The following is a 112,167-nucleotide window of genomic DNA, read 5'->3' as shown; positions in this document are numbered from 1 at the left end:
CTGTAATCCCAGCACTTCGGGAGGCTGACGTGGGCAGATCACTTGACGTCAGGAGTTCGAGACCAGCCTGGCCAACATGGCAAAACCCCATTTCTACTAAAAACACAAAAATTAGCTGGGTGTGGTGGTGCACACTTGTAATCCTAGCTACTCCAGAGGCTGAGGCAGGAGAATCATTTGAACCCTGGAGACAGAGGTTGCAGTGAGCCAAGATCATGCCACTGCATTCCAGCCTAGGCGACAGAGCGAGCTTCTGTCTCAAAAAAGAAAAGAAAAGAAATAAAAGGAAAGCATCTTAACAAAAGGAAATAGAGGCTTAGCCCAAGCAAGCCGCCCTTCCCTGGCCCCATCCCATTTTCCCATCCCTTCTGCACACTGAGACAAAGAGCCAAGAGCTTGAAGAACAGGGCACTCTTTTTGCTGGGTGTTTTGTGCTAGTGCAGGCCTCCTGATGGATCGTGGCAGGGGGCCCTTGCCTGCACTGACCTGAGGAGTGGGGTGGGTGGCCAGAGCTGTCTAGAGCAAAACTACCCAGCAGTGCTGAAGCAGCATTCAGCAGCTGAGTCCATTTCTAAGAAGGGGGTGGTGAGTTGTCAGGGCACCTGAGGGCTGAAGAAGGGCAGATGGGGCTCTGGCAGGAAGCCCCAGACACTCAGCCCAAAGGCCGACCTGCCTCCAGCCAGTCTGGCCTGCCAGGCCTCCCCCAGCGGAACTCCGCTCCCTGAATCCAGTCTCTGGCGGCCAGCTGCCTCCCAGGGCAGGTGCTGAAGACAATGCCAAGTCTGGCCCACCTGTCTAACAGTCACCAGCCCTTCCCGGAGCACCCTAAAGAACAGAGGACCCCTTGGGGCTCAGCCTCATCATGCTGCAAACCCATAGATGTTTGTTTCATCTTTGAACAAAATCACCCAACAGAGCAGGGCTTAGAGAGGCCAGGGTCCCAGATCCACAGGAGAGCATTCCATTCCATGACTTCCTCAGCTCTCAGAGAGGCCTGAACATGCTTGGTTTGCTTTACTGGTGCATTATAAGGAGTTATAAGGATCTTTGGAGATAACAGATGTGCAAATGTCCAGGAAACTGCAGGGTTGCTGGGGGCAAAATGAATCCATAATGGGTGAACTTGCTGCCCCGGTAAACTGTTTCCCTCCATGCAAGCTGGCAGTGGGGGGATGCACCGAGGTGTGTCCCAAAGAAGGTGTGGGAGTGAGCTGCAAACTCAGAACCTGTTTCCCCTCCATCCCTCAGCCCTTCACAGTGGCTCCCTTCCAGCCCTGCCCCAACTCTGTGCACCTGTGCATTACCAGTATACTCAGGAGCTAGGACAGACAGAAAGAAAGACCTAATCTGCCTCCTGCCGTGGCCTCATAGGTGACAGCAGTCTCTACCTGGGAATGAGTGTGACTGGCAGGGGGGAGAAGAACATGGCTCCCAGCAAGGCCTCTGCCTCTGGTCATTCTGGGCAGCTCTCCCTGTGTGTTGAAGGTAACTGGCCAGTGAAATGGCAGGCGTGGCCCTGGTGGGCACAGTGTTGGGAATGGTGACTGTTATTGGGGACTTAGACTTATTTTATGCATCATCTCATTTAAACTTCTAAGGTGGGAACTGAGAGTATCCTCATTTCTCAGAGGCAGGAAAACAAAGCTCAGAGAAGTGACCTGCTCAAGATCACACAGCCAGCAAGAGCCACAGTTGAAATCTGAACCCAAGTTCTTCTTTCTCCCCACTCAGATCACCTGGGAGCCCTATTGGCCTGAGCCAGCGGAAGCTTCTGGTTGGATTCAATGACATTCAACCCCACTTGATTCAACCAGTAGCCAAGCACTTGGCTGAATAGACACAGATGAATAGGGGTATTCCAACCTCACAGCAGGTACCACTATTATTGCCAGTTTACAACTGAGGAAACTAGGGCCCAGGAAAGTAAAGAAACTTGCAAAGGTCACACAACCAAACACTGGCAGAACCAGAATGGAAACTGAGGTCTTCACCTCTGGCTGACTCAAAGGTCCATGTTCTAGCACCACAACAGTGTTCTCCAACTGGGTGCTGAGATTCTGCAAAGTGGGTGCCTGTGGGGAGCCACCTAAGCAGGAGGGCTTCTATGCCACCCACCCCTGATTCAATAAGGACCCTGCACCTTTATCCATTTCACACCCCGGGGTTCTGCATAAGTAGACAAATGGATCTGTGACTTTAAGGGATTTTGGAAGCATCTGCCCTTGGGGCTACCAGGCAAACAACACCATGAATGGTTCTTGCTCCTCCAGGCTTGGGGTTCTCTCCACCATTTTGAAGCATTCACCTGATGCAAACTGCCCCCCACAACTGTGTCTTTCCCCTCCAGTGTATGTCTCCCTGTATTATATGCGCACATCTGTCTTTCCTGTCAGCTGCACAAGCATTTTCAAGTAACGCTGATCTCTGGAAACTTGGCACCTAGCACCTAGCATGAGACTGGCATGGGCTTGGCACACAGCTGGTGCCTAGAAAGTACTTGCTGAATGATTGTGTGAACAAATGAACTAATGGATGGGCGAAGTGGAGAAAAGAATGAAATTGACCTCTGTAACAACTCCGGTAGGGATCTGGAGAGGGACTGGGTAGCTGATGGGACTTCCACATGCTCAGCATGGGGATGGGGCCCAAAAACTGGTCTGGTAAGTACAGGACTTAACTGCAAGGCTGTTTAAAGTGCACTTCTAGGCCGGGCGCAGTGGCTCACGCCTGTAATCCAAACATTTGGGAGGCCAAGGCGAGCGGACCACCTGAGGTCAGGAGTTTAAGACCAGATTGGCCAACAGGGTGAAACCCCGTCTCTACAAAAATACAAAAATTAGCCGGCATGATGGCGAGTGCCTGTAATCCCAGCTACTCGGGAGGCTGAGGCGGGAGAATCGCTTGAACCCGGGGGGCGGAGGTTACAGTGAGCCGAGATCGCGCCATTGCACTCCAACTTGGGCGACAGAGCGAGACTCCGTCTCAAAATTAATAAATAAAATAAAGTGCACCTCCCTTCTTTCCCCCTGGCCAAGGCTCAGCAACCAGACTCCTGCGAGACCCCACCCCCCACCCGCCACCCCCGTCCACTAGCCCTCCGCGCCTTTTCGAGGCCTCGCTGCCCGCGCTGGCCTCGCAACCCCTCCGCCTCACCTACCTACCGGCTCCACCGAGCAGTGCGGGGATGCGTCATCCCCGTCTCTAGGGAGGGACGCTAAGCCGTTGCTAAGGGGCGGGGCCATCCGGCACCGCAAGGCGGGAGCTTCCGTCCGCGAACCTCCCCAGCCTGAACCCAAACCTACCCACCAACTCCAGGTCTCGGTTACTTCCGCCCAGGACGCTAGGGCTAAGGTGTTCCAGCACATGCCCCGATCGGCAGGATTAGGGCCGGCCTGGGAGTGTCACTCTTCTAAGTACCATTACCCACCCATCTTCTCTCCTGTGCCCTTTTAGAGTAAGCAGCGAAACAGCTAAATGCAGTGTGAGAACTTTGATTAATTCCTGATTTAAATACATATACATATGTAAATAATTTGGGGAGGAATAATTGGAGAAATTTACGAATTGGAAGTTGGCATTTAAGCCACAGCTGCGGGACAGCTGGTCAGGGCACTGAGGAAAAGGTGGGTTCTGGTTCTCCTGGGGCTTGGCTCACACAGCCACACCCTCCCCATTGCACGGTGACTCCACTCTGGCCGCCGCCTCCACTGGGCAGAAGTTGCGCCCGACCCCCGCTCGGCTCAGGCGCCCACCCTCTGATGCCCTTCATCTGCTCTCAGGACCTGGCATGGGTTCAGGTTTTCACCCTCCTGCCCTATTCTGAATATTGAGTTATGTTAATTTTCTTAGATGTGATAATGCTACTGTGGTTGTATCAGACTATCCTTAGTTGATGTGGCCTGAAGTGTTTCAAGAAGCACATCAGAATGTCCGCTACAATTTCCTTTCAAATAGTTCAGCAAAAATTATATATAGGTAAGCATAGCTAGATAAAAAGAGAAAGAGGAGATAAAGTAAAAGTGGTGCAATGTAACAATTAGAGAATCTGATGGTCACAGATGTCCACTGTACCAGGCTTCCGATTTTTTCTGTAAGGGAAAGAAGTGGTTCACAAACCAAATGAACCAAAAGAAAAAGATCACCTCATCTGACCTGAGAACCCCTGCCCAGAGCCTTCTCAAAACTGGCCCCATTTCATAGATGGGGAAACAGACTTGGTGAGACATTTAATGTTGGGGGAGGTCATAGGCCCTAATGTTGAATTTTACTTGGCATTTTAGTCGTGCTGGCTTGATGCCAGGCCTGTTGCTGGGCACTAAGTGTCTGGAACTGAACTGGACCCTATCTCCACCATAAATTATATTGAGTGGGAAAGATGGAGAGGCCAGGCCATGAGGAACCCAGAGGCAGGGTGTAAGCTCTGCCTGGAGACAGCAGTTCAGCCCTTGCACAGGCTTCTGCTTCCTCTGTCTAGAACCTGTCTCCATTCACTCACATGTCTGGCAGACTCCTACTTATCCTTCAAGACCTGATGCTGGTGCAACCTTTCCTGAATCCAAACCGTGGTTTTATTTTTCTTGTTGGCATTCACACAGTAGGTACTTGGTGATCACTGCAGAAGGAAGGAAGGAGCATGACGGGAACTGGAGGCAAGGTGTCCACAGCTCTTAGAAGGGACAGGGACCCCATCATCCTGTTTAGGGCAGTCTGGCTGCTCAGTGGGTCTGGGTATAGGCTGGGTACCCCCCCTTGGCCTGTAGAGAGGCACCTGCTTCCCTGCTTTTGCCTGGTACTTCCCACACTGGATACAGCTGTCCAAAAAGCTGCAGCATCCATCCGGGTTGCCACGGCAACATCAGCCTATGGTGGGACGTCAGGAATGAGAGGGGCAGAAAGCTAATCCTGGAAAGTTGCCAGGCAACACAGTGGGCTGGTGACACCACAGGGGCTGTGGCTGCTGGACAGATGGACAGGCCACAGCTGAAAGGGTCCACTCTCAGGAGGCCCGGTTCACAGAACCACTCACTGCCTACCATGTGATGGTCACTGCTGTTTCTCCCAACTGGAGAATGGACTTGAGGGGTGGGGGCCAAAGGGAGCTGGTTTTGCCAGCAGCCCTGCCAGCTCCACTTCACCCCTCTTCAAGGGCGTGCTGTGGCCTCCCTCCTCCGTGGCAGGAGACCATGAGTCAGTCCCTGTTCTTCTGGGTCTCAGGGGCTACCCTCTAATGCTCTGTCTTCTCCCATGGCTGGGCAAGGGTTCAGGCTTTGGCCTTCCTGCCCTGTCCTGAAGGCTACCATACTTACCTTGCTCCCTGGGAAAGGAGCAAGGGGCTGAGCCATGACCCACTGGACTTCTGCCCCTCTTGTGATGGGAGGGCCATCTTTTAACCTGAATAACCTGGAAGACAGGTCAGCCTTACTCTTGTTGAAACAGGCGGACTGGGTTTCTACAAGAGTTGGGGAGTCACTGCCCATCTCTTGCTCAGAGCCCCCTTGCTGAGGACTCTGGTGGCCTAGAAGCTGGGGGATTGGGGCAGATGGGCTGCTTAGGAGGCCCTGGCCCAGAGCCATGCCTTTCCAGCATGGGGTCTGAGGGCATGGCAGGTCTGCACGCCCCCTCCCCTGTGTCTCCTTGCTGGCTGAGACGGGAGCAATGCTTCACTGACTGCAGAGATGAAAGCCCCTTGTGAATGGGCAGCAGAATGGGCCCTTCATGTGGCTGGCCAGCCAGAACGGAAGGTGACAGGCATCCAGACTTCATGGCTGAGCTACCCACTCCCCACCTGCCCCCAGCCTGCCTCTTGGGCCCCCAGGATCTTACTCTGATTTTCTAGGCCAGGGGCTCTGAGCTATGCCAAGAGAAAGTGAGTTGCAGGCATGGGGGGGTGTCAGAGAAGGGACTCGGTGAGGTCTAGGATTCACCACCTCCCCAGGCCTCCCTGACATAAGCCTCCCTGCCATTGCTTAGCTGCCCTCAGCAGTTCTGATCAGCATAATCATTTCTTTGATGAATAAAAATGGAGACAAATTAATTCTCCTTTGATCCACATGATCACCTTGACAGACAAGACCTTGAAAGCCCAGAGCTCAAGGAAGAAGGAGTAGAATAGAGTTTCTCGGGGGCTGGAGGACTGGAGACCACTGGTCCATGAACAGACAGTCTTCATCCATCACAGCCCCCACCTAATCCCGTGCCCACCTTTACTCCTGTGCAACCTCCCTGCCAGAGCCTCCTCCTTCTTTGTTTTTCTATGATCTTCCATCCCATCTTGGGTTACTTCTCAGGACGCCCTCCCTGAGTGCCTTGGCCAACAGAACACACATGCTCCTCAGGGCCCCAGAGGACCATGGTCAGTACCACTTGGTAGATGGTCACTGCTGAGTCCCTCACCGGACGGTGGGCTTGAGCTGTGGGTTGGTGACATCACAGGGGATGTGGCTGCTGGATAGATGGACAGGCCACAGCTGAAAGTGTCCACTCTCAGGAAGCCCAGCTCAGAGAACCACTCACTCTGTACCATGTGATGGTCATTGCTGTTTCTCCCAACTGGAGGGTGGACTTGATGGCTGGGGCAGAGGCACGGCTTTTCTCAGCAGCCCTGCCCATGCATCAGTCCAGGAAAGATCCATAGAAATGACTGGAAGATACAGCAACCCATATCAGGGCCACCACCCCAAAGATAGTGGCTGCTGACACCAGCCCACCTGCACATGACCCCACATTATCCCACCCTCACCTCCTCTCCCCCAGCCTATTTTTCTCTGACCTCCATCTGAGGGTGCAGGATGCTGAGGCTCTGTGCTCCAGGAGCAGCAGCCCAGGGGGGATGCCTGCTGGTCCCCACCTTCCTGGGCCAAAGCACCAGATGGCAGGCTCTGAGACAAAGACATCTTCCACAGGACATTTCCCGGGAGGGCTCCAGGAGCTGCACAGCAAACTGCTTATTATAATTAGACTCTGAGCACCTCTAATTTTCCCTCGGTCCCAAGGAGTTTGGTGAGCATCAGCTGAGTAATATCTTGGCAGAGTGGGTGACTTCATCAACCTGGCCCTGTGACCCACCAAGTGCCTCCACTCCCACTTTCCAGGGAATCTGGGTTTGCTAAGGCTTAGCTGGGCCCTCCCATCCACCCGTCCCCCAAGGCTGGCCACTTTGGGGACCAGACGCCAGCATGACCTTTCATCCACCCCTAGGAAGGGCTCTGGATGGGGCAGGAGGCTTGGATTCTTCAGATTACTCACCGGGCAAGTCCTTTCCTTTGTTAGGCCTCAGTTTTTCTTCTGCACAATGAGGAACAGAAACCTTGCCCAGAGTCATGGTGGGGTCATCAGCACAGAGTGGTGTGAGGGACACCAAGACTTTTCCTGCCCCGAATACTTCCATTCCCGGCAAAAGCACTGCCCTTGCCAGACCTCCAGGAGGGAGTGTGTAAAAAACTCCCAGCAGGTCAGTAAGGAAGGGTTTGTTCCAAAGAGATGGAATCCCTCACTCCCAAAGAGGTGCGACAATCCTCCTCCCCACCACCCCTTGCAAATGGCCTGGGGACATTCAAATAGCTAGGGTGGCCATTAGAGCTGACAACGTCCTTGGCAATCCGCTCCCACACTCTGGGTCTGCAAACTGAGGTGGCAAGAAGGGAGGGGCCTCACCCGAAGTCTTGGCAGAGTGGGATGGGAACCTGTGGCTGTCCTGCAGGATATAGGGAGCCGCAAGGAAAAGACCATGAGACAAAGACTCGTTGCCCTGGGAATTCCACTTCCCTTTACAGGAGGATAAGGGGCATCTGCCTGGCCTCGTACTCCTCTCACTCCTTGTCCCTCCTCCACTCCACCATCCTGAGGTGGGGCATCAGGAAGCCGGCAGCAGGCCTACCTTATGCACCAGACACTGATAGTTGTGAGAGTCTCAGTTCCCCTATTTATGGAAGAACTGGACTGTCCACTACCTGGGCCCCCAGTCATCCTCCTGCTGCCCCCTGTGGAGCATTCTCCTCCTGGAGAGTCCCCACCCCACTGTCTTTCTCTTTCCCCTGTACTCCTGATAGGCCACTCAAGAGCCTGGCACTGGCTGGGTGTGGTGGCTCATGCCTGTAATCCCAGCACTTTGGGAGGCCGAGGCGGCGGATCACGAGGTCAGGAGATCGAGACCATCCTGTTTAACACAGTGAAACCCTGTCTTGACTAAAAATATAAAAAATTAGCCAGGCATGGTGGTGGACACCTGTAGTCCCAGCTATTCGGGAGGCTGAGGCAGGAGAATGGCGTGAACCTGGGAGGCGGAGCTTGCAGTGAGCCGAGATCACACCAGGGCACTCCAGCCTGGGCGACAGAGCAAGACTCCATCTCAAAAAACAAAAAAAACAAAACAAAACAAATATGAAAATTAGCCAGACACGGTGGTGCATGCCTGTAGTCCCAGCTACATGGGAGGCTGAGGCAGGAGAACTGCCTGAACCCAGGAGGCACAGGGTTCCAGTGAGCTGAGATCATGCCACTGTGCTCCAGCTTGGGTGACAGAGACTCCATCTCAAAAAAAAAAAAAAAAGAAAAAAGAGCCTGGCAATACTGGGTCTCCTGCCCACTTCCTCTGTACCCTTGGAGGCCTCTGGAAAATGTCATCTCCAACCCTAAGCAGTGACTCTGAAGTGTACAGAAGGGGCTCAGGTCTCCACCTGGACCAACAGAGGGGGCCCTGAGAGTATGACCCAAGATACCCCCTCTCTGTTCTCTTCCCAACCTGGCCTCAGCCTTCCCTCCAAGCAGAGAAAAACTGGTCCTTGCAGGCCCTGAAGGCAGTATTGGCTGCTCCCAGTTTTCAGGTGAGCAGACTGAGGTCCTGGAGCAGAGCCTTGTTGCAGGCACACACACTGCTGGCCAGGCAGAGCTGGCTTGGCAGCTGGACCCTTGGTCCCTGCCCAGGACCTTCCCTGCTACCCCTCCTGGTTCCCCAGCCCTCCTGGCTGACTCTTAGAGAAGGCAGGTGGGCCTCAGGATGGGCAGGGCCTGCCCTGGGGAGGGAACTTGGGCTGGGAAGCAGGTCGGGGGGGCGGTGGTCAGCAGGTGCAGGATAATGGGGCCACTGGGGGAGGCCCAGGGAGCAGGTGCTGCCCATGGAGGGGCTGAGGTTGCCATTGTATGCCCAGCTTTGGTGGGCCCAGAGCAGGAGGGGGGTCCCTGTGGGCCGCCAGGCTGCCCTGGCTCATGCTCAGAGGTCGTCCTGATGCCTGGGCTCAGGCACACAGCCAGGCCCCTCCCCTGGGTCCCAGCCACCCCACCAGGTTGCCATGACAACCAACACTTTCATCCCTGTCCCTTTGTCTGGTCACGGTCCAGCTTTTGTGACCAGCTATAATTGGTGGGTGGAGGGAAGGGGGCCTTGCATCAGGATATACTCAGCTGGGGTTGAGCTGTGAACTCAGGCAAAGGAAGGCTGGACGGCAGGTTAAAGAAAACTGGAGATGCAAAAAGGCTGGGCTTTGCTGACATTTCCCCCTGCAGCCTCCTCTCCTGGCTGCTGGCCACATGCTCAGAATTGAGTCTGCTGGCCCCAGAGTGAACTGTCCCATCTCTGGGCCTCATTTTCCCCTCTGTGACTGCAACTGCGGATGACCCCTCTGCCCAGATGCGCTGTGGTTCTGGGAGGCAAAAAGGCATGAGCCAACCCAGAGCTTAACTGCTTTGTGCAACTGAGGAGACTGAGGCATAGAGCAAAGCTGGATCCCGGTCCCGGTCACACCCACGGTGAGCCAGTGGCAGAGCCAGCCCTCCTGCAGGCCCAGCGCCTCAAGTATTAGGCCCCCAAACCAAACAAACTGAACCTCACAGTTTTTCTCCCCTAGTGCCCCCATACGGAGGAGCCTTGCCAGCAGGACTCAGCAGGGGTGTAAGGGGGCCCACACCTCCATCATCCTCCCCCAGGCCCCACCAGCTGTGTGCCTTTGGGAAAGTCCCTTGGGGCCAAGTCCAGGGTGTGAAAAACAAGGGGGTGTGTAGAAACAGTCAACCCTCCCTCAGCTGGGGTGAGAAGGAGGTAAGGCCTGCTCTGCACAACGCCAGCTCATTGCCAATCCCACAAACACCACACACCCTGCTCCCACCCATCGCCCCTGCCCACCCACATGACACTGCATTGCCCAAATGGCTGCCCTGCCCATGCTCTGGGCATTCCTTTGCCCCTGTGGTTGCCTTCCCCTGTGGTGCCCTCTGTCCTCTGAAAGGAACCTGGTGGTCCCTGGTGACCAGGGCTCAGGGAAGATGATCACTGCTGTCCTTTAAATCTAAAGAATTCCCCCTTGAGACAAGCACTGGTTTTCAACAGGGAAACAGAAGCAGCAGCAGAGAGTGCTGCGGCAGCCAGTTTCGCTGCTGCAGACAGAGGCTCCGGGATGGGACCGCACTGGAAGAGGCAACAGGATGGCTTTGTCCTTTCTTGGGCGGCTCTTCTGATCTTTGAGGGAAGCCAGGGTTTCCTGCAAGCCCCTCGCCCCAGGCTCAACACCCTGTAGCCTTGTGGGAAAAGTATGGGCACCCCAGACAATGATGTGTTTCTAAAGGGTCTGCGACCCTCCAAGGGATCTGGGGCTCAGCGGGGCCCTCAGGCTCAGGAGGGACTCCCACCACCACGGCCGCTTCACAGGCATGACAGGTCCACTGGTGCCCCTCAATGAGACACTTGAGGAGCAGGGGGACCAGAGGGGAGGGGCTGGGGCTGAGCAGAGAACTGATTCAATAACTAGCAGCGCAGACCCTGCATGTCATCGTGGCTCTGCCATCCCAAGAAAATGTCACTTCTTCCCCATGGACATTCTTCTCTGCAGTTAGCTCTGCATCTACACTGGATGTGAGTAGGGTGGTAGCAGGATCAGCTACTTGGGGCCAACAGATGGGTACCACTGTTGTACCAATGGTACAAGGCTGTACCACTGGGCAGCCCAAGCCAGAAGGAGCACAGTGTCCACCTCTACAGCTATTCATCCTTATTATGGGCTAGGAACCAGTTACTAAGAAATTAGCATGTGGCCAGATGTGGTGGCTCACACCTGTAATCCCAGCACTCTGGGAAGCCAAGGTAGGAGGACTGTTGAGCCCAGGAGTTTGAGGCAAGGTAGGAGGACTGTTTGAGCCCAGGAGTTTGAGGCCAGCCTAGGCAACATGGCAAGACCCCCATCTCTACAAAAAAATTTTAAAAATTAGCTGGGCATGGTGGCATGTGTGCACCTGTAGTCCCAGCTATTCGGGAGGCTAAGGTGGGAGGATCGCTTGAGCCCAGAAGGTCAAGGCTGCAGGGAACCATGATCACGCCACTGCACTCCAGCCTGGGTGACACAGTTAGACCCTGTCTCTGAAAAATAAAATAGAAAAGTGAGCATATGCCATGAGGTTTATACACATTATGTCATTTAATCCTCACACCAATCCTAGAAGGGGGTGGCTGTTACTGTTTCCCTTTTTGCAGGTGGGGACACTGAGACTCTGAGAGGTGAAGCTGGCCAGGGAAAGGAAATTGGCAGACTTGCCTGGGTAGAGGGGAGGGTAGGAGGCAGGGCTGAGTCAACTGTTGGAAGAAGACAGTGCAAGACAGATTTGGGCTCAGGATACAACATTTTTATAATGGTCCCAACCAAAGGACTGTGCTGCCCAGATGGCAGGAGCTCCCTGTCATGGGAGGCATGCCAGGGGAAGCTGAATAGGCACCTTTCCTGTCATTTGGACACCTGAATGGAAAGAGAGTACCTATCCAGAGCAAATGAGGCCTTAAGGTGTCAATCCTGGCCCCAGCCCAGTGCTGGAAGGTACAGAGAAGACAGCACCTCCCAGGTAGGGGTTGAAGGACCCAGGGGGCACACCCTGCTGAAAACTATGCCCCCACTGTCCCATCTCCAGGAGTGGCTTCCACTTTCCAAAATGTGTCTGTCTTAGGGAGAAATTTCAGGACACCTGAGAGGGGCACAAGCAGGAACACAAGTCTGGTTGCAAATTCCCCCAATTTTTCACCCCAGGCACTTCCCTTGTCTCATCCTAGTTCCAGCCTGTGGGGATGTCTCAGAGCCCAACCCCACTCCCAAGGCCCCTCTCCGCAAGGCTGACAGCCTCCTCCTAAACCATCCCTTACACTCAACCAAAGCAGCAAGCCCCACTGATTCTTCTCCTAAATATCCCTCAAATCTATCCACTCCTTTCTGGATCCACAGATGCAGCCCTGGCCACCTCCTCCCTGGTCTCCCAGTCACCAGTGCCAGTTCATATTCTACCCAGCAGCCCTGTGTAGACGCCTCCACAGCCCACAGTCCTCCCTGATCTGGCCCCACTCTCCCCACTCAGTGCCCTCATGCTGTCCTCCAGCCAGAGGGAAGCCCTTTCAGTTCCTGACACATACCCTGTCCCCCTGTCACCTGCATCTCATTCACTGCAGCCTGGACATCTTTCCTCCAAGGCCTGGGTTAAACACCCCTAGGTGCCCACAACCATGGCAAAATTGTGTGGCCAGAGTCATTAACATGTCTGCCTCCTTGGAGAGACCAAAGGTGCCATGGGGCAGAGTCCAACCTGTCTTACCCAGCCTATATTCCCATCCCCTGGTCCTGCTGCCTGGCACAGAGGAAATGTTCAGTGAGCAACAGCTGAATGCATGCAAGCATGAATGCATGAATGAGAGTGTGACTGAGGCTGAGAGAGCTGTCCCACACAGGCAGGTCCCCGAGGACAGCTGAGTCTAGAAGCCATGATAAAAAGTGGATTGAGGGAGACGTTTGGGGCAGGAGACTAACTGGGCCAACAGGTCCTCTGTGGAGGCCCGGACTTGTGTAGCCCCAACTCCTGCCCTGAATCAAAAAGATGGGACAGATCCATGCACCTGCCAGAAGGGACAGGAATGGGGGATTCAAGCCAAATAGAGTGAGTGAGGCAGATTCCTAGAGGTCTTGCCCACTCCCTCTGGCCCACAGATTCCCTTTCAGCAAAGTCACCTTAAAGTCTTTCCTGGGGACTGTGATGGGGTGTGAGAGAATTGAGCCCAGGCCAAAAGACCAGTCACAGTGCACCTCCCCTACTCAACCAGAGGGGAAGATGCCTGCCTCTTTGTGGCTTTGTATACACACACACACACACACACACATACAACTTCCCCCATGCAGAGACTGAGCAGGGCGTCCCTGGGCCTGGGAGACCTTGAACCTCCAGTCACCACTCTCTGTGGGTGGCCCCTGGCTTCCTTGTACCCCTCCCAGCTCAGCGACAGCCTCCTGAACTTCCTGGCAGGCTTCCAGGCCTCGGAGAAAGCCGCTGTCTCTGCCACACCATTACTGTCACCATCACTGCTGCTGCGAAAATGCAATTACAGCAAACAACAGTCGCCGCCTCACTTGAGCCTCACCATCCACACCTGGAACTAATTAACTTAATTAGGCCTTAATGAGCTACACTGGTCGGAATGCCTATTTTTACTTAATTATCCCCTAATGTGCTTGGCATGGAGGAGCACAGGACCCGGAGGATGGCTTTGGCAGTGGCAGTGGCAACCACCTCCTCTCCCTGAAGAAGAGACTCTCAGGAGGTGATGCCTGTCTGCCTGGAGTGGGCCCTAAAAAGCTGAGGAGGGGTGAGGCAGGGGCCACGGGCCACGCTGTAAGAACAGCAGCCTACCAGCTCCAGCCTCCCATCATTCCCACTGCACAGTCTGAGCTGGGGCTGAAGTCACACTTTGCTCAATTGGGGGTGTAACAGGCATGACCTGGCTGGCTTTTGCATTCATAGACCTCTGACAGGGACGACATGGGCTCAGAGAGTTACTCTTCCAACTGTCTCTAATGGGAAGGCACAGAGAGATGAAGGGCTTGCCTAAGAACACACAGCTAACTGGTGGCAATGGACGTGAATGGCTCCCAGGCCCTTTGAAGGAGCACTTTAAGCCATGATGGGGTCCTGTCAGGGTGGAGTCTAGCCTCTTTCACACCAGGCCAGGCTAGGATAGGCAGAGGATCACTTAGACAGCTGGCCTCCAGGGTCCCTATGGCAGCACCTTCCACCCCCAGTTGGGCCTTGGCTCCTGAAAGCCAAGTTTGCATCATCAACTTCTCTAGCTTTGGGGTGAGGTGAGGTGGTCTTGGTTCACTAGACAGATATGGGGGAGGCTTCAAGAGCAGGGTCCCTCCCTACTGGCCCCTGCCTTGACCCTGCTAGGGTCTCCAGATCAATGGCTCATTTGAATCTCTGGGTTCCTGGGGCTGGAGGGGTACCCTGTCCCTTGTATAAGCACAATGCACCTCTATGCTAAAGATGGATCAATCTCCGGGGCAACCCCCTCTCTGGAACTCCAGGCTTAAATCTGACAACTGTTTCCTTGGCACCTCCAGCCCTATCCAGCCCCAGGAGTCCCAGTCCTAACACAGACGACCCAGAACCTTTGATTTCCCTCTCCCTGGTCTGCTTTTCCCAGCATCCCCCTCTTCTGAAAATGGTCATGCCATTGGCTCATGTGCTTAAGCCAGAAACTGAAGAACGGCTCTGGACCACCCTCTCTCACACCCTACAGCCAACCCTTCCTGAAGTCCTGTTGGCTTTGCCTCCAGATAACATCTCCAAATGCCAACTTCCCACCACCTCCCAGCAAGCACCCAATCCTGGCCACCATCCTCTCCCATCTCGACAGCATCTCCCTTGGTCTTCATGGAGCCTCCACAATCTGGTCTCCATGAAGCTGTCATAGTGATTTAAGGAAAAAAAATCATTCCCTAGTTCAAAATCCAATGACTTCCCATGACACTTATAATAATAAAGTTCATAGGCCTTAGCCCAACCTACAGAGCCCCACCTGCCTCGCTGGTCCCATCCACCTCCTTTCCCTTCTCCTTGCCCCACTGACGTGGGCTGTCCTTCAGGGCCTCACAGGCCTCAGGGCCTCTACACTGTCTACTCCTTCTGCCTTGAATGCTCTTCCCGCTGACCTTTGGATCACTCAGATCTTGGCTTAAACATCACTGCAGCCTTCTCTGGCCCCACACTCTAAAGTCTCCTCCTAGGCCCTAGCCCTGTTAGATCGCCTCCTAGATCACCCTGTTAGAATCTTATGCATGGCACCTGCTAGCATCTGAAAATGCTGTTCCTATCTCCCTTGAACTTCATCTGTTTTGATCCCTACTGAATCCCCAGCCTAGAACACCATATGCCTGGCACACTGTATGAACTTTCTGCTAAATGGGTGTTAGAGGAATGCCTTGACTTTTCCACAAGTGATTGGAGTCCCCAGCCCCTTCCTTGAGCTGCCCAGAGCCCACCCAAATACCTTAGGCCAGAGCATAGTATCCTTGAATCCTACATCCTGGCCCCCAGCCTCTGCTCACATGGTCCAACCACCTGGAATGCCCTTTTCCTATCATTTGCTAATGGAAACTCTGGCCTGCCCCCAGGCTTCTGACCAGTGAGGGAGTGGGTGGGGACCACCATCTGTTTGAACTAGTGAGCTTGACTTGGTCCTTGGCCTTGGCTCTTCCTGGGATTTCTCTCTGCCTACTCTTTGGAGAGAACTCTCTGGGCCTGTGTCTGTCTGGACTCTGAGGACATGAGCCTCTGGAGGTGCTGGCCTTCATCTCTGCCGGCTCATTGCTCCCCATTCCTGCCCCAGTAGCCAATCCCAAGGTGGCTGGCCTAGAGTCAGCACTTAGCAAACATTTGATGAAGGAAGGAGGGTGGATAGGCATATGGGGTCCCTCAGCTGTGGGTCCTATCTCAGGGCTGAGGATGTGGCCAGGTCTGAGTATAAGCCTAGGCAGCTAGCCCAAGTGAGGAGAGGCTGCCTCCAGCTCTACCCAGTCCCAGGAGGCCCAGTCCTAACACAGACAATTCAGGATCCTCCCACCAGCCAGCGTTCCCCTGACTATGGCTATGCCATTTGTTCCCTGGCCTCAGGCTCCCCTCCTGTGCTGGCCCTCACCTCCTTGGCTTGAAACGGCCTCTTTCCTGAGGCTGAAAAGTCCAGGGGCACCAGGCCAGATGGCTGGGTGCTCAGGACCTTCTGGCCCTCTGACCACAGCCCCTGCCTCCTCTGAGAGGTGAGAGTGGGCTCCTCTCTCCTGGCAGCCCTGGCCTCTGCCAGTGGATCTTCACTGTGCCATCTCACAGATTATGCCCCAGCCTTCATAGAAATAAGGAGGTTTTAGTCTTGTTGTGACTATTGCCTGTGACCAGAGCTGTCCGCCAGCCTTCTGTGTGCCCACCCCACCTGCGCCCTGCCTGAGGGGCTAGGCCCCTGGAGATAAGCTCTGACTAGTAATTCCCTTTGTCCAGGATAGACTCTCTCTGTCCTTCTGAACTGGAGAATCTGTCTCCCACCTGGAAGGCCTGGGCTTTGGGTGTCATCCCAGACCTTCCCACTCAGTGGCACCCCATCTTACCAGCAGCATTCCCAGCTGGCTGGACCCTGCTCTCATCCGAGCCCCTCCCACCCTGGATCCTAGATCTAGAGCCATGCGGTCAGGGCAGGACAGACTTGAGGACGCTCAGTGTGAGGGGAGTCACTGACCTGTAGGGACCAAAACCGGGGTTTGGGACTTGGCACCGTCCTTTACTGGGTCTTGCTGCCTTGGTTTATCCACCTAAGAGGCAGAGACATCGTTGTCATTTAGCAGGATGTAGGTGACGCCCATGAGATGGAAGCATGAAGTGCGTTGTAAACCTAGCCTTGGTGACTTCACCTCAATTGCTGTTGAGGTGGGAGCAGGGAGTTGTGGGGTTTTAAACACCAGTCTACCCTCTAAGAAGGCTGTGGTTCCAGCACTGCAGGCTGAGCACAGGGATCGAGCGAGATCACAGGGTCCAGGAAATGGGTTCCATTCTCTGCAGCCAGGGACTTTCATCTGCTTCATTCATGCAATGGGGCTAACCCATAAAGGGGCAGGACACAAAGGGAAGGGACGGCTCTGAGGACATAATTTGGAAGGAAGGAAGAGGGATGGCAAGTTCCTTGGGTCCTATCTCCTAGGGGGCTCTGGATAGTCCCAAGATGTCTGAGATTATGGAGCATAAACTCTGAGACCCAAAGGAGAGGGTCAGCCCAGGTCATCCTGCTGGGCCAGAAGTACGGTTGCTGGGGGCTGATACCGGTTCTTACAGCACCTCCTTGAAGGCCCTGGAGCCTCAGTTTCCCTACCCTCACAATGGTGGCACTGACTCCCATCTTCCTTTCTTCCCTTCCTTCCCGCAATGCCCCCCACTCAAGAAAGCTGTGAGGTTCGCTGAGGTTCACTGAGGGTAAGGCTGTGGACAGAGTCAGGGCCCTGCCTCCTAGCCTTGTATAAGGTGGAGGAGAGGCTAAGGGAACCAGGAGCCTGGGGACCACCTCAGTACCTCCAAAGGCAGCCCCACTCCTTCCAAGGGAAAGAGGCCATGGGGCAGGACACCTCCTTGGGGGTAAGGGGGGACATACCCAGGCTTGGGGAGTCTCCAGCCACAACAGGCTCCCTCTTGGGATTGGCACTGCCATGACTCTACCACCTTCCTTGCCCTGAGCCCCACTTTCCCCATGAATCCAATGAGGATAACAGGGATCATCCCTGTCCTGTCAGTCTGTGGCCTCCTGGGGTCACCAAGCATAGCCAACCGGCCAGTGGGTATGAGACGGTGGCTCTTATGAATAGCAAAGCCCTAAAGAGAGACAAAACAGCCTGCTAATGGTGGCATTTCAGGCAGAGAACTTGGGGGCAGAAGAGCCTGCAGTGCTCAGCCCCCCAATCACAGCCACCCCAGCCAAGCCACTGCCCCTGCCTTGCCCTGGGGCTAGGGTCAAGGGTGGCAATGTCTGTCAGCGATGTGAGTAGGCTGTCAGGGACTCCATTAGCCCAGGAAAATGCCTTTCTGTCCCCACTTACTCTTCTGTCCTAGGCTATGGGCTGCCTGCAGTCACGTCACACGCACAGCAGCCGCCACCACCCACCCATCTCCCTCCCTCCGAGCAGAGGCAGCTGCTAGGCCTCCATGCTGGAACCAAAATTGAATGAGCACTCTCACAATGTCGCCTCCCGCTGACAGCTCCTAATTGCATGTTGAAGCCATGTGATGGAGCCCAAGTTACACTAATTATGTCATTACCCTAATTAAGTAAATACTGTATGTGCTAATTGGCTGAAATCTCTTCAGGGGGATGGGCGCTGGTGTCCCCTGGGCTTCACTTGGGTGGGCTGGAGGTAACAGAGGAAGGGGGGGCCCACCCCTCCCTGGGGTCACCCAGTGGGCATCAGTGAGGGCCCCTGACCATAGCGCAAGACAGGTGTGCCTGTGCTGCAGGGGAGTATGCAGAAGGTACTGACCAAGTGGTCAGAGACCCAGGTCGAAGGCCTGACTTGACCCCGACAGGCTGGTGGTCTTGAATAAGCCCTTTCTTCTTTTGATGTGGGCCCCCTTGCTGTTCTTCCCCTCAGCCAGCCCAGGGCCTGTGGCCTTTCAGACATACTGGGCACAGGGGCACCAGAGGAGCCCAGTGTTCAGTCATCTATAGATGCCAGCTATGTGCCTGGCCTGGGGTAGCAGCAGGAAGAATGGCTGATGACTGAGCAAAGCCCCAGTTCCTGGGCTTAGCACCCAAGTAAACTAGCCAAAGGACAAACAGGGCTGGCATTCCCAGGAAGGCAAGTGAGGTGGGAGGCTCTGAAGAGGTCTGAAGGGCTTTCTGAAGAAGGGGGACTTCACTTACAAAGGAGGGAGAATATCACTGCATTAGAACTCAGATCATCTCTAAGATGTGATGTCTAAAGCATTAGAACTCAGATCACCTCCAAGATGTGATTTCTAAATAATACCAAACTTTTTTTTTTTTTTTTTTTGAGACAGTCTTACTCTGTTGCCCAGGCTGGAGTGCAGTGGCACAATTGTGGCTCACTGTAGCCTCACTCTCCTGAGCTCTGGTGAGCCTCCCACCTCAGCCTCCCGAGTAGCTGGGACTACAGGTGCACACCATCACACCCGCCTAATTTTTGTTTGTAGAGACAGGGGTCTCACCATGTTCCCCAGGCTGGTCCCAAACTCCTAACCTCAAGCAATCCACTGGCCTCAGCCTCCCAAATTGCTAGGATTACAGGCATGAGCCACCAAGCCTGGCCTAAGTACCAAAATTCTTTTTTTTTTTTTTGAGACGGACTCTCCCTTTGTCTCCCAGGCTGGAGTGCAGTGGCCGGATCTCAGCTCACTGCAAGCTCCGCCTCCCGGGTTTACACCATTCTCCTGCCTCAGCCTCTCGAGTAGCTGGGACTACAGGCGCCCGCCACCTTGCCCGGCTAGTTTTTTTTTTTTTTGTATTTTTTAGTAGAGACAGGGTTTCACCGTGTTTTTTTTTTTTTTTTTTTTGAGACAGAGTCTTGCCTTGTCACACAAGCTGGAGTGCAGTGGCATGATCTCGGCTCACTGCAAGCTCTGCCTCCCGGGTTCACTCCATTCCCCTGCCTCAGCCTCCCAAGTAGCTAGGACTACAGGCGCATGCCGTCACACCCGGCTAATTTTTTGTTGTTGTTGTATTTTTAGTAGAGACGGGGTTTCACCATGTTAGCCAGGATGGTCTCGATCTCTTGACCTCATGATCTGCCCATCTTGGCCTCCCAAAATGCTGGGATTACAGGCGTGAGCCACCACGCCACCACACCCGGCCAATACCAAAATTCTTAACCATGACCTTAGAGTGGGACTTGGGAGGAATGACAACAGCCATCTAGAAGGAAGATCTCCGGATGGGACTCCAACCTACTTGGGGGTACTAGGGGTGCAGAAAGAATGCAGCCCTGTGTCAGGGACTGGTATGTAAGCCTCAGTAGGGCTGGAGCCCCATCATGCCCCTTCTGAGCAGATCAGCACAGACCAGCTGGTCAGGTGGACTCCATCCCTGCCCTGTCCTTCACGGAGCTGTAGGGAGAGTCCCAAAGGCAGGTGGTGGGGCTGGGGCCTCCAACAGCTGGGTCCTCTCACATCACTTAGGGCCCAACAGCGCACTGTCTCCCAAGTGTGCAGGTGCCGCAGCATGGCCATCCCGCTCTCCCAGCTCCACCCCGCCCGCCTGCCTGCCGCCATCTCTACAAACATATGCTGCGGCTCCACACCCGGCAAACACCACATGCTCACTTTGGTGGGCAATGGCTCCCTCCCCGTTTGCTCACTTGCTTCCCAGGACCCCAGGCCCAGTACAGCCCCCTACCCCGACTTAAGCCCTGGGCTGGCTGAACTCCCAGGGTGGCCTTGGCCAGTCCCCAGGTCTCAAGCTCCCAGTAGGTGACATCTGCTCATTCCTTGCCTGTCCCAGGCCTTCATTCATTCTACATAATGTGGTCTGGGCTCCCGTGGGCTGGCTCCAGACACAGAGACAGACAGGAAGCAATCCTTTCAAACGTCTGCAACGTACTCAAATGAGTAAGAAAGAAAATATGTACACACACACACACACACACACACACACACACACACAGAAAGAGAGAGAGAAAGCAATAGAGCACAATATTCACAGTAGTTGAACATATCCCCAAAGGAGCACATGTGTGTCTTCTGTACTATTACTATTCTGGCAACTTTTCTGTAAGTTTGAAATCATTTCTAAATAAAAAATAAATAAAGAAGAATAAGGAAAGAAAAAAGGAAAAAAAAAAAAAAAAAGAAAAAGAAAAAAGGAAGGAAGGAAGGTCCTTTCCTTTCTCCAAGCTCCAGGCTATAGGAAAAGACAGCTGGACCGGTGGCAGCCAGGTCACTGTACCCCTGCTGGGTGGGGCCAGCAGGGATTCCCTGAGGAGGTGATAGGGCTTGGGGCAGTCTAAGGGGCACACACCTCTGGCCCTTGTATGCAGGGTGGCACTGAGGGGCTGACTCTCTGAGAGTCTCCCTGTCACAGCTTTAGGCAAGCCCTCACTCCCTCCCCTCCTCCTACTCTCCAAAGAATGTGCTCTGGGAGTCTGAGATAAGAAGGGGAACTTCCCTTGGTCACAAGGTGTGGGAAGGTGGCTGGAACTTCTGTGCCTTTGAGTGTGAGAGGAGGCTGAACTGGCCCGGGGGCTGCGCCTGGTGGGGCGAGAGGGATGGGATGGCCCTACTCAAGGCCATCCTGTCCTCCCTCCCAGCGAACACTCACACAGACTCACCGAGCTGACTTCCCCAGGCAGTGCCCTTGCCTGTCACAGCAGCACTTGGCAGCAGGAGGGCAGCAGCAGGGAAGTGGCTCATTATTTCATCCTTCATTAGCTCGGCATTAGGCAGCCTGAGAATTGTGGGGTGTGGAGTGGGAGCCTCTGGTTCTGTGGTCCCGCAGCTCCGGGCCCACCCCTTGCAGCCTCCTTCCCCCCATCCGCTCTCTCTCCCCTGCTTCCCTACCTCTTTCATCCCCACTCCTCTCCTGCCTCCCTGTGCTCCCTACCCTGCCCTCCTCCCTGGGGTGGAGGCAGGGCACACACGCTCCGTAAGAGGGGCTTCCCCTACCCAGTTCTCAGTCACAGGATAGGCCCCTTCACTATCCCCTCCCCGAAAAGACAGTGACACCAGCATCCTGATGTGTGGTCAATCATGGTGTGTGTCCTGGGTGTTCTGAGCTCTCAAAGAATGACTGGGACCCCTGCCTGGCCTCACAGCCCATCTCCTCTCCCCTCCACCTCAGGCTGCCACTTTAGAGCCTGGACTGCCCCAGAGTGGATCTGCCCCCCGCCCCCACTCCAGGAGGCTCTGGCTGGGATGCTCAGGGCTGGGGAACCCAGGGGTCAGCAGAAACCGATTCCTCCATTCAGACGCTGTTGTTTCTTCTCACGTCTTTGTAGCCTTGTCACTGGCCGCAGTCCTCCCAGCCAGCCCACCAGCCCAGCCCCTAACCCAACAACTGGCGGGTTTCCCTCCCTGCCAGTCCCCTTCGTACATGGCCTTCTGCCATTCAAGTCCTATTGGTCTCCTCTGAATCCAGAGCCTGGCACGGGACAGGGGTGGGACCCCTCTGCCCAGCTCAGTCATCAGCCATTGGCCCCCTGCAACCTGCCTTTCACCCTGCTCTTCTCCTGCCCACGCCCCTCACTTGCCCACCACCTCCTCACCCTGTCCCTGCTCTCCCGCCCCTCTAACAGTCTCCCCGCTCTCAGTCTGGCCCCTCACCTCCCCTGCCCCCTCCCCATTTCCTCTCCCCTCCTCTACTGGCCCTTTAGTCCCTGGGTGTCAGGCTTTATCTCTCCGAGGGGGGCGGGCAGGCGGGCAGGCGGCAGGCTCGTTGTTCTCCCCTCCCCTCTCCTCTTCTCTCTCATCCTCTCCCTTCTCTCTTCCCCCTCCAGCCTCCACTCCTTCGCCTGCTCACTCACCCTCTCCCTCTCCCGCTGCCCCCCCTTTCTCCCCCACCTCTTTGTTTCAGCTGAGAACCAGCTCCTCGGGACAGTTCCCACACTGCAGTGCCTCTGGTGAGGAGACAGCGCCACTGAGGTGAGCCTTGGGGATCTGGGGACACAGGCATAGGGCGGCTGGAGCCCTGGAGGGCAGGCAGGTGGAGAGAATGGGAAGAATGCTTCTCTGCCCTGGGCAATGGGAGCAGCAGTGGAGTGCCAGCTTCAGGTCCCCAAGGGGTCAGCAGGAGTGGGGGGCAGAGGTGCGGCCAGTTAGCCGCAAGGGACAAGGCTGGCCGGGAGCTGGCAGGCTCTGTTCCTGCCCGGGTGCCTGGCTTCTGTGGGTGGCCCTGAGCTGAGAGAGACCCTCAGGGGGACCTGAGAGGGTGGGCGGGGGCTGGGCTGCCTGGAACAGCCTGCCCCTGAAGGTTTGAGTATATGCCCAGTCCTGGAGTCCAGGGCTCTGACCCTGCCTCTGACTGGGCTGCAGCTATTGGGTTACTGGGTGCCAGCAGCGGTACCGTCCAGGGGACTGTGACCCTCACAGGTGCCTGTGCTAGCAGGAGGGTTGGCGGCTGGCTGGAATGTGCTGGGGCTGCTCCCACTGCCCAGGTGGAGAGTCTGAGCGGAGGGAGAGATCTTCCCCCTGCCACAGGCTCACAGGTTTTACTCCAAGCTACTGATCCCCAGACCCATAGAGCCACATGGCAAAGACAGGCACTTCTGCCTCCCCTAGGGATCTTTGATCAGCTCCCTCCAGACAGCATCCCTAGAAGAGCTTTGCCTAGAGTTGCAAACAGCAGGGTTTCAACCCAGAGCCTAGATATTCCTGCAGTCAGCTTCCTGGAACTGGGCAGGACAGGGAGGAACGGGGGCTCTGTGGATAGGGGTGGGGAGAGCAGGTGGAGACAGAGGCCTGGCTCCAATGAGGCTACAAGTGTGATTTTTGGAGATAACCCAGGGCCACAAGGAGATCCTGAGACTCTAAAGCTGTGCAGGTGGGTGGGAATGATCTGAAGGGGCAGAAGCCAAGTGCCAGGGGCCCCACCCCCTTCTCAGCTGGTGCTGGGGATGGAGAGGCAGGGCTGGATAAGGGAAGAAATGTATGGCTCACACCATCCCAGGGAGGTGGGCAGGGCGGCTCTGCTGGCTGCTAGTGGAGGAAAAGAAGAGGCCAGCCCAGACATGAGGGGACACCAGGGAAAACCTTCTCAATGGGATGCATTTTGGGGGTCTAGCCTCTGGCTGTCTGATTGGGGCAGAGCCAAGTCCTACAGCTCCCTGGCTCCCCAAGGAGGCAGTGGTGGACCAAATCATGGTAAGTAGTGGTCCCATGAGGCAGAGCTGCTAAGGGCAGTGGCCCCATAGGACGGGGCAGATGGGGCATTTGCTTCTAGGGGCCAACTGTCTTGCCCTCTTCCCTTGGCTAGAACTTCCTCATCTGAGCAAGGTGACAGCTGCACTTGCTCCCACCCCTGCCCCCCAGAAATCCCTGGATGGGAGCAACATGTCTAGAGAGGTGGAATCAGAGCTGTGAGCATGAGCTGGTGCCAGGCTGAGTGTCCACCCCCAGCCCACCCTCCTCCAGCCACTACAAACCAGCCTGAGTCAGGAGAAGTGGAAAGCAAAGCCTCAGAACTGGCCCTAGCGGTTACTGGGGAGAGGTCTGGCCCACAGCCTTGGGGAGAAAGCCCATCTCTCCTGGACTAGGCACAGCTCACAACAACCCCATAGTCCTATTGCTCACACAGCAGCCTGCCAAGGTCATTGGCTTGCCCATCACCCAGGGTGTGTGTGTCCCTCACCCTTGCATACCACCTCCCTTCCCCTAGCACATCCCAAATCCTCTTACCTAGCTAGGGATTCTGGCCTGGGGTTAAGCCAGTCCTCCCTCACCACAGTCTGGGCCTCCTCATGTCCCTTACACATGACCCAGACCCAGAGGGAGGCAGGTTGCCCTACCCATTTTCCAGAGACGTTGGGGGGGCTCTCTTCCAGGTGGCTCAGCTCACTCTGACTCCAGGCGATCATCCATCAACTCCGTGACCTCCTAGGGCACTATACACCCTACTGGCCATTAAAGACTCAAATACCATTCCCTGCTGGTGCCTGTCTAGTGCCAGAGGCCAGCAGGTTGCTCACTCAGCCCCAGTCAGTGAGCACCAAGGTCCCACTGGCTCTAACCCTGGTCCTACCATGGAACAAGGGGGCCTCCCTGAGCCAAGAGCTCCCTGAGATTCCCCTTGGAAGAGGCCAGTACTTCAACCTTCTTTCTCTCCCTCCCTGAGCTCCCCACTTGCACAGAGCTTTCCCGCATAGATCCACCTGCCGCTGATACCTCCCTAAAGAGGCGATAGGGCAAGGATGTTTTCCCCATTAAACAGACGAGAAAACAGGCCTGGAGAAAGGAAGGTGGGAAGGCCAGGACAAGGACTTACCACCTGACTCCTATTCCAGTGCTCCTTCCAAGCCACTTAACTGCCATCCTCGTGAGATCCTACATGGGAGTGGGGTCCCTATGCCCACCAAAGTGTCCACTAGCTGCCCAGCCTCTGCCCCCCAAAATCCTCAAAGCCCTGAGGCATTCCCAGAGACAGAGAGGCTCAGTTACTCCCAACAGTGTTTGAGCCAGGGCTTTCGGCCTTGGTTCCAAAGCAGGCATCTAAAGGGTTCCCTGGGCTGGCTAAAGGCTTTGGAGCTGAGGCTGCATAGGGGAGGTGGGAGAGGGTTCTCAGAGCCTATAATGCACCTCTCCTATCTGCAACCCCTTCCATCTCCTTGCATGCCCCACCTCTCACCCTCTGCAGTAAGGATGTTGGCTCTCAGCATTAAAGTCCCAAAACAGCTCCATGACATTATTCCCTGCCAAAATCTTCGTGAGGTTTGCCATTGCTGTCAACATGAAGTCAACTCCCTCGGCCAGGCACACTAGCCTCTGCCAGTCTTTTGGGCCTCTTTGCCCAACTTGCTCCTTGTATCCCCTACACTCTACACCTGTCTCCACCCTGGGATGGGGCACAGCACAGCTCAGAGACTGGTTGTGGGCTGCACTACACATTCACATGTTTATATATGTATCCATGCACACACACGCACATGCACACTCACATACACACAGATGTGCATACAGATGCAGACACACATTTATGTAGAAGCCTACCACTCAACTGAGCATGGTTTTCTGCCAAATCACACACACAATGGAGCTGTCCCTCTGAGCCAAGAAGAGTCCAACACATCTGCTGTGTGGATCCCTGGAGAGGCCAAGCATGGTTATGTCGCCATCCCAAGCCCTTGAGGGGCAGTGGGGAAGCAGTAGATCCCCTGGATCTGGCTGAGCCCTTGCTTGGCCCCAGGGTCTCTGAGCCCCAGAGAGTAGCAGAGGATAGTCAAGCAGGTTCCAACTAGGTTCTCATTCTCGTTCTGTAGCCTTTATGTGAGACTATGCAGTCCCAAACAAGCCACCTTTTCTCTCTGTATCTGCAACTATAAATCAAATAGTTGGGACTAGCTGACACTGAAGGGCTGCCCAGGCCCACTGCTCCACTGCTCTTGGCTCATGCCAAGTGCAGAGAAGGGAGATGCCTGTGAGGTCTGCTGTAGCCAGCAGGGCCAGACACCCTCCATGGTGAAATCCTCCAGCTAGGCCAGGGGAAGCTTCAGAAAATGAAGATGAGGTGGGCACAAGGACGGCAGCAGCTGGAAGAGAAAGAAGCCAAGATCAAGGGAGGGGCACTTTAATGATCCAAAATTGACATTTATGGAGCAAGTAATGAGTCCTATGGAAACATTCACTGTGCAGGGTTTATCTCATCTCATCATCCAGACTGTGGCCACATACATCCTTTCTTATCTCTGGGGTATCCAGTGAACAAATCTAATGGGTTAGGCTCACAGACTATTTGGCCCTATGGGGTCCAATCCAGGCCCTGGCCTCCCAGACTCTACAAACAGAAGTATAGGGAAGGGATCAATGTACAGCAGGGGGAACTTCCTGCAAGATCCTATCCATACCCAAAGCCCTCAGCAGGGATGCAGGGAGCCATGTGCCCTGTACTAAGTATCTGTGTGTATACTCACAGATGCATTCCCACTCTTAGTACGCCAACACCAACGTCTGTATACTCACACACCCACCACACACACACACTGAGGACATGGCTGCCAGGCCCTCAGCCCCTGCCCCAGTTCTCCTATCCTGCTTTTGCCTGGAACTTGGCACCCAGTGCCAATACTCATGCTCCCAAGAGCAAGTACTGAGGCAGGAACTGGTTACATGCAGAGGCTGCCAGAGGAGCACCAGGGTACAGGATCATGTGAGGATCACCATAACCCCAGAGACTGTGACCCTAGTCAGCAGGAACTCCACACCAGCACAGAAGGAAAGGAAGTAGTACCCGTGCATCCCAGTGGGGTGCAAGCTCCCCTTTACCTAAACCTCCCTGGTCCCCAGAGTCCACTTACCATGTTCACCTCCCTCCCAATCCCCAGCCTGCCATGCGTGAGCCAGGCCCCCAGGTCATGAACCATCTGCAAGCTAGGCTGTTCAGAGCCCAGGTGGGGAAGGGAAACCCTTCCCAGTGGAAAGTCCCGCCAGCCCTGGCCCAGGGCCCCTCAACACCCTCAGGGAGGAGGGGAGGGCTGGGGTGGAAGAAGTGCCTGTAAGAGCAGCCCCAGGCCTCGCTGTTCTCTATGGCTTTTTATTCCTATGTGATTCTACTGCTCACTCATATAGGGATTGGAGCCGTGGCGCACGGCGGGGACAGCCAGCGGAGGGCTCTGACACTGAGCAAGGGAGCCCAAAGGGAGGCAGGACAGTGGCACCTCCCTCTCTCAACCCAGGCTGCTGGCCAGGCCAAGGCAGTCGTTCCTCTATTCCCACTTGCCTCTTCTCCCACCAGCGGTCATGGGAAGGGGTGTGGGCCACTGGACCTCATCACTGGCTGGACCCACCATCCCAGTGCTGAGACCCCCACTGAAGGGCTAACATCAGGGTCTGGACTTGGTCCCCAGAGGAGTGGCTGAAGGAACTGGGGATGTTCAGCCTAGGACAAGGGCTGTCACAAGGAAACAGCACTGGGGGGTGGGACAAACTTCAGCTCAACCAGAAGTGCAGTATGTGGCTAAGGGCTGTCCAAAGACAGAAGGGACATCCATCTAACGAGGCCTATAAGCTGAGGCTGGAGAGGCCATGGTGACGGTGCCATGGCGGAGTCATGGTTGGGTGGGTGGCTGGTCATCACAGATTGCAGTCTTTGGGCCTGTCCTCCCTGGGGTCTCTGCTCACGCACATCAAAGCTCTCAGGAGCCAGGCTCAACCCTCACACGCTCCAGAGAGACAGGCACAGGCACCCATTATGTGAGGCACACCCTGCATGTACTCAGTCCAGCAGAGGGGCGTTAAGAGTCCTGCCAGGCCCTGGCACTATGGCTGCAGCCATACCACACTCCTCTCCCAGCAGCTCCCCTGTGAGGCCTCATTCTGAGGGAAGGTGCACGGAGAACCCATGTCATGGTCCTATTTATTTTCAGACGTTCTCGCTTCACAGAAAGAAACAGGGTGAGGGGCTCAAGAGAGAGGCTGCCCAAGGGAGAAGCATGGGAACACTGAACTGGCCAAGGGGCTTGTCCTTGTCCTCAGGGGTACCTGCTGCCATGCAGAAAGTAGGGGTAGGGGGGAGGCCCCATCTGCTAGTCTGGCTGGAAGGGAATAGACATAGAGCAGAGGCCCTGAGTGGGAGGTGACAGCTAACCAAACAGCCAAGGCCAAGGAGAGGAGGGGCCCTAAGGCTTAGTGAGGCCCTGAGGACCAACCTTGCTCTGCCATCTGACCTTGCCCTTGTAGGCCTCCTCTGAACTCTCAAAATGTGACCTATGCCATCACCGAGGCCGCAGGAACAAGAGGTGGGTGTCCATGACATTGGTACCTGTCATCCCTGTGTGCAGCAGGTGTGCCCCACCCTGGAGGCGGCAGAAAAAGGTATGTGAGTCATTGTGGGCTAGGAAGGTGGCCATGTCCAGGCCCTCAGCTGCAGCCTGGCTGGCAAGCTCAGGTGTGACCCAGGCCCCAGCAGCCTCTGTGGGCCCATCCTGCCCATCAGTGCCACCGCTCAAAAACAGCACATCTATTTGCCCCAGCGGCCACCTTCTCAACTCTGCTCCAACACGCAGGGCCAGTTCCTGGTTCCGGCCACCCCTGCCAGAGCCCTGCAGCTGCACTGTGGGCTCACCACCAGCCAGCAGGCAGACTGGGCCCCTTCCCCGTGCCATGGTCTCCAGAGCCTCCTCCAGCTGCAGGTCTGGGATCTGAAGCTCAGCTGCCAGCTCATGGAGCTGCGCATCTTCCTCCACAGAAGCCCCAGCCGTGGATGGGGTGAGGCGGGTTCTAGCCACATGGGCCAGCAGCCCGTAGAACTGGGCCATACTTTTTACATCACCCTGCATGGCTGCACTCAGCACCACAGCCTGGTAGCCCAGTGCCTCAGCCTGCCGCTGGGCCTCAGCTAGTGCCAGCACATTGGAGCCAATGATCACATTCAGGACATGGCCACAGGTGCGTGGCCCATGGGGGTCAGAGTCGGCCCGAGACAGCACAGTCTTCACAGAACGTGGCAGGGCTGCACGGAGGCCGTATCGATTGAGGATATGCAGGCAATCTTGCACACTGTGGGAACTGGCCACAGTGGGGCCGCTGGCAATCACCTCCACAGGGTCCCCCACCACATCTGACAGGATGAGGCTCACCACCTAGGGAAGAGCCACCACACAAGGCTCAGGCCCCCTTCCTCCTCCCCTCAGAGCCCATAAGGACAAACTGCTCCTTGGGTATCCACACACCCTCCCCCTAACTCAGTGCATTTCCTTACCCATGGTTAACTCCTCTCACGTGGGCTTGCAAAACACCTGGTCATGCAGGCACCTCCTCCCCATCTCTGGCACCCCTCCCATGATGTCACCCAGCCAGCCCCATAGTCTTTCACACCATGCCCCTGCCAATCTGTATGCTGTTCTAGGCTTTCACATCCCTGGCACATGTGGATCTGGCTCCACCAACCCAAGGCTGCCTGGGGAAGAAGTGACTTATACCTGCGCAGGGTAGGCGGCCTGAGCCAGCCCCCCACCCTTGAGCTGGGACAGGGCCTTCCGAATGGTGTTCAACTCCTGGATGGTGGCTCCACGGGCTGCCAGCAGTCTGGTGAGTGTCTGCTTCTCCTCCAGTGTGACAGGTGGGATGGGGGCAGGCAGCAGAGCTGACCCCCCACCTGCAGAGACAATGAGGGTATCAGGCAGAGGGACTATCCCAACCCAGGGAACCAGGCGAGCAGGGGTGACAAGTCCACATTAGAAAAGGGGGGTTGGAAAGGTGGGGTTAGGGTGCCCCCGTGTGGATATGCAATATGTATACAGTCACCACATCCTGGCCGCTGGAGGTTGTCCCCTGCCTTGGGGTACCCCAGGTCCCAGGAGGCACTGGAAGAACTAATTACTTAAGAGAATAGAACAGGAGGCAGGGCAGGGGACACACAATGGAAGATTAAGGAGAAGACTCCTTGAGGTCTGAAAGCCTAGCTCTAGGTAACATCAGTACAGACAACAGCAACAGCAGTGACATTTTCCAAGGACTCTATGGATGTGCCAGGCCCTGCATTAGGTGCTCCCCGTGCACCCTCTCACTGACACCCAAAAGGTCAGTTCAGGGGGAGGACTCCACAGCTCAGGGGAGGCCAGACGACTAGTCCAAGGCAACCCGGGAGTCACCATCCAGGCTCCTTACCACCTCCCTTGCTCCTAACTTCACCCTGTGACCCTGGGGGCTCAGATCTGATTTCTCAAAGACCTGATATTGGGTGCACCCCCCACCAACTGTCTTGGGCCAATGTGGTATTAAACCTGAGATCAGCACGAGCAGCAGGTCATCAGCTGTGAGTCCCTCAGCCAGTTGCCGGATGGCCAGCGCAGCCCGCAGTGCATCGCGGTCTGGGAGGTTGTCCTCCGCACCCTCGAATACTTGGACACGGCTATGTGGCTTCAGCAGCATCTCCCTGGGGAGGGAAAGGTCAGCGTGCAAGAGATGGGGTGGGCTCCTCTCCTCCCACCTCATCTCTCAACTTTACAGGTGAGGGGGGCATGAACGAAGATGCCCACTGACACGCATCCTGGGGCCAGGCCAGACCCAGGAGAAAAGGGAAGCAGGTGGGGAAAGGAGGCCTGATTCAGCCTGGGTCTGGGCCCAGGTTTCCCTCCAGATAGACAGCAGGAGGCAGCCCCCCATGGCTCCTTACTGCTTGCCGGCGCGCTCCATGGCAGCACGGATCCCCTTGGGAATGCTGATCACGCCCTGCACAAGATGCTGGCCCAGTAGTTCCTCAGCGGCAGCTGCCATGCCCATCACAGCCTTGCCAAAGCCCACCAGGTAGACGTTTTGCTTCAGCTGAAAGCTCCGGTCCCGCACCTTCAGCTGTCTGCCACTAGGGTCCAAGGATAGTGCCCGGTGCAGCATGGGGCCCGGCAGCACTGCACCCACAGCACTCTCAAACAGCTGCCAGGCCTGCTCTGCCAAGGCCATGCTGCTGGCCAGCCGGGCCACTGAGCCCCGCCAGAGGAGTGGATGCAAGGGGGCTCGGGCCAAGCGGGGCAGGACCTGCAGGGCTGCAGCCATGCCCCACTGCTCTCAGCACTGCCTGGCACCCATGGCTGCCTAGAGGGAAAAAGCACAACTGAGGCCCTTGCAAGGCAAAAGACAGGAGGTCCCCCACGGCCAGTGGACCCCACAGCTGCTGCTACAAGAAGGAGCCATCTGATAGCCCCAGGAGACTTCCTGAAGCCCACAGCTGCAGGATCTCACTCATCCTTGGATACCAGCCCTGCCACCCAGCCATGTCCTCCTCTTCTGCAGACCACATGCCGGCCCTCTGGATACTCTGCCTTAAGTCCAAAGTTCCTATTAGCTGGGCCCTCCTCCTAGGTCATCCCTTTGGCTGTGAGTTAATCATTGACAGAGGGAGTAATTTCTACCAGTGGGCTCCCATCCCACCCCTTTTCCACCCCCTGCACTTCTGAGCTCTTACCCAGGGGCAACGCCCCTTTCTGGCACTCCTTCCTTGCCTCTTTACTACCTCTGCTGCCAGGAGTCTGTTGATTGTCCCACCAACTGACCCCGAGCCCACTGACCTCCAGCCTACTCTACTTTATCTCATAAGACTGGGATTAGGAGGCTGGGAAGTCAGGGTCTATAGGAGGCTGCAGGTTTATCAGGTCAAGCCCAGAGCATATCCTCAGGGCAAGCAATCTGAGGAATCCCACTATTCAGGCCAGTTCAGCAAGAGGTTTAGTTTCAAATCAGGAGTGAGGGCAAAGTCTGGCTCATGGTGGAACCTTAGGAAAGTCCCCAGGCACCATGTGAGGCCATGTGCCGTGAAGCCCAATTGCAGGACAGAAAAGGATGCCCTTCTACCCACATAGCTGGCCAGACCCAACCCTGCCAAGAACACCCCTTCTAGTTCCAAGATAACAAAAACAAGTCCTAGATCACACCACCCACAGTGGTGAGAGCCCAAGAGCTGAAGTAGGCAAAGGCCAGGCTCCCATAACTGAGCCCAGATAGCCATTTTCCCCACTGGGCAGAGTAAAAGCTAAAGAAGCCTTGGGGTGAAGGTCAGGAAGCTGTAGAGGTGTATAAGAACAACAAAGACCCAAAGAGCTCATCTGTACTACATATGTACTATTGCATCTACTTTAATAAATGCCTACCATAAATGCTGCAAGCTGACTTCATCAGCAAGTATGGACTGAGCGGGGTAAGGAGGCTGGGAATTGAGCTTCCAGCTGTATCTACTACAGGTTTTCTGAGTGGCTGGGACACATCCATTTCTCTCACTGGGCCTCATCCACAAAATGAGACACAAGGTGAGATTAACACTACACTCTCCCCTTAACACCCTCAGGCTCTCTGATACTGTCCACTGCAACACAGATCTCAAATACCGGTTTATCCCACACCCAAATGTGGTGGTTACTTCTAGACTCTGACCATTTTGTCTGCCTAGTCTCAGCTCTCCCGTAAGAGAAGACAGCCATGCTTGACTTCTGTTGTGAAACGGAACACAGAGGGCATCGTCATGGGGATTCCGAAAATGGGTCCAGTTATGGCCAGGGGGACCCCTGGAGCTTGCCCATTAGGCTTGGAGCTAAAAGCATCTTAGCAACTAAGACAGCCGGTCTTTATAGCCTGGGTGAAATCTGTATTTATTTCCCAGATGGACAAGAGCCTAGAAGATCCCAGTCTTGCCACTGGGTATGAGCAGAGGACGGGGGACGCTCAATGCCAAGGCTGCCAGAGAAAATACAGGACGTCCTGTTAAATTTGAATTTCAGAAAAACAAGTAATTTTTAAAGTATAAATATGTGCATACAATGTTTAGGACTTAACAATTATTCATCGTTTATCTTAACTCAAATTTAACTGGACACGGCCGGGCGCAGTGGCTCAGGCCTGTAATCCCAGCACTCTGGAAGGCTGAGGCGGGCGCATCACCTAAGGTGTGGAATTACAGACCAGCCTGACCAGCATGGTAAAACCCCGTCTCTACTAAAAATACAAAAATTAGCCAGGTGTGGTGGGCGCCTGTAATCCAGCTACTCAGGAGACTGAGGCACGCGAATCATTTGAACCGGGGAGGCGGAGGTTGCAGTGAGCCGAGATCGCGCCACTGCATTCCAGCCTGGGTGACAGAGTGAGACTCTGTCTCAAAAAAAAAAAATTAACTGGACTCTCTGCATTTTTATTTGCTAAGTCCTCCAATTCTATACAAGACATGGTCTCTCCGAAACTCCGGAGGGATCCAAAGCAAAACACGGAAACAGGAAGACTACCGGCCTTGACTCCTCCCCGCTATTAAAGGGGGCTGGCACCATTTCCGGTTTTCCGCAGTCAGCAGGGGGCTGGAAGTGACGTCATCCTCAGGTAGGGCCTTCGCGAGGCAAACCGCTGCCGCGTAATGCCCGGTGATACGAGAAAGAAGGGCCTGCTGCCACCAAGACCCTTCGTCGCCCAGCCCAGGGATTGCTTCTGAAGGTCATGCGCGCCCTGCAGGCGCAGACTTACCAGCCCACAGCTCCGGGCCACGGCGCCCAGCACTGGAGACCGGAAGTACTCGCGGGTGGGCGGAGCGGAATCCGGAAGTGTGGGTGGGTGGATCGGCGCTGGCGGCTGCGAGCTCTAGCTGAAGCTGGGGTCTGGAAGGGAGAGTTTAGGATATTGACTCCTTGCTGGCCACCAACAGACCTGGAAGGAGTCACCTTAAGTCCTCATTTTCTTAATCTCTACATTGAGGGTAATAATCCCCGCCTCACTGATTGCAGATTTTTTTTTCGAGACGGGGGTCTCACTCTGTCGCCCAGACTGGAGTGCAGAGGCGCGGTCTCGGCCCAGTGCAACCTCCGCCTCCCGGATTCAAGCGATTCTCATGCCTCAGCCTCCTGAATAGCTGGGATTACAGGCATGTGCCACCACGCCGGGCTAATTTTTGTATTTTTTAGTAGAGACCAGCTTTCGCCATGTTGGCCTCTCTGGTCTCGAACGCCTAACCTCAATCGATCCACCCACCTCAGCCTCCCAAAGTGATGGGATTACACACTTGAGCCGCCGCGCCTGGCCTCTCCCTTCCTTTATCTTGTACGATCAGTCAGCAGATACACCCTGAGGACTGGGCTGAGCAAACGAACTGAGAATCACTACTTACCCACAACTAACCCCTTCTGGAGCCAGATTAAGTAATTCTCGCTCCTCTCCATGGTTTTTATTCCACAACTTATTAGTGTTCTCCCCTCTCCCACCATGGGCCACCAAATACAGCTCTGACCTAGCAAGAGTTCCATTCCGCTATCCTCAAGCACATAAGCTGCATGTAAAAGCGAATGACTCTGGACCTTCCTCACTGTCCCTGCTCTCATGCTGGGCCCACCCTGAGCTGGCTGGATGCCTTCCCACATTCATAAGATGAGTCCTCATCAGACTCCAAGAACACAAAACAGTTCACTGTTTTTACTGATGTTTTCTTATGGAGATAGAGGAGAGAGTTGCATCACAAATCACATACTTGATTTCCTAACGATTTTATTGAAACATGTTTCTTGGCAGGGCCCAGTGTTTCACGCCTGTAATACCAACACTTGGGGGGGCCAAGGTGGGCGGATCGCTTGAGCCTAGAAATCCGAGACCAGCCTGAGAACATGGCAAAACTCTTATCTCTCCAAAAAAAAAAAAAAAGAGCCGGGTGTGGTGGCATGCTCTTGTAGTCCCAGCTACTCAGGAGGCTGAGGTGGGAGGATCTCCTGAGCATGGCAGGTAGAGGCTACAGTGAACCTTGATCATGCCACTGCACTCCAGCCTGGTCCCATGTCTCAAAAAAAACCAACCAACCAACAAAAACACATTTCTTTCTCCTATTTTTGAGGTGGTGTCTTGCTCTGTCACCCAGGCTGGAGTGCAATGGCACAATCTTGGCTCACTGTCACTATACTCCAGCCTGGGCACAATCTCGGCTCACTGCAACCTCCGTCTCCCAGATTCAAGCGATTCTCCTGCCTCAGCCTCCCAAATAGCTGGGACTACAGGCACCCACCACCACGCCCAGCTAATTTTTGTATTTTCAGTAGAGATGGGGTTTCACCATGTTGGCCAGGCTGGTCTCGAACTCCTGACCTTGTGATCCACCCACCTTGGCCTCCCAAAGTGCTAGGATTACAGGTGTATAAACAATTACAGGCGCCCGGCCAATATAAACAATCTTCACCTTTCCCCACGCTGGGGAACACTAATTGCCACTGCTTGGTGTCTGTGTTTCCCTGATGGCTGCCCTCACACTTTATGCTTGAATAAATTCTTTTAACTGGATCTCGAACCTTTTGATGATTTTTAGGTTGACATTAGAAATGTGTTTTTGGGCCAGGCGCAGTGGCTCATCCCTGCAATCTCAGTACTTTGGGAGGTTGAGGCAGCTGGGATCATTTGAGGTCAGGAGTTGGAGACCAGTCTGACCAATATGGTGAAACCCCATCTCTACTAAAAATACAAAAATTAGCTGGGCATGGGCCAGGCGCAGTGGCTCACACCTGTAATCCTAGCACTCTGGGAGGCTAAGGCGGGTGGATCACCTGAAATCAGGAGTTCAAGACCAGCCTGGTCAGCATAGCGAAACTCCGTCTCTACTAAAAATACAAAAATTAGCCAGGCATGGTGGTATGCGCCTGTAATTCCAGCTACTGGGGGCGCTGAGGCTGGGAGGCTGAGGCAGGAGGATCGCTTGAACCTGGGAGGGTGCAGTGAACCGAGATTGCGCCACTGCACTCCAGCCTGGGTGACTCCATCTCCAAAAAAAAAAAAAAAGATTGTTTATATAGGCAAAAACGGGTGCTGACCGGAATTACATTTTCCAAAAAAAGCTAACATAAATACAAGATTTGATTGGCTACCATTTATTATACTCGAAGGAGTTTGCTTAACATTCTATTGTAAAGAGACAACAATCACAAGGGTCTCTATCTCCCACATCATCTAGTCTAAGTTTGAATGAAGAATAGGGAGCCTGGTTAATGTATAACATTTCAATATAAAGGTCAGGAAGCAGCAGTCATGGATCAGAGAAGAAAAAAAAAGCAATGCCTGCTCAGTTTGCAGGGTTTAACTTTTCTCCTTCACATTAGAAATTGAGAATGTCCTGAAATTTTCTTTTCTTTTCACACCCCCTACCTGCTCCCTTTGGCAGTTGCTACATCTCTCTGTAGGTCTCCAAACCATGCTGTGCTCTTGTCATGAACCTTTACCCTCCCCTGGCCCCCACTTGAGATCTCTCCCTGGATTTTTCTTTTTCATATATATATATATATATATATATATATATATATTTTTTTTTTTTTTTTTTTTTTTTTTTTTTGAGATAGGGTCTCACTCTGTCACCCAGGTTGGAGTTCAGTGGCATGATCTTGGATCATTGCAACCTCCACCTCCCAGGCTCAAGTGATCTTCCCACCTCAGTCTCCCAAGTAGCTGGGACCACAGGCATGAACCACCATACCCAGCTAATTTTTTGTATTTTTTGTAGACAGGTGGTTTTGCCATGTTGCCCAGGCTGGTCTCAAACTTCTGAGCTTAAGCCATCCACCTGCCTCCGTCTCCCAAATTGCTGGGATTACAGGCATGAGCCACCACACCCGTCCTTCTCCCTGGATTTTTCCTTTTAAAATATGAAACTGTGTATTCCTTCTCCTAAATGATTTCCCACCACATCATCAAAACAAAGGCATCCTCAGGTGGAATTGCTCTCTTTAATGCGGGAGAGGTTGTAAATACTGAAAATTTTATTGTTTTTCCTTGGTTATAGTCGGCTGTCTTCATCCATCCATGCATTTATTACTTCTTCAGACATAATTCAAGAATTTCCTGAGTGCCTTCTGTGTGGGCCAAATGCTGTAGCTGCTGGGATAGGTAAGAAGTGGTACTTTTAATTTTAATTTTTTTTTTTGAGAGACAAAGTCTCGCACTGTCGACCAGGCTGGAGGACAGTGGTGATTACAGCTCACTGTATCCTCAACCTCCTGAGTTGTAGCAATCCTCCTGCCTCAGCCTCTCAAGTAGCTGGGACTACGGGTGCACACCACCATGCCTGGCTAATGTTTTGGAGAGACAGGGTCTTGCTTTGTTGCCCAAGCTGGTCTCAAACTCCTGGACTCAAGCAGTTCTCCTGTCCCAGCCTCTGAAAGTGCTGGGACTCTAGGCGTGAGCCACTGTGCCCAGCCTGGGCTTGCAGGGTTGCTCCGTGGGAGGGAAGGTCAGCTGTGTTGGAGGCAGGGTAGAATGGAGCTGTGTCCTGTGTAAGGGCTCTGAAACACCTTAAAGCTGGGAGGCCGAGACGGGCAGATCACTTGAGGTCAGGAGTTCGAGACCAGCCTGGCCAACACGGCAAAATCCCGTTTCTACTAAAAATACAAAAAAAAAAAAAAAAAAAATAGCCGGACGTGGTGTCATGCACCTGTAATCCCAGCTACTCAGGAGGCTGAGGTGGGAGAATTGCTTGAACCCAGGAGGTAGAGGTTGCAGTGAGCCGGGATCACACCACTGCACTCCAGCCTGGGCCACAAAGTGAGACTCTGTCTAAAATAAATAAATAAATAAAATAGGCCGGGCACGGTGGCTCACACCTGTAATCCCAGCACTTTGGGAGGCCGAGGCGGGCGGATCAAGAGGTTAGGAGATCGAGACCATCCTGGCTAACACGGTGAAACCCCGTCTCTACTAAAAATACAAAAAAATTAGCCAAGCGTGGTGGCGGGCGCCTGTAGTCCCAGCTAAAGGGGGGCTGAGGCAGGAGAATGGCATGAACCCGGGGGGCGGAGCTTACAGTGAGCGGAGATCGCGCCACTGCACTCCAGCCTGGGCGACAGAGCGAGACTCCGGCTCAATAAATAAATAAATAAATAAATAAATAAATAAAAAGGAAACACCTTAAAGCTATTTTTCTTGGAAGGAGGAGTTGGGTAGAGTAAAACAAAGCACCAGGAAGCAGTTCAGTTATGACTAGGCAAGTCACTGATGAGAGGCCACTAAAACTGTGTATGTTGGATTGTTTGGGAAAGTTTTTAAGCCTTTGGAAACAGTGCTGTAGTTTTAGAGACAGAGGCCTTGGCCCTGAGACTCTAGGCAGGTCCTCCTGGCTCTGAGCAGTCAAGGCTTATCTGGGAAGATTCCATCCTTTCCTTCCAGACTAAGAAGGCATTGTTTCCTAACAGTGGTCTTTGTTAAATGTGAATGATTGCTTGTCCTTTGCCCTGGAAACAGAACACAAGCTTTCCAGTGCTGAAGCAGAGTGTGAATTCAGACTTTAGGGCTTACTGGCTAAGTGACCCTGAGAAAGTTAACCTTTCAGAACTTCAGAGTCTTCATCACAATATATTTCCAGTGCATGTAGAGAGACTCACTGTTGTTGCTGTACTAGTCCTGGGTTGAGCCAGCTTCATGGGTGTGACCTGTGCAGTCAGAAGGATGCTGCACTTGGTTTAATAGTGTTGGAACCGAACTGTCGATTCCCTCCTGGGCAGGGGTCGCCGCGAAGGATCACCGACAGGAGATTCACAGCAGAGAGTTATTTATTACTAGCGCGCTAGGGTCCCAAGCTCTAAGTTGGCCTTGGGACCCCGACTGCTTGTTACAGGCTGTTTATATAGGCAAACACAAGTTTAAACACAGCTTAGGGCGCGAAATTCAAACAAAGCTTTAGGCGCGTGGTAATTGGGTCTGTCTATGGCCTGAGCAAGGTGTCTTGTTCTAATTGGTTAGAGCAGGACCTTATGAGGTTTTTTTCCTGGAGTTGTTGATTCCGGGAACTTTGAGGCAGGGTGGGACCCCCGGAATTGGCAGGGTGGGACCCCATGAGGTTGTTTCCCAGAATTGGCAGGGTGGGACCCTATCAGGGTGGGACCCTATCAGGGTGGGACCTTATCCAGAGCCACCTGGTGTTAATTTTTTTAAGTTCTTTTTTTATGAGGCCTAGTTTCTAAGTTTTATGCGGCCTAGTTTTATTCCCTCCTCTTTTTGTGTCAGAGGCTCAATCTTGAGCCTCTTCTTCAGTCCTGAGGGTCTGGTATTATTGGGTCAGAACCATAGCATGTACTATGTTTAATCTATTTTTAATAAGGGTGAGTAAGCGGTTGAGTATGCATGGCCTGAAAGTCAGGATGAGCGTGAGCAGGATGAGGGGTCCTAAGATGGTGGAGATTAGGGTGCTAAGCCAAGGGGATTGGTTGTACCAATTTTTAAACTAACTTTGTTGAGATTTTTTCTTTTTTTTTCTCTTGTCTAATTTTTTTCTTAGTTTTGCCATAGAATCTTTAACTATTCCTGAATGATCTGCATAAAAACAACATTGCTCTTTCAGGGCTGCACAGAGCCTGCCCTCTTTCAGAAAGACAATTTCTAGTCCTTGTCGGTTTTGTAATATAACTTCAGACAGAGAAGTCAAGGACTCTTCAAGTTTTGTGATAGATTGTTCTATGGCTCTAAGGTCTTCATCTATGGCTACTTTAAGTTGTTGCAGATGATGGTTACCATGCACTAGGGCTGCTGTCCTGGTTTTAACTTTAGCCGCTACCTTAATTCCTAACATGTCGGCGAGGGTGAGGGAGCTTAAGGGCGGGGAGGTGCTTTGAGGAGCTTTTAGTTGGGGCTTCTCTGATATGGAAACCGGGGGCTTCCTAGCTTCTAATAAAACCTGGTTTGGCCTTACTGCAATAGGGGCAGTGTCTGGATTGACTAATAGTCTGATTTGGAGGGGAATTTTAGGCGGGTTGTGCTGGTATAAATAGAGACCTTATATTAACCTTGTTGTTATTTATCTGTTATCAGATTTTGCCGCATCTTCAAACTTGATGCGAACCAGGTTGCAATTTTCCGAATATTGGGTTGTGGTACAGGGCTGGACAAAGGACATGGTTATATACCAAGGTTTTGTGGCCTATTTTTACTTTCCATTATTAGTAGTTACACAGGACCAGCTTTTGCAATATAAGTGAGTCAGATTTTCACAAGTTTTTCTTATTTGTCCTGTCCTGAATCCGGGACAGGCATAAAACCTGTTCCGGCTGATGGACACCTTTCTAGCCTGTCCTTTCCATTCTTGTCCATCCTGAGGAGTCCTTAATAGGACTCCTGTGGGACCAGTAAACCGGGGGCCTGTGTTTTTTATCTTTCCTGCTATTTTTTTTTTTTAGGTTGAAATAGAGGTCTGGAAACCAAGTCTTTATAGGAGCATTCTCGGAGGTCTTATTTAAGACCTCTTGATTATTAAAATTAATTATCTGTCAGGTCAGGCTAAATGGCCGGTGGGGGTTAGTGTCAAAAACTACACTAGAGACGGCGCAGGGAAGAAGGGCAAACAATAAGCAAGGAGTTAGATACGAGAGAGTTTTATCTTGAGCGGGTCCGCGGAGCGTCGGAGTTTCCATGTCTTAAGTGGTGTTGGTCCGGACGTCTCTGGAGCAGCCTTGGCGTGGGATGCGTGGATCCAAGTGGAGATTCCATCAACCTTTATGGCTGTGGGCGTGGTCAGGAGAACAATGTAGGGTCCTTTCCACCGAGGCTCTAGTCCTTGAGTGCGGTGCCGTCTAACGTAGACAGAGTCTCCCACCTGGAAGGGGTGACTGGTCTGTGGATGTCCTGGTTGGTACAGTTCTGCTAAGGGGGCCCAGATTTGGGCCTGTACTGCTTGGAGTCCTTTTAGCCGAGCCTGTAGGTCAGTTTTAGGATCGGAGGGGGAGAAGGAGTTAAGCAAGGTTGACAAAGGGGGAGGTCCTCCGTAGAGGATTTCATATGGAGTGAGCCTAAAACGGTTAGGCGTATTTCGGGCCCTTAACAGAGCTAAGGATAGGAGGCGTCTTTAATCTTTTAAACCAGTCTCTAAGGTTAATTTAGTAAGGGTCTCTTTTATTGTTCTATTTATTCTTTCTACCTGTCCTGAGCTCTGGGGTTTATAGGCACAATGTAATTTCCAATTAATCCCCAATATCCTGGCGAGCCCTTGACTTACCTGAGAAACGGAGGCCGGCCCGTTATCTGACCTAATTACCTTGGGAAGTCTGAATCTAGGAAAGATTTCTTCTAGAATTTTCTTGGCTACTATGTGTGCCGTTTCTTGCCGGGTGGGGTAGGCTTCTACCCATCCTGAAAAGATATCTATAAACACTAGTAAGTACTTATATCCAGCATAGTGAGGTTTTACTTCAGTGAAGTCTATTTCCCAATAGACTCCTGGGCGATTACCACGAGTTCGTTTCCTTTCTGGCACTCGGGTAGCCCTAGCGTTTACCTGCTGACAGACCTTACAGGCAGATGTCACTTGTTCTACGAGGGTACTTGCCTTTGGGATTAGAAAGTTAGTTTTTTTCGGCCGGGCGCGGTGGCTCAAGCCTGTAATCCCAGCACTTTGGGAGGCCGAGGCGGGTGGATCACAAGGTCAGGAGATCGAGACTATCCTGGCTAACATGGTGAAACCCCGTCTCTACTAAAAATACAAAAAACTAGCCGGGCGTGGTGGCGGGCGCCTGTAGTTCCAGCTATTTGGGAGGCTGAGGCGGGAGAATGGCGTGAACCCAGGAGGCGGAGCTTGCAGTGAGCCGAGATCACGCCACTGCACTCCAGCCTGGGAGACGCAGCAAGACTCCGTCTCAAAAAAAAAAAAAAAAAGAAAGTTAGTTTCTTTCAATCAGTAATTTTAGCTTTTTGACTACTCAAGTGTGTCCAGGCATGCATCTGCTGGATCATTGCCAGGGCCTCCTTTTGGGGAAGGACTATTTTTCCTCCTTTTTCTCAGTTTTTAGTGTCTTTGTTCTCTATAGCCCCTATGGCTTTTGCTTCTTTCTGGTCTCCTGGGGTTTAAGTATGTTTAATAGTTATGTGGCTGGTTTCGTCAGGTTCTGTGGCTAGGGTTAGTACTTCCGCCATGGCGGCTTGCCTGGCCACTTGGTCGGCCTGTCTGTTTCTTACTGCGACTGGATCTTGTCCTTTTTGATGCCCGGGGCAGTGAATTATAGCCACTTCTTGAGGAAGAAAAAGGGATTTTAATAAGGCAATTATTTCAACTTTGTTCTTGATTTCCTTTCCTTCTGAGGTTAGGAGACCTCTTCTTTCATAGATACTTCCATGAGTATGAGCCGTTGCAAAGGCATACCGGCTATCAGTATAAATGTTAGCTTTCTTTCCCTTGGACAGCTCTAGGGCCTTGGTTAGTGCTATTAACTCAGCCTTCTGTGTAGACGTGCCAGGAGGTAGTGATTGTGCTTAAATGGTGTTGTGGCCATTTACTACCGCCGCTCCCGCCCTCCGGGTACCTGAGTCAAGGTAATTGCTGCCATCTGTGTACCAGGTGTGATCCGCGTCTGGGAGTTCTTGGTCTTTAAGGTCTTCCTGTGTTCCATGGGTCTCAGCCAGTACTTGCCGACAATCGTGTGGGCTTGGTTGGTCTTCTGGTACCGGCAGCAGCGTAGCAGGGTTTAGGGTGACTGGAGGGCCAAACTGGACGCGGTCCATGTCCAGTAGGAGGGCCTGATAGTGGGTTAGGCGTGCGTTGGTTATCCACCGGTCCGGGGGCTGCCGAACTATGGCCTCTAGAGCATGTGGGGTAATAATAGTTAGTGGCTGCCCAAGGGTTAACTTAGCAGAGTCCTTGACCAGCATAGCGGTGGCTGCCATGATGCGAAGACACGGGGGCCAGCCGGCCGCCTCCGCTTCTCTCCCTCTCTCCCTGGTCCTTTTTCTCTCACAACTGCCGCCAGGATTTTTGGTAAATGCTTATTCTTCACTCGGTCCTTACGATCCTCTCGCTCCATCTGTTCCTTCGCTAACCTGGCTTCCCTTTCCTCAGGGGTTTCTCTCTTATTATACACTTTTTCTGCCTCCTTAACCAATTCCTGTAATCCATAGGTTTGGATTCCATCTAGTCTTTGGAGTTTTCCTTTGATATCTAATGCAGCTTGGTCTATGAATGCCATAGCTACGGTAGCCTTATGTTCTAGGGCCTCTGGGTCTAATGGGGTATACATTTGGAACCCTTCCAGAAGCCTTTCCATGAAGGCTGCCGGGCTTTCATCCCTTTCCTGAGTTATGGTCCTTACCTTGGCCAAATTTGTGGGGCGCTTTCCTGCCTTTTTGAGACCCGCCAACAGAGCCTGGCGATAGATTTGGAGACTCTCCTTACCTGGTGCCGTTTCATAGTCCCAGTCTGGGCGGGTGAGGGGAAATCCCTCGTCTATTTTATTGGGAAGTTGGGTTGGGAGGCCTCCTGGTCCTGGCACATTTTTCCGGGCCTCCAGGAGGACTTGCTGCCTTTCTTCAGTCGTTAGGAGGACCTGCAAGAGTTGCTGGCAATCATCCCAAGTGGGCTGGTGAGTGAGGAGAATGGATTTTATTAACGAGGTTAGGGCCTGGGGGTCTTGGGAAAAGGAAGGGTTATGGGTTTTCTAGTTGTAGAGGTCAGAGGCAGAGAAGGGCCAGTACTGGACCGTGCGATTGACGGTACGGAGGGGAAAAAGGGAGGACTGCCAAGTGGAAGGGCCATCTGGGTCCTCAGTCCGCCGCAAGCGGAGACGAGGAGGTGTCGGTGGCGGCGTCCGAGGGGTGAGTTTGGGCGGGGCTGGAGAAGGAGACGGGGTGGAGGGAGGGGCCGAGGGAGAAGTTGGAGAAAGGGTAGGGGCCGAGGCGGTAGAGGAAAGAGCTGGAGACAAGACAGGGGACAAGGGTGAAGCGTAAGGTGGAGGTCTCAGAAGGGGGTTTTGAGGTGGAGGAGGCAGGGGGTCAAGAAGGAGGAGATCCCTCTGGGGTTCATCTGGGAGGACTGGCTTATGCGGGTCCGGTTTCCGATTTTTTGGGGGCTTCTAAGGCAAGAAAGGTAGACTGGGGTGGGGAAGGGGAATGGAGGAAGGGTTTCACCCAAGAGGGAGGGTTTCGGACCAGATCCTCCCAAGTAATTATGTAGGCCACCTGGTCTGGGTGTTCGTGTGGCCCAGGATCTATCACTGTTGCTTTAACCTGTAAGATAATTGGGAGGTCAAATGTTCCGTCCCGGGGCCACCCAACATGGAGGGTAGGCCACTCGGACGAGCAGAATTTTCACCATCGTCCCTTACGGACTTCTATGGAGAGGTTGTGGGCTCGAGCCCGAGCGTCAGGGAAGTGAGTCAGGGTCAGAGACAAAGGAGTCGTCAACGTCTGTCTTATTTCGTCCACGTATAACAAGGACAAAACGAAAGTAACAAAAACAAAGACCAGACAAGTAAGGAGAAGCCGCGCAGCCAGAGAGTGGCGCCACAAGATCATAAAATACTCAGACGGCAGGGGCGACCTGCCTACAGATTTAAGGAGGCTGACTGAGTCGTCAGCCTTCTCCTAGACTGACGTAAGTGAGTCTTACGTCAGGGCGTCCCCCGGGGCGTAAGTGGGAAGGTGCCGGACACGTCTGTCCCCCTTCCCCACTTAATTCAGAAGGAGTACTCCCTAGAGTTCAGAGTTAGCCGGCAAGACAGACAGAACAAAACGAAAGTACCTGGTAGGTCCGTTCAGTCAGCAGTCCGTGGCCTGGGCCAGATGGGTCTCCGCCGGATGGGTCGGGGGTCCTCGGACGACCCCACTTCCCGGCCAACGCACCAAATGTTGGAACCGAACTGTCAATTCCCTCCTGGGCAGGGGTCACCGCGAAGGATCACCGACACGAGATTCACAGCAGAGAGTTATTTATTACTAGCGCGCTAGGGTCCCAAGCTCTAAGTTGGCCTTGGGACCCCGACTGCTTGTTACAGGCTGTTTATATAGGCAAACACAAGTTTAAACACAGCTTAGGGCGCGAAATTCAAACAAAGCTTTAGGCGCGTGGTAATTGGGTCTGTCTATGGCCTGAGCAAGGTGTCTTGTTCTAATTGGTTAGAGCAGGACCTTACGAGGTTTTTTTCCTGGAGTTGTTAATTCCGGGAACTTTGAGGCAGGGTGGGACCCCCGGAATTGGCAGGGTGGAACCCCATGAAGTTGTTTCCCGGAATTAGCAGGGTGGAACCCTATCAGGGTAAAACCCTATCAGGGTAGAACCTTATCCAAAGCCACCTGGTGTTAATTTTTTTAAGTTCTTTTTTATAAGGCCTAGTTTCTAAGTTTTATGCGGCCTAGTTTTAATAGTCTGTTGTTGCCATCTTAAGATTCTTAGCAATTTTTTAACACGGGGCCCCACAAATTGGGTAGTTGGTCCTGCTGCCAGGGAAAGATACCCTCTTTTTATCCAGGCCCCTTGCTCGGAGTCTCAGGACCTCTCAGGAATTCCAGTAAAAGTGGACATACATTAGTAACTACATTTATTATTTCTAGTAATATTCATGTATATCCCACACGATTTTCCATGCACACACTTATATTTTCTCTAAATAAAAATGGCTTACTTCATCCTTGTAATATTTATTTTTTCTTTTTCTTTCTTTTCTTTTTTTTTGAGACAGAGTCTCACTCTGTCGCCCAGGCTGGAGTGCGATCTCAGCTCTGCAACCTCTGCCTCCCAGGTTCAAGCAATTCTTCTGCCTCAGCCTCCCGAGTAGCTGGGACTACAGGCGCACACCACCATGCTTGGCTAATTTTTGTATTTTATGGTGGAGACGTGGTTTCACCACGTTGCCCAAGCTGGTCTTGAACTCCTGACCTCAAGTGATTCACCCACCTTGGCCTCCCAGAGTGCTGGGATTACAGGCGTGAGCCACTGTGCCTGGCCCTTATCTGAGGAATTTAGAAAGGAGCAAAGACCACCTGGTGACCATCCAACAGGCCATCCAGAGGCAAAACTCCTCATCTGGGGAAATTAGAATTAAACTTCCCTAGTATCTAAAGTGGGGATCTGGTTCCACGCCTCTTTCAACTTTTATAAGTAACTAAAATTTCTAGGCATCTCTGTAATGCCATGCTGAAACTCATTTTACAACCCTAAGCTCCGGCCTGAAGGTCCATAAATGCACCTAAGGAAGATCCACCAAGGCCCTCAATCCTCTCGCGGGGGTGCCCCGCTGCACTCTTCTGCAGCCTTCTTTCTAAGAAATTTTCCTTTTTCAAACCTATACTGTTGTCATTAAATTCCTTTTGCCAACCTGTGAGGCGACCACTTCCCGGTGCTGGAGCTCAGACACCTCACTAGGCATTTTGTGTTCCAGTGTTCTGCTTTTCATCTTTGGCAATTAAGCGCGTGCACACACACGCGCGCACGCGCGCAACTGTCCCAAAGAAGAGAGTCACCTGATTCTAGTTATTGCAAGGGCTGTGTAAGCTCACACACACACACACACACACGCAACTGTCCCAAAGAAGAGAATCACCTGATTCTAGTTATTCCAAGGGTTATGTGAGAAGTTAGTCTATCTCTAGAGAAGCCCTGCTGCTGGGCACTGGAGCTCAGAAATTTATCTCAAAGAATTAGGATTCATAAGGAGCTCTCTGTTTTGGAAAGAGGATACATTGTTTAGGACAGTTTCCATTTTCAATTGTGTAGCATGAAACAGAAAAATTTAATAAATGGGCCAGTCAAGTATCTGGAATCCTTTGGATAAATTAATTTATTCAATTAATCCATACTGAGCTCTGGCTGGGCTCTGGACAAAATGGGAAGCAAAATTACTCTACAACCATATAATAGAATACTATGTAGCCATTCAAAATGATTGTATCGATATTTATTGACCTGGAATATGTTCATAGTATGGGTAAAGTTATAAACAATATATTATGAACCCATTAAAAATGTATTTCAGGGACTGGCTGGGTGTGGTGGCTCACGCCTGTAATCCCAGCACTTCGCGAGGCTGAGGCAGGCAGATCACCTGAGGTCAGGAGTTCAAGACCAGCCAGGCCAACATGATAAAACCTCATCTGTACTAAAAATATAAAAATTAGCTGGGCATGGTAGCGGGCACCAATAGAAGGCTGAGGCAGGACAATCACTTGAACCCACGAGGTGGAAGTTACAGTGAGCTGACAGCATGCCACTGCACTCCAGCCTGGGTGACAGAGCAGAAAAAATAAATACATAAATAAATAAATGAAAAAATCAGAAAGTTCTACATCGAAATGGTAAATTTTATGTTATATATATTTCACTATAATAACAGACTGTAACGGTGGCTATCTCTGGATCCTACGTTTTTATTATTTGTATTTTTTAGTTTTTTTGCAATGAATATGTGACAAGCAAAATGACTACAAATAAAAGGAAATATAAAAAATTAAGTCTGATGCTCTTTTAAAGGCCATCTGATTCACTCCTGACTGCAGCTTTCTCTCCATCCACCCATCCAGATCTGGAGCCAGCTTTCTGGGTCACTTTTTAAAGTCCATCTCTTCTTTTTTTTTTTTTTTTTTTGAGACGGAGTCTTGCTCTGTTGCCCAGTGCAGTGGTATGATCTCGGCTTACTACAACCTCTGCCTCCTGGGTTCAAGCAATTCTCCTGCCTCAGCCTCCCAAGGAGCTGGGATTACAGGTGCCCACCACTGTGCCCAGCAAATTTTTGTATTTTTAGTAGAGACAGGGTTTCACCATTTTGGCCAGGCTGGTTTCGAACTCCCGACCTTGTGATCCACCCGCCTCGGCCCCCCAAAGTGCCACCACACCTGGCCTAAAGTCCATCCTTTAAGGCAACCATGCTGTTGGGCTGGAAGCCAGGAGAGCCCCACTATAATAGGGCAGGGAGCCAGGCTAGGAATTGGAAACAGTAAGAATGTGAAATAGGATGAGCATTTGAAGACCCTCTTAAAAACGAAAAAAAAAAAAAAAAAAAAAAAAAAGACTGCATTCCAAAAATAATGCAGAAAGGCAAGTCTTGGGAGGAAGGTTTGGTCTTAACGGTGAAATCTGGAAAAGGTATAGGAAGTACAATACTTGAAAGATACCCTGAAAAGATTTCTTTTGGCCGGCAACATTCAGTAGATTACAGCTGTTTCTGTGGTTATTTTTGTAGATTAACATGGACCAAAATACGGCATCATCTTACTGGGCGCGTTCACTTCCCGACAGTTCCAGAACATGGCACTCGATCTGTCCTTGTTGCCTTCTAAACTATTCGAAGCAGACTCTGTATCAGCCTTTCTAGCTTCTGAAATAAAGGCACAGGAATTACAGGGAAGCAGAGTGAGTGATCTGGGGCGTGGAGGGTTTTTCTTCCATTGCTGTGCAGTTTGGAAAGTTGCCATCTATTCAGGTTTCACTCAAACCGGCTTTTTCCAGACCCCAGAACAAATTGTAGCCAGAAGCTCTGCTCTTTGTCAGGAGGCAATTATACCCCAGACTTAGCCAGGAACTTGCCCTCTTCCCTTAGAGAACAACTTCTCTTTATGTATAAGGATCCTGGCTCTCCTTTTACCCAGGGGGTTGGGATACAGCCTCTAAGTTCTTTCTAGAAAGACCCCAGCTGTCCCAGGGTTTCCATTTTGTTTTTTACCATTGCACAGGTCTCTGGATATCACACCTTCCTAATAGCGACTGAAATGTCTCATAGCCTTTCCTTGTTTTTGTTTCTCTTTAGCTAAAGAAAGCAAAAATAAATAATCCCCATCTCCACTGTTGGAAACCCCAGGCTTTTTAACCTTTGGAGGAGCTTCACACAAGATAGAGATCTGTGAAGCTACATAGGCTGGCACTGAGTGTAACCCTTTGCCCATAAAGTTAAGGTTAGGAAGCTTGGTTCCTATTTTCTGTTCAAATACTGTTTTCCTTTGTTAGAGATAAACTTCTTTTAAGGCAAAGAATCACTTATATGATAGAACCTTTAGAATAATCCTGTTGACTACAAACAGGATAGTGCAACTCTTCCATATTTTGAATGTGGTGGTGATTGCATGACTGTGTTATGGGTGTTAGAACATAAAACTAGCCACTAAAAAGGCTAATTTTTGGAGGGAGACCGTCTGTTCTGTCGCCCAGGCTGGAATGCAGTGGCACGATTTCGGCTCACTGCAGCCTCTCCCTTTCTCAATTCTCGTGCCTCAGCCGCGCCATCATGCCCGGCTAATTTTTTGTATTTTAGAAGAGATGGGGTTTTGTCATGTTGGCCAGGCTGGTCTCAAACTCCTGAGCTCAAGCGATCATCCTGCCTCGGCCTCCCAAAGAGGTGGGATGGAAAGGCGTGAGCCACCGCGCCCGGCCCAAGGCGGCTGATTTTTACTGTACCTAAAGTCTACCTCGATTAAGAACACCAGGCCGGGTGCGGGTGGCGGGCGGACTGCCTGAGGTCAGGAGTTCGAGACCAGCCTGGCCAACATGGTGAAACCCCGTCTCTTCTAAAAATACAAAATTAGCAGGCGTGGTGGCGCGCGCCTGTAATCCCAGTTGCACGGGAGGCTGAGGCAGGAGAATCCCTTGAACCCGGGAGGCGGAGGTTGTGGTGAGCCGAGATAGCGCAACTGAGCGACAAAGCGAGAGACTCCATCTCAAAAAAAAAAAAAAAAAAAAAGAGGTCGAAGCTGTCTAAGCGGGCGCTGCGGTGGACTAGCGGTCAAGCCTGCCCGCGAGCGGCTCACCTGATTCGCCCCCAAAACCGGCCTCCAGCGGCGTACTCGACCCTGCAGTACCCCCTCCCACGCGGCTTGTGGTCGGGAAGCCTGCAGGAGGCGCCAGAGCCTTCGCAGGGGTTGCAGTCTAGCGCAAGGGCCCTCAGCTTCCAAGGCACCCGCAACCTTCCGACCCCCGGAGAAGGCCCCGCGCGTCTGAGCCCCTCCCTGCCAGCGGCCAGCCCTGCCACTACACTCAGCCGCGGCCGCGCTGACGTCACCACCCCCACTCCCGGCCTCGCGAGGCCGTTCCCGCCCCGCCCCCTTTCCCGGCGTGCGCCGCGGCTAAGGCTCCTCGCCCTCAGCTTCTGCCTGTCGCCCCAAAATGGCGGACACAATGAGCCGGCGACGCGCCGGTTGTCCGTGAGGTGGCTGTGAAGACGAACAGACGGCGAGGCTCCGCAGTTCAGGCAGAAGACCCTCGTCCAAGCAGGAGGAAGAGGAGGAGGTGGCCCAACTGTTGGCCGACTTCCCTCTAGCCGCCGGCGCGGCGCCCGCCCCGCCTGGGTTGGCCCCTCGGCAGCCCGCCCGTTCGCCGCCGGGCCCCGCCCCGGTCCTGCGCCGCCGCTGCCTTCCTCAGCCGCCGCCATGAAGCTGACCGATAGCGTGCTGCGGAGCTTCCGCGTCGCTAAGGTGTTCCGCGAAAACTCGGACAAGATTAACTGCTTCGATTTCAGCCCCAACGGCGAGACGGTCATCTCGAGTAGCGACGACGACTCCATCGTGCTCTATGACTGCCAGGAGGGCAAGTGAGTGCGGCGGAGGCCCTGGGCCCAAGTCTCAGTGCCTCCCTCCCTCCGGTGGCCCAGCACTGGTCCCTCGGCCCGCCCTCCGTTCCAACTTCAGCCCCCGGCCTATTTTGCACGCGTTCCTGCCAGGGCCGCCTCCACCCCGCAGCAGTCCAGGAGACCTTTTATTTTTTCTTATTAAAAAAAATTACGATAGTCATAATTTTATAATAGCATTCTTATTTGTAAGTTTTCGGTCTCCTTTGAGCGCTATGCATCGCTTGCCAAACCCCACCTTGACCTTGACCTTTAAACGCCCGGTCCGCCCACCGTGGGCCCAGCAGGTAGCGTTTTCAGCTTCTCAGGCTGTCAGAGGTGCTGGTCTGCTCCGGCCTCGACGCAGGACTGCAGGGGCTGCTCTCCTGCCTCCTTCGGCAGCGTCAGCTCGCTCTTCTGCCCTCTCCGCTGTGACCTCGATTCCGCCCTGGCACTCCGCCTATCCCCTGCCCCTCAGCTTCCCGCGGCCTTTCTGCCGTCAGACAGCGTGGGTTGCAGTTCTTAGCTGTCAGGATTTATTTGTTGTGCCTCTTTGAGCCCCCTTGCTTTTTCTTCGTGCTCGTAGCCTTTCTCTTATTCTTTCAAACTCGGTGCCCACGTTCATAAGTGAACTTTTCAGCAACATCTAAAACTTCTTTTTGCCACACACAAACGAACTTGGTCTTCCCATCCTGACCTGAATGTGAGCTTCCGTTAAAACAAAGCAAGCATCGTAGAACAATTTCAGGTTTCCTTTCATACTTTTTTTTTCTATTACACTTTTTGGTCCACTTTGAATTCCAATTCTGATCATGAAACTTTTATGTTGCCACAAGTCATCTGGAGACCCACCATACCTGCATCTTTTCGCAAAATCTAAGCACAGCACTTTGACTTTTCCCCTGGGGGTCCTTGTCAGCCCCCTCACCGCACGCCTGTGGACTTGCAGCTCCTTGGAGCCAAAACTAGTTTAGATTAAATTTGTTTTACCCTTAGCCACCTTCCCCAAGAAGGCTTGCTGATGTTTGGTTTAATTCGGTGACCTCTGGTTTTGTCAGACTTGATTTTGTTACCTAGTAACAGATACTATTATTATTATTGTGAGGTCTTGGGTTTTTTCCTACCTTCTCCAGCTGTTCCTTTTGCCTTTTTTTTTTTTTTTTTTTTAAACTGGTGTCTTTCTTTTGGAACGTATCTCTTCATTTGTGAATTTGATTATCTGAAATAATGCTAGTTTGGACTGAGCTATAATGGTATCCCCCCTAATTTTTTTTCCCACTGGGACTGTGAGAAATTATTACGTAACCGGCTCTGGATCTGCCTGCAGTATGTAGCAGAGTGGTCTGCAGTGGTGGTCTTAAGGAAGAGGGAATTGTTAGCTGAACAAATACTTAGTTATTTGAGTCAGTGTTACTCCTTGAGTAGATAGATTTCTGTCCTGGTCTGGTCACTTGAATCAGTTTAGAAGAGGAAGTAACACTTAAAGGTGTGGTAGTAGGGTTGGCATTGTGGGGTCCTGGAGGAGTAATTTGAAGCTGGCTTGCATGAAATGTTTAGTGCTTTTGCACAGATTAGAACCTCTTCCCAGAACCTCAGGATGGAGATATATATCCTCATTTAAAGAAAATGAAGGTTGTGATAGCCTTTCTTTGCAGTTTGTCCCCAAATTTGGCATAATTTTGATTTGGGAAGGATGACCTTGACGTGAAGTCCTGTCTTTTTTTTTTTTCCTTGTGTTTTTGGGACAGAGTCTCCCTCTGTTGCCCAGGCTGGAGTGCAATGGCATGATCTTGGCTCACTGCAACCTCTACCTCCCGGGTTAAAGCGATTCTCCTGCCTCAGCTTCACAAGTAGCTGGGATTACAGGCGCCTGCCACCATGCCCTGCTAATTTTTGTATTTTTAGTAGAGACGGGTTTCACCATGTTGACCAGGCAGGTCTTGAACTCCTGACCTCAAGTGATCCACCCACCTCGGCCTCCCAGAGTGCTAGGATTACAGGCATGACGTGCTGCGCCTGGCCAAATCCTGTCTTGTTAAAAGTAAAATGCTAGTTTTGTGACATAAGGCAGTTTATTCACTCACATAGCATTTTTTACATAATTGCAAATGAACAGAAAGTTACAACAATGTTTCAGATAACTCCCATATGATTCAGTAACTGGTTACATTTTCTGCATTTGCTTCATCACTGTAGGTAAATATTTATATGTACTGTGTGCCTCCCCCCACCCTTAGAGTTGGAGGTATCAAGCCCTTTTATCTCTAAACACTTCAACATGGACTTTCTTTCATCTTTCTTTTTCTTTCCTTTTTTTTTTTTTTTTTTTGAGATAGAGTCTCGCTTGGCCGCCCAGGCTGGAGTGCAGTGGCGTGATCTTGGCTCACTGCAACCTCCAGCTCCTGGGTTCAAGCGATTCTCCTGCTTTAGCCTCCTGAGTAGCTGGGATTACAGGTGTGCGTCACCAAGCCCGGCTAATTTTTGTGTTTTTAGTAGAGACAGGGTTTCACCATGTTGGTCAGGCTGGTCTCGAACTCCTGACCTCGTGATCTGCCCTCCTCGGCCTCCCAAAGTGCTGGGATTACAGGTGTGAGCCACCACACCTGGCTCAACATGGATTTTCTAAGCACAAAGACATTCTTACATAACCAGAGATCCAAATTAGGAAATTTAGTATTGATACAATACTACAGGGCATGCTCTTTTGAGTTTTCTTTGATCAATTAATTGTGACCTTGTTTTGTTATCTGTGGTGAAGGAGTGGCCTGGTAGGTAGGAGAGAACTGCGTTCTAATTTGGCCTGTGACTAGGTATGTGACATTGGTCAAATTCTCTGGATATTAAACAACCTCTTTAGTTTCCATTCTAGGCAATAATATGACAAAAAATTTTGTTGCTAGTATAGGTCAAACCAACCTCAGAAGAAAAGAAGTATTTCCTTGGAAGACATGGTATTGTATCTTTTTTTTTTTTTTTTGATACGGAGTTTCGCTCTTGTTGCCCAGGCTGGAGTGCAATGGCGTGATCTCAGCTCACTGCAACCTCTGCCTCCCGGGTTCAAGCGATTCTCCTGCCTCAGCCTCCTGAGTAGCTGGGATTACAGGCATGCACCACCATGCCTGGCTAATTTTGTATTTTTAGTGAATACGGAGTTTCTCCATGTTGGTCAGGCTGATCTCAAACGCCCAACCTCAGGTTATGCACCGCCTCAGCCTCCCAAAGTGCTGGGATTACAGGCATGAGCCACTGTGCCTGCCCAGCCTTTATTTTATTCTTTTTTGTTTGTTTGTTTGTTTGAGATAGCCTCACTCTTTCCTAGGCTGGAGTGCAGTGGTGTGATCTTGGCTCACTGCTGCAACCTCTGGCTCCTGGGTTCAAGCACTTCTTGTGCCTCAGCCTCCCGAGTAGCTGGGATTACAGGCGCCCATCACTATGCCCAGCTAATTTTTGTATTTTTAGTAGAGATGAGGTTTCGCAATGTTGGCCATGTTGGTCTCAACGCCTTACCTCAATTGGTCCACCCACCTCGGCCTCCAAAGTGCTGTGATTACAGGCGTGAGCCACTGCACCTGGCCCTTTTTATTTTATTTTTTTTAAAGACAAAGGTCTTCCCCTGTTGCCCAGGCTGGAGTGCAATAGCATGCTTATAGCTCACTAAAGCCTTCATCTTCCGGGCTGAAGCGATCCTCCCACCTCAGTCTCCAAAGTAGTTGGGCCTACAAGCACTTGCCAGCTTACTTGGTTATTTTTATTTTAGTGGAGACAAGGTCTCACCAGGTTGCCCAGGCTGGTCTCAAACTCCTGAGCTCAAGGATCCTCTCACCTAGGCCTCCCAAAGTGCTGGGATTACAGGTGTTAGCTACTGTGACTGGCTGAAGGCATAGTATCTTTATTAGATGATCCTAATGTTAGAATTTGGGAGTTTGAAAATGGCTAAAGCAAGATTTTGTATGCTTAGTATTTTCCAGTTTACTGGTCATTTAAATTTTCTTTATAATGGAGTTCGCCCGTTGAGTGATATTTCAACTTGGAAGAATATAAAGGATATTGTTTGTGGTAGGTGAAGCAAATTACTCAAAGCGAAAGGTTAATACTGTTTTCCTTGTTGATGCTTGATCACCAGAATTAGTTGGAGGAAGGAAGCTTACCAAAATATTTGAAAAATGCCATGCATGTACGTTGTAAGACCCACATGGATGCAGTACAATATAATCTTGCTTTCAAATTAGGAAGTGCGTCCAGATGAGGTGGCTCACACTTGTAATCCCAGCACTTTGGGAGGCCAAGGCGGGCGGATCGCCTGGGTCAGGAGTTCAAAACCAGCCTGGCCAGTGTGGTGAAACCTGTCTCTACAGAAAAATACAAAAATTAGCTGAGCCTGGTGGCAGGGGCATGTAATCCCAGCTACTCAGGAGGCCGAGGCAGGGAGGCAGAGGTTGCAGTGAGCCAAGATTGTGTCACTGCACTCCAGCCAGGGTAACAGTGAGACTCTGTCTCAAAAACATAAAAATAATAAAAATCAAATTAGGAAATGAAATGAGGCAATAGATTTCTGTTATTAGGAAAAAAAATCTCAGGTTAGTGTTTCTGATAAATTTGAGACAAATAGACCAGATCTAAGTGGAACCAGAAGTTTTCCTTATATTATTCCGTTTTAACTTGTCAAGTTAGAGTTGGCTTTTCACGTTCTTTTTTTTTTTTTTTTTTAAAGACAGAATTTCGCTCTTGTTGCCCAGGTCGGAGTGCAGTGGCGCGATCTTGGCTCAATGCAACCTCCACCTCCTGGGTTCCAGTGATTCTCCTACCTCCGCCTCCCGAGTAACTGGGATTACAGGTGCCTGCCACCACACCTGGCTAATTTTTTAAATTTTTAGTACAGACGGGATTTCACCATGTTAGCCAGGCTGGTCTCAGACTCCTGACCTCAGGTGATCCACCCACCTTGGCTTCCCAAAGCGCTGAGATTACAGGCGTGAGCCACTGCGCCTGGCCAGGTTCTGTTTTTACTATTGTAAATGGGATGAAATAACTGATGTAAACTTCTTCCACTGGTAGAAGCAAAGTCAACTATCTAGAGAGTAAGTATATAGCCACACACTCAGATTCCCTCACCGGTTACCACACAGTAACACACATCAGAACCCCAGACAGTGGACTTGGCAAAGTAGCCTTTGCCGATCTTTTTAGGAGTGAAGTATTATTTCAGTAAAGGTAAGAATGTGGAAAATCCAGTGCATTTGTAGTGAGAAGTCTTTTGGAAATGGGTTTCATGTAGGGAAACCCTTGGCCTCACTTTAACAAAAATTGAAAGTGCAAATAATTGACTTCTTAAAGACTGCTTGAGTCATGTGATTGTTTCGTATCTAGATTCTGAGAGGATTTTACATTGAGAGGGTCAGCTTTCCTTTTCATAAATTGGAACTCTTGGTTAACATTGGTACAGGATTTATGAAATCCTTCTAAAGACCTAAATGTAGGACATTATGTTAAAGGCTTGCTTGTTTTCTGAAATGGTCATATTGGAGAGTTGTTTTAGCATGTGAATCTAGATTTACATAGATATTTAAGTCTCAAATTTTTCTTTTTCTTTTTTGAGATGGAGTCTCGCACTGTTGCCCAGGCTGGAGTGCAGTGGCGCTATGTCAGCTTACTGCAATCTCTGCCTCCCAGGCTCAAGCGATTCTCCTGCCTCAGCCTCCAGAGTAACTGGGACTACAGGCGCGTGCCACCACGCCCGGCTAATTTTTGTATTTTTAGTAGAGATGGTTCTTCGCCATGTTGGCCAGGCTGGTCTCAAACTCCTGACCTCAGGTGATCCACCCTCCTCGGCCTCCCAAAATGCCGGGATTACAGGCGTGAGCCACCGCGCCCGGCCTAACATTTTTCTAATTTAACCAGTATGTGTTAGAGTTTTTGGTTAAAGGTTCTGTTGAGATCAGTTTTAGCCTTGCTCTTCAAGGTTCTGTGGAGGGAGACATTTAAGGAACTTCAACAAATGGAGATTGGTAACCTCTAGCTTGGAAATGTGTGATTTTTTGTCTGTTTGTTTGTTTGTTTTTGAGGTGGAGTCTCACTCTCTTGCAAAGGCTGTATTGCAGTGGCACGACTCTTGGCTTACTGCAACCTCTGCCTCCTGGGTTCAAGGAATTCTCCTGCCTCAGCCTCTCGAGTAGCTGGGATTACAAGTGCGTGCCACCACACCCGGCTAATTTTTGTATTTTTAGTAGAGATGGGGTTTCATCATGTTGGGCCGCTCTCGAACTCCTGACTACAGGTGATCTGCCTGGCTCGGCCTCCCAAAGTGCTGGGATTACAGGTGTGAGCCACCACCTTGTGGCCAGAAATGTGTGATTTTACATTAAAGTAAAAACAAAGGAACTATTTAACTGGTTTTGCTAGAGAAAGTTAGGCTTGCCTTCTAAAAGGCTCAGCAAGTGCTTTTGACCTGTAGGATAGGAAGAAAGGATGTCTTCTGCAAGAGCAGGTTACATTAGCAAAGGCAAGCAGTTTTTGCATCTGGTTTCAGTCCCTCTTTGTTGTAAGTTAGGACTTGTTTTGTGTGCTTTTCTTCCCAAGTAGATGTACAGCCAGGCATCACTTAGATGGGGATCATTATGTGAGTTTTTGTTGCACAGCGTCATAGAGTGTACTTACACAAACCTGATGGTATAACCTGTACATACCTAGGCTGTGTGGTATGGCCCATTGCTCCTAGGCTACAAACCTGTACAGCATGTTACAGTACTGAATACTGTAGGCAATTATAATACAGCATTGTTTGTGTATCTAAACATAGAAAAGGTACAGTAAAACAGTATAAGGAATTTTAAAAATGATACATCTGTTGTAGAGGGCAGCTCCATTATTATCTTATGAGACCATTATCCTATGTGCTGTCTGTTGTTGATAAAAATGTCATCACATGGCACATGATTGTATATTTTCTCAAAGCTTACTTTTGAACATTGTAGTAAAGACTGAATTGAATCGCCAGATTTACTTTTACTTCCTACATAACCTTGCCATTAGGTGTTCTAAGGTGGAAGGCTTCTTCAGATGGCTGTTGCTTGAGGGTTGTTTTTTCCCTTTTGGAAGAAATTGTTTCTTTCCAGTGTTAGAACTTACCAAAAATCCTCACCTTTGCTACGTCATTCAAGTGCTTCTCTTTATGTGGATATCCCAGATTTTGATGATGGCGAATGTTTATGACTTTCTATTTTCTTATCAGACCAAAGAGAACCCTGTACAGTAAGAAATATGGCGTGGACCTCATCAGATACACTCATGCGGCAAACACAGTTGTTTACAGCTCTAACAAAATAGACGGTAAGCAAGCCTTCTTTTTAGGAAGTTAAGGTCGTGGTTTCCTTTGTTAAATAGTTCATGGAATCTTTGTGACTACTTCTGCTTTGACTATAGTTACTTTAGTTTAAATATTTTCATATAATGTTAGTAATGTTAATTACGTTGTTTTGACTGAAGGAATGCTGGAAGCAAGCCATTAGCACTTTTGAAGGACTTGAGACTGAGTATGAAAAGTCTCCAATTTAGAGAGGGGAGTGGAAAAATGAAGCAATGAATTGTATTTATGATTTGTACTTCCTTAAACTTAAAAGAACACTTTTAAAGCCGGGCGTGGTGGCTCACGCCTGTAATCCCAACACTTTGGGAGGCCGAGGTGGGCGGATCACTCGAGGTCAGGAGTTCAAGACCAGCCTGGCCAATATGGTGAAACCTCGTCTCTACTAAAAATACAAAAGTTAGCCGGGCACAGTGGTGTTCGCCTATAATCCCAGCTGCTCGGGAGGCTGAAGCAGGAGAATCGCCTGAACCCCGGAGGCGGAGGTTGTGGTGAGCCAAGATCCCGCCACTGCACTCCAGCCTGGGCAACAGAGCAAGATTCCATCTCCAAAAAGAACACTTTTAGAACAAAGAAAAGGAAAGAACACTTGACACACAGCAAGTGATAAACAACAGGACTTTTTCTTTCAAAATGATAGAGATTTGAGAAAAGTTTCACAAATGCTTGAACTATGATAGTTTAAGGGAAGTTAGAACAGTTTGGGTATTTTCCCAACCTTAGTCACCTCTGATTCCAGGAACGTTTTTTGATCTAAAGAGTAAAGAGTTACTCTTAGAAATTGAACTTGTGAGTTTCTTTCTATTATAAACAATCTCTGTTTTTACCTGCATTTCTTGAGATAAATCCTAAGAGATTGTCTTGGTAACTGAACTGTAACACTTATTTTCATGTTAGGATTCTTTAATTTTTTTATTTTTGTTTATTTTTTATTTATTTTGTTTTGTTTTGTTTTGTTTTTTTGAGACGGAGTCTCACTCTGTTGCCTAGGCTGGAGTGCAGTGGCGCGATCTCAGCTCGCTGCAACCTCCACCTCCCGGGTTCAAGTAATTTTCCTGCCTCAGCCTCCCAAGTAGCTGGGAGTACAGGTGTGTGCCACCATGCCCAGCTAATTTTTTGTATTTTTAGTAGAGACAGGGTTTCACCATGTTAGCCAGGATGGCTCTCAATCTCCTGACCTTGTGAGCCACCATGCCCAGCCTATTCTTTATTCTTTTGAGACCAAGTCCTGCTCTTGTTGCCCAGGCTGGAGTGCAATGGTGCAGTCTCGACTCACTGCAACCTCAGCCTCCTGGGTTCAAGCAATGCTCCTGCCTCGGCCTCCCAAGTAGCTGGTATTACAGGCACCCACCAACACGCCCGGCTAATTTTTGTATTTTTAGTAGATTTGAGACTTCACCATGTTAGCCAGGTTGGTCTCGAACTCCTGACCTCAAGTGATCTGCCTGCCTCAGCCTCCCAATGTGCTGGGATTACAGGTGTGAACCACCATGCCCGGCCAGGATTCTGTTTTTAAACTTATTTCAGTGGTTTATTGATGATCATCTCACATTTTGCAGTAAGGATTTTTTTAGGCCAGGCATAGTGGCTCATGCCTGTAATCCCAGCACTTATGGAGGCCTTGGAGAGTGGATCACTTGAGCCCAGAAGTTTGAGATGAGCCTGGGCAATGTGGGGAAACCCCATCTCTACAAAAAATACAAAAATTAGCCAGGTGTGATGGGATGTGCCTGTAGTCCCAGCCACTTGTAAGGCTGAGGTGGGAGGATTGCTTGAGCTCTGGAGGTCTAGGGTGTCGTGAACTGTGATCACACCACTGCACTCCAGCCTGGGTGACAGAGTGAGGCTCCATTTCAAAAAAACAAAAAAGATTTTTCTAATGTCATTCCACAAGGATGGCTTATACTGCTATTTTGGCTATACCTATCTCAGAGCAGATTGGGTGGACGTCTTTTTTTTTTTTTTTTTTTTTAGTTTCTTTTTTTTTTTTAAATGAGACTCTTCTGCCTGTACTTGATTTTTAGTAAGTATATCACTTCTACTTTCCATGCCTGTATTTCAGAAGTGGTTTTCTAAGGAAGCAGCGTAGTTAATGATTTTGGACAAGAATGTAAAACCTTAGGATCCTGAGGAAACATGTCTATGTGATCATCTGAATGACTGGTTTATTTCTTCTGTTGGGCTGTTTTTCTGAGTGATTAAATGAGGATTCTCCAAATGTGGTGCAAGATGAGGCAAATGTGTGGCACTTGTAGCTTTGCTACCAGGCCTCTGCTGTGAGGATGTTCCCTTTCCTGTCTCAAGTGCATCCTGAAGAGTTCCTCCAGCGCTCCGTTTCCTTTTGCCTGATTCCAGGCTGAGGTAGTAGTTTGTACAGTTTGAGGGTCTATGATACCACCCGGTACAGGAGATAACTGTACAGGCCACTGCCTTGCCAGGAACAGCGCGCCAGCTGCCAAGTGGGGCTGAGAGGATGGCGTCACCCTGCTCATCTCTGGGAAACCAGGTAATGGGAAGGAAGTCTTTTTCTTCTTAGGGCAGGTGAGTCATTGTTAGCAGTAGAATAACTAGAAATACTTCGTAGTTGTCATTCAATAAGTTTGAAGATGTTTTCAAGGAAAATTGTGTAGTGTTCAAGCTATGGAATATACAAATATCCCTATTCCCCCTCCCAAGTTAAATGCCCTCTTATTAGAAAGCACCCCTGTGAACCCCTGGGATGACTCAATGCTTTCAACCCCTTTATTCCTATGTTCTGTTTGCCTTCAGAATGTTCTTTTTTTTTTTTTTTTTTTTTGAGACGGAGTCTTGCTCTGTTGCCCAGGCTGGACTGCAGTGGCCGGATCTCAGCTCACTGCAAGCTCCGCCTCCCGGGTTTACGCCATTCTCCTGCCTCAGCCTCCCGAGTAGCTGGGACTACAGGCGCCTGCCACCTCGCCCGGCTAGATTTTTGTATTTTTTAGTAGAGACGGGGTTTCACTGTGTTAGCCAGGATGGTCTCGATCTCCTGACCTCGTGATCCGCCCGTCTCGGCCTCCCAAAGTGCTGGGATTACAGGCTTGAGCCACCGCGCCCGGCCCAGAATGTTCTTTCCATGCTTTTCTTTCTGCATTTTGGTACCATTTTCCCTTAGCTGTTTCTCAACAATTTTTCCTTATTCCTAGTCTTTTTAAGGGGATAATACTTTCCTCTTTTGCAGTTTTATTCTTTATGGCACTTCATTTCTCTATCGCCACCATCTTTTTTGTTTGTTTACTCTTTCAGATAGAATCATTTGGTTAAGAGTGTTTGTCTTATTTTTCCCTAAGCACAAATCTCTGATTGTTCCTTTCTTTAATATTGTCAAAATCTCACTGCTATTACTCATTGGTATAAGGATTTGATTTTTTTAATGTCTTAAGATCTTTTTAACCCAGGTCTTGACATCACTTCTCTGACCTTATGTTTATTTTCATTGTAATTTGTGTATCCAATTGAAGAATGTTCAAATGTTCAAGAGGGTGGGTCAACATACTGATAGAGAACTCTAGACAAAAACTGCTGCTAGGGTTCAACCTGATCTTCAGTTTAACTGCCATGGCTGCTCACCTCTTTAAGTCTGTTTGCTTAACAGCCACATATTTTTCTTTAAGGTTTGCCATTCTGTGGACACTAGACCAATATCTAAAATTATTATGTGTGCTTTACTCGTTTTGTTTTTTGGCCAGGGTATATTTGCAGGGCGCGAGTTGCATTGTAATTATGAAGAAGCCAAATTGGTAATATAATGTGTTTTCAAACATTGCTTTCTATGCCATCAACTTAAGAGCTCTGCTTTTGAGTTAGGTGAAATCTACATGCCCACTCTTCAGCTGCAGAGTAGAATTATTCACCATTATTTATTCATGCCTTGCTTGGGATATATAGAAGATAAGGGATTATTTGACCTTGTCCTTTCAAGATGAAAATGCAAAGTAAGTTTATTTTAAACAGTATGATATCATCATACCTTGTTTGTCTTTTTACAGATACTATTCGTTACTTGTCCTTGCATGACAACAAATACATCAGATACTTTCCTGGACATAGCAAAAGGTAAGACCCATGTATTATAGAAGCAGATAGTTCTTTTATCCCTGAGGTTACCCAGAGAATAGAAGGCTAGAGAGAGCTTATTAGTGAACTGAAGCTACTTCCTCACTACTGTTTGGCATTCTTCATCTTCTCTTAAATAGTCAACTCTTGATTTACTAAGGTTATAGAGGTGCGGGGGTAGGTGTTCAGAGATATCTCAGTTAAAATATAACTAGGCCCCGTGCAGTGGCTCACACCTGTAATCCCAGCACTTTGGGAGGCCGAGGCAGGCAAATCACTTGAGGTCAGGTGTTTAAAACCAGCCGGCCAACATGGCGAAACCCCATCTCTACTAAAAATACAAAAATTAGCTGGGTATAGTGGCGGGCACCTGCAATCCTAACTACTTGGGAGGCTGAGGCAAGATAATCACTTGAACCTAGGAGGCGGAGGTTGCAGTGAGCCGAGATCGCGCCACTACACTACAGCTTGGGTGACAGAGGGGGAGACTCTGTCTCATATACCTATATCTATATATATGTATTTCTAGTTATATATATTTTATATATATAATGTGGGTTACGTATAATTTTATGTAAAATTTTATATAATTATATATAATTACATATATATATATGTACAGTAACCCAGGATGGTTTTGATTGGTATGGAGCCCTGACAGGAGATAGCCTGAGAGCCTCCTGTTAGGAGTTACACTTCCAGGCCGGGCATGGTGGCTTAATGCCTGTAATCTCAGCTCTTGAGGGCAGATTGCTTGAGTGTAGGAGTTCGAAACCAGTCTAGGCAACATGGTGAAACCCCGTCTCTACAAAAAAAATACAAAAATTAGCCAGAAGTGGTGGTGTGCGCCTGTAATTCCTACTACTTGGGAGGCTCAGGCATGAGAATTGCTTGAACCCACGAGACAGAGGCTGCAGTGAACCAGGGTGGCGCCACTGCACTCCATCCAGCCTGGGTGACAGAGCAAGACCCTATCTCAAAAAAAGAAAAAAAAATGTTGCACTTCCAATTGGGCAGGCCATTGTGTTGCTGAAATAAGAAGGCAGCTGAAACTATAGTTTCAGACAAAGGATGGCTCATGGTAAGTAGATGTTTTTGCTTGTTTGTATTCAAATTAATGTTCACAAATGTACTATTTGTAATTAAGACTTGATGCAGTTGTTTCAAATCCTTTCCAATCTTCCCAATTATTCACCCTCTTGACCTCCTGATTTTTTTTTTTTTTTTTTTCGAGACAGAGTCTCGCTCTATCACCCAGGCTGGAGTGCAGTGGCGCAATCTCTGCTCACTGCAAGCTCCGCCTCCCGGGTTCACGCCATTCTCCTGCCTCAGCCTCCCAAGTAGCTGGGACCACAGGCACCCACCACCAAGCCCGGCTAGTTTTTTGTATTTTTAGTAGAGATGGGGTTTCACCGTGGTAGCTAGGATGGTCTCAATCTCCTGACCTCGTGATCCGCCCGCCTCAGCCTCCCAAAGTGCTGGGATTACAGAGGTGAGCCACCGCACCCAGCTGACCTCCTGATTCTTGATAGATGACTTTGTCCCTCCTTTTATGAGAAAATTAAGGCTGAACAAAATGAGTTCTTTCAGCTGGGTGAAGTGGTTCAGGCCTGTTATCAGCACTTTGGGAGGCTGAGGTGAGAGGATCACTTGAGTCTGGGAGGTCGAGGCTGCAGTGAGCCATGATTTTGCCACTGTACTCCAGCCCGGGCAACAAAGCAAGAGCCTGTCTCCAAAAAAAAAAGAGTTCTTTTAAACATCTGTCCCTTCCACCTAAATTCCTCTCTTCCTTGGAATCCTTTCCTTGAGAAAGCTGTGGTCTTTCTTTCACAAAACAAACCTTCCTCTTTCTGCTTGCTTCCATCTCCTCAATCGGCTTTTCCTTTGCTGCCTACAAATTTACTTGGTCTTTCTTATCTTAAGTCTACTTATTGACCCTATCACCCACTCCTTTTCACTATCAAACTTGAAAGAATAATCTGCACATTCCCATCTCCACCTCCTCACACATGTTCACTGTTGAAATCTTTTTTGCAGTAGTCCCAGAATCATCTGTGGGGCTTTATCCAAACCTTTGTCCTTCATTCCCTGCTGCCTCTAGTTAAAACCCACTGCTTTGGGCTTTTCTTGGTGTTTAACCTCTCAATAAAACTTACTTTCCCATGGCAGGTGACTTTTCCCATGTTGGTTCTGTTCTTGTAGTTCTTAGCCTCTGTTTTGACTCTAAAATAAATACTCTATCCGCTTTCTTGTGATTTTCTATCTCCATCGCTGATTTCATTCACCTTCATTCAGGTGGCTTCCCAAATCAGTATTTTTAGCTCATGTCTGTTATGAATTTCAGACCCACCTTCCACCTACAGGTTTTGTTTTGTTTTTGTTTTGTTTTTTGAGATGGAACCTTGCTCTGTCACCCAGGCTGGAGTACAATGGTATGATCTTGGCTCACTGCAACCTCCGCCACCTGAGTTCAAATGATCCTCCTGCCTCAGCCTCCCGAGTAGCTGGGATTACAGGCGCACACCATCATACCCGGCTAATTTTTGTGTTTTTATAGAGACAGGGTTTCATCATGTTGGCCAGGCTGGTCTCAAACTCCTGACCTCAGGTGATCTGCCCGCCTCGGCTTCCCAAAGTGCTAGGATTATGGGTGGGTGTCACCCATAATCGCCTAGCACCACCTACATGTTTTATACACATCTTCGTAGCTGTCTCTTCTGTCCAATACTCTTTCCAATACTCAGGTCCAGTAGTCTGTCCGTCATTGTTACATTCTTTGGGCCAGCTTCTCTCTATCTTCCTCATATTTCTTCATCTCTGTCTCTTCCAATTCTGGCTCAAAGCATCTGTTGTCAGTGCACTCTTTTTCCCTTGCCATCACATTCAGTGAGTTGTTAAACTATTTAGTTCTCCCTAGGTTTAACCTCATGTATTACTTTCTTCTGTGTTCTCTCCTTTGCTTCTGCCCTGGCTCACATACCGTGTAAGGTAAATTATTGTTAGCTCCTAATTAATCATCCCATCTCTTACCATCCTGCTTCAGCATCCTGGATTGCAGTTTGATTGCTTCACCATCTCCCTTAATGGTTCTCTACATTTTCCTTGCTCCTTCCTCTTGTAGTCAGGTTCTGCCCCTTCTGGCTCTGACCCATTTTCCCAGCATTTTCTCCTACCGTTCCCATTAAGGTGAACTCTGGGCTACTTCTTGAACATGGGCTTCATGCCTTCCTGTCTGGCACCTGTCAGAAAGGTGTCCCTTCGAAATCCTTTCCACCTCAGATGTTGTATCTTTCCAGAAGCCATCTCTGGTTCTCTTGGAGTCATGTGGACTAGACAGTTAAAATTCCTTACACTTGGGGTCTGTCTTCTCCATGTGTTCCCTGTACTTCTCAGCATAGAGTCTTGTACCTCCTCTGAGCTCTTGGGCCGAATGCCATGGCATAAAATTACATGTCCACAATGTGTTCTGCTCATTCTGGTTTTTGTTTTTTGAGACAGTGTCTTGCTTTGTTGCCCAGGCTGGAATGCAGTGGTATGATCTCGGCTCACTGCAACCTCCATCTCTGGGGTTCAAGCGATTCTCCCGCCTCAGCCTCTTGAGTAGCTGGGATTACAGGTGCACGCCACCAGGCCTGGCTAATTTTTGTATTTTTAGTAGAGATGGGATTTCACCATGTTGGCGAAGCTGGTCTCAAACTTCTGACCTCAGGTGATCCGCCCACCTTGGCCTCTCAAAGTGCTGAGATTACAGGCGTGAGCCACCGCACCCAGCCTGCTCATTCTGTTTTATTACCTCCTCAGCATTCCCAAGAAATTTTGGCTTTTAACAATATCTTTTAAAATTTTAAGTTGAGGAGCTGGTGCAGATGTTAGTTGAGTTACATTGGAAGAAAATGTTTTTTTTTTTTTTTTCTGGAGACGAAGTCTCGCTCTGTCGCCCAGGCTGGAGTGCAGTGGCCGGATCTCAGCTCACTGCAAGCTCCGCCTCCCGGGTCTACGCCATTCTCCTGCCTCAGCCTCCCGAGTAGCTGGGACTACAGGCGCCTGCCACCTCGCCCGGCTAGTTTTTTGTATTTTTTAGTAGAGACGGGGTTTTACTGTGTTAGCCAGGATGGTCTCGATCTCCTGACCTTGTGATCCGCCCGTCTCGGCCTCCCAAAGTGCTGGGATTACAGGCTTGAGCCACCGCGCCCGGCCGGAAGAAAATGTTTTTAAGTGAGTGCCTCTTGATGGTATAACCACAAAAAGGGATCAAATCAGGAATACAGTTGCTGTTAGCGTAGGCTTGTGGTTCTCTAGGTGTGGTGCCCAAATAGCAGCCTCACCCATCACCTGGGGCTAGTTAGAAACTCAGATTCACAGACCCCAAGTCAGGCCTACTGGATTAGAGGCTCTGGGAGTAGATCCTAGCAATCTGTTTTAACCCACCCTCCAGGTGATGCTGATGCCACTTAGGTTTGAGAACATCTGTGTAGTCCTCACACATCTTGATAAGGAATCATGCTTTTTTGTGTTTTTTTAAATTGAGATACAGTCTACATACTATAAATGATTCCTTTAAAAATGTACAATGTAGTGGTTTTCACTATATTTGCAGAGTCGGACAACTATCACCATTGTCTAACTTTAGAACATTTTTATCACTCCAAAGAGAAACTCTGTACCCATTAGTAATCACTGCCCCAGCCCCTACCAACCACTGATCTACTTGTGTCTCTATAGATTTGCCTATTCTAAGGCCGGGCGCGGTAGCTCACGCCTGTAATCCCAGCACTTTGGGAGGCCGAGGCGGGCGGATCACGAGGTCAGGAGATCGAGACCATCCTGGTGAACACGGTGAAACCCCATCTCTACTAAAAATACAAAAAAATTAGCCAGGTGTGGTTGCGGGTGCCTGTAGTCCCAGCTTCTAGGGAGGCTGAGGCAGGAGAATGGCGTGAACCAGGGAGGTGGCGGAGCTTGCAGTGAGCAGAGATCAGGTCACTGCACTCCAGCCTGGGCGACAGAGTGAGACTCTGTCTCAAAAAAAAAAAAAGTGGCCGGGCGCGGTGGCTCAAGCCTGTAATCCCAGCACTTTGGGAGGCCGAGACGGGCGGATCACGAGGTCAGGAGATCGAGACCATCCTGGCGAACACGGTGAAACCCCGTCTCTACTAAAAAACACAAAAAACTAGCCGGGCGAGGTGGCAGGCGCCTGTAGTCCCAGCTACTCGGGAGGCTGAGGCAGGAGAATGGCCTAAACCCGGGAGGCGGAGCTTGCAGTGAGCTGAGATCCGGCCACTGCAGTCCAGCCTGGGCGACAGAGCCAGACTCCATCTCAAAAAAAAAAAAAAAAAAAAAAAAGATTTGCCTATTCTAGACATTTTGTGTAAATGGATCAGTTAACACCTGATCTTTTGTTTCTGGCTTCTCAAGATTCCTCCATGTTGTTGCACGAGGCAGTACTTCATTACTTTTTATTGCCAAATAATATTCCAGTGTATAGATATAGCACATTTGTTTGTCCATCCATTAGTTAATGGACATTTGGGTTATTTCTACTTTTTGGCTATTATGAATAATGCACCTCTGAACATATGTGTACATTTTTGTGTGGACATGTATTTTCAGTTATCTTGGGTAAATACCTAGGAGTGGAATTTCTGCGTCACATGGTAACTCTTGTTTTTTTGGAAAAACTTTTCCAGAGCAACTGTACCATTTTTACATTTTCATTAGCAATGTATGAAGGTTCCAATTTCTCTATGTCCTCACCAATACTTGTTGTCTCTCTTTTTATAGCTATGCTGGAGGGTGTGGAGTAGTATCTCATTGTGGTTTTGATTTGCATTGGAATCATATATTTTTATTTTGTAGCTTTATTTTTTTTTTTTTTTTTGCATTATACTAGTTGTCTTTGTTCCAGATATGGTTGTGGTATGTGTGTTTTAGTGTGCTTCTTAAAATGGCAATTTCAGGAGAACAGATACATATATATAGGCAGAGTGGTTTAGAATTCACATCCAATTTTTGCTAATATTTCGCATCAACTCCTATTTATCTCGATGTATTGCAGGGTGGTGGCCTTGTCCATGTCACCTGTGGATGACACTTTCATTTCTGGGTCTCTAGATAAGACCATTCGACTCTGGGATCTCCGGTCTCCTAACTGCCAGGTAATGGTACCTCACAGTTATGCTTTTTGAGCATTTTCTATGGTAGGCCCTATAATGAACTCTACCTCTCAAAGAAGGGAGAAAACAGTGGTTCCATTCTGGGATCCCAGGGTCTTTTTAAATTTTGGAGAAAATCTGTTTTCTTAGTTGGTAGCTGCTAAGCAAATACCCTAATCTAGTGCAGATTGCATTGTACTCTGTGGCTTAATTGTTGTGGGGTTTTTGTTGTTTTGTTTTGTTTTTGTTTTTGTTTTCGTTTTGAGACCGGGTTTTGCTGTTGTTGCCCAGGCTGGAGTGCAATGGTGCGATCTCGGCTCACCGCAACCTCCACCTCCAGGGTTCAAGCGATTCTTCTGCCTCAACCTCCCAAGTAGCTGGGATTACAGGCATGCATCACCATGTCCGGCTAATTTTGTATTTTTAGTAGAGACGGGGTTTCTCCATGTTGGTCAGGGTGGTCTCCCGACCTCAGGTGATCCGCCCACCTTGGCCTCCCAAAGTTCTGGAATTGTAGGTGTGAGCCACTGTGCCCAGCCAGCTTAATGTTTTAAAAGTGTTCCTAGAGCTTTTAGCTTCAAGGGATTTATTTTTATTTGAATTCTGTGTCTGTAATATTGTGCAGTTAGAGTTGATCAGAAATTGTCTGGAGACCTGTTTTTTAAAAGCTTCATTTTAGTTTTATGTTTGCTTTTTCTGTTCTGTAGGTAGACTGATATCTGTTTGTATGCCTTTCTTAGTTTTAATTGGGAAAAGTAAATTATATAGTGGTAGGGTCCTGGATTCATTTTTTTCCCCATTGTACTAGCAGTCTTTGGTTGTTCCAGGTGTGGTTGTGGTATGTGTGTTTTAGTGTATTTCTTATTTCTTTTCTTTTAGGGCCTCATGCATCTGCAGGGGAAGCCAGTTTGTTCTTTTGATCCAGAAGGGTTAATTTTCGCTGCAGGTGTCAACTCTGAAATGGTCAAACTTTATGACCTTCGTTCTTTTGACAAGGTAAATCTTTGAATCTTTGAGCTATCTTAATATTATGGTGAAATAGACATGTAACTGCTTTTTTTTTTTTTTTTTTTTTTTTTTGAGACAAGAGTTTTGCTTTTGTTGTCCAAGCTGGAGTGCAGTGGTGCAATCTCAGCTCACTGCAGCCTCTGCCTCCCAGGTTCAAGTGATTCTCCTACCTCAGCCTCCCAAGTAGTTGGGATTACACATGCCCGCCACCACGCCTGGCTAATTTTTTGTATTTAGTAGAGACGGGGTTTCACCATGTTGGTCAGGCTGCTCTCAAACTCCTCACCTCTGGTGATCCACCGACCTCAGCCTCCCAAAGTGCTGGGATTACAGGCGCGAGCCACCACGCCTGGCCCTGTAAGAGCATTTTCTACAAAAAGAAAAATATGGTAGATATTAGAGAGTGGCAGAGAAGTAGCTCATTCTCTGCTTTCCTTAGTCAAAAAGGAATCTAAAGGAATAGGATGGGAATTGGCTCTAGCAGAAGAAATTGTTAATATGCCTTGGGCCTGGCGCTACTATTTTTTATCTTTTGCAGGGGCCATTTGCTACCTTTAAGATGCAATATGATCGAACTTGTGAGTGGACAGGACTTAAATTCAGCAATGATGGCAAGCTCATCCTCATTTCCACCAACGGCAGCTTCATTCGTCTCATTGATGCATTCAAAGGAGTGGTGATGCACACGTTTGGGGTGAGCTGATGGCCTTCAAGCATGGCTGTTTCCATGCTTATACTTCCTATGCTAAGAATTATGTTAGCTGGTTGGTGGAGACCAACAGTTACTCTTGACTTACTCATGAAGGCATGCACTTGTATTTTTTCTTCCTGCTCATTCAACTTACCTCCCTTGGATTCTGTAGACATTTCTCGCCAAGTGACCCAAGTTTGGTATTTAGATATAAAATAATGTCCTAAAGTTTTCTTGCTCCCTTGAGTGTACCTTGAATACAGAGTTGAAGGTGGGAGTGGATTGTCAAGGATGGCAACCACATTTGGAAGCCTGGTGGTGTAGTACATGACAAGGAAAGGGTTTCATGGAAAGGAAGGTGATGCATGTGCTCAGTTAGTGTTTGTAGGCAGCTCTTTTTATTAACGGCTCTGTAACAACAAAAGAACTGCTCTGTTTTGTTTTAGGGTTATGCCAATAGCAAAGCTGTCACACTGGAGGCTTCATTTACTCCAGACTCTCAGTTTATTATGATTGGTGAGTTTCCTTTATCCCCTGTGGGGGTTATTTCTCTGGTACTATGCATTTTTTTGTTTAAATTATTAACTGAGACATTATTATCTATTTGATAGACGTTCTCAGATTTCTGTATAGCACATTATGCCAAGGACATAGTGTCTTTTAACTGCCCTGACTGGACCAAAATTTGAGTTAAACTCTACAAGCACTACCTTATTAGTAATACTGATGTCCTGGTGTAACCCTACATTCAGTCATCTTAGTGGCTGCCTGTCGGTAGGGTAATGGTATTCGGCCCCTTTTTTAGATGAGAAAACTGAAGTCAGAGGGGAAGTGACATGCCTGTGAACAAATAGCTAGGGTCAAGATCAATTTCCAAAATGTTCTTCCTTCACTGCCTCTCGTCCCTCTCAAATTTGCCTGAGGGATGGGTCCTAAAGCTTGGCCTATCCTCAGACCTCAATCCATGTCTCATTTCCAGTTGTCTTTGGATTGTGTCTTGAGCTGTTACATTTTCCTTGAATATCCTCTTTAGGTTCAGAGGATGGCAAGATCCATGTCTGGAATGGAGAGAGCGGTATAAAAGTAGCTGTGTTGGATGGTAAACACACAGGCCCGATTACCTGTTTGCAATTCAACCCCAAGTTCATGACTTTTGCCAGCGCATGTTCCAACATGGTATGTGAACAGTAAGAGGTGTCTGCCACTCAGGGACCCTTTCCAGTTGAGGTGGTGGGTGCCTCAATAAGCACAGCAAGCTGTGTTCTATGTAGGTAGATTACAAGCATCCAAGTACATGTTTCTCAACTGGTGGTTTCCCTATTTCACCTCCTATTATTTGACCTCTGGGTGGGCTGGTTTTGTCTTTCATTTTTATTCTTCCTAGAGGTGATCAGGAATCACCTTTGAGCTCCAAGGAAATCATAGGCCAGTTTTTGCTCTGGACCCTAATTTTAGGTCCAAACTACCTGGGCTATGCTTGGCAATTTTTTTGCTCCTTAAAATACTCTGAACTGGCCTATTGTGGTTTCAGTTTTCCATTCCTGTTGGTTTATGCCAAATTCCCAGAAATTTCTACAGTTGGTCATAACTCACCACTTAGAATTAACTCCAGGCCCTTGTCTCTTCCTAGATAATACTAACAGAATAAAGGATCAGTGAGTCTCAGCTCCGGTTTTCCCTTGTGATCTCCTAAACCTGCCTGGGTATTCGGGGATGAGACATTTCATTACTAGCCTACCCAGAACACATTGCCCTCTTGCTTTTTTTTTTTTTTAACCAAGAAAAAAAATATTAGAAGAAATACAGCAAAACCATCCAGTTCCTTATTTTTTACAGCCCAGGAAGGAGAGGACCTGTTGGAGGTAACCTGGTGGATTAGCAATGAGGCCAGGTTACCTATTCACCCACCTCCCAGGCAGCACTCCTTTTTTTACATTCCTTTAAAAAAAAAAAAAGGGTGTGCTCTGGTGGAAGGTGTTCAGTGATTATTGGAGAAAAACAGAACCAGTTTACTTTCACATAGAGGGAAGAGTGTTTCTGTCTCCTTAGAGCATCAGGGTTGGTTGGTCAGGAGGGAGGACCACCAGAGCCATTGGGGTTGGGCACATTTTTGCTGTGGGGTGAGATGTGAATAACCCTCAGCAGTGAGGAGATGCTTGGCTTTTTAAAGTTGATTTATGTTCTCTTTCTAGGCCTTTTGGTTGCCCACCATTGATGACTGACCCTGATGCTGCTCGGCTATTTCTGTACAGTGAGGGCGGCCAGCAGGAAGATACTCAGAGGGGACTGAGATAATAGTGAGATTGGATCATTTGACTGGGCTGGAGAACATCCTTTTACATGGCCTTCCCATGGATGTGCTGTACATCTGCTCAAAAGAAAATAATTACTTTGATGAGCGTCTTCAAAAGGACTCTTGGTGCAACAGACTGAATTGGAACTCAGCTTTTCTAGCTGTCACTGCACCAAGCTCTGCTAGAGGAGCGACTGGACTCACAATTTGGTATAGTGGGGCTCTCAAGCATCTTCAATTTGAATGTACATTCTGCTGAGGAGCCAGTGAAGTCATCAGTTCCTCACATCCCTTCTCCTACCCCCCAACTGCATGGGAAGTCACAGTCCTGGTTTTGAAATGCTCGGGCAGCTCAGCCGCTTGCCCTCACCCTGCATGTCTTGTTACTGGGTCTCCCTGTGTACTTGTGGCATTATCCACAACCATCATGTTTCTTAGGTGCCAAACATTTACAGAAACATTTTCATATATCTTGGGGTCAGAGAGAGGGACAGATACAGAAGGAAGTCATGCAGTTAGTTTCTGCAGTTAGTCGTGTGAGGCTAGGTGGTCGGGCAGGCCTCAGGCTGTCGGTGTTGGGTGGGAAAAGACCCAAGGGCCTGAAAGGGACGGAAAGGGGAGGGTAGCGGGAGGGTAGCAGGTGAGTTCCTAGGGCTGGAAGGTTTAGCAGCAGCCTGGTGCAGTGCCCTGTCTCAACACAAACCCACAGTCCTCCTGGGTGCCTACCAAGCTTGGTTTGTACAAAAGCAAGGTGGGAGTCTATTTTTGTACATGAGATACATCACACTTTCCTGTGGGCCAGTATTGTGAAGTGAGTCTGAGTTGTTTACACTGATGCCTTCCCTGCCCACCACAAATTGTGTACATAGTCTTCAGATGATACCACCCCTTTCCCCGGCTCCCAACTAAGAGCTGGTTCTAGGTCTGTGTTATATGTCTTATTTAGCCTTTTTATATATGACCTTTGATTTCTGTTGTTTGTATTTTAGCACCTTCATTTAAATACATCTGTGTGCATACAGATATGCATATATGTGTGTGCGTATGCATATATCTTTCATCTGTAGTTTCTGAGAGTTCAGCTGAGGCAGATGGAGTCCTGCAGCCCAGGAGACACATTGCATCCCTGCTAATAGTGTTTGCCACAAGTATTAGTGAATCTTCCTTATTAATGTTTTTATTTCAGAAGACTGAAGCAAAGCTTATAGTGCTTGCTGTTTCCATGGCAGCTAAGTGAGGGTCTTGGGATGACTCACTGTGTTCCTCAAGCTGCACTTTGGGGCCATCTCTGCAGTATTAGCCCCCTTTTTGCTTGGTGGTACTCTTGTCTGTGCCTGTGTGTGTGTGATAGTCACTCTTGCATGGCTTCCATGTCTGGGTTGTGGCATTTGGGGATAAGGTGCTGGAGCCAGAGCATTTTCAGTTTGTTTGAGGCCTCGTTGCCAATGATAGATCACTCCCGTTGACCTGGTATGCCTGCTTGCTTGCTGCTTTTCCTTGCTTTCTCTTGGATGAGGAAGGGACTCTGGTCAGGCCCAGGCTGAGTGAGATGAGCTGCAGCTGGCTCATGGCCTTCTTGGAGCGGAGAGAGTGGTCTCTCATTTTACTAAGTTCCTAAACAAACATTTATACAGGCAACACTCCTTGCACATCCAGAAACTGAGGCACAGTAGGGTTATGACTTGCTCAAGAATACGTAGCTTCTAGGGAGTAAATCAAGGCATCACAACTTCTGTTCAGCGGGCAGGAATAGGCTGTGAATTGCTAGCACTTTTTTTTTTTAAGCAATTACTTTTTGACTTGTTCCTCCAACGGAAAGTGCAAGAGGCGTACACCTTTCCCAAATGTAGACTAGAATCTGCAGGATGCCACCCACTGTATAGCTCTGCTTTCCCAGAGAGGAAGAACTTTTAGAAACCAAATGATCTTGTTATTGCCCACCCCTGGCTTTTCAGGGTAGAAAATTCATGATAGGAATGATTGTTAAGAGAATGCTTGGAACCGTGGGTTAACAGGAAAGGCTACATAACTTCACATATCTGCAACCAGAGCAGCCACCAAGCATGACTTACTCAGCAGCAGGAAGATGATTGTATTTGAATTCCTGTGTGTCCAAAACTGAGGCACCATGTTCTTTGAAAACATGCCACCTCAAGGCTGAGCACAGTGGCTCATGCCTATAATCCCAGCACTTTGGGAGGCCAAGGCGGGAGGATCACTGGAGGTCGGGAGTTCGAGACCAGCCTGACCAACATGGAGAAACCCCATCTCTACTAAAAATACAGAATTAGCCGGGTGTGGTGGCACATGCCTGTAATGACAGCTACCCGGGAGGCTGAGGCAGGAGAATCGCTTGAACCTGGGAGGTGGAGGTTGTGGTGAGTTGAGATCGTGCCATTGCACTCTGGCCTGGGCAGCAAGAGCAAAATGCCATCTCAAAAACAAACAAAACATGCCACCTCATGGCTTGTATTGTTGGGCCCTGTGGTTGCAAAGCTGCCTCCTGAGTTAAGGAGGAAAGGGAAAAGATATAGCTGGAAGTGAGTGGAAGAGATGCTGAGGGCTGGGGCTGCACAGATGCTCTCAGCAGAGCTAGAGGTGCTCGAGCCCTACTGGGGATGGATGGGGAGTGGGGCAGTGGCATTTGCTACCTTAGGAATCAGGGCCAAAGCCACTGATGTTTATTTGACAGCAACACTGCACTGGGTACTTAAAGAAATACTTAAAGAAATTATTTCCTGTTGCAATTATAATTACTGCTTATTAAGGAAATTTTGGGAATTTTAGAAAGAATCAAGTTTGCCACCCAAATGCTACCACTGTTAATCTTTTGGTGTTAAATGTTCCCCCTAGACATTTCTGTGCATAGATTTTTGGTGTGTTTACATAGTCATTATTCTACTGTATATACAATTTTATGTCTCTTTTGTACTTAACATATAAACATTTTTTCCATGTTACAGTCTTAAACAGAATTTTATGGCTGCCTTCTCTTTGACAGGAGTTTCTGTAGCATTGTTTTCCTGGTCCCAGAGCTGGAGGGAGGCTTGGGTTTTCTCCTATTAGTTCTCCTGGCTCACACTGCAGCTTGCTGTAATGCTGTGTGGATGGATTGCTGGGCTCTCTGGGACTGCCTCTGACTGCCCCTTGGTAACTTAAGATTTATGGGCTGGTGGGAGGAACCCCTAGAACCAACCTTCAACCCCAGGCTGTAATAGCCATAGAGCCAGAAATGACTGACTGGGAAAGGCAAGCCTGAGCCAGCCTGAGTCTTTGGAGACTGTCTGGCACTTATCTCAGGCTGCCTTGCATCCCCTACTGTTTACCTCAACCCTTGACCAGATTGACAACCTCTAGTTGGAATATGTTTTGTCCTGCTAGGCCCTGGCTTCAGGAGGGCAAGGATATTGGAGTCTCTCTGAGGCCCCGGCACACAGTCTGGCAGAAGGTAATTGCTTTGGTAACCCATCAGGCTGCTGCTCTAGCTCAGCATCCTCAGAGCTGTAGAACCTGCTTCCTGCTCTTGCTTCACCCTCTCTGGATCAGCGAAGAAAACCTCGAGCCTGCTACATTTTCACATTGCTCATGGGACTCTGCGACAGTGGCAGAGGGAACATCCTAGCTTGTGTGTGACAGGCCGTGCATAGGCTTCTCTGACACACACTGTACGAAGGAGGAGACCCACTCCTGGCCTGATGGGAGGACTGCTGCCATGTTCAGCTCTGCTGGGAGACGTGAACAAGTAGGTAAGCATGGCTGCCCTTACAGCAGCTACTCCAGTCTCTGGCCTGCTCGCAACTGAAAGACCCACTTCACCCACTCCCCATGCTTCAGCCTTGTGATGTGAGGAACAACAGCAGGCCGGGTGGCAAGCTAGGCAAGCAGGCTGTGGGGGCGAGCTGGCTCAGCAGTTGATGTGGGTAAGAGAAGCAGGCACAGGATGCTGCCCACACTTTTTTTTTTTGTTTTTGCCCAGGCGGAGTGGTGAGGTAGTGGGGGCTGTGGTGAGGAAAGAGGAAGTGACACTCCTACAGGCTGGTAGGATAGCACTCAAGCTGCCTGATTAGAGGAGTCCTGGTGAGACTACCATAGGGCCCAGCTGTGGACAGGTTCAGCCCTGAAGTCCTGCACTGTGGAATACAGCAGTGGGAAATGTCTGATGCAGTTTTTCGAGTCTTCCCTGGAGAATGTGTAGGAAATGAAATCTACAGTTAATGGGTAGGAAAGGGGGTCTGGGGCCAGGTGCAGTGGCTCATGCCTGTAATCCCAGCACTTTGGGAGACCGAGATGGGTGGATCACTTGAGGTCAGGAGTTTGAGACCAGCCTGGCCAACATGATGAAACCCCATCTCTACTAAAAATATTAGGTGTGGTGGTGTGTGCGTGTAATCCCAGCTATTCAGGAGGCTGAGGCAGGAGAATCACTTGAACCCAGGAGGCTAGAGGTTGCAGTGAACTGAGATTGCACCATTGCACTCCAGCCTGGGTGACAAGAGTGAAACTCTCTCCAAAAAAAAAAAAAGCCGGCGGGGGTGGTGGTGGGTTCTGAGAGCCTCTCAGTTGAGTTAATTATACAGGTTTTACCATTGGCTCTGCGACCTGTTGGATATTCTTTTTGGCTGCAATTTTGGGCTGTCAGTTGCCTGGTAAGAGAATTCACATAAATAATAAAGTAGGAGTAAATCAGGGAAGGGTCAAGTAAAGCTGAGGTCATGAAGGTGGTTGCCTTGTAATTCAACATATACTTCATGAGCACTTGAGCTTTGGTACGTTCTAGTTGACAGCATAGTAGTTGTTTTTGAGACAGAGTTTCGCTCTTGTTGCCCAGGCTGGAGTACAATGGTGCGATCTTGGCTCACCGCAACCTCCGCCTCCCAGGTTCAAGCGATTCTCCTGCCTCAGCCTCCCAAGTAGCTGGGATTACAGACATGCGCCACCACACCTGGCTAATTTTGTATTTTTAGTAGAGACAGGGTTTCAACATGTTGGTCAGGCTGATCTCAAACTCCCGACCTCAGGTGATCTGCCTGCCTCAGCCTCCCAAAGTGCTGGGATGACAGGCGTGAGCCAGCATGCCCGGCCCCATTTGTGTGTGTGTGTGTGTGTGTTTTGAGATAGTCTCACTGTGTTGCCCAGGCTGGAGTGGAGTGGCACAATTTCCGCTCACTGCAGCTTCCACCTCCTGGGTTCAGGTGATCCTCCCACCTCAGCCTCCCGAGTAGCTAGGACCACAGGCATATATCACAATGCCCAGCTAATTTTTTGTATTTTTTTATAGATACGGGGTTTCACCATGTTGTTCAAGATGATCTCAGACTCCTGAGCTCAAGTGATCTGCCTGCCTCAGCCTCCCAAAGTCCTGGGATTACTGGCGTGAGCCACTGTGCCTGGCCAAGATGACAACATAGTCTTTTTGGATTAGATGAACTAAGCTGCTTATTACACAGCAAGCCCTAGGGCCCTAACTTTATCCAGCTAATTCTAGCTTTACAGAAATTTGCATTCAAAAGTAAGTGAAAAAGTCACAGTGTACATCTGTAATTCCAGCTACAGGCTGGGAGGACTGCTTGAACCCAGCAGTTTGAGACTAGCCTGGGCAAAACAGACCCTGTCTCATTACTTTTTATTTTTATTTTTTTGAGATGGAGTCTCGCTATGTCGCCCAGGCTGGAGTGCAGTGGCACAATCTCAGCTCACTGCAACCTCCGCCTCCCGTGTTCAAACGATTCTTCTGCCTCAGCCTTCTGAGCAGCTGGGACTACAGGCGCGCACGACCACATCCAGCTAATTTTTGGATTTTCAGTAGAGACAGGGTTTCACCATATTGGCCAGGCTGGTCTCAAACTGACCTCATGATTGGCCTGCTTCAGCCTCCCAAAGTGCTGGGATTACAGGTTTGAGCCACCATGCCTGGCTTTTTTTTTTTTTTTTTTTTTTTTTTTTAAGTGAAAAGACCACCCTTCCAGTATCTCAAACCCATAGCCTACAAGTAAGTACATGGTGGTGCACGCCTGTAACCCTAGAGAAGCTGAGGTGGGATTATCACTTGCATCCAGTTTGAGCCAGTCTGGGCAACAGACCCTGTCTCTACAAAAAATAAAAAGTTAGCAGGGTGTGGTGGTGCATACCTGTGGTCCCAGCTACTCGGAATGCTGAGGTGGGAGGATCACTTGAGCCCAGGAGGTCAAAACTGCAGTGATCACACCACTGCACTCCAGCCTGGGTGACAGAGTGAGACTGTCTCCCCCCGCGCCCCGCCGAAAAAAAACTAGTGTGGTGGCTCATACCTGTAACCCCACCACTTTGGGAGGCTGACGCAGGTGGATCACTTAGAGTCAGGCGTTCAAGACCAGCCTGGCCAACATGGTGAAACCCCATCTCTACTAAAAATACAAAAATTAGCTGGGTGTGATGGCACATGCCTGCAGTCCCAGCTACTTGGGAAGCTGAGGCAGGAGAATGGCTTGAACCCGGGAGGTGGAGGCTGGAGGTTGCATTGAGCCCAGACCGTGCCCACTGCACTCCAGCCTGGGTGACACAGCGAGACTCCATCTCAAAAGGAAAAAAAAGTGATGGTAGAGACTTCTGTTTCCTGGCCAAAAATTCTCTCACTGGGGCTCACCCAGGCTGAGAACTAGGGAAACTGCAAAGAAAACATAGTCCTGATTACGTGCAGGCTTACAAGGTGGAGCTAAAACTAATCCACTGGAAGGTAACAAGAAACAGCAATAGGTATCCTTTTTTTTTTTTTTTTTTTTTTTTTCTTTTTTGAAACAGAGTCTTGCTGTCACCCAGGCTGGAGTGCAGTGGCGTGATCTCCACTCGCTGCAAGCTCCGCCTCCTCCCGGGTTCACGCCATTCTCCTGCCTTAGCCTCTGGAGTACCTCGGACTACAGGCAGCCGCCACCATGACCGGCTAATTTTTTGTATTTTTAGTAGATACAGGGTTTCACCGTGTTAGCCAGGATGGCCTTGATCTCCTGACCTTGAAGTCTGCCCGCCTCGGCCTCCCAAAGTGCTGGGATTACAGGCGTGAGCCACCACACCCAGCCAACAATAGGTATCCTTAATCCAAGCTGTACAGCAATTCATGATTCACAAGTCTCTTCTGTAGAAAACATTTAATAATAGGGAGGTGATGGAACAACAAAGCAAAAGCAGTGTTGGGGCATCAGACCAGGGCAGGGCTGGAACTAGGGAGAAGCAACCAGTTAGGAGGCAGGCTACTACAGGTAACAAATGGAGAGCCCTCTCACCCAGCCAACTCCAAGAGTTCCTCTAGTCCCTTGTGCTTTACCCCAGACTTTAGCCCCAGAGCCTGTTCCTCATCTCCAGCAAAGAATAGCAGGGCAGGACCTGAGTTGGTCTCTTTTCAGGGGCTGTCTTGAAGATGGCTGTTTTAGCAGACATGAGGCTGCCCAAAGGTTTCTACAAGCCACCCTGCGTGGACTTTGGGGGTTGTTGAACGCATGCTCTGACATCCATGAATTGGAGACCTGGATCTAAACATGGGTTAGCTGCCCATCCTGGCATCTTTGGCTAATACCCTTAGCCTGGGTGCCCCTGAGAATGATACTTTGGGCTGTTGAAGATCCTGTCTGAGGAACCTCACATGGGTTTCCTAGTTAACTTGTAAAGTCACTCTGCCAGAGGTTATCACCGCAAAAAGCAGGACCTGGTGGGCTGGGCTCTCCATACCCTTCCAGCTCTGACTGCCTGGCATAAATGTTCCTCTTGAGATGGATGTGTGTTGAGGTGCAGGGAGAGCGCTGGGCTGTGGCTAGGGATAGGGCAGGCAGGATTTGCTCTTGGTCACACTGGAGGGATGCCCAGACCACACCCGGGCACTGGAGCAGTTCTGGGATACAGTGTCTGAATCCTCAGTGGCCACTGCTCTCTTGGCCCTGACTGTGCAAGGGAATCACGAACACAGAGACGTCATCGTAGGACACCTGCCCTTCCTCTGTGGGACTGTCTTCCTTTCCCTGTGTGCTGTGTATCAGCATCTGGGCCAGCTTCAAGAACCTGTGAAGACCATCCTGCAGATAGACTTCAGGGGCAGAGCAAAGGGGCAAGGCCAGCCCTCAGGAGAACTCACTGCACAAGGCTGGACATGGGGACCCAAGCAGTGCAGTCCGACTGGGGACCAAGCAAGCAGCAAGCCTGGAAGGGCCATGGGCTGAACCACAAGAGGCTATATCCAGGGATTTTTGGAACCCTAGTCTCCCCTCCTCCTCCAAGAAGCTTGAGACAGCCCTGATCCTGGCCAGCTGCCAGCTCATTGTCAGTGCTATCTTCTCAGCCATAACTACTTGGGCTTGCTGCTGGCACCAACCCAGGCCCAGGCAGGTCCCCAGCAGCTACAGTACCTGTGTGGGTCCTCTTGGTTCCCAGGGAGGAAGCTCCGCACCAGCCATGCCACCTGCTCGTTGGACAGGACATCCCAGAGTCCATCAGTCGCCATGACAACCACATCATCCTCCTGTAGCTCCAGCTGGCCCACATCCAGCACAGTCACCTACAAGTTAAGCCTGAGGATCTTGCACACTCCCTTCCCGACTCCCAACAGCCTCACTGTCCGCCTTTCTGGGCAAATGGAAGCTGGGTTGGACAGCGTTTCCCCCCTTACCTGTGGGACAGAGAGCAAGAAGGGCTTGAGCTGGATGTTCGTGTCTAGGACTCTGAGCTGATGGTCTCCCAGCCCCCGGGAGACAGCCAGTGTTCCTAGTAACCGAGCCTGAGGGAAAGTGAGGTGTGAGGTGATGGCAAATGGCTCCAGCAAATGCACAAGTACCAGGCCCTAGCACTGCAGAGCACACAGGGAGAGGTGGACTGTGGCCCTTGGAAGCCTTAGACTGAGAAAATTCCTGGACTCAGAGCAAATCCCAGGCCACCAGCCACAGCTACCAGCAAGAGGCAAAGAAAGGAGCTCCCACCTCTGCAGGGGACAATGAAGAGGGATTCTTGGGGTTAGGGGGTGCCAGGCACTGACCTGCCTACCCTGTCCATGGATCAGTGGGTACTTGAGATCCGATTTCTCCACACGTTTGTAGCTCCTACCAGAAGCAGAGCCAGCATCCATGCAAGCCCTGTGCCCCATCTCATCTTTCCCCAACTCAGGGCCCAGCTATCACACCCTCACAGTGCCCACCCTGCCAAGGTAGAGGGGGGCTGCCCCAGGCCATACAGCTGGGACTGGATCCCAGGGGTCTCCCTTCCCACCTGTCCACCATCCCCACTCACCAACCACTCATGTGGTGATCCCTGAACAAAACCTTCTGTCCCAAGTCATCCCCCTTCAGCCGCCGAGGGAACTCCAGTCGGGTGAACTCGCCAGCCAGAAGCTCAGGGTAGACAAAGGCCTGGGGTGGGGAGGCTGCACTCAGGTCATACTCACTCTTGTGGCCCTGGACCCAGGAGTTGGGGCTTCACAGCCTCCATGCTGCCAAGGGCACCTACCAGCTGCTGGATCCGCTGCCGCTCAGTCTCTGGGGTGAACTCGAAGCTCAGTGGCCGTATCTCATCTCTTCGCACCAAGATGGCCCTGGATTGAGGAGAGAAGGGAGAGGTCTAGGAGGGGGGCTCCACCCTCACCCATGGCCACCCTCCTACCAGTCCTTCCTCCAACCACCAGGACCCAGCTCTGCCCATGATGATTCCTTAAAGCCCTCCATGACTACCTAAGACCTGCAAGGGTGAAGGCTTAGCCCTTTAGCAGGGCCCCTGAGGTCCCCGCCCTCCCCAGCAGCTACTGTCCACCCTCACACTCAACACATACCAAATACACATAATTCAGCCAGTCAATCCTTCCTACTATCCCTCCACTTCCAGCCACCTTTGCTTGTCCCCATTGCTGCTTGTGCTCTCCCCATCCCACCCTTGCCCACCTTCCAAGGGGTGACTCACCTGCTATCCCCAGCATTGGCCACGTACAGCTTTCCCTGCAGGGACACAGCCACCAGGGCTGTGCAGCCGCCCACCTGGCCTGAGGCCTCCAGCTCCCGCCCGATCACCTCGTCCTGGGGCAAACCAAGGCCACCTTAGCTGCTGCCTGTTCTGCCACCATACTACTTTGTCTCTCGATCCCCACCCTACCCGACAGTTCACTTCTACTAGCAGGCCTGACAGTCCCAGCCCAAAGTCCAGCCATGCCTCCAAGATCCCTGCAGTCAGGAGATCTAGACAAGGGAAGTGCTACTCAAAATAGGAAGAGAAACCAGCCACTGCACCAAGAACCAAAAGGGTATTCAATTAGATGATGCAGGTAAAAGCACTTAGCACACAGTAGGCGCTGGATAAAATGAGAGGGTTATGCTGACAGTGATGGCTGTTAGTAACAACCCAACCAACCCAATCTCATCCTCCCAATCCAAGGATCTGGTGTGATGACCATGGGTATACAGAGATGCCATTTCCCAAGATCCCTAGGGGCAAAATCTCCACTTCTTTCCCAGCCAAAAGCCACACACTCACACATTCCTGAAAGGCACTCTCCAATGCCCCGATCACCAAGTCTTCTGCCCTGATGCCCTTTTCCTCCACAAACTGAGGGTCACTGGGGCAGATGCAGCGGCCATTAAGGTGCATGGGGGGCTGACTGGCCACCAAGCCCTCTACCACGGCCTCCAGCTGCCGGCGCAAGCAGGAGTGCAGGGTGTTGGCAGCCAAGATGGCTGCTGCAGGACCGCCGTGCCCATCGAACAGTGCCCAGTAATGGCCTGTCAGGAACTGCACAGGAAGGGCTCAGTGTCAGCCTCTGCCTGACTTCCCCAGTTGTCCCCTGACCCACCCTGAACTAGAACATGGGGCAGCAGGGTAAGAACCTCAGCCTGCAGGTCGTGGCCCCAGCCTGTAGGAGGGATTCCAGTCAAGAACTCAGGCTGCGCTCACCTCCTCTGGGCACAGGGTGAGCCACTCTTCTTCAGCCCCAAATTCACATCTCCGGATGCACAGCTTCCCACAGGCGGCTTGATCCTCATTGAATTCAGATTTCTCTGCATTGATAATCCTGAGGCCAGGAAATGGTAAGCGACCCTCCAGGGACACACCTATGTCCCCATGGGCACAGGAGAGGACCCCTCCCTCTGGGGCAACAGCTACCCAGTGCTGTCCCTAACACACACTTAAGACAACCACGATGTAAGCTTCCTAACTTCAGTGGCCTCATGGTTAAGGTAAAAGTCAGGGCCCAGCTCCTCTGGAGCCTACCTGGTGACCCTGGGCTAGAAGGTAAGGGTATGTTGCCATTCCTGTCCCCTGCCCTGTCGCAGCCCAAAGCCCTGTCCCATACAGCGCAGGTCATACCCAGGGTGAGATGGTGGGGGTAGGGGGCGAGGGGAAATCTCCAAAGTCCCGAATGCTGGAACTCTACCGAGTCTCTGGGCCTCATCTTGGAAGCCCCTGGGCTGCAGGTCCTTCCCGACCTCCTGTCTTCTCTGAAGGGGAGGTCGGAATCCCAAGGAAAACGCTGGGTCGGGATGATGGGGACGTTGTCAGGATTCCGAGGAGAGGGCAAGAAGGGGCTGTCCACAGGTGGGTGGGGGCTGTCACTCACTCAGCTTCTCCCGCTTTCTAGGCCGGCGCAAGACCCGAGGCGGGCTCCGGCCCGGGCCCGAGCCAGGGGTCGGGAAAGGGCACTCACTCGGCGTAGCCTGCATTCCAAGGCAGCGTGCGTCCTCGCGCGGGACTGCGCACGGGCCGGGAGTCTGGGCGGCGCGAGGCGTCGGCTGCCCCGGGGCTGGAGCTGGAGCCGCGCAGGAAGCGGGGCCGTCGGTAGGGCACGGGGCTGGCACGCGGCCCGGGCGGCCGCGGCGCGGGGAGCGGCTCCCCAGGCAGGAAGCGGCGCCGGAACCAGCCGGCGGACATGGCGCGGCGGCAGGGGGCTGCCCGCGCAGCGCGGGGCGCTAGGGCTGGGCAGCCCGCGGGAGGAGGAAGTGGGTCTGGGGCGGGGTCGGGGGGGGTGCGCGGGCGGGAGGCGGGGCCGGGGGCGCGCGGAGGGGAGGCGACGCCCCCCAGCCCCGACCTCAGCCTGGGAGCGTGTTCGCGGCTGGCCTGCTGACTCCAGGGGTCAACCCTCGCGACCGCCCGAAGAAGCCCACGCCGGCATCAGCCCCATTTGACAAGCAGGAAAACCGAGGCCCAGAGAAGCGAAGTGGCCTGCCCAGCGTCTCACAGTAGCCAGGGAGGACTGTTCACCCACGCTTGTGGGGCACTAGTGGTTGAGAGGAAAAGCCCCCCACACTCCGCGGGGCCAGCGTCGCGCAAAGCCTCAGATCTCCTCCTGCTGGGTGGGGATGTGACGCAAGGGGAAGATGGGGACAGGATGAGCTGGGAGGTGTCAGACCCGCACAATGAGTGTCTCCGAGCACAGGTTCCTTCAGGTGGCCTCGAATCCTCTCCACCCCCGCCTGCCACCCTCCACCCCAGACGGGCTTAGTGGTCACCTTGGCTTTCCCTGTCCTGAGAGGCTGCTGCCACCCTCGAGGACAGTCTTCCAAATGGCTGTCCCTGCATTCAACATGTCCTCGCAGAATAGACAGCAGGATCCTTACTGGACTGTGAGTGAGTGATGGACAAGAGAAATCTGTGTGAGTGTAAAGGGCAATCAGTGGTCCCCCAAAGGCTCCTGCTGGTCCGAGTTCAGACCTGGGACGGAGGGAAGTGAAAGACGAGGAATCATCTTGCGGTCTCTCAACCACTGGCTAGCTGTCACCAGGGGGTCAGCAGCAGTGTCCTGTTCACATCTGCGAGTTAATAAAGCACTTTGTCACTCTTTTTTTTTTTTTTTTTTGAGACGGAGTCTCGCTCTGTGGCCCAGGCTAGAGTGCAGTGGCCGGATCTCAGCTCACTGCAAGCTCCGCCTCCCGGGTTTACGCCATTCTCCTGCCTCAGCCTCCCGAGTAGCTGGGACTACAGGCGCCCGCCACCTCGCCCGGCTAGTTTTTTGTATTTTTTAGTGGAGATGGGGTTTCACCGGGTTAGCCAGGATGGTCTCGATCTCCCAAAGTGCTGGGATTACAGGCTTGAGCCACCACGCCCCGCCTTTGTCACCCATTTGTCACTCAAATCCAACTCCCTGTGCAAAAGTGTAACTTTGGCCGGACGCAATGGCTCACCCCTGTAATCCCAACACTCTGGGAGGCCGAGGCGGGCAGATCATTTGAGGTCAGGAGTTCGAGACCAGCCTGGCCAACACGGTGAACCCGTCTCTACTAAAAATACAAAGATTAGTTGGGTGTGGTGGTGCGCGCCTGTAATCCCAGCTACTCAGAAGGCTGGGGCACAAGAATCGCTTGAACCCGGGAGGCAGAAGTTGCAGTGAGCCGAGATGGAGTCACTGCACTCCAGCCAGGGCGATAGAGCGAGACTCAGTCTAAAAAAAAAAAAAAGAAAGAAAAGAAAAAAGTGTTACTTTATATGGACGATTCTGAGGCCCATGGAGGGGAAGTCTTGGACACCCAGGGGTGTGCTATTTCCATTACGACAATGCAGCTGACTCAATCCTCACCCCCAAGGCACTTCTCTTCCCCTTTCCTCCTCCAGGAAGCCAGGGCTTGCCAATTGAAAGTGGCTAAGGCTCCACAGCCCAGTGCCCCCATATGAGCTGTATGAGGAGTCTACCTTCACCTCCACTCCCTAGCCCAGGCAGACGCTCAGTAGGCCCCACTTCCTCCCAGCAGCTAGCCCTGCCCCAGTGGGAGTTCCTCGGGCCGAAGAAGGAAGGTTCTTAGGGCAGAGAGCTATGCCCAACACCCACTCCCTCCGATGACTCAGTTCCAGAGCAGGCTGGGGGCTGATTGACTGAACCCACAGTGTGTGCTGGGCCCACACTGGGCACAGGAACACAGTACTAATGGAGACAAGTCAGGCCTCTGCCCACCAAGCCCCCTGCAGTGATGGTAGCAGTTCTGGTGGATGCTGCTTCATCCAGCTGGCAAGGGGATAGGGGCCACCTCAGAGAAAGTTTCCCAAAGGACCTCTGAGCTGAGAACTGTCACTGTGACAGAACAGAAATGTACCAGGGTGGGGCAGGCCCAATTCAGTCTATGGGGCCACTTTCTTACCCTCACCAGTTGATACCTCAGAGGATTTTAAAGTCTAAAATTGGACAAAACAAAGCGCATACACTCTATTCCCCAACCCACCCCTGGGTGGGGGAAAGCCTTGTCCTAAAGTATTTTCACAGAAGCTCTGGGCAACCAGATGTCATAGGCGGTCTGTTGCACAGCTTAGCCATTTTCTATTTTCAGAGCCATGTGGAACCACATGGCAATCCCATCCTCTCTGTTCCAAGGTGGCCTGAGTGTTCCTTCAGTGCTACCAGGCTCTTCTGACTTCCAGTGCCTCACTCTTGCCTGGATCTTAAGCCAGTGTCTCCTGGTTTACTCCCTCATTTTGCTGAAGTGCATCCTTCAACAACTTTCCAAGAAAGGGTGACTGGGAGGTACTTTCCTGAGAGAGATTATTTATCTATTTTTTTCTGTGAATGGTCTGTTTGTATCCTTTGACAAACTTTCTACTGGGCCATTCGTCTTTTTCTGTTTTTTCTTTTTTTTTTTTTTTTGATACGGAGTTTCACTCCTGTTGTCCAGGCTGGAGTGCAATGGCATGATCTTGGCTCCCCGCAACCTCCACCTCCCAGATTCAAGCAATTCTCCTGCCTCAGCCTCCTGAGTAGCTGGGATTACAGGCATGTGCCACCACGCCCGGCTGCCACTGGTCTTTTTCTTATTGGCTTATGAGAGTTCTTTATATATTAGAGAAATCAGCTCTTTATTTTGAAATGAGTTACAAGTATGCTGTTTGTAACAAGTTACAGTTTGTTATTTGTTTTGGCTGTGATGGTGGCTTTTTCCATATAGACTTCATTTTTAATGCAAATGGTTATTGATCTTTTCATAAATGAAAATAAAAATGTCAGGAACCCCAAATTTGTTATGCTAAAGGGAGAGTTAAGCTTGGAGACTGAGTCACACACACTGGCATTCCTTTTTTTTTTGAGATGGAGTCTTTCTCTTCTGTCGCCCAGGCTGGAGTGCAGTGGCATGATCTCAGCTCACTGCAACCTCCGCCTCCCGGGTTCAAGCAATTCTCCTGCCTCAGCCTCCCCAGTAGCTGGGATTACAGGCACCCGCCACCATGCCCGGCTAATTTTTGTATTTTTAGTAGAGACAGGGTTTCGCCATATTGGTCAGGCTGGTCTCGAACTCCTGACCTCAGGTGATCCACCCGCCTCAGCCTCCCAAAGTGCTGTGATTACAGGCATGCTAGGATTATAGGTGTGAGCCACCACACCCGGCCTCTTTTTAAATTTTTTTAAAAATTTTATTCCGGCAACACTTCATTCTATGCTGTAGAACTAATGTTCTCCAAAACTGTCATTCTTTTCCCAAATGGATACCTGTTACCTTGCAACCTTGTGTCAAAATATTATGCATTAACCAGATCTCCATAAAAAGGCAAAAAGCCTCACGCATCTCCAGGTGACTGCACTCACAAATTGCTCATCAGTAAATTCTTTGCCAGTCCCTAAAACTTTCAAGATGTATATCCTCCTATAAAACAAGCACATGTCAATTGCAACTTTAGGTCTGCAACCTAAACCTAACTCCTAAAACCAAAGTCTGTTAAATTTCACACTGACAATGTCAATTACAAGTTTATCTGCCCAGGTGCAGAACAAGGATAGGATGAGATCAATCATTCCTCCACCTACCCTGAGACCTCTGCATAATTGGCTCTTCTGTTACTCCCTGTTCTTCCAGTGCTCAACCTATCTTCCATATAGCCTAGATTTACGGGACACTAATTAAGAGTCTCACAAAAACATAACCATTTGCCTCACTGTCTTCTCCCCTTTATTAAAGAAATGTACAAATATTGAGCCTCCTGAAAACTTCTTGGGAGAGCACAGGCCACAGACGTTTCTGTGACTTGTGTTGCTTTCCTGGGCACGCTCAAACTCTGGCTCAATAAACCTCGACTGATTGAAGCTCTTGCCTCAGTCTCTTATTTGGTTAAGATTTTCTTTTTTTTTTTTTTTTCTATAGACTAATTTTGGATGTGAAAGATTTTCTTTGATGGTTTCTGTGTTTGGTGACACAGAAGTTTCCTCCACTCCAAGATTCTACAAACTGCTCCCTTTGTTTCTTCAGTATTTTTAAATTATTTTAGAGAGGGTCTCACTCTGTCACCCAAACTGGAATGCAGTGGTGTGATCAAGGCTCACTGCAGCCCTGACCTCCTGGGCTCAGGTGATCCTCCGGCCTTAGCCTCCCCAAGTAGCTGGGACTACAAACGTGTGACTGTGCCTGGCTAATACATATCTATCTTTTAATCTATCTGTCTATAGATACGTATATGTACAGATGGGGTCTTGCCATGTTGACCAGGCTGGTCTTGAATTCCTGGCCTCCAGCAGTCCTCCTGCCTTAGCCGAGTATCTGGGACTGCAGATGTACATCACCATGCCTGGCTAATTTAAAAATAATTTTTTTGGTAGAGATGGAGTCTCACCATATTGTTGTCCAGGCTGGTCTCAAACTCCTAGGCCCAAGAGATCCTCCCACCCTGGCCTCCCAAAGTGTTGGGATTACAGGCATGAGCCACTGCACCTGGCCCCCAACTTCTCAAATAAAGGAAACTATGATTCTTGGGCACACTCACTACCATGTGACATTGATCAAATCACTTCACCTCTCCAAACCTCAGAGTCTTTATCTCTAAGACGGAAACAGTAACACCTACCTCAGGGGCTGTCATGAGGATTAAATAAATGTGCCCAGCAGGTAGTAAGTGTACAAAACAAAGCCTCTAATGGTTCATTAATACATTTACTTATTTTGTAATTATTGGCCACCTGCCAATGCTGGGCACTGTTCTAGGCACAGGGGATACAGCAAGGGCAAACACCTAACACTGGTGGAGGGAAGACAATAAACAAATACGTAAAGGTATGTGCCAGGTAGTGATAAAAGCAAAGAATGACCCATGGAGAGGGTCAGCTGGGTAGACCACACAGTACCCTACCTTGTCACAGTTTATCCAGTGAGGGACACTTTTACAGGGCACATGACCTTAATCTTTTTCATTAATCTTGGTTAATTCGTTTCCAGGAGGTCAAGTCTCTTGTGGTTCTGTGGAATCACCAACTGCTCCTGTGGATGTGGCTTGGTCTGAGCTGATGTAACAAGTAGCTCTGTGTTGCTGGCACTATTTGGCTGGAGCAGGGTTCAGTGTGGGAGGCCTTGCCTGTGAACTGTTCCAGATGGCAAGCTGCAGGGCTGCATAGCACTCCATTTTCCACTGTGAGTGCTTGAGGGGACAGTGATTAGCTGATGACACAGGCCCAGTCCTCAGGGTGGGCACAGGAAGATGAATAAGAAAACCCTTCAATTCTGTGTATGCTGGGTTCTCTGGGGATGAGAAACTCAGGGGTTGGGGGGCACAGAGGAGGCCTCAATGCAGGCTAGTGAGCGTGGGGAGCAAGATAGTAAACGGAGCTGAAGCTGGGGCCAGATGCCAGGTAGGCCACACACTTCATCATCACATCTCTTAGCAATCCCAGCCCAAAAAGCTGGCCTCCTTTCCAGTCTTCCCAGCCAAAGTCCCTGGACAAGCTGATTGGACCAACCAGAGTCAGATGCTCATCCCTGACTCATCACAGTGGCCTGGAAGATGCCACATGTTGACTGGATGGTAGCAGCAGGCAGGTACTGGTATCAGTAAGGCAAGGCTGCTGGATATAGACACAGGTCATTAGGACATGGGAAGTTCCTCAGACTCACCAGGCTCTGGCCCTCTTTCAACCTCTGGGCCTTTGCACATGCAGTGCTGTCTTCTCAGAAAGCCTTTCTGGCTGGGACTAGCGGCTCACACCTGTAATCCCAGCACTTTAGGAGGCCATAGGCAGGAGGATTGGTTGAGCCCAGGAGCTCCAGAGCAGCCTGGACCACATAGGGTGACCCTCTTTTTTAATAATAATAATAATAAATATATATATATATATATATATTTTTTTTTTTTTTTAAAAAGAAAACCTTTCCACCGGGCACGGTGGCTCACACCTGTAATCCCAACCCTTTGGGAGGCCGAGGCGGGCAGATCACCTGTAGTCAGGAGTTCGAGATCGGCCTGACCAACATGGAGAAACCCCGTCTCTACTAAAACCACAAAATTAGCCAGGCATGGAGGCGCATGCCTGTAATCCTAGCCACTCGGGAGGCTGAGGCAGGAGAATCTCTTGAACCCGGGAGGCGGAGGTTGCAGTGAGCCGAGATCGCGCCATTGCACCCCAGCCTGGGCAACAAGAGCAAAACTCCGTCTCAAAAAAAAAGAAAGAAAGAAAACTTTTCCCTCCACTCTGCTGGGCTGTTTCATTCTCCCCTCTAGGTTTCCAATCTTCGCCTTCTCCTGGCAGCCCCTCACATTGTCTCGACGGGCTCTTACCACCATCTAGCGGGTGAGGCGGGCCTGGGCTCTCCACCGTGAGGGCAAAGCCTAGCGGCCATGACCACACCGAGGTACCCAGGACCCCACGGGAGGCGCTCAAGAAACGGCCCCTGGGGAAGAGCTGGCACACGCACGCATGTGCGCACGCCCATCCACAAGCAGACCCCTTCCTGGGTGCAAACCCGGGTACGCTGCGACCCCCTCCTATTCGGAAACCCACCTGGCTTGGGGGGGCACAGGTCGGGCGCGCGCGCACGATCCGCCCCACCCACAGACCACCGTGATCAGGGCGCACACACACGCGCGTCCTCCCACGCACGCTCCGTCACACGCAGGCCCCCTCTCCTGCCACAGAGGAACGCGCTGGCGTGCGCACGGCGGATCAATCAGCCTTAGACCCACCCGGACCGACGCGCAGGCTGCGCGCACGCGCGGCTCCGAGTCCCCGCCTCCCGGCCGCGCCTGTCGGGGGCGGGGCGCCGCTGGGGGCGGGTCCTGCGGCACCGCCCGGGAAGCTGCGCGAGGCTCGACAGCCTCCGCCACATCCTTCTCCTGTCTTGGTCCAGCGAGCGGAGGCGGGCCAGGGTCAAGTGGAGGGCTCCGACGGCGCGGACGGAGCGAAGCGCCGAGCCATGGCGCACCAGACGGGCATCCACGGTGAGGGCGGATGGCGGGCGGGCAGGGGGCCTGGGTCTCGGCTCTCGGAAGCGCCCCCTCCCCGGCTCTCGGCCCCTCCCTCCACCCCGCACCAGCCGGGAGAAGCTTCCTGTTCTCTTTTGCAGCCGTGGGTCGCCTGGGGTGGGCACATCTGGGGGAGTACGGACGTGGTGTGCATAGCTGGGAGTGGGTGTACATGTACGTACACAGCTGGGGTGGAAGTATCTGTGTGCCTACCTGGAGATGAATGTGGCTGTGTGTGCCCATCTGTATATTTTTGTTCCTTTCCTGTAGTGGGTGTACACGCATGTGTACCCGTCTTCCGTGTACAGTCCTACGTGTGCACCTCTCGATGTGACTCCCTTGTGCACATCTAAGGGTCATTCATGCACTGGCACTTGTGGCTGTTTGAATGGACACTGTAGGTCGCATAGGACCCTCTTTAGACATCAGTGTTTCATGGCAGTGTGCACATGTATGTGGGTGTCTGTGTGTGTGCATAGTTGGAGCGCATCTCAGTGTGCATTTGTTGCCAAGGATGCATATACCGCATGTGTCTGTATCACTTGAATGGGTTTGTGTATGTGTGAGGGGACCCTGACCTTTGCTCCTCCCAGGACACTCACTCTCCCCAGGCTGGGGAAAACCCAGAACAGAGACTGCTAAGTGGGATGGAGAAAGCTGCCTATCTGACCTTGACCTCTGACCTCCCTCCCATTTTCCGTTGTGACTTTCTGAGCCTGTCTCAGTCTGGTTGGAAGATCCCAGCTCCAGACTGCAGACAGGGAAGAGGTCCAGATATGGGGTTTGTGGAGGAGAGTCCTGGCCCTAAATAATCCAGGCCAGCTCCCACCCCCGCCCCCCCCATCCCTAGGAAGCTTCACCATCCCCTAGCATCACACACTCCCTCCCCCAGGGGTCCCAGTTTCCTTCTTGGACGGGCTGTGAGAGAAGCAATGGCCAGGAGCCAGGTGCCCTGACTCTACCTGGGGCTCAGTGTCCTCATCTGTCACTGACCTGGGAGGGCTGCCTGGCCTGTGGGGAAGGCCCAGGCTGTTTGCCCAGACAGCCTGGCTGGTTTGGCCATCAGCCACCCCTCCCACCGCACTAGGATCACCTGCTTGGGGCTGCCACCATCGACCTGCCTGACCACCTGAATCCTGGTGCGGTTGTGGCCACTTGGTGGCTGGGCTGCCCTGAAAAGGTTTCCCTGGCCCTGCGAAGGCAGGGGCCTGGGTCAGGGCCAGGCCTCCCAGATGGGCCAGCCTTTCTCCAGGAGGAGCTGGCAGGCGGGCTTCATGACTCAGCCCCACAGGAGGGAACTGCCTCGTGGCCAGCTTCTTCCTTCCCCTTTGTCTGGTCATAGCTGCTGCCTCCCGGCCTCCAGCCCTGGTGGAGGAGATCCCAGGAAGTTAGCCACCCCATACCCCTTCCCTGCTGCCTCACTCCCTCATTACCCATAGTGAGACAGGCCCACTGAGGGGGTCACTGGGGACTGGGCTGCCCCCAGTCCTCCTTCCGCCTGTGAGCAGCCCACTCCTTCCCATTTCTGGCTGGGGGAGTTGGCAGGAGAGATCACCCTGGAGGACCAAGTGCCAGCCCTGTCCTGACCATAGGTGTGGATCTGCTGACCTCAGAGCAGGGCAGGAAAGGGACCTGTAACGTGAGGCTCACTGGAGTCGGAGGGAGGGTGTTCATGAATCATTGATAATAGAGGCTCAGGTGTCCCAGGCCTGGTCTCTGGATTATTGATGGCGGCTGGGCAGGCATTGGGGCTGGGGTGGGCAGGGAGGTGTGCCTTCCCCTGCTGGGGTGTCAGTTTGCCCTGGTAACACTAGAAGGGGCCCGTCGGCCTGTCCTTTGGGGGAGCTTCTTGGTCTCCCTTCCGGGAAGGTCTGGGCAGATAGAAGAGGCAGCTCAGCACAGTCAGCTTGCTGTTGTTATCGTAATAAAAGATTAATTGTTATTAGTGGAGGCCACCATTGCCAAGCCCTTTCTCCCATTTATTCCTCACCACAGCCCTGCCAAGTTTGGGGCTATTATCTCCATTTTATACACTGAAGTTCAGAGAGGTCAGGGGTCACCCAGCTAAGGGAGAGGTGGAGCCCCAGAGGCCAGGCTTAGGGCCTCAGGGACCTGCTTGGGATCTGCCAATGGAAAGTTCTGTCCTGGCCCAGTGGGACGGTGTCCACCTGCCTACAGTTCCATGCCATGTTTCTCTGAGCCCTAAGGGTCTGCTGAGCTCAGCTGGGCCCCAGCCCACCCAGTGGCCTTGGAGGGTGGTGCATAGCCTGAGGTCTCAGATTAACGGTCACTCTGCAAGGGGGGCACCTGAGGACATGACCAGAGTTTGTTTTCCTAAGGGCCCCCCCGCCCCTGAGTTGCTCAGTCCTGGCCCTATAAATATTCTCTGACCTCAGGCCTCCAGCTGTGTTCCTGATGGAATTCCCCTGACCCCTGGGCAGCCTCAAGGTCACTCTGGCCAAGCCCTGCTCACCCAGGGACCCAAGCAGGGACCTTCCCCGCATGGTCCGTGGTGGTTTCCCTGTCCACTAGTAGATCCACCACTTATGGCTCCCTGGCTCTCACCATGGTCCTCATCTCTGCCCTGGGGTCCTTGGTCACTCACTGGCTCTTACCTTCCAGCTCTACAGCCCAGTGGCCAAGATGGAGTCTCTCTCTCTTTTTTTTTTTCTGAGGTGGAGTTTCACTCTTGTTGCCCAGGCTGGAGTGCCATGGTGTGATCTCAGCTCACTGTAACCTCTGCCTCCCGGGTTCAAGCGATTCTCCTGCCTCAGCCTCCCAAGTAGCTGGGATTACAGGCGCAAGCCACCATGTGCGGCTAATTTTTTGTATTTTTAGTAGAGGTGGGGTTTCACCATGCTGGCCAGGCTGGTCTTGAACTCCTGACTTCAGGTGATCTGCCCACCTTGGCCTTCCAAATTGCTGGGATTACAGGCACGAGCCACCGCACCTGACCAAGATGGAGTCTCTTAGTGAGTTTCCGGGATCCACTCCTCCTGGAAGCTGCCCCAACTGCCTGAGGGTTAAAGGCGTCTTGTCGCCCCACCCCCCACAGGGCTGTGTCTGGGCTGGCTGTGGTTCTTCAGGGTCTCAGGGTTAGACAGTCTGGCTTGAGGGCTGGGACTGGGGCTGCATACATGGGTGTCATGTGTGTCCATGTGCTTCTGTGTACACTTTGATACATCCAGTTGCCTGCACACACGTCTCAGCCAAGCTCTGCACTTGCCTGCCTGTGTGCGTGTTAGCAAGCTGGGGACTATATCTCTTTGTGTGTTTGCGTATCTAAATGTGTGTGTCCATTTGTGTTTAAGCAACTGAGCGTGTGTTCATGTATGAGGGTGTTTGAATTTCTGCTCCTCTGTCACACATCCATGTCATGTGTTACATTCACACATGCTGGATTGAACTCTGTGTGTGTGTGTGTGTGTGTGTGTGTGTGAATGGACATAGTGGTCATTACACAGTGGGGGCATTTGTCTGTGTTCCTTTGTCTGTGTATATGACCATGCTGAGTGTGTCCAGGCCAGCCCAGAGCTCAGCCATCCTGGGGGGCAGGGGGCAGATGGAGGCTATTCACTGTGGCTGGCCTGGCTTATGCCAGAGCCTGCCCATCTTCTGATGAGCTGTCCCATCCCTGCCCACCCCGCCCCATCACCAGACCTATCCCAGCCAGCAGGCCACTCGCCTGCCACCTCTGCTGGCTAAATTTGGGAGCTTGTGTTCAGTGGCTGTCTCAGGTTCCCAGTCACATGGGGGGCTGTATTTAACCTGGTTCCCAGCTCAGCCACCAGACCCTGTGGGACAGAGCAGGCCCCATACTCGTCTCTGTCCACTCTGCCCACTCATCCCCCACCATGTTTCTTGTTCTTATAGCCACGGAAGAGCTGAAGGAATTCTTTGCCAAGGCACGGGCTGGCTCTGTGCGGCTCATCAAGGTTGTGATTGAGGACGGTGAGTGCCCCTCACAGGCCAGGGCATAGGCTTGGGGGTGGACTCTGCTGCCTCTGTGGGTGGGGGAAGGTAGATGTTGGCCCCTGGCCTGCTGGGGACAATTTCCCCCTCTGGAAATGAGTGTGAGGAAATCCTGACAAAGGAGAGCCTCACAGGGCAGCATCAGAGGTGAGTGCGATTGTCACCTCTGTTATGCAGAGCGGGAAGCCAAAGCTGGGGTCAGCAAACAGAGCCCTGTCCTGGGGTCCTGCCACCTCCCAGAGACTGCATGGGTATTCACATGGGCCTGGTCAGAATGCCGAGCTGGGCTGGGCAGAGGGGCAGGGGATAAGTGAATCCAGCACCACCCCTTGTGGTTGGTGCCACCCACCCCTATCTGTGGCCTGGCCTGGCTCAGCTGCTGGCCGAGGGGAGCTCTAAGGAGATCCTGCACCCTTCTCTTGGAAGTGCTCCCATGATGGGGAGAAGGGACGAGTGTCTGGCTCATCTGAGAGCAGGATGAGAGGGTTCTAGGCTTGGCTGGGTCTTGGCCTGGCCCCTGAGAATCTGGGAGCTGTATAGAGGGCAGTGCTGGGGGCGCTGGGACTTGAGCTGAGGCCTGAAGTGGGGAGGGTTTGGGGAGGCAGAGGATTAAACTGAGGAGGATTGGGAGGTCAGAGGACAGAGAACATTTTTTCCCCTTTCCTCCTTGCCAAGGGACTGCCCCTTTGGGGTGAGGGGTACAGACTTTGGGACTGGTGTGGGCCAGGCTCCCCAGAGGTCCTCCCAGCTCTCCTCAGTAGCCATTCAACAGCGAGTACTTTGGATGGCTGCCCGAATGGGCCTGGTGCTCAGCTGACTTGTCGCGCGTTGAGTTGGCTCAAAGCAGGGTCTGCCATTCCAAGTTTTAGGGCCTCAGTCGTGCTTTGCCCAGGTACTCCAAATTCTGATGCCCTCAGAGACTGGGCAGGGGTCACTATGGCAGGATATTGGTGATGGCCTCCTGGAGTGGCAGGCCACAGCCACCCCACCCTTAAAGAGGCAGTTGCACTCATTGACCCCAATCCTCTGCCCTCCCTGTTGCCTCCCAGACAAGATGTCCCTGCAGATTTTTTTTTTTTTTTTTTTTTTTTTTGAGATGGAGTCTCGCTCTGTCGCCTAGGCTGTAGTGCAGTGGTGCGATCTCGGCTCACTGCAAGCTCTGCCTCCCGGATTAGCACCATTCTCCTGCTTCAGCCTCCCAAGTAGCTGGGACTACAGGTGCCCGCCACCATGCCCGACTAATTTTTTTGTATTTTTAGTAGAGACGGGGTTTCACCGTGGTCTCCATCTCCTGACCTCGTGATCCGCCCGCCTGAGCCTCCCAAAGTGCTGGGATTACAGGCTTGAGCCACCATACCCGGCCGTCCCTGCAGATTTTAAGCAGGAGGAATCTCTGGATTGACTTTTATCTCAGTTCTGCATGACAGTTTTTGGGGTACCTGGGAGTGCCCAGGAGGGTCCAGGCCTCCGATGGGCAGCCACTGTCCTTCTCCAACTGAGGGTGGCCCCAGTGTGGCCAGAGGGCTTGATTTTTCTAGAGAGGCTGAAGATTCCACTTCTTATGTAAAAATTTCCAGTTTAAAAATGTTAGCAACAAATTCAGCAATTTGGACAGTGCTGTGGGGGCCAACACAGGCCATGACTACTCAAAGTCACTGTGACTATGATCCTGTCTGAGTTCTGGGTGGGCAGGTGAGGAGGCCGAGGCCTCAGAGGGCCTGGCCTGTTGGAGTGTCCAGGCATCAGGGCCCCTGCCCCCATCAGGAGAGCCCGGTAGACTGACACCAGGACCCCCAGCCAGGCTGCCTGCCCCTTTGCCCCAGTTATTGCTCCAGGCTGGACCTGTGTATACCCAGGCTGGTGTCTGGTGCCCAGATGAAGTCCCAGCCTACAAGTGCAGCTCGATGCACCATTCAGCCAAGGAGCTGGCAGGCCTGTAGGGCCTAGGCACTTAGATGGTAGCTGCTTTGGATCTGTAACATTTTCAAGAGGACTGCAGCTGGCAGGTAGCCGCAGGATGTCTGGTTATGCAGGGTCTGGTAGGAGCCCCTGCTCCTCCTCCCCAGAGGCTTTTGCCCCCGCAGGTCCCTGTGGCCTGGGGCTGTGATCTGCCCCTCAGCACATTTGTCCTGAGGGGGTCTGCTGCAGTTCTTCTGCTGGAGCCCCAGGGGAGGAGGCGAGCAGGAGGCAGTTTCGTGGAGACTGGGCTGAGCAGCTGTGCGGTGGGGTGGGGTAGGGAGCACCCAGGGGTGTGGTGTCTGTGAGGGGCTGACAGCTGTGTGTCTTTGTGTGGCTATTTGTGTTGGTGATCTGCGCGTGTGTATGTGGGGGGGGGTGGGGTGGGGGGGGCAGGTATGCATGCGCTGGGGATGTGCAGGGGGGCAGCCCCCAGGTGGCAGCTTTGTGCCCTCCCTTGCTCACTCATTCAGCCACACAGCCTCACACTTCTGGGACCTGGGGGCTCCAGGGAAGGTGAGGGGCAGCCGGCAGCTCTGAGCCAGCTGGGCAGCCACGGCGAGGCTGGAGGTCCGCAGCGGGAGGTGCGGTGGGAGCTGGGAGCGGCTGCTCACCCGGCCTCTGCCCCCAGAGCAGCTCGTGCTGGGTGCCTCGCAGGAGCCGGTGGGCCGCTGGGACCAGGACTATGACAGGGCTGTGCTGCCACTGCTGGACGCCCAGCAGCCCTGCTACCTGCTCTACCGCCTCGACTCACAGAATGCTCAGGGCTTCGAATGGCTCTTCCTTGCCTGGTCGCCTGATAACTCCCCCGTGAGTCCCGGGCCAGTGGGGAGTGAGGAGGGGAGCTGGGGCCGAACTGAACAACAAGGCCTTACCCTGGGGGATCTAAGAGGGGACACAGGCCTGCCCCTGGTGGATGGGGGAAGAGCTGTCAGGCCCTGCCCTAGGGAGTCTGAGAGAGGGTCAAGGCCCTGTGCCTGCAGCCTGGGTACCTCACACTCTCCAGACATCAGCCTGGCTCCAGAGGCGGTGGTCAGGCTGGACAAGGGCTCCCCCTGCTGGTGGGAGCCACCTGCTGCGTCTTGGCCCTCTGCCGGGTGTGCCAGTGCAATGAGCCTACCGGGTGGCTCCAGAGGTGCCTGTCTGTTCCGGGAGAGGCAGCCCTGCCCAGAGGCCTCTCATGGTTTGGTACTTGCCCTTCAGGTGCGGCTGAAGATGCTGTATGCGGCCACACGGGCCACAGTGAAAAAGGAGTTTGGAGGTGGCCACATCAAGGATGAGCTCTTCGGGACTGTGAAGGTAGCCCTAAGCCAGGACTTACTGGGACACGGTCCTGGGCCCACAGAGAGGTCACTGTGCAGGGTCAAAGAGCAAGCCAGTGCCAGCCTTGGGAGGAAGATGGGGGCGCTGGGGGAGTCCAAGGACTGCAAGTGGGGGTGCTCGGTGGGCTTCCTCTAGCCCACCCCCAGGTGCCCATTTATGGCTCTGCATTCACCCCCACCCCTGCAGGACGACCTCTCTTTTGCTGGGTACCAGAAACACCTGTCATCCTGTGCAGCACCTGCCCCACTGACCTCAGCCGAGAGAGAGCTCCAGCAGATCCGCATCAACGAGGTGGGTTGGGTAGCAGAGGCCCCAGCCTCGAGCCCTCAGGGTCACATTGGCCCCATGGCAGCCTGTGCTGCCTGGGAGTCACACCCTGCTTTGGGCCGGTGAGGGCCTCCCTCACCATTCCCCTACCCATAGGTGAAGACAGAGATCAGTGTGGAAAGCAAGCACCAGACTCTGCAGGGCCTCGCCTTCCCCCTGCAGCCTGAGGCTCAACGGGCACTCCAGCAGCTCAAGCAGAAGATGGTCAACTACATCCAGCTGGTGGGTGCCTGCTCCCTACCCTGGCACACGCTGCTGCAACCCCTACTCCTGCCTGTGCACATGTGCTGGTGTGCATGGAGTGCCCACCCCATCAGCCTGCAGCCTGTCCCCTTCAGCTCGTCCATGTGCTCACGGGAACACATGGTCCACCCCACCCCTCCCTGATCCCTACCTATTCCGCCTCGGGCGCAGCCACTGTGTGCACATAGATGCGCTCAGGTCCCTTGTCCCCCAGGCCCTGCTCATACACAGGTACACCCATGAGCACACTGCCCCATTCTGCCCTCCACACATACCCCTGGGGTCACACTGACCCCTCAGTCCCGAGCCCCTTCCTGTCCCAGATTCCCTGTGTTGTCTCCTTGACCACCCCGTTTCCCTAGGCAGCGTCCTTCTGCCCTGGCCGTTCTGGCTGCCCCTTTCAAGCAAAATGGCTCCTCCCTTCCAAGGTACTTCCACCAGAGGCCTTGCCTCTGAGGATGGGCTGGCCCGGTGGCAGTATCTCCCTGAAGTTGAGACTCTCCACACCATCCTGTCCCAGGAGTCACTACCGTTTACTACCCTTGGGAGTTCCCTCTATAGCACAACCTTCAAAGGGGCAGAGTTGGAGCTGGGCCCAGGACTGGCCTCTTCAAAGGGACCCCCATAGAGTGATGGCCATTGCAGGGGAGTCTTGGGAGAGGGAGGTCACATCAGGCTCCTGCCACCAGCTAATCCTATTTGAGGGCTTCTTTGGGAGAGGGGCCTGGGCCCGCCCCGACCTGGTGCTCTCCCATCTTCCCTTGGCCCTGGGCAGAAGCTGGACCTAGAGCGGGAAACCATTGAGCTGGTGCACACAGAGCCCACGGATGTGGCCCATCTGCCCTCCCGGGTGCCCCGAGATGCTGCCCGCTACCACTTCTTCCTCTACAAGCACACCCACGAGGGCGACCCCCTTGAGTCTGTAGGTGAGTGGCCATGGCAGGGCCGCCAAGCCTGTGGCTGGGTGGAAGCAGGGCTGGTCTGCAATGGGGCAGGCCCGCTCTGGGTGTGAAGGTCAGCAGGTTTCCCAGGCCTCCCAGGCTCACCTCCTGCCCCCCACAGTGTTCATCTACTCCATGCCGGGGTACAAGTGCAGCATCAAGGAGCGCATGCTCTACTCCAGCTGCAAGAGCCGCCTCCTCGACTCCGTGGAGCAGGACTTCCATCTGGAGATCGCCAAGAAAGTAGGCCCCTCCCCAGGGCCTCGCCTCCCTAGACCCTATCACCCCAATCTCCATGTGACGCGCTGGGGTCCTGAGATGACGGCAGAGCAGGAACCATTGCTGCCGTGTTGATCACAGGGCGTCTGAGGCCCAAGGGGTGACACGCATGGCCCAAGGCTGCCCAGCTGATTGGTGGCTCAGAAAAGTCCAAGTCCTGGCCACATGTCATGTCCTTTCCCTGGGCCTGGAGACAGGGAGGAAGTGACCCCGGCAAGCAGAGTCCAAGGCATGCAGGGCAGCAGGCCCGAAGCTCTTGTTCTCCTGGGGGTGGCATTCCAGGTGGGGATTCAAGGGGAGACCCCAAGAGACCCCAGGGCTAGGATATGAGATCAAGGGGTACCCCAGAAGTGAGGCCTACCAGGGGTGGTATGTGTCAGAGCCCCTCCCATTGGAGTGACCACTGCCTTGCCCCATGCAGATTGAGATTGGCGATGGGGCAGAGCTGACAGCGGAGTTCCTCTACGACGAGGTGCACCCCAAGCAACACGCCTTCAAGCAGGCCTTCGCCAAGCCCAAGGGCCCAGGGGGCAAGCGGGGCCATAAGCGCCTCATCCGTGGCCCGGGCGAAAATGGGGATGACAGCTAGGAGGCTGGAATAGGGCCGGCCACATGTGGACTGTGGGGCTGCCTGCCTTCCGCTCCCTGCCACCGTCCTCCTTCCTGGGCTCCAGGAAAGTGTTTCCAGGAGGGCAGGAGGGCTGGCGGCTGAACGCACTTGCAGTGTCCGAGGGCCACCGGGCTGGCATTTTGTGACCCTTCCCTGTTGCTGTCCCTGCATCTCATGTGTGTTCCCAGGGTGTCCGGGAACCCTGCCTGGCTGGCTTAAGGGGGCTGGGTCAGGGGCCTGGCATGAACCTGGCCTCCTGGGGAGCTGAGACTAGGGTCCCAGCACAGCCCAAAAACCTTTGGCCACAAGAGGTGGGGTCAGTCAGGGCTGGGGCAGGGGTCACTGCAGTTTGGGATGGTTGAATGCTGTATTTTCTAAAGAATAAAATATTTTTAAATCAAGACTTGTGCTTGGCCCTGAGAGACCGCCTCTGGCCCTGGGAATTGGGCAGTCTTGTGCATGTAACTGTCCTTTCCCAGTAGGGGAGAGGGGACTGCTAGCCTGTGAGGTGGAGCCCCAGCACTCCGTCGCCAGGTGTGTGGGAGAGGCTGTGCCTGTGAGGGGGTGCGCAGCCTCACTCGGGTCTCCCAGTTAACAGGAGCCCTGCTTGAGAGGCAGGCGCGCCTCCACTGTGACATGAGGGATCTGTGTATGGTCATTTGCTGTGGCTGCTGTAACAAATTACCACCAACTTAGTGGCTTACAAGAAACCCAAGTGTATTCTCTTACAGTTCTGGAGGCTGGAAGACTGAGATGGGTCTCACAGGGCCAAAGCTGAGGTGTTGGCAGGGCTGACTCTGTCTGGGCCCCTCAGGAGAACCCATCTCCTGGCCTTTTCTGTCTGTATTCCTTGACTTGGGGCCCCTTCCTCCACTTTCAAAGCCAGAGGTGACATCTCTGATTCTGCTTCCCTCAGCCTCTGGGCTCCCGTGGCCTTTTGTAGTCAAATCTCCCTCTGTCTCCGTTTCATAAGGGATATTGTAATTGCATTCACCCTCCCCGCCCCCACCACCTACCCTCTTCAAGATGGGTAACTTAATCACATCTGTGAAGTCCTTTTGCCATACTCTATGTGGGGCTTTGGGGTCATGTGTTTGCAGGTTTGGGGAATTAGGACAAGGATCTCTGACAGGGATTTTATGCAGCCTTCCACATGGGATAAGGGCTCCTCCCTGGGCTGAGGCCAGGACAGGTTTTTCTGTGGACGTCGGTATTGGTGTCTCCAAGCCGAGTGTGTCCATGTGCGTGGGTCTGTACGTGTGTGTACAGACCCCTCTGTCAGCTTACTGGCCTCTCTGGTTTTCTGCCTCCAAGGGAGGCAGGGCTACTGCTGAGTATGGGGGTCTGGGTCCCTGGTCCAAGGGACTCTGGGAAACTCTCTTGCTTGGGGCTCCACAGGAGCCCGAGCTTTGGTGTATGCCTCTGAGAGGTGGATGGAGGGAGTGAATGCAGGTGCCTTCCGCCGCGGGCAGGCAGGAGTGGAAGCATGGGGTTGATGCCTGTAGCCCAGCTGCTGAGTGGGCACTGCTCTCCCTCCTGGCTCAGGGCAACATTCCATCCCTGGTGCCTTTCTGAGCCCCTGCTCAAGCCCTTAGAATTGTAGAGAGGAGAGCCAGACCCTAGCTAGGATCCAGAGGAGGCTTGTCCTTGCCCAGCCTAAACGCTGGCTCCCAGGTGGGCAGGAAGACGATGCCATCGCCCCCTGCTGCTGAGCTAGCTGGATGCCTGGCACTTTGGAGCCTGCCTGTCATGATGCCCACCCAGAGTGGGCCTGCGGGGAGCAGGCTGGCAGATGTACAGCCTTGCCTCCTCCCAGCAGCAACCCCATTTGTTCATTCATTCTTTCATTCGTTCATTCAGCCTTCACTCAGAAACGCCCTATCCGTGCCTGCCCAGAGCTGACTGCTGGGTACACATAATTCAGCAGATATCAAGCACTTGCTATGTGCTGGGCACTGCACTGGATCCTGGGGATGCAGATAAAAGATTACGACCCTCATGAAGCTGACATTCCAGCAGAGGAATAAGACAATATACAATAAACCATGAAAGATCAGTGATCCGTTGTGCTAGCAGTTAAAAAATGCTAGGACAAAGAGAAACAGAGCAGGCAAAGGAGCTTAGGAGTGCCAGATCTGGTGTGGGAGGTTTCTAAGAAGGCTGGATGGCCCTGTTGAGAGGGTGACATGGGAGCAGAGACATAATGGAGGCGAAGGAGGGGTCATGTGAGACTTGGGAGAGTTTCCAGGCAGAGAGAACAGCACATCCCAAGACCCTGAGGCGGGAGGGTGCCCAGGGGCTACTCAGTTAACTGCAAGCAGGCCAGTGATCGTGGAGAGCACTCAGGGGAACAGCGGAAGGTAGGTCCCATAGGGCCTTGTTGGCCATCTGTGGACTGTGCCTTTGACTCCAGAGTCAGCCAGGGAGGGGTCTGAACAGAGAAGGGACCCAGTGTGACTTAGGTTCCTATAGGGGCTGAATGTGACCAGCCCTTGGAGGGTGGACAGCAGGGCAGGACAGCCAGAAGGGTGGTGGCGTGGGTCTAGGAGAGAGGATGGAGGCTGATGGACACGGCAGTGGGCTGCGGGAACACCCTTCAGCATGGTGGACCCAGCAGGACTTGCTGAGGGGCCCGGGGTCAACTGAGGCTTTGGGCCCGAGGAATCTGAGTCCTGTCACCTAGGTCAGAAGGAGTGTGGGAAGAACTGATGGGGAGGACGGGCTGGGGGCCCCACTGGGTCAGCGCACACCTGGCCCCTAGGAGCCCCATCTGGAGTGATGTGATGTGTGCTCTGATGGGGCCCCAGGGGCTCTGAGAATGCGGAGGAGGAGGTCTTGTTTCCGGAAGAGGTTGCAAGGCTGTGGTGAAGGCAGGTGCAACCCAGCCTCCCGCTCAAGCTACACCCTGGCCCTCCACACACGAGGCCCTGCAGAACTCTGGAGATGGTGCCCACAAGGGCAGGAAAGGACAAGTCGGGAGCTGCTGTCCTGAGGGCACCAGCTGTGGTGCGGGAGCCAAGACCTGAGGGTGGAAGAGTCCTCTTAGAATGGGGATTGCCCAGCAAGGTGTACCGCTACTGGTGCTACCCCAAATTCCCATCTCTCCCTGCTCTCCGCCTGGGCTCTGGGCCTTAGCTCCTCCCTGGGCTTGGTAGAGGACAGATGTGAGGCCCTCATGGGATGTTGGCTGTCTGAGAGGGGAGTGGAAAGAGGAAGGGGTGAAGGAGCTGTCTGCCATTTGACTATGCAAATGGCCTTGGACTCATGGGACCCTGTCCTCCTCACCATGGGCAGGGTGGAGTGGAGGGGGAGCTACTAGGCTGGTATAAAAGTCTTACTTCCTCTATTCTCTGAGCCGCTTCTGCCCCCGTGGGAAGGGACCTCGAGTGTGAAGCATCCTTCCCTGCAGCTGCTGTCCAGTCTGCCCGCCAGACCCTCTGGAGAAGCCCCTGCTCCCCAGCATGGTAGGACAACAGCTCTCAGTCCCCTGGGGAAGGGAATATCCTGGGAAGGGGTGAGGAAAGAGGTGGGCTTGGCAGCTGCAAGCAACAGTGACGGGTTGTCACCCACATGACCCTGGGGACACTCACTGAATCCTGAAGACATCAGAGCTGAAGCCCTCTTCTTCTTTTTTTTTTTTTTTGAGACGGAGTTTCACTCTTGTTGCCCAGGTTGGAGTGTAGTGGCTTGATCTCGGCTCACTGCAGTCTCCACCTCCCGGGTTCAAGGGATTCTCCTGCCTCAGCCTCCCAGGTAGCTGGGATTACAGGCTTGCACCACCATACCCAGCTAATTTTGTATTTTTAGTAGAGCCAGGGTTTCTCCATGTTGGTCAGGCTGGTCTTGAACTCTTGACCTCAGGTGATCCGCCCACTTCAGCCTGCTGGGATTACAGGTGTGAGCCACCGCGCCTGGCCACTGAAGCCCTCTTCTGAGCAATGAGACCCAAACCCACAGAGGGGATGAGGAGGCTGAGGCAGTGACACAGCTGGGTCTGGAGCCTGGGTTTGGGTCTCACTGGGCCTGCAGCTTGGGGCTGGCTCTGTCTGGCACTTTGCTGGCCACCCCTCCTTCCATCTGTTCTGACCTGTAGGGCAAGGGCTCTCGGGCTAGGTGAGACGGGCAGAGAGTGATGGAGCTGTGCAGTGCCCGCTGGCCAGGGTCTCTGGGAGGCAGCCGGCCCGGGCCATAGTGGGAGACTCTCATGCCTGCCTGGATCTTGGCTGAAGGGAAAGGAAGGGGTTGTGGGGAGGCTGGTGGGGGGCAGAGAGCGGATTTCAGGGCAGCTGGAGGGGAGGAAGCCAGCTGCCACCTTGCTCAGGAGCAGGAAGGGAAAGTCGGGGAGAGACAGCGGGTGCCATGGGCCACCTTGCCTGGCCTTGTATAACCAGGGATTGGTTATGGTGAAAGCTCCAGATCATAAGTCTGGATTCTAGGTCTCAGTCCTGGTTCTGAGGCCTAATTCTGAGTCCAAGATGGTCTGAGACCGAGTTCACAGAACTCCACAAGCCATGGAGGATGGGAATGGGGCTTGGCAGCCAGGGAAGAACTTCTGCAGGTAGAGCTTGGGGAGAGGGGTTGGACGATGCCCATGAAGTGGAGTGGGTGGAGGTGGAGCTGGGGGCCGACCACTCACACAGCCCTCCTACCCCCACAGGGTTTCTGCTGCAGCGCCCTGCACCCTCTGTCTCTCCTGGTGCAGGCCATGGTACTGGCCACGACCCTGGCCCTGGGTACCTTGCCTGCCTTCCTACCCTGTGAGCTCCAGCCCCACGGCCTGGTGAACTGCAACTGGTTGTTCCTGAAGTCTGTGCCCCACTTCTCCGCGGCAGCACCCCGTGGCAACGTCACCAGCCTTTCCTTGTCCTCCAACCGCATCCACCACCTCCATGATTCTGACTTTGCCCGCCTGCCCAGCCTGCGGCGCCTCAACCTCAAGTGGAACTGCCCGCCGGTTGGCCTCAGCCCCATGCACTTCCCCTGCCACATGACCATCGAGCCCAGCACCTTCTTGGCTGTGCCCACCCTGGAAGAGCTAAACCTGAGCTACAACAGCATCACGACTGTGCCTGCGCTGCCCAAATCCCTCATATCCCTGTCCCTCAGCCACACCAACATCCTGGTGCTAGACTCTGACAGCCTCGCCAGCCTGCATAGCCTGCGCTTCCTATTCATGGATGGCAACTGTTATTACAAGAACCCCTGCAGGCAGGAACTGGAGGTGGCCCCAGGTGCCCTCCTTGGCCTGGGCAACCTCACCCACCTGTCACTCAAGTACAACAACCTCACTGTGGTGCCCCGCAACCTGCCTTCCAGCCTGGAGTATCTGCTGTTGTCCTACAACCGCATCATCAAACTGGCGCCTGAGGACCTGGCCAATCTGACCGCCCTGCGTGTGCTCGATGTGGGCGGAAATTGCCGCCGCTGCGACCACGCTCCCAACCCCTGCATGGAGTGCCCTCGTCACTTCCCCCAGCTACATCCCGATACCTTCAGCCACCTGAGCCGTCTTGAAGGCCTGGTGTTGAAGGACAGTTCTCTCTCCTGGCTGAATGCCAGTTGGTTCCGTGGGCTTGGAAACCTCCGAGTGCTGGACCTGAGTGAGAACTTCCTCTACAAATGCATCACCAAAACCAAGGCCTTCCAGGGCCTAACACAGCTGCGCCAGCTCAACCTGTCCTTCAATTACCACAAGAGGGTGTCCTTTGCCCACCTGTCTCTGGCCCCCTCCTTCGGGAGCCTGGTCGCACTGAAGGAGCTGGACATGCACGGCATCTTCTTCCGCTCACTCGATGAGACCACGCTCCGGCCACTGGCCCGCTTGCCTGTGCTCCAGACTCTGCGTCTGCAGATGAACTTCATCAGCCAGGCCCAGCTTGGCATCTTCAGGGCCTTCCCTGGCCTGCGCTATGTGGACCTGTCAGACAACCGCATCAGTGGAGCTTCAGAGCTGACAGCCACCATGCAGGAGGTGGTTGGAGGGGAGAAGGTCTGGCTGCAGCCTGGGGACCTTGCTCCAGCCCCAGTGGACACTCCCAGCTCTGAAGACTTCAGGCCCAACTGCAGCACCCTCAACTTCACCTTGGATCTATCACGGAACAACCTGGTGACCGTGCGGCCGGAGATGTTTGCCCAGCTCTCACACCTGCAGTGCCTGCGCCTGAGCCACAACTGCATCTCGCAGGCAGTCAATGGCTCCCAGTTCCTGCCCCTGACCAGTCTGCAGGTGCTGGACCTGTCCCACAATAAGCTGGACCTGTACCACGAGCACTCGTTCACGGAGCTACCGCGACTGGAGGCCCTGGACCTCAGCTACAACAGCCAGCCCTTTGGCATGCAGGGCGTGGGCCACAACTTCAGCTTCGTGGCCCACCTGCGCACCCTGCGCCACCTCAGCCTGGCCCACAACAACATCCACAGCCAAGTGTCCCAGCAGCTCTGCAGCACGTCGTTGCGGGCCCTGGACTTCAGCGGCAATGCGCTGGGCCGTATGTGGGCCGAGGGAGACCTCTATCTGCACTTCTTCCAAGGCCTGAGTGGATTGATCTGGCTGGACTTGTCCCAGAATCGTCTGCACACCCTCCTGCCCCACACCCTGGACAAACTCCCCAAGAGCCTGCAAGTGCTGCGTCTCCGTGACAATTACTTGGCCTTCTTTAAGTGGGGGAACCTCATCCACCTACCCAAACTGAAAGTCCTTGACCTGGCGGGAAACCAACTGAAGGCCCTGACCAATGGCAGCCTTCCCGCTGGCACCCAGCTCCGGAGGCTGGACGTCAGCTGCAACAGCATCAGCTTCGTGGACCCCGGCTTCTTTTCCAAGGCCAAGGAGCTTCGAGAGCTCAACCTCAGTGCCAATGCCCTCAAGACAGTGGACCCCTCCTGGTTTGGGCCCCTGGCGAGTGCCCTGCAAATACTAGATGTCAGCGCCAACCCTCTGCACTGTGCCTGTGGGGCGGCCTTTATAGACTTCCTGCTGGAGGTGCAGGCTGCCGTGCCTGGTCTGCCCAGCCGGGTGAAGTGTGGCAGTCCAGGCCAGCTCCAGGGCCTCAGCATCTTTGCGCAGGACCTGCGCCTCTGCCTGGACGAGGCCCTCTCCTGGGACTGTTTCACCCTCTCGCTGCTGTCTGTGGCTCTGGGCCTGGGCGTGCCCATGCTGCATCACCTCTGTGGCTGGGACCTCTGGTACTGCTTCCACCTGTGCCTGGCCTGGCTTCCCTGGCGGGGGCGGCAAAGTGGGCAAGGTGAGGATGCCCTGCCCTATGATGCCTTCGTGGTCTTTGATAAGACACAGAGCGCAGTGGCAGACTGGGTGTACAATGAGCTTCGGGGGCAGCTGGAGGAGCGCCGTGGGCGCTGGGCACTCCGCCTGTGCCTGGAGGAGCGCGACTGGCTGCCTGGCAAGACCCTCTTTGAGAACTTGTGGGCCTCGGTCTATGGCAGCCGCAAGACGCTGTTTGTGCTGGCCCACACGGACCGGGTCAGTGGCCTCTTGCGTGCCAGCTTCCTGCTGGCCCAGCAGCGCCTGCTGGAGGACCGCAAAGATGTCGTGGTGCTGGTGATCCTGAGCCCCGATGGCCGCCGCTCCCGCTATGTGCGGCTGCGCCAGCGCCTCTGCCGCCAGAGTGTCCTCCTCTGGCCCCACCAGCCCAGCGGTCAGCGCAGCTTCTGGGCCCAGCTGGGCATGGCCCTGACCAGAGACAACCACCACTTCTATAACCGGAACTTCTGCCAGGGACCCACGGCTGAATAGCCCTGAGCTGGAATCCTGCACGGCGCCACCTCCACGCTCACCTCACCTCTGCCTGCCTGGCTCTGATCCTCCCCTGCTTGCCTCCCTCACCCCACACCAGGCACAGAGCAGGCACTCAATAAATGCTGCCGAAGGCTAGATGGCTAATCCTGAGCTCACTGGAGGCATGGACAGGAGGAGGGAAGGGAGAATTCTCCAGGCCTCCACGAAGCAGCTTAGGGAAAATTGCCATAAAGACAGGACAGAGGTCTTCAGGGGAGGAAGCTGCTAAGCTCAGTTCTCTGGGGAGTCTGATGATGGTCTTTGGATGTGGTTTTGGCCCTTCCCAGAGAGCAGGGGCCCCTTTTAGTCCCGCCCAGAATGCCCGGCCCTACCTTTCCCATGCAGAGCCGGGCAGCCCCTGACAGACTTGGCAGCACCCCTTTGTTGACGGGTCTCAGGTATTTGTCTCCCTCACCTACTGGACTGGAATGCCTTGAGGGCAGAGAAACTGCAGGCTTGGTTCCTTTCTGGCACTCAGCAAAGTCTTGAGCGGCAGCAGCTCTGGGGACTGTTCGTTCCAAAATGGAAGGGGAGAATGAATTGCAGCAAGGGTGGAGGGGTGATTGTGCCCTTTGGTGGCCATGCCTGTGCCAGGCGGAGAAGGCTGGTTCAGGTTGGGGAAAGGAAGGCCTGTGGGTGCATCCTTGCAGCAGGGAGCTGGGAGCCACAGACAGGAGAATCCACTCCTTTCTCTTTCCACCTACAGGTACTTGCTGGGTCTCTCCATTCTGATATTAAAGGGATACCTAGGCAAGTCACCTCCCTCCCTCCCTCCCCCTTCCTTCCTCCCTCCCTCCCTCCCTTCCTTCCTTCCTTCCTTCCTCTCTCTGTCTCTCTTTTTTCTTTCTGAGACAAGGTCTCACTCTCTCACCCAGACTGGAGTGCAGTGGCATGAACGCTGCAGCCTTGACCTCCTGGGCTCAAGCAATTCTCCCACCTCAGCCTCCTGAGTAGCTAGGACCACAGGGGTGCACCACCATACTCAGCTAATGTTTTATTTTTTTGTAGAAACAGGGTCTCACTATGTTGCCCAGGCTGGTCTCAAACTCCTGGATGCAAGTGATCCTCCCACCTCAGCCCCACAAAATGTTGGGATTATAGGCATAAGCCACCAAGACTGGCCTTTTTTTGTTGTTGTTGTTTTGGTTTTTTTTTTGTTTTGTTTTTTAGCCACTGTCTTGCTCTGTCACCCAGGCTGGAATGCAGTGCAATGGTGGGATCACAGCTCACTGTAGCCGCAACCTTCTGGGCCCAGGTGCTCCACCTCGCCCTTCCATGTAGCTGAGACTACAGGCATATAAAAAATACCCAGCTAATTTTTATATTTTTAGTAGAGACGGGGTTTCACCATGTTGCCCAGGCTGGTCTTAAGCTCCTGGGCTCAAGCAATCCTCCTACCTCGGCCTCCTGAAGTGCTGGGATTACAGGTATGAGCCTCTATATTTGATAGTGTACATTTCAGGATAGAGCTGGGAGCCCTGATGACCAGTGTTTGGAGAGGTCAGGGTCTGTCCTCAGCAAGGTCTCCTCCACACTCTGTGTGGAGCCATGAGGAGTGTCAGGCCTGGAGCCCCTGAGGGGCCTTCTCTTGGACGGGCAGCCTACACCATTACCGCAGCCAAACCTGCCCTTTGAGGAACAGGGGAGAAATATGTAGGCTGACAGGTCAGAGCTGGAGCCCAGTTTGGCCGGCTCAGGCCGGTTTGAGATCTGCTCGTCCACTCAGGGCCTCTGGAGGGGAGAGCTGGAGCTGGCAGCAGACAGCTAACTTGGTGGGCTGGTCATGGGCAGCCCTTGGAGGCTTGCTTTTGCCCCACTCCCCAGGACATGGCTGTGGGGAAGTCTAGGCTGCCGTCCTCTTTCTGACTTAGGTACAGGGGCTCCTGTAGTGGACTGGAGTTCCCTGTTGTCTGCTCATCTGAAAGAAGGAAGGTCTCTGACCTACCAATCAGAAGCCCCGTGCCCCACGTGGGCTCTGACCCAACCTGTCATCCTTCCTTGGCTGCCTGCAGAGAAAAGAAAACAACAGTCCTTTTCCCCAGGCTGGAGTCTAGGGGAGTCCCCTGTTGAGTGGCTCTGAGACTATTCTGGCCACAATCAGGGGTAGGGACAGGAAGCTGGAAACAGAGTCCCATTCAAGGAACTGTATTTTGCATGTGAGAGGCAAGGCAAACCTGCCTCTCTTGGGATTGCCAGGCCTACCCTCCGGTAGTTCCTGGTGGACCTTCCATCTCCCCATCCCCCGCCCACCTTCACAGTCCTGATGCTTTTGGGGCTGGAGATTCAGGAGAGCATTTGGAGAGGAAGCACGCGGGCCATGGTGGGGGGCTGTTGGGCTCGGCTCGAGTGAGTCGGGGGGGTCTGTGGCACTTGGCTGTGTGCTGTCTACATGATCAGAGAAGCCGAGCACCACTATCTGAGGTCCTTCAGGAAGTGGTTGGAGCTGGGCCAGAGTGGGGCTGGGTGGAAGGCAGCGCCCTCTGTACTGTAATCAGGAAGGGTGCTCAGAGATGGCTCCAGGCTCTCCATGCGGCAGCCATCCTTGCCCATCAGCATGGCCAGGAAAGAGACAGGACTCAGACCAGATTGCCTGGGCTTGCCTCCCAGTTCTGCCATTTGGGTTGTCTCAGGCAGATGACCTCCCCTTCTGGAGCCTCAGCTTGCTTGTTCTATAAATGGGAATGAGCAGCGCTACTCTGCAGGATGTTGGAGGGATTCATATAATATGGGTAAAGGGGCCGGGCGCGGTGGCTCAAGCCTGTAATCCCAGCACTTTGGGAGGCCGAGACGGGCGGATCACAAGGTCAGGAGATCGAGACCGTCCTGGCTAACACGGTGAAACCCTGTCTCTACTAAAAAATACAAGAAAAAAACTAGCTGGGCGAGGTGGCGGGCGTCTGTAGTCCCAGCTACTCGGGAGGCTGAGGCAGGAGAATGGTGTGAACCCGGGAGGTGGAGCTTGCAGTGAGCCGAGATCCGGCCACTGCACCCCAGCCTGGGTGACAGAGCGAGACTCCGTCTCAAAAAAAAAAAAAAATGGGTAAAGGTCTGAAACACTGAGTAGGGCCTCAGTTATTATTAGGTGATGGGATTTACACGCAGGACCCTCAACTGATGCGGCTTCAGTGTTTCTCTCTCCACCCAATGATCCTCTGGGCCAGGGACCCCTCCCAGGGCACTGACAGGGTTCAGATGTGGTTGTATCAGAGGCACACGAAGCTGGGGCAACAGCTTTCTATGGGAGCAGGACCAGGGCAGAGAGTGCTCCCTAAGATGAGGAAGCAGAGGAGCAGGCAGGAGACTCAGGCAACCTGATAGGAGGAAAACTTCAAGGTGAGGAATGTCTGTTCACTAAGATTTCAAATACAGTTTGCCCTTTTCCCTTTAGGACACCTTATTTAATGCCGTCAGCTTCTAAATATCCTTAGAGAACTTTCATGACATTGTAGTTTCACATGAGAGTTACTTGCAAAAGCCAAACTTCCTTTTTTTTTTTTTAAGATGGAGTCTCATTCTGTTGCCCAGGCTGGAATGCAGTGGTGTGATCTTGGCTCACCGCAACCTCCGCCTCCTGGGTTCAAGTGATTCTCCTGCCTCAGCCTCCCAAGTAGCTGGGATTACAAGTATGCACCACCACCCCTGACTAATTTATTGTATTTTTAGTGGAGATGGGGTTTCATCATGTTGCCCAGGCCGATTTCGAACTCCTGACCTCAAGTGATCCACCTGCTTTGGCCTCCCAGAATTTTGGGATTACAGGCTTGAGCCATGGAGCCGGGCCCAAACCCCCATTTTTAAGCAGTTCACGAATCCGGCCTACTTCCTG

The 112,167-nt window shown here is 52.2% G+C and overlaps 5 protein-coding genes and 1 long non-coding RNA gene across 25 annotated transcripts; 2 read left to right on the top strand and 4 right to left on the bottom strand.

Annotated features, from left to right (window-relative positions):
• Positions 1 to 25,728: 25,728 nt before the first annotated feature.
• Positions 25,729 to 33,468, bottom strand: GLYCTK (glycerate kinase). 4 transcript variants are annotated; one of them, XM_074032379.1, is made up of 5 exons: positions 33,418 to 33,468; positions 30,596 to 31,011; positions 30,204 to 30,355; positions 29,400 to 29,575; positions 25,729 to 26,012 (listed from the first exon to the last, which is right to left on the bottom strand). In XM_074032379.1, exons 2-5 carry the CDS (start codon positions 30,970 to 30,972, stop codon positions 25,956 to 25,958), a joined length of 762 nt encoding a protein of 253 aa, XP_073888480.1. In that variant the 5' UTR covers positions 30,973 to 31,011; positions 33,418 to 33,468; the 3' UTR covers positions 25,729 to 25,955. The 4 variants fall into 4 exon arrangements, with proteins under 4 accessions (XP_073888480.1, XP_005547387.1, XP_073888479.1 ...); XM_005547330.5 differs by lacking the exon at positions 25,729 to 26,012 and adding an exon at positions 27,819 to 29,060; XM_074032378.1 differs by lacking the exons at positions 25,729 to 26,012; positions 30,596 to 31,011 and adding an exon at positions 27,819 to 29,060.
• WDR82 (WD repeat domain 82) lies at positions 33,242 to 74,734 on the top strand. Of its 6 annotated transcripts, none has more exons than XM_074032385.1 (10): positions 33,242 to 33,276; positions 36,695 to 36,798; positions 57,415 to 57,512; positions 61,554 to 61,620; positions 67,676 to 67,775; positions 68,652 to 68,768; positions 69,319 to 69,474; positions 69,918 to 69,987; positions 70,505 to 70,647; positions 71,664 to 74,734. In XM_074032385.1, exons 5-10 carry the CDS (start codon positions 67,692 to 67,694, stop codon positions 71,691 to 71,693), a joined length of 600 nt encoding a protein of 199 aa, XP_073888486.1. In that variant the 5' UTR covers positions 33,242 to 33,276; positions 36,695 to 36,798; positions 57,415 to 57,512; positions 61,554 to 61,620; positions 67,676 to 67,691; the 3' UTR covers positions 71,694 to 74,734. The 6 variants fall into 6 exon arrangements, with proteins under 6 accessions (XP_073888486.1, XP_073888484.1, XP_073888485.1 ...); XM_074032383.1 differs by having other exon boundaries at positions 33,242 to 33,462; XM_074032384.1 differs by having other exon boundaries at positions 33,242 to 33,472.
• On the bottom strand, positions 38,439 to 50,012 carry LOC123571822 (uncharacterized). Its single transcript, XM_074033703.1, has 6 exons — positions 49,809 to 50,012; positions 49,393 to 49,707; positions 44,402 to 44,533; positions 43,058 to 43,220; positions 42,192 to 42,467; positions 38,439 to 40,591 (listed from the first exon to the last, which is right to left on the bottom strand). The coding sequence occupies exons 1-6, from the start codon at positions 50,010 to 50,012 to the stop codon at positions 40,470 to 40,472; spliced, it is 1,212 nt and encodes a 403-aa protein (XP_073889804.1). The 3' UTR covers positions 38,439 to 40,469.
• LOC141409688 (uncharacterized) lies at positions 46,538 to 48,943 on the bottom strand. Its single transcript, XR_012431240.1, has 2 exons — positions 47,767 to 48,943; positions 46,538 to 46,877 (listed from the first exon to the last, which is right to left on the bottom strand). It is a non-coding gene; the product is annotated as an uncharacterized lncRNA (long non-coding RNA).
• Positions 74,735 to 78,870: 4,136 nt separating the features above from the next.
• Positions 78,871 to 90,614, bottom strand: PPM1M (protein phosphatase, Mg2+/Mn2+ dependent 1M). Of its 10 annotated transcripts, XM_065540673.1 has the most exons (12): positions 90,435 to 90,614; positions 84,410 to 84,507; positions 84,208 to 84,319; positions 82,655 to 82,772; positions 82,238 to 82,492; positions 81,671 to 81,783; positions 81,224 to 81,308; positions 81,008 to 81,126; positions 80,757 to 80,820; positions 80,394 to 80,501; positions 80,134 to 80,282; positions 78,871 to 79,789 (listed from the first exon to the last, which is right to left on the bottom strand). In XM_065540673.1, the coding sequence occupies exons 3-12, from the start codon at positions 84,282 to 84,284 to the stop codon at positions 79,645 to 79,647; spliced, it is 1,233 nt and encodes a 410-aa protein (XP_065396745.1). In that variant the 5' UTR covers positions 84,285 to 84,319; positions 84,410 to 84,507; positions 90,435 to 90,614; the 3' UTR covers positions 78,871 to 79,644. The 10 variants fall into 10 exon arrangements, 6 of the variants coding, with proteins under 6 accessions (XP_065396745.1, XP_015301468.1, XP_073888481.1 ...); XR_012431238.1 differs by lacking the exons at positions 84,208 to 84,319; positions 84,410 to 84,507; positions 90,435 to 90,614 and adding an exon at positions 83,406 to 83,705 and having other exon boundaries at positions 81,008 to 81,140; XM_015445982.4 differs by lacking the exons at positions 84,208 to 84,319; positions 84,410 to 84,507; positions 90,435 to 90,614 and adding an exon at positions 83,136 to 83,705.
• A 90-nt stretch (positions 90,615 to 90,704) lies between these two features.
• LOC102144128 (twinfilin-2) lies at positions 90,705 to 108,439 on the top strand. Of its 3 annotated transcripts, none has more exons than XM_015445980.4 (9): positions 90,705 to 90,871; positions 94,769 to 94,846; positions 97,455 to 97,633; positions 98,027 to 98,122; positions 98,333 to 98,437; positions 98,570 to 98,695; positions 99,492 to 99,642; positions 99,779 to 99,900; positions 105,204 to 108,439. In XM_015445980.4, exons 1-9 carry the CDS (start codon positions 90,847 to 90,849, stop codon positions 108,297 to 108,299), a joined length of 3,978 nt encoding a protein of 1,325 aa, XP_015301466.3. In that variant the 5' UTR covers positions 90,705 to 90,846; the 3' UTR covers positions 108,300 to 108,439. The 3 variants fall into 3 exon arrangements, with proteins under 3 accessions (XP_015301466.3, XP_005547377.1, XP_005547378.3); XM_005547320.3 differs by lacking the exon at positions 105,204 to 108,439 and adding an exon at positions 100,358 to 100,947; XM_005547321.5 differs by lacking the exons at positions 90,705 to 90,871; positions 94,769 to 94,846; positions 97,455 to 97,633; ... (3 more) ...; positions 99,492 to 99,642; positions 99,779 to 99,900 and adding an exon at positions 103,901 to 104,010.
• The last annotated feature ends 3,728 nt before the right edge of the window (positions 108,440 to 112,167 follow it).

This window comes from Macaca fascicularis, chromosome 2, assembly GCF_037993035.2.
Source record: "Macaca fascicularis isolate 582-1 chromosome 2, T2T-MFA8v1.1".
Lineage (NCBI taxonomy): Eukaryota > Metazoa > Chordata > Mammalia > Primates > Cercopithecidae > Macaca > Macaca fascicularis.
Note: the sequence above shows the minus strand (reverse complement) of the source record. Positions and strands in the feature narration are given on the sequence as shown.

What these genes read in the sequence shown, in the direction of transcription:
- LOC123571822 (XM_074033703.1), bottom strand. Translation starts at nt 50,012, where the DNA reads ATGGCGGCGGCTGAGGAAGGCAGCGGCGGCGCAGGACCGGGGCGGGGC. An exon ending in ACTGCGGAGCCTCGCCGTCT is followed by an intron (nt 49,708 to 49,808) that starts GTTCGTCTTCAC and finishes GAGGAGCCTTAG; the next exon opens with CCGCGGCGCACGCCGGGAAA. An exon ending in GGACTATGAAACGGCACCAG is followed by an intron (nt 42,468 to 43,057) that starts GTAAGGAGAGTC and finishes CACATGCTCTAG; the next exon opens with AGGCCATAGTTCGGCAGCCC.
- WDR82 (XM_005547333.5), top strand. Translation starts at nt 50,011, where the DNA reads ATGAAGCTGACCGATAGCGTGCTGCGGAGCTTCCGCGTCGCTAAGGTG. An exon ending in CAGCTCTAACAAAATAGACG is followed by an intron (nt 57,513 to 61,553) that starts GTAAGCAAGCCT and finishes GTCTTTTTACAG; the next exon opens with ATACTATTCGTTACTTGTCC. An exon ending in CCAGCGCATGTTCCAACATG is followed by an intron (nt 70,648 to 71,663) that starts GTATGTGAACAG and finishes TTCTCTTTCTAG; the next exon opens with GCCTTTTGGTTGCCCACCAT.
- GLYCTK (XM_005547330.5), bottom strand. Translation starts at nt 30,972, where the DNA reads ATGGCTGCAGCCCTGCAGGTCCTGCCCCGCTTGGCCCGAGCCCCCTTG. An exon ending in ATGGAGCGCGCCGGCAAGCA is followed by an intron (nt 30,356 to 30,595) that starts GTAAGGAGCCAT and finishes TTCCCTCCCCAG; the next exon opens with GGAGATGCTGCTGAAGCCAC. An exon ending in AGGCCGCCTACCCTGCGCAG is followed by an intron (nt 29,061 to 29,399) that starts GTATAAGTCACT and finishes GCTCTTCCCTAG; the next exon opens with GTGGTGAGCCTCATCCTGTC.
- LOC102144128 (XM_015445980.4), top strand. Translation starts at nt 90,847, where the DNA reads ATGGCGCACCAGACGGGCATCCACG. An exon ending in AGCAGATCCGCATCAACGAG is followed by an intron (nt 98,438 to 98,569) that starts GTGGGTTGGGTA and finishes CCCTACCCATAG; the next exon opens with GTGAAGACAGAGATCAGTGT. An exon ending in CGACCCCCTTGAGTCTGTAG is followed by an intron (nt 99,643 to 99,778) that starts GTGAGTGGCCAT and finishes TGCCCCCCACAG; the next exon opens with TGTTCATCTACTCCATGCCG.
- PPM1M (XM_045386145.1), bottom strand. Translation starts at nt 83,629, where the DNA reads ATGTCCGCCGGCTGGTTCCGGCGCCGCTTCCTGCCTGGGGAGCCGCTC. An exon ending in AGAGTGCCTTTCAGGAATGT is followed by an intron (nt 81,784 to 82,237) that starts GTGAGTGTGTGG and finishes GGTTTGCCCCAG; the next exon opens with GACGAGGTGATCGGGCGGGA. An exon ending in GCCAATGCTGGGGATAGCAG is followed by an intron (nt 81,309 to 81,670) that starts GTGAGTCACCCC and finishes TCCTCAATCCAG; the next exon opens with GGCCATCTTGGTGCGAAGAG.